The 122,310-nt window shown below is 33.2% G+C and overlaps 3 protein-coding genes across 7 annotated transcripts; 2 read left to right on the top strand and 1 right to left on the bottom strand.

Moving 5' to 3' along the window:
• Positions 1-3,627: 3,627 nt before the first annotated feature.
• LOC118280820 (integrator complex subunit 3 homolog) lies at positions 3,628-12,839 on the top strand. Its single transcript, XM_035601201.2, has 3 exons — positions 3,628-3,794; positions 9,301-9,555; positions 10,403-12,839. The coding sequence occupies exons 1-3, from the start codon at positions 3,752-3,754 to the stop codon at positions 12,262-12,264; spliced, it is 2,160 nt and encodes a 719-aa protein (XP_035457094.2). The 5' UTR covers positions 3,628-3,751; the 3' UTR covers positions 12,265-12,839.
• Positions 12,840-15,380: 2,541 nt separating this feature from the next.
• On the bottom strand, positions 15,381-45,823 carry LOC118280831 (elongation of very long chain fatty acids protein). 2 transcript variants are annotated; one of them, XM_035601214.2, is made up of 9 exons: positions 45,654-45,823; positions 26,607-26,752; positions 26,221-26,328; positions 26,059-26,139; positions 24,389-24,445; positions 21,899-22,004; positions 19,171-19,307; positions 18,028-18,183; positions 15,381-17,743 (listed from the first exon to the last, which is right to left on the bottom strand). In XM_035601214.2, the coding sequence occupies exons 2-9, from the start codon at positions 26,745-26,747 to the stop codon at positions 17,597-17,599; spliced, it is 933 nt and encodes a 310-aa protein (XP_035457107.1). In that variant the 5' UTR covers positions 26,748-26,752; positions 45,654-45,823; the 3' UTR covers positions 15,381-17,596. The 2 variants fall into 2 exon arrangements, with proteins under 2 accessions (XP_035457107.1, XP_035457110.1); XM_035601217.2 differs by lacking the exon at positions 45,654-45,823 and adding an exon at positions 27,062-27,212.
• A 6,316-nt stretch (positions 45,824-52,139) lies between these two features.
• Positions 52,140-93,390, top strand: LOC118281679 (elongation of very long chain fatty acids protein). Of its 4 annotated transcripts, none has more exons than XM_035602345.2 (9): positions 52,140-52,187; positions 74,555-74,625; positions 82,367-82,448; positions 84,098-84,288; positions 84,660-84,740; positions 86,678-86,840; positions 90,658-90,794; positions 91,288-91,473; positions 91,916-93,390. In XM_035602345.2, the coding sequence occupies exons 3-9, from the start codon at positions 82,400-82,402 to the stop codon at positions 92,045-92,047; spliced, it is 939 nt and encodes a 312-aa protein (XP_035458238.1). In that variant the 5' UTR covers positions 52,140-52,187; positions 74,555-74,625; positions 82,367-82,399; the 3' UTR covers positions 92,048-93,390. The 4 variants fall into 4 exon arrangements, with proteins under 4 accessions (XP_035458238.1, XP_035458223.1, XP_035458230.1 ...); XM_035602330.2 differs by lacking the exon at positions 52,140-52,187 and adding an exon at positions 65,732-66,126; XM_035602337.2 differs by lacking the exons at positions 52,140-52,187; positions 74,555-74,625 and adding an exon at positions 76,398-76,665.
• Positions 93,391-122,310: the final 28,920 nt, after the last annotated feature.

The following is a 122,310-nucleotide window of genomic DNA, read 5'->3' on the forward strand; positions in this document are numbered from 1 at the left end:
GCGACTGTGGCTAGTTTTATATTATTATTGTTTTTAACCAATTTTGTAAGCTACTGCCAGCCTCGTTGGTCAAGTGACCGCAAGCACGACCTTCGAACAGATCTTGAGCTCGGGTTCGGTTCATTCTGGGTTCGAGTAAAGTACTATAATAATATTTATTCAGTTTCTATAAAATCTACAAAATTTACAAAAATAGACACACTAACACATTAATATGTCCGTCTATCACGCTGAAACTACTGAACGGATTTTGATGAAATCGAAACCGCTAGCAGAAGCTAGTGTTAAATAATATTAACAAGTAAATTGAGAAGTAAATTGAAGTAGGAAGGTATAAGAACATTAGTAGAATGCAAATAACAGCATCCTTGTGCTTATCTAAGTACTTATTGTGTTCCTAAAATATACGCCTTCGTAGATAAATCACAGCGGCAATGTTTGTTTATTTCAATGGCAAGCTTTAGCCGTGAATCATCAAATAACAATATAAGTTTGTTTAATTACTTGCATCTGATAAACAGGTGGGATGTGAGTGATCTGTGTAGTGTAGGCACAATTTATGCCACCGCTCACACTGTTGATAAGCATCTCTTGTCGCTTTATTAGGAAGGAATCTGCAGGAAGGTTAAAACGGACCCTTCTTTATTTAGAAATAATACATACAACGTTGGTTTGACAGTTCTAATAGTCTGTTGGTGTTCCATAATCATGAGCTCGTTCCCAACTGCATTAAAATAATGGTTCTGCAAAATCGCATGACGACACATCTAGATATGTTTTATACTAAGAAATGACGTATTTACACCACCATTACCCACTCCTTAATTTTGATTCGTTTTATCTAAGCATTGTCATCTTATGTTATATGTTTAACTGACCAACTGAATATTTTTTTTAATTTTAATACCTCGTCTATTCAATGAACTATGTATTTTTTGAGCTATATGACGAAATAGTATATCTAAAAGTAGTCTCAGAAATAATGTAACTCTTTCTAAAGAACCTCATTTTATACGAGTAGCGAAGAATTTTGTACCGATAACAGGTTCCTCTTCTTAGTATTTTCAAGACTTGTTTGTAACTATGACTTAGTTGCTTAATCGTCAGCCTCGCAAATTGCTTCACTCACATGTTTCTGAGGTAACAGGAAGCCAATACGTCTGACCTACGTGACCTATTAGGGATTCTAGACTTTTGAAACATATGTAGGTAGGTATAGTTTAGTACATATTGTCGTATTTTTGGGTTTCAACGTGTCTGAAAATCAAAATATGAACTTTTATAATTCTTAATACGGATTGTGAATTTTATTTGTTTTGATTAAAATTCTATATGACTTATTATTACTACAATATCAATGGACAGTATTCTAAAATTTATATTTCAATACAAAATATAAATTCGCAACGAATCAAACAGAAAATTGCATCGTCATCAATCATCATTTAATACAGCTACATACAAACTACAAAGATTTCAATGAATTACAAAAATCATTCAATTACATTCAATTGCAGTCAATGATTGAACAATACAAAGGCTTCCTTCTGGCATTTTTTAAGATGTGCAACTGTATAGAGATGCGAGCAGTAATCACACGATTATGCCTTTATTATACTTATTTACATAATGTCAAGTTACGAGCGCGCGTCGTAATCGTTGTTATATTATGCGTGTGCGTCTATTCGCACTAATGTTTTTAATGTGAATGTGTTTGTTTGACTGTTATGTTTTTTTATGTGTAGATGTAACTGAAGAGTGAAATAAATGATTTTATGACTTAACCGTAATAACAGGAACTAGCTATTAGTTTATTAAGTACTCTAGTAATGGTGATTTAATTGCGACGTCTAACTACGGATTTCAATAACCGATCTCAATCCAAAATATTTAGATTAACATTAGTTCTATAGAGTTTTCGTCAAAAAAGAGGATCGATGCAAAGATTTTGGAGTAATTGGCAGCTAGTCACTTGCAAAGCATTAAAATCAAAAGATCTGTCCATCGTTCTGATTGCTCAGCGGCGGATATATTTATTTTGGCTGATAGTGAAACAAGTATTACAAATAAATGTTACTAATACGTAAGTTATTTTTCCCCTACTTACTTCGCTCAGACAGAACAACGGAGTGAAGTCGCGAGTAACAGCTAACATTTATATATTTTTCAAATACTTTATGTGTTTACTGAAAGTAAAAGGTAAAAGTAGCGTTATGGACTATTATGTTCCGGGTGGTTGCATATTATTACAGATTGTCTCACATTCTTCTTTTGATATGTATAATATAAGTTGAGTTGATTTATTGGTTGCACAATAAATTATTCATAATGGAAATAACGTTCAGTATGAGCGATGTTCGAAGACAGGATAATTCTATGCCGACCTGGTGCTGCGGACTATCTAGCGGGTTTACCAGGGCTCCGGCTCAAAAAGCAGGAGTAGGAACGGGGTGGTATTTTGTCAGCAAGAGTCTAACACTCTCTCTCGCTTTGCTCAAGGTGGAAAATTTTTTGATGATTTTCCTTCTCAAAAAAAGGATAATTCTATATTTCCTACATTTACTGTAGGATTTTCTTACATTGGTGGGTGCGCCTTTACATCACAATCAGACCAAGAATAATAGTTGTTTAACACAACAAATTGATATATTCAGAACACGAACCTGTGAACGTTTTGTAGCATTCGGTTGCCATCATTGCGCCACCCGTGCAAAATATAATTGAAATGTGTGGTACATTTCGGTATTATTTTCTCGACAACAAATTAAACACAGATTAAATTATCTCTAATGCCGGTCAATAGAAGTCATGTATTCTCATCATTACATGAAGATTTCATTCACAAATGCACCACTATCTAAGCTACACATAATGTATTATTACATCATGCTTGTACCGTATTGATTACCTAGATGCAAAACAAATGATCGTTAATTATGGCGACAGAAATAAAAAGCTGACTCTCTCACGCCTATTATATGCCACGACCATTTATTAGTTCAGACACATGTAGACTTGATATATATTATTAAAAATAAATAGTTAGTAATTAAGTGTGACTGACTATGGAGACATAATTGATGATTTTCTCAATAGATTGGCATTACCGTGCAATGATTCAGTTCGTGATGTAATGCAATAAAACGTTTGACTAATGAGCTAACAAAACATTAGTTCGCAGATAGACATCGGTTATGTCTAATAAATCACGCGTCTGTTCCATTGGGTATGTTATATGCCACAGTCTAGAGAAATGTGTTTGTTTAAGTTACATGCTTGTTTGTAGGATACTGATACCTTTTTCATTTATCCATTATTTCCTACATACGAAAACTGATATACATTTTTTAATGAATTTGGTATGGAATTAGATTTCAGCAAAAAGATAATAGGATATTTTTGCTTAAAATAATGAGTGATTAGGCAGTAACTCAATTGGAAAATAACATTAATAACTTAATACAGTAGGAGAAAAAAGGAAAAACATTTTTCAGCTTTGATCGACAAACATAACAAACATTAAAAAAATTGTGCACTTCGTGAAACATTTACTAATCTAATTATTCACGGCACTACTCAAATGTTTAAACGTGAACAAATGTTACATTGAGGAGCCGGCGATGTATCAGTCTGTGCCCACTGTGGTAGCGCACGGGGCGGGCGGCGAGCTTTCAGTTCTCCCCTCCCGAGGCCGGGCGGGCGGCGCACGCGCATCCACCGCCAGTCCCTTCGCGACGCACCTCGCGACAACATGTCCCCTCTGTGGATCTTGCTAACATTGCTCCCCGTCCTGGGTAAGTCCACCGCGTGTGACCCGCACCTGCTTCGTACACTGTGACATATCGGAAGTGACCGGAATATTCTATCGTGTCAATTCTCTTCTGCGGTAATGTTCTTAAAGAAGAATTGCATCGTGTGATTTCCTTTGCAGTCTTTATTTTGATGTGTTTTCATGATACATTGCGCTGTGAGGAAATAATGGTGTTGTGCAGCTCGGGTTCGCGCGTGCGCATCTCTGTGAAAGTATTTACTTAATTTGTGTGTTCCTAATGTGCAGGACATCCGGGCGCGTGGGAAGACATTTTCAGTTTCTTGTTTCGAAATCATATTTTTATAACACTTCTATTGTTCGACAATTGTGTTGTGCTTCTATTTATTACTCTAGGCAATAGAATCGGTAATGGGATTAAACGCAAAATAAGATTTCTTCTTAATAAAAGCAAAATAAACTCTACTACCATTCACAAACATTATAAAAAATATGAATTTTAATTTAATAATCTGTTTTAAATTTATTTATTACTGTATCTAATTACACGCTAAATAATTATAGTCAGTTAGATAACGTAAATCGTGAATCATGTTATAAAAAGGGTCTGAGCTATGTTGACCTAAATGAACGCCCACGACTCCGTGAGGTACGTCTGTGTGTTTTGTAAGAGCTATCTCGTGGCCCGAGCATCAGGTTCGCATTAGAGATGGGCCGTGTGTCGGGCGGTGCGAGCGGAGTGCACGTCACTTGCGCAACCGATGCACTTTCCATTTGCCGCTGCGCCCGCGTCGATCGCGCATCGCCACGATAATCGATTCCCCGGATTTGCATAAGTGATTTTCCCACGCTCCGCTCTCCGTAAGAACTAGGGCGGCGTGACGGCCAGCGAACGGATGGGTAGCCTCAAGGTTCGGGCACTTACCCGGCTGTACACATCTTGCCTTTACTCGCTCATATTGTGGTTGAAGGGTCGCCTGCATGTCGCGCACCTACAGCCGTAGTTAGGCAAGTTGACCCACTTTGTGGTTAGACATTTGTGTTTGACATATAATCCCTTCCTTTCGTGAACGTAAAACGACGCTGGTATGTAACAAGGATACCGCATGCACTGAGCGTCCTTAAGTCGCTCCACACAGACTCATACACGAAAAGATACGCCTAATTGAAATTAAAATTCATAACAAATTCTTGTTTTGGTAACTGCACATTGCAAATGTAGATTCCATGGTTATTAACGCATTTAAAGCCTACGTTGCTAGTGAATGTTGCAACGATGTGAACCAATAACGTTTTTGCTTCATAACATTATATTGTGTGGAAAATCTAATGTATTGAACCATAACAATCAAAGCGTGAGAAAAATAACGTTTACCTTGTTTTAGAAGAATGGAAGCGAAAGTGTATTTGTGTATCGACTATATTTATGCGCGGAGCACATTTTATCGTGTATTGATGAATGAACGATCACCTGTCGATATTTGACTGAGTCATCACAACAATCCGTTACATCACTGCATACATTAGCATAAATCGCGGAGTAAAGCACGCAACATTGAAATATAAGCAAATAAACAAAGAAATTTCCGGTGTTGCAATGTTTTGCGTACTGTTGTGACATTGATAGCATCTTCTATAGCAATAAAACTCGATATGTAATTGCGCCACTTAATTTCACGGTGCATCAGCTAACAGGTTGTAAGTATGTTTGCGAAAGTAAAAAGATTAGTGAGCTCGGAGCAGTTAGTCGCTGTCCATCAAATTTTATTTTATGTAAACACATTTGTAATAAGCATTTTATTTATTTGTAACGTAACATATCAAACATATAAATGACTGACATCAAATTATATCGTCAGTTCTCTTTACGAAATTATTAGTTCACTTGTTGATACAACTAGGTATAGTTAGTTACCTTCAGTAACTTCCACACCAAATGTATATCAAATATTATTAACATTGTTTAGTCGTAACTAAGATTTGTATTCAAATCTTTAGCTCTACAATATGTTACCAAATACCCACAAGATCATTACAGTCAATAATTACGATCATCTTTCTCACGGACAATGAGGAAGTGACCCGACAGCCAAACGATATTGTTCACGTACCCATAATGACACATCTCATATATTATGACCTTTTGATTGTAAAAGAGATCAGAATTTGATTGTGTGCTCTGTTAGACGTTATTACACTTACATAAGGTAGTGGTGACCTTTCGTGGAGGATGCTATGGCACCTTATAGCGCGCGCGGTTGTGCAAGAGCCCGCGATCTTATCTCTAACCCGCTGCCCCCTCTCACGGTGAGCACACACGCATGGGAATCCACTAATCTAGCACCGCTATTTGATCTTTACCGGACTATAAGTTTAATTGTTCTAGCGTTTTATACACAGGCTCTTAGAACAATAAACTGTTTGCTAGATTTATCTGTAGTCGTTTGTTTTAATTGCTTAATGCGTACTTTAGTTATCTCGGGTGTTTGGGATTTGGGTGGCATTTACAGCAGTAATTAATTGTTAGGTGCTGGAATGATATAAATTGTTACCTTAATAGATAATAGAGCTTCAATATTAAATAAAAATCAGAGTTAATCCTGTACATTAATAGAGAATAGCTCTACTAGTTTCGAATCACAGAGAGACTCTTCAACATGAGCAGCGTGCGCAGATGCGGCTACGTTGCGCATCCTACTCGGTTGTATCTAACTTAGTCAAATTCTAAATGAGTATGTCTCTAATATATTATTTTGTTCAATATCTTTTGCATAAGTATTTAATTAAGTGCTTTCCTTTTAAAAAAGTACCTGACGTCACCCAAATCCACGATTCCAGAGATAATTTTCAATCAAAATCCAAACAAATCACTTCTATTGTTTTACAACAAACAAAACTGAAATCGATTTATCTGCGTATTACTCGAATGTCTTAGGTAAAAGTAGCGCGCATATGCGTTCAAGATTGAAGTGGACAGCCATAGGTACAGGCATTACGAATTGGTTGTAACGCGTTGTGTTGGATCGAGACAATACTGAGTACTATCCTACCTAATACGGAAGACAAAGTGAAGCTATTACTACGTCGTACGCCGGATACGAGTGAAATGTACCGTGTTCTACAATGTAGAGTAATGTTCTAATTCAAGTACTTACTGAGCCTTATATGCCTTGTTCACATTATGGTAGTATCTTAGTCTAGTAGCGAGTACTTAGAAACTATCTCTTCCTTCTGTTCTAAAATCAAAGCGAAAGAGAGGTACTAAATACTCGCAATTCAACTAAAATGCTAGCGTAGTGCGAACAAGGCATTATTCACTGAGATGGTCTTAGCTCAGTTTGCTGTAGAAAACGCGGAGAATAGAGATTATTTTATTAATTTGATAAGGCATGCCTAATGTCATAAAAATTTATAAATAAATTGCTATTATACTACATGAGAAGTACTACACAGATATGACAAAAGATTGTGCACATGATTGACATCTCAAAAAAGCACCTTAATTGAACCAATATTAAGTAATCAATTTGAATGTACATAGTTCTGTCCCTTAGTATGAATTTGCTTTACGTTGAAGGAAAACGAAACGAGAGCACGTTCGGCGAAAACGCTCTCTTTTCATTTTCGTTCATCGTTTAGCAAATTCATAATAAGGATACTGATATGTAGCTTTCCCAAAAACTATATCTGATTATGTTTTGATCACCATATTAACAAAGTCAAGGAATTTCTGATAAATCAAGGCCGATTAATGAGGCGGCTAGACGATTTTTTTGCTTCAATAACGAGTTCGCTCATCAATCACCTACCGTAACACTTTTATTTTTCTTCATACATTTCGAAACTAACTAATAAATAACAACGTATTGAACCCATTGATATATTGGACTGAAGATGTTGTAATCGAACGGATATTAATATAATTTAATTGCGATATAGATGAGAGAATGACATTTACTTTATATAGCTCTAGTGACTTAAGCAGGCTTCACTTAGTTTCACATCCGGTAATTCACTCAAATCCATTCAAATTAATATTAAACTATATCAAACGATATCTTATAGATTACTAATTTGTGAAGTGGTTGATGATGCATCTGTCCAGTAAGAGTCTTAATTTGACATCCAGGTCAAATTTAAGTAGATCGTAGTCTAGAATTGTGCTCGGTATAGGACAATAGGTTTCCTTCCAAAAACCTTTTTTAATAATAACATAACGTAACGCCTTTTGTCCTTAAAGGGGTAGACAGAGATGCATATTACGGCACGTAATGCCACTGTACAATGTACTGTACAACTACTTTTCGCTGTTTGTGTTATAAGTCCCATGTAATAGGGGGTGAGCCTATTGCCAGATTCTGGGCACAATTCCAGATCTGTGTTACTACTGAGAATTTTTCAAATATCCGCAAAAGGCCAAGCAATACTTTGCCCAACCCGGGAATCGATCCCGAGACCAATTGCCCGACAGTCGCACTTACGACCACACGGCCAACAAGCCAGCTAAAGGCTAGGAAATCCTAAATAAAATCCTAAACTCATTAGAAGATTCTGATACATTAACAAACTTTATTTTATTGCAATTTTCCCTAGTTACTGCCTCGCAGATGTTTAACTAGTAACGTTCACCAGGATTAGCGTGTTCCAAGTAGTTGACTGTAGTTATGTCGCAATGTACTCGTCTCATTAGACGTTGTGCCTGCCGCCTAGTTATTGCACGTTTACTTCAAGTGTCGCTGTGATTACAATAGTCGCCTTGGACGATGAGAACACTACCACAGCCCATTGCCACCGAACGTCGCCCAAAGTCAAAATTGACAATTGTTATCTATGAAAATCTTGATAAAATTGCTGCTTTTAATTTAAAAAATGTTGTTGGTTTTTGTCAAGTATGTCACGGTTTGATGAATATAATTATAAACGAGTATTATTGTTCATGTTTCAGAAATTTTTGTTTACGTTAAACGCTATGGGTGTCACCGAGCGACCGACGTAGCGGAGGATTTTCTTTCAACATTTTTTATAGGTAGTCAAAGGGCTAAAAGACAACATTATGAAGTAATAGCCATTTATTTGCAACATACCATAAGGCATAGTTACAAGTACATAAGATCTAAAATTCATTATGTAACGATAAATTCGTGAAACTCATTTTACATGTAACTTTTTCTCGATGACGTAAATCTTGGATAGTTAAAAATCAGTAGTTATAGGGAGGCTTGTAGGTAATTACTGTTTTAAAACTATGTCGGTTATTGCACTTGCATAGATGAATATATTATGAGGTTTCGTGGGAATCATGGCAATTAATCATAAATTAAAATATTTATTACATTTTACGCATAAATCTTTTCAAATTAGAACAGTTTAGATGAAACATCATCCAAATACATAACTTTATTAGATGTTAAACGTAAATAAATCTTCAGTTCATTACACAACGAATACCAACGGAGTCAACAGCACAGCGATGACTTCACTGCATTACTCATTGCATTGTATTACAAATATTCTCTTTACATGTCACACAGGGAGCGCGGAAAGGTTCAACTGTAAAGGTCGGATCTTGGGCGCGTACTATGCAGACGCTAAGTCTGGCTGCAAGGCCTTCCACGTGTGCGTGAGGGTCGCTGGAGGAGGAATCAGGGACTTCAGGTTCTTCTGTCCCCCGGGCACACTGTTCCACCAGGAGGCACAAACCTGCACGGACTGGGGAGACGACGACCCACTCGCCTGCCCCGCAGACATCTACGACGGTCAGTTCGATCTCTACAGGATCGGATCCGGTGAGCTAGCTTTGCAACTAACAAAACACTCACAAATGTCTTTAAAAGATCGGATATGTCAAAGGTTTTGTAATAGTAATATGACAATAATTTGAATTTCTTTGGTACTCTAATCGAATAAAGTGGAAAGTCATTATGTTTCAAACGAATGATTCAAGTAATTGCTATGTTAAAACATCAGCAATATTTAATAACAACATGACACTATTTATTTTATTATTTATGATTTCCTGAATATGTGAAAATAGAAAGTTATAATACATATAAGTTAGAATTGAGTGGCATCTGATATTTGTGAGTGGTGCTGTACAATAAATTAGAGCTGTATTAAAAAAAACGCTTAGAGCAGAATAGGCAGTTGTGTATATATTTAATGTTATTGAAAAGACGATTTCATCCCGTCAAGTGAATCTAGTTTGTATAAATAAACGATTACTTGTATTGATTAGGCAGTGGGTGGCAATCAGTCATAATAAGTCATGTTATTAATATTTACGCAACATCATCGAAAATTGTAGTAGAAATAAATAAGCTACTCAAGGTCAACATATGATGAGTTGATCAATTATGGCTAATGAGAATTATTGGTACAGAGTACCATCATGCCCACTGATCGACGTCTGCTGTGAGACTCTTGGTAACAAATCACAACATACTTAAGCTTCAGCCGTACGCTTGCAACAAAAGCTTTTATCGATTTAAAAATTGGTTTTTCAAATGCAACGCAAGCCAAGAAATGTCTGCCTTGTAAAACAAGCTGGAGCTTCAAAATTTTCTGTAGATGTAGTATTCTTCATTTAGTAGTTAAATCCTACGTATTTTTAATATGTGTGCTCTTTCGAAACAGGATTTGACACCAAGAAGTTGTCGTCTTATGGAAATCGCGATGATGAAGCTGAGTTCGGTCTCCAGCGCGCTGAGACCGGTGACCGTCGGCTGTCGCAGAACAATGTCGCCCAGAATCGACCTGACTCTGACCTTCGAGCAGCTCACTCGTCCGACTTCTTCAGCGGACAACGTGACCGTGGCCGTGATGAACAAACCCCTCCTGCTTCCTCCCCATCCCCAGTCTCCTCACAACAGCCCTACCAACGCCAGTCATTCCGTAGACCCACTACCCAACGCACTTACCCCACAACCCAGCGCACGTTCCCCACAACACAATACACCACACCCGCACCACCTCCATCCAGTCAACCTCCTGTACCACCCCAGCAGTATGACGTACCTTCAAAACGTAAACTAGTGAGGAAACGTCCCATATACGTCTCTACTAAAGCCCCACCCACCACTTTCCCACCAAACACTCCTCCCCAACAACAGCAACAACAGCAGCAGCAACAACAACAACAGCAACAATATTCGGAGCCACAACCACAACAAAACTTTAACCGCCGTTTCAACGCACAGAACAGGCAACAAGCCTTCACTCCCCCTCCAAACGTACCTCCACAATACAAACAGTATAAAGACGAATACGTTGAAGTTCCTAGAGTGACTCCAAAACAAAATAATAGGTTCTATCCCAATGGTGCTCCTACCTCTTTCCCTCAGCCCTCGTCCACAGCGGCCCCACGGTTCAATAAAAAGGACGGTCTTATTGAATTATATAATTACGACGCACAATCAACTCCGGGACTAAATGTTCAGAACGAAAATCGACCCTTCAAAGTTAGAAATAGCTTCAATGTACAAGATGTTCCTAGAGACCCAGAATTCGCGCGTGCCAAGAACTTTAATAACTTCAACAACAGAGTGGAGAACAACAGAGAGAATATTAGAGACACACCTACAACTGTAGACTACAGCGTTTCTGCAAGAACTTTCCCTACCACTACGCCAGCTTACAAAAACTTCAACAGCGTCTCATATGAACCCGAAAAGAATAATTTCGTTCCTTTCTCGAAACAGGCTTATTACAACAATCCTACGACCACGAGCGCTCCATCGACTACGATCTACACGACCTCACGCCCTGAACCTCCACCTAACTTGAACACAGTGGCATACAACACCAACCTGGCCTTCAACACTCAGTCTGCTAACTTTGCTGAGGACACTGATGAAGATGACGGCCAGTATCATCCTCCACAAGGAGAAGATGACGGACAGTACCGGCCAGAATTGTATGACCGGGAACTACTAGCTGGGGCTCATTCACTCAACATTGCTGCTAGTGGCAATAGGCTACCAGAAGAACGCAAAAAGTATGCAAAAACACAACCTCCACCGAAGCCATCAGCTCAAACTGCAGCCCCAAGGCCCTTCAGACCTGCCCCTACACCGACTGCTCCTCCCACAACGAGAGCTCCGGAACCAATTTATACGACAACACCTCAGCCACAGACGATAAACACGCAGCGCACTTTCGATTATTTCCAAACGTACACCACGACGTCGAGGCCCGCTGACTTTCAACCATTGAACCAGAACTTCCCACCAGCTAATGATGCACCTGCGGGGCCCACGACGACCGTAGCTCCCAGAGCACCAGAGACCAGGCCGCCTCGTCCACCGAGCCGCGTGCCCGTGCCGCCCTCGCCACCCTCTACTCCGGCACCACGACCCACCACTCGTGCGCCACATTTCGCGAACCCTGCACACGAAAAAGAAGACAATAGTTACGACTACGCGTATTATGACTCCGATCCAGGGTTCACCGAGTACGAGCATATAGAAGAATTTGGTAAAACTAAAACAAGAGCGTAAATTATTATTGTGTTACATTACATCACTGCCATTAAATTAGTCGCCTCTTTAGAACAGTAACTATTTAACCAGTTGCCTTTGGAATGTAGGTATTGTTGAGCTATTCATTAGCAACGAGAACTTATTTTGTCTAGTTTATATGCAGGGATATAGTTTTAAGACTGCTAATTCGTTAATGTATGAAAAGCAATGGCGTATTTCTTATTTTATTAAACTAATTAATGATTATCAAATCAAAGTACAATAACTATTGTAAATAAATTGTCCGTGGAATCACGAGTTTCTAGATTGAATGCAAACAGTTGTATCTTTATCTAAAGAGGCTTACCCGTAGTTACCCTAAATTATTTGTGATATTATTATTGATGTTTCTATTGGTATAAGTCGTTTGTTACCATGTAAGAATTAATAACAATCTCGAATTTACGCAAGAAGTTGTACTCTCTTGCTGACATTGGTGTTTACCGATATAGATTTACGTTTTATCTATGTACAATAGAAAGTAAGTTATGACGATAGATTGTAAAATATTTCATTGTAAATAAAGTTTTCTTAATAAACAATGGCTTGTGCAATTTGTGTCACTTCTCAAAGCACGTGAGAACCAGTGAACAATTTAGACGTTTAGCCGAGCACTGCACATATGCAGACAAACAAAAGAACGCTTTCAACACTATGCTGTGACTCTGTGACGCCGATAACTATCTGCATACTGGTGTTAAGTCGCATTACGTAGGTACAATAACTGTTTAACACAGTGTTTAAAGTGAAAACTGTGAAAATATTCATTCACCAAGAATGTTAATATGTACCTATTTAAAATAAATACCTAACATACCTTATTCAAATAAATTTCTTCAATAATCTAATCAAAACAATTCGTTAAATAATTTCTGCCTAATGCATACCTGCATGCATCTAAATATTAGTTATCACATGAAAAATTACAAGTAGATAGAAATTATTGTAGATAGAAATTATTGTAGATAGAAATTATTGTAGATAGAAATTATTGTAGATAGAGACTTTCCATAAAATTAAAAGTAAAGAGAAAATCTTATACAAGCTGAGTTAGATTGTTTATTTTAGTAGGTATTAGATAGTCACACCGTATTGCGGGTTCGATTCCCGTAAGAAAGAATCCTTTGAGTGATCCATAATTTCTTATTAATGCGCTATGATGCGAAGACATGTGAAATTTTAAACGTTTTTATATACGGAACATGAGAAAACGTTGGTTAGTCTGTGACAAAGTTTAAAAATAAAAGAAAACCTAATACCGTCATAGAAATATAAACTTTTTTCAAAGCCTTCGTGGTTTCCCTCTTTAAATGATACTTGCTCATTTATCATGAAAATATGAATGTAAAATAAAATTGTAGTGAAATATTTTTATGTTGTGAACAATGCCATCTATTGTCGAGTAGCTAAACTTAAAAGAAAAATATGCAATTAGTTTTTTTTCAGTTTTTCTTATTTCTGAATCATCATCCTTTCTATTATCTTTTTTATTATTTCTGAAAACAACATTCATTTATAATTTATATCTATAACACTACAATTAAAACAAAATATATAGGTAGTAACTATTTTATTACGGCTTAAGCTATTCACCAACAGATGTCGCTAGCTGCATGTTCTGACTGCAAGATTGAATAATGAATATTTGATTATATTTGATAAAATGTAGACCTCCGGTATTCCTTATTAAGTTGTATCTGAATAAATATTGTTATTACAATGTTATTATAGATTTGATAAAATACCCTAAAATCATCACTTAGGTACTTGTCACTAAGTCAAACATTCAGCGAGTTCACTGTCCATGTTTGATTGACGAATGGGTAAGACATGTGTAGCATGAATAATTGTCCGAAACTTACACCTTTATGACACGCACTGGAGTACGTACTGCCAGATTTTAATAGTTACTGAGAATTGGTGGGAATTGAGCCATGCTAATGTGTTTTACAAGGAAGAAATCACGAATTCGTTGAGGGAAAATCCGTTTTTAATAATTCACATGCATCCGTTCGGTCGTGTCCATCCTTTGATTTATAACAGTACAAAAAAAAAAAGAATTTGGCCTGCCCAAAATTTCCATATAGGTAAAAATGATTTTTTATTCAAATGTTTAATACCCAATGTGTTTTTCCGCATTCTTATATTTGCCTTTAGTTAGCTTTTAAGGCCCAGTAGATACCTATCGTATCTAAACACAAATAAATGTATTAAGTACAATAAATATGTAATAAGCTTTTTTTCAGGGGGAAAAATCATCCAATGACTTTAAACTAAGTAAACCCAACACACACAATCGATCGAAACCGAATTATAATAATATGTCTAATATAAAATTCGAGTACAACGTGCCTAGTCATCGCACTTGAGCAAAGTCGCATATAAATTGCAATTCATCTTTACAAACAGATTAGTAATTATCTGCTGACTAATTTCATAAATTACCCCGTAGCAGTTTGTACCTTATTATAGCCATATGTATATGTAGGTACTTACCTTACTATTATATTTACCAATTTTATTAAGTTAGAACACTTATGACCAAGCCACTTATCAATTGTTTTATTATGTTCTTTATTAATAATTAAGGGCCTACGTATAATAAAATTAGAATCCTAAGCAGCCAAGAACATAAACAACGGGATTTTGTGAAGTAAATATGAGATGTCATGATGATGATGAAAATTGTCTGCGGGTGATACCGTGAACTTCAGGAAAGAGAGAGAGATATATATATATATATATATATATATATATATATATATATATATATATATATATATCTCCATATATATATATATATATATATATATATATATATATATCGCCTTGATTATAAGATTTTTAGAATTCTCAGTAGTATTATGTCGAAATAAGGTGGACACGGAGACACTCCTTCCACTGAATCAAACATTAAACACTATAATAATTTTCTATCTATATATTTTATTTTCTAAATTATCAGGCAATTAAAATCCATTTTACAATTGCACAAGCATTGGCAGTAAACTAAAAAACTAACTAAATGCAAATTATTCGGTAATTATAGGTAATAAATAGGTCCTTAGTTTTAACAAGGAAAACAAAAACCAAAATAAATATTAAATTCTCTTTTATTAACTTATGTATCACAAAGTATAAATGTACGATTACCCTTTAACATATTTACAGCATGTCGATGTTAGGTACCTATATATGTACATAAATTATGTGAATAGCCTTGGATTCCTGAAAACTTTACAATAACTGAAACCTGGAAAAATTATAACCTGAGAAATCATCAAATATTTTGAACAATTTGACTTTTGAAAGAATTTAAAGAAAACTTTTTTAGAAAACTATAAGACTTGATGACTTTTCAGGCGCTTTGCACTTAAACACACATAAGACAGAATCGGATTACATTACAATTTGATTTACATTGCATTGATGTTTATAATCTTTATGATCTAAATAGAAAAAAATAACTTCGATGTAATTTCCCATATACTTTATATACTTCATTTTGCCAAATAAATAAGGGTCAAGATATAGTATTAGGATTAGCAATGGAGATGTGAATTTGTCTATATACCTAATATAAAGTAAGCCCCTACTCCATCGACGATTCAATTTACTCGTTATGAAAACGTAGATACATAAACAATATGATTACAATAATCTCGATGTGATGTATTTCAATTACTTAAAACCAATCATTTTCAGTACCTCCAAAAATTCTTTAAATCGTTTCCTATTATAGTTACCTAGCAATGACTTTGTATGTGTATTCAGTCATCAGCTGGTCACACCAATAACTTTTTACCCGCCGTACTCAGAGTCATAATGGTTAACAATCCTTAGCAATCGTCTTCGAAACAAAATCGTTACCAAGGAATAGCGTAGTACCAAGTAACCTTAAATGTCTCTGAGTACGATGGTAATCTTTTACCTACTTAATGGCGTAATACCTACAAGGAAATTAATAATCTTACGGCCAGTCTGAATAACCTTTCTTTTGGTAAATCTTTGACATAAGCTGTCAAAATTATGTGGACGAGGAATCCTTAGTGAGGTGACCAGTTCCACGAAAAATGAGGCGTCTGCACTGATGACGTCACTATTCTAAGTAGTACCCCCTCAACCTCCTACGACAAATCCTAAATCTTTAGTAAAAAATCTACGGACAGATGATAATAATATGTTATTGAGACTGACTGTCAGTTTATTTATTTACTACATTATTCCGTCGATCTTATGTGCGTAAACATATTTGACGTACTTCGTCAAATCGAAAGATAAATTTATATTACATATTATTAAGTGTTAATGTATGAAATTACCGATGTCAAATCATTCAGGTGCGTATATTTGCTACAAAGATATTATGTAATAAATAAAGGCAAAGTTTTACTTGTGAGATTCCCTATATGATTAGAGAATTCTAGACTAGTCTCCTTAATTGTCAGATAATACATATTTAATACGAACACTTTTCAACAATAGGTACAAATAAAAATAGTTTCATGGAATGTCACAAATTACTCAAGATGAGAATGGCTTGTGCTGAAAAGTTTTTGTTTTTTTTATAAATGCAACGGTAATTTCATACTTTAACCATTTTATGATACTTTTATTGTTCATGAAAAATGATGCTCTCTTTTTTTCAAATAACACAACAAAGAGATGCAGATAAGCGTTCAAACGGCAATTTTTTAATACAAATTCAGACAACAAATTTGACAGCGCTAAAACTTAACCATTTCTATCGATGTCTACCAGAAACATCCTAATTACATGTTTACAAATGGAAATACTGGCTCTATCTTAGTCCTACCATATCCGTGCCCGAATATATAGTCAAGAATCGTTATCGTTTAGAATCCTACAGACTTACAGTAATCGGTTTGAATAAATTACAACTACTATCACTACTGAGCTACGTATACAATTAACCTATAACTAATTGAGCTTATAGTCTCGTCGGGTACCGCGGCGGTGTCCGGGCAATTTTCGACTCTCGTCTTTTGTACTTTAGCCAGATTATCGATTGCTTTAACTCATCAGGATGATGCAACATTGCTTTTAGTGACACGACACTATCGTGCACCATCGTATCAGTAAGAATCGATAATGACATGTAATTTATGATCGATATAAAGCACGTTTCGTGCCAACTGCTATTTGTTTGTTAGGGCTATGTGGCAGAGCCGACGCGTCACCCGTAACAAGGTTAGATTAGTATTTGTAATTAAAGGAATTCTTGTGAGTACACATAGTGTATTCACTCGGTGCGATGAGATTCTTCAAACTAGGGGTACCAAGGAGGCGATCATTGCGACGCGACTGCGCCCGCCATCCTTTGCCGGACATCGCCGAGCGCGGATCCATTGCTGAAGCCGTTGAGTAGAGGCAGCATCCTTTCTTTCGTATCTGACTTCAAGGCCTCTGCCTCAACCTTTACTTTGGCTTTTTCTCTCTGCAAAAGAACAACAATCAATACATTAGAGTTAATGCGATAATTATGTTAATCAATTCTGTCGTCTACCGCATTAGTCTATAAATCATTATGGAACATCAGATACGTGATAATTGTAGAAAATATCATCAACAGCTGGCATTTACTTATACAGAGGCGAAGTGTTCTTTGTTTCTTTATGTAAATTATAGACTATAGTGTTATTGTTCCGTCATGAAACACGCTTAATTACATTTAATCTGTAATGTATACAAGTAACAGATGTGTTGATAAGTAGAACTTACTTTGGCTTTCTTGAGGTAGGCCTGTTTGTAGAAGTCTGAGAATAGGTAGTAGAAGAGTACAGCGTGCATGCCGATCCACCAGACGAAGGCGCGAGGGTAGTCGCAGTCGATGAACAACAGCTGGAACGCGTGCAGGAACACCAGCACGAACTGAACCTGCAGGCATAAAAGAAACTTTTGTTATGGCTCACGTTCATATTGAACTAATTCAGTTTATTCGGGCTGAAGACAATTTTTGAGTCCTGATTGAGTGTAGTGTATATCTGAATGTTATAAATGTTATTACCGTGCTTATATGTTATACGTAAGTAGGTACGGACAGTAGGTAATCGCCTTCCCTAGACCTAGCACTAATTACAAGCCAGTTAGGTCGTACGTCACTAGCAGGAAGAGAAGGGTGACGTTTATGTCCTATTCATTGAACCCGTTCGGATCATGTGACGTCACGTAATGGCCTGTCCGTGCCGGCAGCCATGCTCAAGGATAGACGATCGCCCGACTTAACTGATTGCAAAACATTGACATTGGAACCACAACGTAATATCATTACTCTACTGGCCACACGGCCATCGCCGACATGTCAAAATTGTATTATAATAATTTATGAATGAAAATGTATTAGGTATTATCTAATACTACACGCGAGCCGTTCCTAATTATAATGTCAAGGAGGATCTCTCTTGCTTCATTTCTCAAGTTCGGATCAAGATAAATACCTTTACAAATTCCAATTTATTTGCCACTATCTATGCAACTGTTGAATAATTTACTCACATTTGTTATTTTTAGATTGAAAGTCGGTAAGCTTTTGATTTGTCCTTACTTATAGAACAAAGCGATAGAATAAAGTTACTTAGTGAATAATATGACGTTCGATGGACGTTCGAAGAACTCATATTTTTTACTATATTCCTAACTAAGAAGTGAATTAGTGTCATATTATATAGGTATATTAAGAACAGGGGACAAGTGTATTATAGCACATTTCAAGTATGAATTCAAGTTTAGGTTTATAAAGAAAATTTTCACACATTGAATTTGATTTGACCTTAACAGAGTCACACGACCTGGGAATTGAAACTTTGTAAGTCATTTTGTTGATGTTTGATTTGTTCAACATTTTCATTTTATAAAGAAACTTACCATCTGTAGCGCCGTCAAGTATTTCTTCCACCAGAGGTACTTCTGGACCTTAGGGCCGAGGGCAGCCAGGAGATAGTACGAGTACATCACAATGTGCACAAAGGTGTTCAGCATTCCGAAGAAAGTTGAGTGACCGCCTACAAAACAAAATAAACTTCGTAAAGCATTAACATATAAACAGCGGACACTATTACTGTAATATGTAAGTTTATGTAAATCACTAGAAAAACTCAATATGCGTATAAATTTTTATGGATTATTCTAAAGCCTATAATCAGTTATGGCCATAAACCAACAAACTAACCAACCATAATGTTTAAGTACCAACTCCGTTAGACCCTGTGGTATACCTATAAATAGTTAACTGTTAAAAATATACCAGTTTAGTTCAAATAAATGTAGTTTGAAGAAGACAAACAGCGACTGCCCGACCGGTTAGTAGCGGTATTTGACTAAATTACTATGGGACACAATTCACATATCAAGTTCCGTAGTTCTAGAACGTACTTGGGCACCTACAGATTTGCTATGCGAACAAACACTACATGCTTACTTGTCGAGTACTCTTGTCATTTATTACTGTGTAAATATTGTTTTCATGGAACGCGTTTTTATGCGAACATAATCTTTGTTCGAGAATGATACAAGATCATGTTTGATGTGGTCAAATCATACGGAATTGCGGACTTCGTAGAAAAAATATGTTATCGCACTAATAAGTACTTATGTATATCTAACTAACAAACTTCTACGTTACTCGACTCCAGTTAGTACGTAATTCACAGCAAACATAATTAAAATAAATTTTCTATTTAATAAGTAAACTCTACTGAACAATTTATGAAGTATATTCTAAAATATTAAACAAATATGTGAGTGTAGTTAGCAGAGATTGTGTCATCGATTGTTTGCGGTTAATTTGCAGCTAGTTAAGAACATATTTGCTGAACTTTTCAGTTCAGTAACGATGGAAAATATTATGTGGTAATTGTTAGACATTTCACGAGGATGATGACACAATGTGTAATGTAAAATTATTATGTAAAGTCACGCCATTTTAATTTCCCGCAACAGTGTATCAAACACCTAAATTATTTTAAATATATATCAACTTAATTTGTACAATATATTAATAATATATATTAGTGTTATGTTCACCTAAAATTTAAACATATATTAACTAGAATTTCAAGCTTAAATGTCTCATGAGACCCAAATATAAAACAAATCCAGGCATTAGTTGTTCACAAGTGACCTAATGCTACAAACTCGTTTGAGTACTTATTTTATTTTTACAATATAACTTATGTAAATGGACAGATGATGCATAGTGGCGTAATAACAGTAACATATTATTATGTTATGAATACTGCGGAAAATACATCTCGGTAATTTCCTTCATTAGTCCAGCTAGTCTAGTCTAGTCGAATAAAAAAGTCGCAGAAAATTTCCAGTCTAGGAATTATATCACCATTAAATTTGTTACACATAAAACTATAATTGTACGGATCTGCTGGAACTATTAATAACTACGGGACGAATTGGTATTCCCAATAATTTTCTTTAGCTCGCATCTAAACAAAGAAACTTTGATAAAAACTGTTGAAGTTTTTCTAGTAATATCAGTGATTGAGTGAAATATAATAGCGCGTATTAGTAATCGTTACGTGAAGATCTTTAATCGTAGATCTTTGGTTTTTACAAACATCAAAGAACTTGTTTATGGGTGCGAACAAATAATACCAGAATGGAGACAATAGAACAAAAAACAGTGTGTACTCTTGTGCACGAAAATATAACGATTTTGTTGTCATTTTTCTTAGTTATTTTCCGTATGGTGATTTATATCGACTTCCTCACTTGAAGTGGATATAAGTACAAATTATAGTGCTTTTAGAAAATTCCTCATTATAAAATTGTGTACCATATAAGTATACGGCAAAAGGATTCTACATTACATGTTATACATGGGATGCTATATTTTTAGACTGGTCCTACCAAGTCAAACTAGGTATTATGGTTCTACGGCACTTAACAGTAATTATCTACGATCTTCTTCTCTATACATTTAGACCTTACCTACGATTTTCTCTATATTTAGACCATATCAGTCCCGTTTTGGGGGACAAAACCATAAAAACGCAGGATGAATATTCAAAAATTAGAGTTAAATGGAAAGCTTTTGCAATATATAAGACGTAGCGATCCAACTGACCATATCAATTAAAATAGCCGATTGCCTTGACATTTTTAACAGCTGATAATCTTAGTAGGTATAACGTGATTACTTAAAATGCATATAATACGTTTTCATTTATTACTGCAATTTTGCTGCAATGTGTCTAAATGCATGATTTAAATGCTAATGAATCAATATTGTTAATATGATAATTGTACTGTAGAATGATGCCGTGTTAAACGGTTACAAGTAAATAAGATATTGTTTATTTCCCTCAAACGGGTAGGCAAAACCAACATATTAAAAAGTAACAAACTTTTTTCAGATTCCTACTAATAATAGGGAGAACCTAATATCAAATACCCAGTACAAATATATGCCCTTGTCAAAAAATTCAAATTCATAACACTTTATCTTAAACGAGAATTAACCACAAAATCCCACACAATGGGCAGCCGTACTAACGAATTAACCGACAAGGTTATATAATACTAGTATTATGTATACAGTATTACGATAGGTAGTTAAATAAGATTTCAATAGACTGACCTGGTGTGAACTTGACTCCGAACCACACTGACATCGGCATGATTCCGTGGTGGATCACATGGAGCTTCGACACGTGGTCAAACTTCTTGCGCATTACGAAGAAGATCTGAAAAGAAATAAGGTTTTATTTAGTCCCTCAGTAGGTAAGTATAGTCGACAAAATTATCTCATGACCCACTTTAATTATAAGAATGTAGTACGATTATGTAAGTATAGTATCGCACTCATAGTATATAGTATAGTACTCATCTGTGTACCTACATTCAATGAAAATAAATTATTTCTATTCTATTCCATAGTGTAAGTTAAAAGAAAATTAAGAGGGAGAAGAGAGAGAAGGAGCTTCGCAGAAGCGCGTAGACGCTGTGTAGGTATATTCCAATTCATTAGACGCTACGCTCAAAAATTAATACAATTCCTCGAACATACGTCAGACCTATGTAATTAAAGATGTTTAATATATACTTAAGATATATTTACTGCAGATTAAAATCGCAAACATCCATTATTATTTAATTTTATTTATAAAAAAAATGTGTTTGAATGGCGGAGGTGTCACATTTCATTCACATAATCGGCACTGAAGCGTTTTTATATTCATGTTGTACTACGGAATACGTAACAGGTGTTCAAAATAGTATAGTCATCTTTAAAAATAAGTGATTAACGATGATTTTACACTTTTTTATGCCTCGCTAATAGGAAATAAAAACTACGATACAATATCGTTGAAAAGCATAATGTACTCGCATTTTTTAAGCTTAGTGGTAAGTGCGAATCTGTTTTTTTATTAATGTTAGTTCGTCTCACGCTTTGGAAATTTGATACTATGTAATATGAGTACATATACATATACTTACTATATCATGTTTTTAAGCAAATTAACATGTTTGTGGGTCCCGGATATCAATAACAATCATAATGATTTGTCAAGAAACCGAACTTTATGATTCGTAAATAGCTATATAAAATCATTTCCCAATAATGATATGCAGATATTTTAATTCGAAATTAAAACCTGAAACAGGACCTACGCCTTACATAACACGGCGATCATTAACAAAATAAAACTCGATTATCCGCTCTGATATCTAAGATTTTTTCTATAAAAGCTAAAATAAAAAACAAAACCTGATATCGAATAAAAAAAACAGGATCACACGAATCCGGTTGGGGACCTAAAATATATCACATCATATGTTAATCGTCCGAGGAACTTGAATATTAATTACCGAATAGATTTTCACAAGGCTTGTTTCTAGTAAAGATGTTTGTCACAGTCGTTTGAATATAAAGTGTCATTAGCCGACGGTATAGAGAATCCGTTACAATACGAACTTTTGACCAGTTCATTAAGTTCAACAATATGGCGACGTTTATCAAGAAACATCTTGTACTAAGAGCGACGATGATGTTGAATCAAGGATTGAACATAAACAAACAGTACTATTAGTATGAGTTTGCTTTATGTTGAACGAAAACGAAACGGGAGTGCATTCGGCGCTCTGATTAGTTATTTTATTCGAGCCGGCCAATCGGAGCACCGAACCCGATTCGATTACTTTAAACGAAAAGCAAACAGATTCTAAGGGTACAGACCTAATATTAGACCGGTACACAATAACATGTACATAAGTAAAGGTGTTAAAACTAGTTCGTAATGTACGGAAGTAAATATTATAGATGTAATCAATGGACAACTTCGCCTTGACAGTGATAATATAATAACTAGAAATTACAATATTCAGGCGCTAGTTAGCGAAAGAAGGCCACTATTTAGAGTTCAAACTTAGTACACGTTGATTATTAGAGCGTGCAAGCGAAAAATTTCGCAATCATATGACAGGGCCAACCACTTATTAATGTTTGATAAAGGATATCTGACTTTGAAAAAATATTCCTTTAATAATTTTATATCTTCAAATATTGTTTAATACCAACAGGAAAAAAATTGTTGTCTTTTAATCATTTATAATTATTTAAGCAAGTTAAAGTTTCCCCAGTTACGTTAGACATAGTCACAATTATAAAAGCTTCTGTTACAAGATGTTATTCGATACTATTGATTCTTTTAAATCAAAGAATTGACCGAATGCTAAGTTTATGAGCAACTAATTGGCGAAAAAAGCCAATAAATTACTTCAATAATAGTAAGGACAGAAATAGATATTCCATTCGGTTATTTTATGACATATACAAATCGGAATATATTAAAAAAAAAAACAGTAAACTACATATATTGATATATAAAACCACATAATAAGTCACTGTTGCCACAAAACTTGACAAGTTTAGTGCGGAATTTATAACCAATCATTTCTGTGTCAGTAAACACATTTATTCTTATTAATGAAATGTTAATTTATGTGTAAATGATTCAAAAGTATACTATGGGTTTTTTGAGCTTCCTATTAGAACGAAACACCTGGCATTCAAGGGGTCAAATACGAACGGTCACTGGATAAAGGATGTTTGATTGTATGAACTTACCGTATCGAAAAATTCTGTGAATTTCGAGAAATAATACCACCAGCAACCGTGGACTGTCTGTAAAAGAAATAAAAAAACATTAATATTTAAATAAATTATACGTATATTATATATTTTAATACGCTTTATAATCTACAATTATATGTATATTACTGAACCTATATCTACACCTACATAAAAATAGGAATCACTGCTCTAGAATTCCTTTTATACATATAATACTAATCGATTCTTCTACTAAGAACCACTTGGACCAATGTAAGTACACGGTAAGTTTACATCAAAGTAAATACCTAACTACTTACAAGTTGACGCACTAGATATAATAACTTAGAACTACAAAAGAATATCAATTACTTCGATATAGTATGTTACATAGGAAATAATAAATGTAATAACATGCTAAGCAGTAATCATAGCCACATGTAATTGTATTATTGGAAATTTATTGTTGTATCTACTTTAATAATACCTAATATATGATTAATATAAGTATATAATAAGTAGAACTGCATCATAATGACTGTTTTTCCCAGAAAGGATGGACATAAGTGAATGATACATGTACTTTTTGCCGGATGAATCTTGTAGGTATACCTATACTCTGAAATACTCATGGAGGTAACGAGCAAAACATACTCGTACTATTACTAAAAGTAAAAAAGCTATACCTAAAGATTTTGTTACAAAAAGACTGCAGGTCATATTGTAACACAGTTTTTTTTCTACGACAAACATCACAACAAAGTAATGATATATCCGTAAACTCTTATTATGTCGTGTAAATACATATAATTGTAATGGTACAGAAAAAGCCGGCGGGTACATAGGCACTGCGTACGGTAATTACATGCCAATGCGAATGAACTTGAAGGCAAGCAACCTCGGCTCACCTAACACATGTAATCTATGGACAACTAGCCTTAATTGATGCAACTATGCAAAGGTACTATCGACTAACTATTCAGTAAAGTATAACAAAATAAAAACATAATATAAAATTATTTTTATCCTCGTAGACAAATACAAAAAAAAAAGCTACGTAACATAATTATTTGTTTGCAAGTAGGTATTTTGCCGATTGTACTTATGCAATGAATGGAAGTGTTTTTCTAGATGAGACGTCATCATAGTATTTATTACTGTAATTGAGTTTCAATAAAATATTCCATTACTTATTTATTTTTTATACGTACGACGTAAACTATAGTGCCTAAACCATTCAATGGGAGTTATACAGGTATTAAGTTGTAATATAATCACATGACTATTCAAATCGATTGATTACAACAAAGGCTTAGTGATTCATACAATGTAATGACAATTAAATTGTATAAAATAAACATGTAATTACCTAGTATACATTTTTCTCGGCCTCTACCGGTTAATTCCTCGCATAAAGGAACTACTAAGTTCAACATACAAGTTGTAAGTACTAGCGGATGAGGCTCTATGGTTAGATAAATGTAGATGCACTAATTAGTTGAATTATATCTAATTATTTTATGCTGTCCTTAAACCTATCCGGTTGTAATTGCAATTAAACATACACTACGTAGGTGAGAACATAAAATTGCCATTCACATAATGTTGTTCAATGAAAAAATTCTGCCTTTGAACGTAAACATTGCAAACAGGTTTAGGAAAGTGATTATCGAAGGTTTTCTTACCCGCATCGCTTCTGGAGACCTCGAGTAGTCAACAGGCTGACACCGAAAACTGTACGTGGTGAACCAACCGCTCTTCAAACTCTAAAACAAACATCCACACATCAGTTTATAGAAATCCCATACACTCAAGTATGTATTAAGTGAAATAATAAATATATTTACCTCGTAGAACAACCATACACTGAATATCACTTGGAACAAGTTGTAGAATATCAATATATTTTTCAACTCGAACGGTTTTCTATTTTCCATTAACTTCGGGCCCAGCACCTGGCAAAAAGGATTATTGTCATGTTAGCGCTATTCTTAAAAAAAAAAAACAATATCAAAACAAGTGAATGATCGTTACGTTCAAATGTCATGTTGTTTAATTGGAAGGTAATATTACGCAAGCCAGTACTAATAATGGCGGCAAGTTCCAGTGGAAAACATTCGTAATGATGCTTAATTTGTCTTCCGTGACGCGATATCAATTGTTAATCGATCCAAGTGACGCAAAATCATTATACTAACATATTACCGTAGCTGCAGTATAACATCGTACTTACTTTGACTGTGAACACATAGGTGAGACATATCGCCAGCGTGGGGAAGGGCGACGACATCAGAAACCAGTCTTTCACCCTCTGGTCACTCTTGTTGTCCATCAAGTCATGGTAGCCCTCGACTAGCCTACTCAGCGCCTCCATTTTCACTGCAACAATCACAATAACTTATTTACAAAACTTGCTTTACGAACTCTAAGTAAACACGATCACATTTTTTTTTTGTTTGGATTACATTAATTTTAAAGGTGCGTTCACACCGTACCGCGATTGCAGAATGAACTGTTTTGGACATAATAGTAAGTTTGGCCGCTCACTGCCGAGCGTCAAGTTTATCGAATGTCAGGGTGGACCAGGTGCCGAACCGATTCGCCAATCGTCTCAGCGGAGCATGTCGTGCTCAAATTAATGGTAATATCTTAATAGAGGTGAACCAAAATTCGGATTAACATAAGTACCTATTAATATTTTTTTTTTGAAATTAGCAGACCGATAGAATGTGTGGAATCAATGCGACCGTAGCGTTTCGCTGTTGACAGCGAACTTATTTGCACCCGAAATATCCGCCGCCGACGACACGACTGGCAGTCGTCTAGTTAACTCGGTCGGCCAGCACTTGTCCATAACAAGTCTTGACCCTCAACCGCTAACGACTAGTTCATTACATAAACAATTATCAGCTATGGCACGCAGGCACGACAGGCTTCTATTATATTTGACAGTTCAGATTTGTTATCTGCGGAAACTTGAATATTTAATTTTATTTATACGCGGGTGCATGTAGGCGTCATATTGACTGACGTTTTGTCACTTCCGCAGTCGAAAAATCAGGTCTTTATATAAATTACATCCGATTTGTGTACGAAACTTTTGAAAGTATTACCGTCGCGATCTTTTTCAAAAACCTCAACGAATCAAAATATCAAGGTTTACAGATTTTGAAAGTAAATTTTTATATCCGAATCGTAGATGAATAAAATATAATATCGGTGACGTGAAAGAAGTTCATCTGATTCATTTCTGAGCGCTCCCACTCCCACCTAAAATACTCGTATTACTACGCATACTATATCCATTTTGCAATATCTTAAATTTATGTTGTCAGTCGACTGTGCCCCACCCTAGTGGGCAGTATCCTTCAACGCAGAGAAAAGTTGACGTAGCCTTTGTTGTGAAATTATGTAGCATTTATTTACTTAATTATGATACTATATGTTAACAACTTACACACGCAGTTAGCAAGGCCGAATATTAAATTATCTTAAAAATCACACAATTGTAAGAATTAGGTTAGGAGAGCACCTTGATGTATTTGAATGCCAATTAAAATGGAAGGATATATTTTGAGCCAGTAATTTTACAATACGTATGACTAGCCGCTTAGGTATTTCTATCAGCTTCTTTGTCATAGAAAGCAAATGACAAGAAACCTGTTAATAATTACGATATTCGTTGTGGGAACCTCTCTTTATCAGAATGAATTTTACGCGCAAATGTACAAAGGCTCAGCGTTCATTTTCTTATTACAAAACCAAATACATATCTATTGTTTTAAAGTATTGTGATGATATTAGATATTACCTATTGATATTATGTGTGATGGCCTTTTACCTAAGTTTAAATATTATCGGTCATTAATTAAAAAAACGTGAGTTTCAAGGCAAAATTGTTGTTGTAAATTTCACAATACAATCAATACGCTTCACGCGGTTACATACGAAATTGATTTGTTTAAAGGTGAAATTAAATTAAATGCGCTTACATTTCATATATATTTTAAAATATTCTAAAAATTGAAAGTATGACAAATTATTATAATATGATTATGGAATATTTTTTTATAAACTACAGGTGTAATGTGTCGAAATAGAATTGACTTGTAGATATTTAGTATTTATTTATTAAATCCTTAAAAGTTTTAGTTAGTGCGTAGCCTTCACGAATTAAATAAAGACAAGTATGGTCTCGCGTTTATACAAATTGACGACAAGGTGTCCCAATATTTATCGCTTCTAACTCCATTTTTCTATTAGAACAACCTAGTTAAAAACTTATTTGACGACATGTGGCGATGTTGTACACAACAATATTTCTGCTGGAGGACTTTTGTACTATGTTATGTGTATTTAAATAACAAAAACCAGGAATCAAACACTCCATGTTGATTGTTTGTCGATTTATAAACATCTGAAATACCGTCCACACGTCGAAGCCAAGGCTAATTGCTTGTACGTGGATTCACTTAAAAACACCGTAAGCATTTATGCGCGCGTAGTCGCCTTGATCATAATATGCGACATTTTTTAGGATATAAATAAAGAAATCACCTTAACCATTGGACTATGACCCACTTATTGGACCGGTTGGTAAATCAGTGCAGACAATATATCGGAAAGACAACAAGGTTTATAATTTCACTGAGCCTTGCAATTGAATGGTAAAGAGAATCAGTAATTAATTCGAACTGACGTAAGAGAGGCAATCTGCAGAAAAAGATGGTACATAACAGGTGTAACCAATGCAGAAGTGGACGTTTTCCTTATAAAAATACCTAACATAGGTTTTTTAAGGATAAAAAACTATGTTTTTATGTACATACTAATTATATTTATCATCATCTTTTACAACCGGATTTTGATTAGCCACTTATTATTTGTAGGATACCGTTAATTTCGAGAAAAATATCTTAATGCCGAAAATATATAGGTACATACCTATAAGGAAAGGACAACTTATGAACTTTAACATTAGAAGACTGAACATATACCTATCCTGCTCTTAGGTAACTGATTAATTAAATCAAATAAAATTTAAAAGTGTATAAATGTCTCCGTATAAAATGTAACAAAGCCAATATGTACGAAAATTAATGTCAATTTACAAAATAGACCTATAGTATTTTTGAATAAGTCATGTATGACCTAATTTCACTCAAACGCCATTTAAATAGTAAAGGGGATTTGTTTCATAGCAGCACAAGACAAGATCCTTTATCCAAGTTTATACAGACTATTATAACATTTAATTCAACCTAAATAAGCCCTATTATTCCACAGCAATCATGTCATACCGTTAAAATCTATAACTGACGTATGATTGATCGTATGCATTAAGTTCCTTTGGATTTTCCTCAAGCAATTTTGCAATAATTCATTGATATTAATGTTACATGTCACTTAAAATATCAAAGATTTAAAACCTCAAATCTGTAGTTGTATGATACTTATCAAATTCCGACACTAGGCGAGGTAGATGGCTTGTCTGTATAATTTATCTATATAAATTGCAATTCGAACACCCTATACCAGTAAATGACGCAAAAGAAACAACAATTTGATCATAATATCAATTTGGAAAATTTTATTCCAATTTAATTTATTGTTCAGCCTATTCCAGTTTTAAATTATACAGTATAAAAATATTCTGTACATTCTTGATATATTTTTTGTGATTTAAATAGGCCTACGTCATTAAACCAGTCTTATAAAAATAATAAGTATAAAATCCGTTTTAATTAATTTGCTAAAAATATTCATCTGTTCACGTTCAGTGGACAGGCGTTGTGCGAAATGTCAAAGGCAAAGCTTAAGATTATTAATGATTGAGTTACTAATAAACAAAACATTATTTTTTAATATACTGTATAATTCTCTTTCACTTTCAAACTAGTTTCCAATTCACCCTTGTATTTCTAGTTAGTGTAATATACCGTTTTGTTCCAAAGACAAATGTGCTACGACTTCTGTCAAGCACTCACAATTTTATTCCACATTAAAATACCGGTTAAAATATGACCGACCTCGATGGTATTTTTTTAAATGTCAAAAAAAATAGGGGGCAATGAACTGTTAATCTATAAATCAGCATTAATTTGGAATATCGAAGTGGCAGTGGCCTATGCTTACCACTTACAATGCCAAGATGGCAGATGGGTTCTCCCAAAAATATCTAAAATATGTGAAATAAGGACGAATGACATAAAATAATAATATAAGTATAACGTAATAAATTTATAAAATAAATAATAAGTATAATTATAATAATAAAATACGAATCAAGATATTTCATATATAATACGTATACGTATAATACGAAGAATTCACAATTTGAATTGAAAAAAAACGGCAAATTCAACTTGCTCAGGTCATTATGCGGTACAATAAACTTTGAACGTTTCCATAAATGTCTTATGTATACAGACTACTTAACAAAATACAAAAAAAATAATGAATGTGTCCTATAAATAGCCAGTGGTTTATACGCGTAGTCTAATCGGGTTTAATATAAATTATATACTCGTACAGCCTTGTTTTGGTGGAAAATTACAACGACCGGGTTGGACAAAAACAGCGATTGTTTTCAAAATATATTATCCGTTTTATTTTTGGATTTAATCTATCAGTCGTAAATATATTTGTTGTATATGTTGGGAAAATACGTTCAGTTTTTATTTCAAGACCCAATTAGAATAAAGGGGAGGGAAGGGACGGATTCTTATAAAGGGGAGAACAATAAATAATTCGAAAAGTGGTTTTAACAAAATGTGTACACCAAAAATACTATTGAACTCATAATATAAACAAACCTTATCTTTTTCCTTGAGATTAATGTCAATTTCATGTCGATAGACAATGGGCATGATGCCAAGATTCTTACTATTACTAAAAATACTAGATCAGATAGGTTCTTTGCAAGCATTCGTAGCCCGGGCTATAATAAAAAAAAACAGATAAAAAAATGTCCATGCCTCGTCCATTATTAAATTGTACCGTAAAACATGGCAACTTTACCATATTTTAGAACAAAACACGAAATATATTTTTAACCATAAGACGCAATAGAAACCAAAACTATATATTTAGAATTGTAGTCTATCTGGCTCACTTTACCGTAATCGTCATTAAATACAAACACTTATTTTAGCCGTAGTAAAGAAAAAACAACATGGGTAAAGATACCAAATTTTTGGCAACTTTACCTACGCGCCGTATTCATCGTGTATTGCATATTAAAGAGTTGTTGAGGTACAGAGGGCTTCATCTAGGACCTCTTCGTATTATAATGCAAACAATATGAGGAAATCTATAAAGATAACGGCTACACAGACATTAGGGAAAGTTGCCACGGGTTTCATCGTAATTTACATACAAATAATTTGTTACGCTCGGGGTTGTCAAAAAAGGAGGAACTTTTTTATGACATGTATATTTAAAAAAAAAATTAATAAACCTTAAACCTAAAGTAAAAAAACGCACAAATTTCTAACATAAATATTATTCCCTTTTAAACTAAATTAAGTTTTAAAATTTTAAGTATTTATGTTTAAAATTGTAAAAAAGGCTACAAAATAATGTTTAATCCTTGACTTTTTAATTTTATGACTTCACTATCTCCATAGCTAATTATAACATCACTTCCGTATAATTTTTATAGTGTCTAGCTCCGAGTTTTCTGCGGTTTTGTTTCATGGGAGCCATTTTGGCTGTAAAACAAGAGGTATTATTAAATACATTATATCTTATCATCCAGGATATTCACTATTATGCTGTGAAATTTAGGTATTCGAAAATGGTTACATACACACAAACAAGAAAAAAACATTTATTGCCAACCCTAACTGTAGGTAAAGTTGCCACAAAGCAGGCCGTGGCAACTTTACCTAACCCGTGTCAACATTACCGAAGCGATTATTTATCAATAAATTAAAGAAAAAGCAATTGCTGACATTACAACAGTAATCCCAACTATAATATACATACAAGATCAAAATTTCACTCACCTGTGACAAATAGTTAAGGCTCTGTAAGCACAATTTAGGAACAACTAACTTTTAGCTCATTTTCACGCATACATTGTGACGGCCATTACTGGCATAATAGCAGTCTTACGTCTACGCAAAATATAGTAAATATTTCCTTTTAATGTCTAAAAAATACTTCTATTACAAAACAGAATTCTAGTGAGTAGATTTTTAGATAAATGAGTTTATACCGAATACCTATAGTATGGTAAAGTTGCCAAGGGCCCGGTAAAGTTGCCATAGTTTACCGGTACGTCAATGTTGTAAAACAAAAAATTAAAACTGCATAATTTCTGTTCCACTTTTTTTTCTGTTTTTGAATCGATGATTAAATACTTATATGAACTATATTTAGCTCTAGACAAGCAAAAAATAGACCCGTGATGACGCACTATACACAGATTACAAACAACTTTTACAAAAAATAACCCGTTATTGTGATGATTTATAAATATATACACATTTTTTATAGAATGAACTTTGTAAAAAGCAGGCCGGTAAAAGTGTGCACTAAAAACTTTAATAAATTGAATGTAATTCTCAAGCCTATTCACGTTAGACTAGTCCTCTTTCATCTTACCTACTAAGTAATTAACCTTTTTATAAACAAATAGAACTTCCTTGCATTGCGGTTTACGATTTAAACGCACATCTTCTATTCCTAGTAACGTATTATGAATAATCCTACAATTAATCTTCCTTAGAATATAAAAGCCATGTTAGGACTATAAGACACAAAGGGATTTCTTCTTTTCAAACACTTGGCACTTTCTTAAACACAAGTTCACATTCAGTAATCCAAATATCCAGTAATCCATCCAAATAAACAAAAAACCTTTTAAGTTTTATTGTATTGTTTTAGTGCATATTTCCATTTCGTTTAATTTGAAACTTCTGGAACAAAAATACAATCACCATCATGGAATCATGTGTTTCCATCTTCCCTCCAATATTTATGAAGCCGCCTTTGAGATAAAAAACTTCAATGCCATCACAATTACATTCATTTTAATTCCGCTCTTACATTAGTGAAGTATATAATTCCTACTCGGAATAAAAACAGCGAATTACTGTTCCAATGCATACGAATCGAAAATTGAAATAACGGGTCGTTAAAATTTCTTCTTCTTTGAAATGTATTATTACGATTGTATGATTGTTTTGTGAAAATTAACTCTCTTTTACAAAGAACTCTGGTACTAACGAGAAACCATTAACTCTTCTTTAAAGTGAAAAGGATAAGAAATGATTGTATTTCGAAGAGTGTTAATAAAGGGTAAATGTCACTTATACAGTTATACTATAAAAATAACGATGGGCAAACGGGATGCCAAATTAATTTTATGTTTTAAATTAAGAAGATACTTTTGAAATTTTTAACGAGTATTTTTAAGAATAAGATTTAATACAATTTATCCGTATCTTATATACAGTTACGAAAGCGTATATGATAAAAAGTTATATTTGATAAGAAGGTAAAAGCATATATAGCTTTGCTATTGATTTTTCTGGAATACTTTAGGTAATTATTTACATTCCTATTCTGGAACTACGTAGTCGTAGTAGAATAACGTTACGGTTAAATGCGAAGTGTATACGATGTGCTAGGATGGCGCATGCCACGGCCGTCAATGCGCACCGACTTTATTACGCATTGACAAAAGCGTCGGCGCGGGCGCAGCATACACACGACGTCGTTGACGCGCCGCCACCAACAATCCGCCTAGGGCTGCTAGCATTATTTACAGGCCTTGACGTGATGGTATTTCTAATGCAGTAACGCTTTAATATAAAAATATATTATCGTGTTTGATTTTTCAAGAATTTTATTTTAATTTCGTTTCGTACGTGTTTCGAATGTGTATTAGGATTAACAGTTAGAGACGAATGTTTTGGTTCGACTTTATGTTGTCGCCAGCCCTGCGGTCTGCGGGCCATGTGTGGGCCCCGCCCTGCACTCATATTAACGTTTTGACCGTGACATTCTCCATAGCGAGCCTATCGACGTAAAAACGTTTGCGCAATTTCCACACAAGTCACAAAGAATGATCGCAGCTATCCAACTTCTATCGAAGATGACTAACATTGCTACTTAATTAATTACATCAATGACTTTACAAAAGACTGCGAAACAATAACGTCAACTCGGGATTTTACAATACCCATAGAACGATTATGATGGTGGGTAAGTGGTGCTCAAGTACCTAGTACTAATTGAGCTTCATCTGTCCGTTGTCTTTGTTATGCATAATTTCCTTATTTTACGTCTAATACTGTTCATCAATCGATATTCAATGAATAGTACTAAAACGGGTTTAATGGCGTATTTACTTGAAATAGTATACCTGGTGCAAACACAGGTACAAAGTTGAATGGGTAAGTTATGAAATGCATGTAAGTATCTGTCGATCGCTACATTGTGTGAAACAAGTCTTACAATGTTCCATGTGTTCGCATTACATTATGTGATTTACAAAGGTAAACAATGTGTATTTCTTTGCTTCATTCATATTTATCACTTAAACAATGAACCACATTGTCATTTAATTAATAAAATCATAATTTCAACAACTTAATGCTTTCGGTGATCTAGTTTTCTCTTGGGAGCAATATATTTGTATTGGGAAAATACGTTGTCGATCTTGTAGTCTTATTAAAACACTTTAATGGCTTAACAAGTGCTAATAAAAGTGTAATTATTTGTCGAAGACGACTTCGAAAACCAGATTGCTGACAAAAATAAACTCGACAACGGTAGCTATGACGTCAATGGGATCGGCTATAATAAACTCTTTATAATTTTCTGCAGTGGAACAAGTCCTTGCACTTACGTGTGGAATTTCCCAAGGTTATGCAGAACGATAACTTATAAGTATTTTATCATTTTATTAGTAAGCACTCTTTCTCAAAAATATCAAAATCAAACACGTGACTCGGTTGCCTTGATGTATACCTACTTCTTTCATAAACGGACCGCGGAAACAGTAATCTGCGGTTTTATAATCTACATTGTTTTTCCCAAACTAGTTATTTTTTATATGGACATCCTTGTTTGAAACTCCTCATTTTCTACGTAGAATACGTCTTTGTAAAGAGCCATAGCTGCTCTGCCTGGTATTTCTTAAGTTTCCGTTTTAATAAATTTATAGGTGTTGTCCACATTCATAAATCTGGTCACACAAGAGCGGCAGACAGTTAGCCATGACCTTTCTTGACACCTGATATTTCACAGATAACACAAGCTTTTATTGAGAAAAAAACCAGAGCAATTTGTGGAAATGTGTGAATGTTTTTTATTGGCCCGTGTATAAGAATATTGTATATTGTTAACATATTCCTATTCTTTGTTTCTGTAAAGAATAAATGAATTAAATGGTCATCGTGTAATTAAAATTAATGACTGCAATTAATATTGTATCCACGTAGGCGTGGAATGCATGAGTATTGGTCTATTAATGTTCTATTGTGCATCTGGTCTTCTAGGTTCAATACTACTAATAAAATATACCAATACATTTTGTGTAACCCGTGGACTGATCGTAAATGTTACTCATGTTATGTTTTCTTGTGAGTAACTTCATATAATATACATGTAAAGATGACTATCGATATAATGGACATAAAAAACATATAAAATTGAAAGTAGTGTTGTTTAGATCCGGATAGAAGTTTGTTCGAAACAGAGTTTGAACTTATACTGTGATATTGTCCACTATAAGGTTGTCAACCTCAGAATTACCACCCAGAGACAAGCCGTCTCGTAAAATTATAAAAAGTTTAATATTCTCTAAAAACTAGTTTCTATTTATAATTAACAAAAACCGGCCAAGTGCGAGTCGGACTCGCCCATGAAGGGTTCCGTAACAGCAAGTAGATGACATAATATAAAAGTTATAAAATAACTTGGTTTTACATAGTGTTTGTATGAACGACAAAGTTATATTTGCGGTTTTTGAAAATGTTTTATTTCTTAAAAACTAATAATGATATCTGGTTCAAACCAATTTTCGTTGATAGTTTCCATGGAAATTTATAGCAAATATGTTTTTTAGATTTCTAACTCTCTTATTTTAAAAGTTAGAGTGACACTCATTTTTCCACTTTGGAAGCGTCTAACTTTCAAACGGTTGATTTTCACGAAAAATGGTTTTAGGAACCTTAATGTCTTTTTTAAAGACCTATCCATAAACACCCATCACGAATATGTTAGATGAAAAAAAATTTTTTTTAATCAGTTCCATGTATGGAGTGCCCCCCTTTAATTTTTAAATTTATTATTTTTTATTCAAAATTCGAATAACGGTTACCAAAATACACCATCCTACAAAGTTTCAACTATGTAGGCCCAACAGTTTGGGAAATAAATGGCTGTGACATACGGACGGACGGACGGACAGACAGACAGACAGACATGACGATTCTATAAGGGTTCCGTTTTTTGCCATTTGGCTACGGAACCCTAAAAAATGGCTATCGCTGTTGTCAATCTAAAGACATTGATTTTCATCAACCGAAAGATAAATGGAAGATGTAACGAATCCATTAAAGAATAATAAAAGATATAACTAATCTTAGTAATCTCGAATAATAGTATACGATCAATATAAAATACAATATACAATAATGCTCTTGCTTGAAGAGCTTTTAAGCATGTAATAAAATGCAATTAATAGATAATAAAATCTGAGTAAGTATTGGATTTTGAACTAACGGCTAGCGGATGTTACTTCTGAGGGTAGTTTGGTTATGTTCCTGTCTGTTCAAAGCTAATTTAGCTTGAGAAATGTACCTACTACTGTATTTTTCGTTGATTATAATTTTCAAGTAATATGTCAATCTTATATCAGTTCATAATCTTCTCACTGCTACTAAAAGTCCACAGAGACCACGCATGCTCAGAGTGGATTGGTTGACTTTGAACTCATTATATTATTAGACACTATAAGTCCAAGTTTCCCTCACCATTGAATTTTCATAGGAAAATCTTTCAGCCTAATAGGTGACGCTTAAAAGCACGCTGTACTGTACGTTGTACTTGAGTTATACCTAATATAAATGTTTTATTTTTCTAACATATCGTAGCACTACGTATCGAGATAAGACTCATACTCTCGTAATGTGTTTGAGTCATTGGCCCTATATTTTTAGAATCAAAGACATGCGGAATATAAAGCGGTGTTAATGCGTCGCCAGGCTTTGTTGTTTACCCTGTATATATTATAACTTTATGGTACAATAACAGAAGGTTTAATAAATCAACAAGCCCACTTTTTATGAGACATCGCACTGCTTGTAAAACACCAAATTTACAGAGGTTATTTCAAGGAACAGTGAGCATAGGTCAAAGTGTTTTGTGACCTGCCCATATCACACAGAATTATTTACAACATTAGACTATGTACCTAAGCACATTATATTAAGATGCATAATTGATTTAGCAAATAAATCCAGCAGATCGTTTCATAGTATTGTAATCTAATGAGATTTGGATATGCAGAATAAACTAACAAGTAAGTATGGCATAATATAAATACGAACACAGTCAGCCAATTTCTGGGGGCACGGCAGTGCCCCCGCCAAGTCGAGCAAAAAAAAGCGGCACGGCCGTACCATCCTTTTCTCGAAGCAATTCGGGCCTTTTTCGACCCCCTATAATTCGGTTGTGGATAAAGCAAGAAACCTGAATCTTCAGTAACTAATCCGGCATTGTATAAACACGGAATATTTAAAATTTCAGTCAATTTGAACCAGTAGTTTAAGAATGACAACTTGTTAAAGTTTCTAAATTTTGTCACTCACTGACTCACCGATCATCAAAAGTCCAAGGCACTTCTAGCAGACTTAGAAGCTTCATATTTGGAATACATATAGAGTTTAGTGTCTTAATCATGGGAAAACTTAAATATTTTGTAATTTCGGTCCAGTTTTCCAAATACACCAACTGCATCAATAACTTTGTAATCCCATATAAATATATGGGATTACAAAGTTATTTATGCAGTTGGTGGTTGGTGGTGGTTATAAATTTAATAGGTGTAGATAGGTACCTACCATATGAGGCAAGGGAGGGGGTATAGGGTGGGTAAGGGTGTGTTTAGCCCATGAAACTGAACAACATTATTACTTGTAAAATGGTCGACGTAATGAAAAACACATGATTGGACATGTCTTGAAGTACGAAAATCTAATAAAACAATATATTATAATTTAAATTTGCTTGATTTGATTATTAGTATGTATCACACTACACAGCACGACGGGCCAGCGACCAACAGGAACGAGAGTTTCAATCGCGTGAGGCGCGAGAGACTAAAGAATCTAATATAATATTGTAATATTCATTTTGTTTTCATGCGATGTCCAAGTCGATCTATTTGTTTAAAACGTTAAATATTTTTAATATTGGCATGATAATAACTTATGTAATAACTTAAGACAGAAGGTCCTTCAAGTAGACACTAAATAGATTAACCGACTTGGTATTACATGGATCTCACAACTTTTGACGGTAGAAAGACTGAGCTGCGAGACTTGGGTTTTTTACAGGATGTTTTTGATGGGATAGGTATTTACTTGATCGATTAATATTAGTAGTAGTAGTAGTAGTAGTCTTCAAACAATATTAAAGTGATTAAACAATTTGCACTTTTTTGTATTAGCAAACACTATTTTATAATTTGCATTCGACATTAAGTCGTAGAAGATTCGGAGTTTGCAATCTCCTTTCTCGAATCAGTGAGAAACTAAATATCATCTTTAAGTAATGATGTATTCAATATCAGCCAGCATTTAAATTCAAACTTGGAACAAAATATTGTAACTCAAGATTTAACAAAAACAGCAGCTGAAAGAACATACGCCTTGTCAAGTATTTGATTAACAGACAGGTACTTTAGAGAGTAATTTCACATAGCTTTGTATATTTGTAAGAAATAAAAAATGTGTCTACGTCCGGAATATAGTGTGGTATTGAGGGGCGCGGGCGGTTTCCAGTTGCAACACCGGTAATAACTGAGCGGTTGCGTTGCGAGACGCGAGGACTTGCGCCCGCGTTGCTGCTTGCGACACTGCGCACCGGCACTTGACATAGGCGCGCAGGCGCAACCCGCTCCCATCAAACGACAAGTTCAATATCGTGACATGTGACTACCCCTGTACCTATATAGCCTTATAGAAATTATACAATATAATATGCGAAGTCTTGCTTTACCTAGATTACGTACATTTGCGTACTAATACAGTGAAGATACTACATCATAACAGGTTCATCATCATCATCAGCCGAGAGACGTCCACTGCTGAACATGATGCATCATAACAGGTTAATGTCCTTAAAACTTATTTTTATTTACCAAATGTAAATAATGTTTGTAACCATCTAATATTAAATTAGTACCTCTGTGACAAAATAAAAACGTTCAAGTTCATATTTTCCTAATGTGTCAGCACTGTTAGCCATGGTCACCAAAAACCTGTATTTTTATAGCTGAGGAAGAAAATGTGACATGATATCATATTTTCCTCAGTGTGTTTATGTGTTCCTGGTTTGTTAGTCATAATAACTGAGTGAGAAGCTTCAATTTTGGTAGTAAGGAAGCAAGCAAACTACATACATATATTATGACCTACTAGAGAATTACACTTTTTAAAGTTCCAACAACACAGAGCTGAAACTACAGGTTGTAGCTGAGAGGCATATATGCCTATACCATATTGGGAGAGTAAGGTTAAATTCTCACGGGAACGAAAAATAACAGCTTAACTGCGTACAAAGTCGCAGACAAGAGTTAGTACTAGTACATAGTACCCATCTATACTTTAGAAGGACAACATAACAAAATATTGCGAAATGACCTAGCAAAAATATGAGAGAACGGAGATAAACAGGCATAAAATATTACAACCGCATACAAACACGGTTACAGCGGTGTAAATCAGAGGGTACGGGCAGATGTCTCGTTGTGAACCTTCACGTCTTATCTACCAATCAGATTCGCTTAAGTAACTTCACCAATATTCCACGGGTTTATAAATAGTTATGGGATTACCTTCACACCTCTACTAACATAGTCCAAAAACAAATGCTGAATTCGTATAAAGCTCGTATCTCGGTTTTTTATATCGATTGGCTATTTTTATGACAATGTATTTCAATTAATGTTATCAATCAAATGCCCTCATCCTTCATCCTCCATCTCAACCTACGTGAAGTTTATTTTGCTGTCTACTTCTTCTAGCAATAGACTAGATATAAGTTCTTTAATTTTACGTTCTAGCTAGAATATTCCAAGCTAATTTACGCTATTATTATTTTAGATATTGGAAGTGTTTAAAACCATGTATGTTCAAGTACTATCGCAAACACTTAGGTGTCGGTATAATAGTTCAGCCAACAACGTAAGCACGCAAGTTCAATGTAATCATAATGTTTCTTATGTCAATATAACCTTCGTACGTGGAAAAGATTTTCCTCAAGTTTCCGTCCGTTCGTCATAAAACGACATAATTATTTCCACCAGTAATTCTAATTATGCCCCCCGTACAATGTTGTATGTGACTAATGGACCCAATAAACCCCGACAGCGACTAGATAAACCAATTAAACTTGATATTTATTCAAAGATAATGTTCCTACGTCTTGTTTCCATATACAAATCTAATCTGGTTAATAAATATTAATATTCACAGCACCTGTAAATATAGTAAGTGATATACCTTTAATAAAATTTATTGCGTAAAATTCGTCTCTTTTCATAAATTATTTATGATTTTGTGTGACTATCACGGATATGTTTCGTGCTCGTTTTGATCAAAACTACATTGCCGGTTGGACAAAGAAAATGCTTTAGGAAATTGTCAGTGACAAACGAATGTACGAAGTTATGTCGACAAGCTCACCTCACTTCGTACCGCAAAGGACAACTGGTGAAAAATGAGTTGAAGTAAAGAAATACTTCTGCGTTTCTTTTTATATAAATTAAATAACAGAATATAGATAGGTATATCTAAATAAAATCTTTGGTCATAGTTGTATCACCACCGAGACGAGTCAAGTGAATTAACTTTTGTTTTTAAAGTTAACCGAATAGTTTCCTCCTAAACGTGACCATATTCAAATTAAAATTATTATACGACGCTGATTTTAAATTACTAAAATTAAACTTTAAGCACCAAAAAGGAACTTTGATCATACTTAAAATTTCGAACAAACAATATTTTTTTACAAATATCGGATCTACAATCTGACTTCATGGCATTTAATGATGCCTAAACCACTTAATTGAATTAATTATTTAATTGTTTTAGAATCAAACAAAAACAGCAATAATGGGTAACACTTATTTTTTTGTTTTAACACTTGCTTATGAGATTATTAAACTTTTGACATTTACAAAAAATAAAAAGACACTAGGAAATGACAAAACAGGAATTTAACTATTTTGTTTTTTTTTACATTATTTCCAGTTTGAGAGCTTACGCCGTTCAAATCTTTAGTTAAGTTGAGTATACTTTTCTGAGGGTCAATGTTAAAAGCAAACATTAGAATTGATAACAAAAAAACTTAACGAATACTGACCCAGAGTAACCTTGTCATTACATAAAGAGTGCTATTATTTCTCCTCTATGAATGGATCTCGAATATAATACTGAAATTTTAAGTCTCATTAGTCTAAATTAGTCTTTATTAAAAAGTTCTAACAATTCATTTTTGTTTCTTCGCACCGAGAAAATTTTGAACTATTAATCCACCCACAATATTTTGTAGGCCTCACGCCTCAATAAAGGATCTAAATTCTAAGGCCTCGTGTTCACCAACGGCGTTGACATCCACGTGACACAACACGAGGCAGACCCAGGTGATAAGTATGTGTATAAATAAACTAATTTTAGCTATGACTTTATGGTAATACGACATATGGAACATATCCAACACCACAGATGTTCACTTCACATTAAGTGGATCTCCTTATTACCTATGTACCTACTCCATATGACAAAACATTAACTACTACGTAGTACGTACTAAATTAATAAGCAAATACTTACATAGCTAATAGTCTAGCTTGCATAATTATCAAAATGTTATGTACCTATACCTAATGTCTGATATCAATATTACTTAATTCTATTTGAATTAGCTAGGTTCAACCAGGTTCAAACTTACTTTGCATATACCTACGAATTATAATGAATTATTTTTACAACTAGCGACCCGTCCCAGCTTCGCATGGGTGCAATGGCGATATATTATGCATATATTTTACATATAAACCTTTTTCTTAAATCACTCTATCTATTAAAAATATCCGCATCAAACTCCGTTGCGTAGTTTTAAAGATTTAAGCATACAAAGGGACATAGGGACAGAGAAAGCGACTTTGTTTTATACTATGTAGTGATTGAGTACAGTATACAAACATAATTGCTATTTAAGAACGATTTGAAACAAATCTAGATTCTCCCAGCACAAAGTCGTTTAAGGATTCGACGATAGCGCCTACTTGTGATTTTATGAAAAAAAAATCTGATAGGCGCGTCTATTTGTTTTAAAACTTAACAGTCACTTTGCTGGTAACTGCGAACGAAATGATTTCCGTCGATAATTTATTGGAAAAACATTGCAAAACGTCATCGTTCGATAACATCCTTTAATTTGAGATATATACAGTGATTTTGCAATACTAATAAACACGCCTCCAGTTAGCATGTTTGACAAGAATACTAACCTGGCTCTTGGTCAATGTCAACCACTAATCTATACTATTTATATTAGTTTTTAGGTTGTATTCTACAAAGTAGGTTATACGGTCAATTTTATTACATTTACTTAGCTACACGTAATATAGGAACATCTATTCTATGACCACCAAAACGACACTAATCCATCCGGCACTTGGATGAAAAGAAATAAATTTAAAATATACTTAATATTTCTTAGAAACATAAAATCTTAAACTCTTAATCCGAAAACAAAAGCTCGAAGCAAATTTATTGTCAGCTTATAAAAAAAATCGTAAAAATGATTAAAACTTCCAATAAATCTACAACTTAATTCATGTTTCCCAATTCGGATTTGTATAAAAAAATGCCATACGTATATCTCTTGATATTGTTAATGATAAAACAAACTCAAAGGCCCTGAACAAAAGGTGAAGGAAATGGTGACCTTTGAAAAAATGCAAAGTTTTGCAACCATTGATAAACATTTACACAGAGAGGAGATAGTTGATTAGGTACTGCATATTAATGCCATGGATACAAACATTCACTTATTATAATTAACTTTAATATCGATAGATTTTTTATAGCTTACTACGACATTTACATAAATTCACTTTAATAAGTATTAGGTACAAGAGTCGATAAGATTACGTTATGTTTAGATATCTGCATACGAGTAAATGCATCGCTTATTTCGAGTTATGTAAAACCGTAGACTCATGCAGGTCAATGTCACATTTTACAGTGTTAATTATATAAGTAATAACGACCTTAGCATACCTCGAAATAATAATAAAAAAATTAGCACAATGTACAAAGTGTATAAAAAAATATTTGTTTTATTTTCGTATTTCGTATTTGCATCGTACACGATTTCTTTGTATACGGTAAACAGTTAAATTGCCAAGTCATCTGTAAATAATAGACTATTCGAAAGGTTGAAGATGTATCACATGAATGCATTAAGAGGGCTATGTGAAGAGCCATGAATAACGATAATGGTGGTAGTACCAAGAAAATCTTGAGTGTGAAGCTTTCACATAGAAAACCTAAGATTCGATACGGTACGGTTCTACTTAAGTACTTGTGCATTTGTACCTAAACATGCGAATCCTATTTTCTATTCCCAAGTAGGTACCTGAATAACAAAACTGAATATTTTATTTAGTAAACAAAAAGACCCATTTAAATTCAGTAGACGTGAGAATGTGGAAAAATTCACGAAATATTTCAGACATTACGACTTCTTGAGACAATCTAATTACATTTAAGCACAGAAGTAGATTTTTTGTTCTACTCTATTGTACAATTAAAATATTACACAATTATAAACTAAGACAAAGAGGCTGATCGCAACACGGCAGTTTAATGAGAAAGAGTTTGCAATATATCGCAACAATCTGTAACTCGATCTAGGCACGTCAATAAACCATCTTTGTTATATTGCTTCCTAGACTAAGTAGATACTTGTTTATCATGAACAAAGACTGTTAGTAAACACGTCCTGCGATGCAAATACCATGAAACAATACAATCTCGTTTACCTTTATAAATTTTCCTTATTATATGGGAAAAAAAATGTTCGTCATAATTTTTTCACAAACTGAATGGAACGAAGTGGAATTAGTACTCCGACCTCAAAGCTTACAACACTTTACCTTGGTCATTCTTGACCATAAGATTATAATGTCTATCATAAAACAAAACGTGTCTGCTCTACGACTCTTCTAGATTCAATTACAACTTAATATTTCACACATTTTTGTGGTTTAACAACAGTCATTTGTCCCCAGTAAAAGTCATTAAGACTGGTATTTCGATATCATGATAATGATTCTGAACAAGACTTGCTTGTCAGTCTAGTTTTCTTAATTAGCGTAGCAATTTAATAAAAATACATGTTTTTCGTGACATGGGTATCTATTTACCGATTAGGTATATCTACTTAAATAAATATGATCGCATCCATTAAAACTGCAGATTATATTTATAGATTAGTTCGAAATTAATTAATATATGAAATGTATTATGCTTAATGAGTCTCGTACCTATTCTTCCTATATTTACTTTAATAGAAGCGAAATACGTAAATTAATGATTTATTTATTTGCAATTCGCTATCAAGTTCATAGGAATATTTTGGTTCCTTGCAACTAGAAGTGTGATGAAACTACTCGGACAAAGACTACTTATTTCTTATTTACATAATACATATATACAAATCAATGTTCTATTGTTGAACTAAAAGTAGCAATGGCACTGAACTTGAAACACAACTTGAGAGTTACGATAGATTGTTTCGCAAATCCATTATCAGTCTTGTTAGCTGACAGCCGATCTATATTTTGATTTTACTTATGAAAATGATATGAATAAATCTAATTATTAATTTTATCTTTGCTTTGGATTAATGTTTGTTTTTGAACGTAAACAATTGTAATTTTGAATAATATTTTTACAGTTTAAAACAACAATCAATTTTATTTTATTTCAAAGGATATTGTTATAAATAAATAATTTCAACTTACCGATGAAGCAAAGGCTCCTACACAAATTTTCACTAAAGACACTGGTGTATTGGTATGCAGTATAGCTAAGCTATGGCAAAGCAACGTGAGCAACAGTCGAGTAGTAAGGCGCGAACTGCGAGCGCATGGGCAACCGCGGGGCACTTTTACACTAGTAATGTTCGCGCGCGCTCATTCCACCCGTATATATCACAGAGCTATTCGACGTCACAGACTCCACGATAAGGGCTTCGCACACCGTATCATGTCACCACAATGCGTGCTCTATCTCCAACATCTAATCGATATCAAAAACACAATCAATGCAGCCTCCTCTATTAGGAGTATAACGTAACTCTCGATAATTAATTTTGATAAAATCGATAGAAAGAAAATTTTAGAGCAAACTACAAAAATAAATACATTGTTATGAATGAAGTTTGTGCCATTCTGTCATGTCACGGTGAAGTGTTGATGAGGTTTAATGTCAGTGTAGATGAGGTTGAATGTGTTTTAAAAGTGTAAGTACCTAATAGGTGCTTCAACATGCTAAGCAAACGTAGACGTAATGGTAAACTCTTTTACATAGAGGAACTGGACTTAACTGGAGGAACACAGGCTGTTCATGTTAAATGTGTTATTATTGCGATGAGAATTGCAATAAAGTTTCTGTATATATGTACAGTGTAGTGTTTTGAATTGAATTTATTAACACGTTAACAAAATTTTACGATTTTCCGTGAGACACCATAATAAGGAAAACAGTTTAAGGATATTTTATAAAAACTAAATTCCACATGTTGTGTTTTAGGACAGTAGCTATGAGATCATCATGTTATTATAATATAATATTAGATAACATTAGGATTTAATATCACAATGCATCACTATATATAGCATTTCAAGGTCTGTATTTACGAACTGAAAGCAGGTAGTAAAATATAATTTAGGTAAAATAAAAATTGGTGCTGATAAGACCATTTATAATAACTTAAAATTTTCCCACATAAAATTAAATGCAAATTAAATTATATGTTTAAATTTATTCATTTTAAAAATACCCTAAAACTTTCCAGGGCTTTCCATATACCTTAACTTCAATAAAAAATAAAACAAAATTACTGATACTTACAATCAATTTTATCTTTTTTATAAAAAGCTAAACAAGTTCTTACCTGTTTCGTATTTTTACCCAAAGGTACCGGTACCTTTTACACTTTTATTTTCCTCAAAATGTTTAGTCCGCGTCCGCGTCGCATAATATTTATATCTATGTTACTTAGCCAACCAGTCAATGACTTCGCTACAACCCTTTTCTGGTTTGTCAAGTTAATAACTGGACAAACGAGAACTGAGAATTTCAGGGTTCTTGTATAATCGTAAAGGTTTTTCTATGAGAAATTGTTTATCTTTCATAAATCAGTAAACTAAAACAATGTATAGATACAAACAGTGATTGTATAAACAATATTTTTTTTAAAGAAAAAAGGTTTCTCTTCGTACGAAATTAGGTATCTACTATTTGAAACTCTATAATTTCATCTACAGAATTCGGTTAATTCTATTTTGATATTTAAAAAAGCCTGTATTGTGGTTAGGTATATGTTGCCGTACCCTAACCGGGTTTCATGTTGAGACAAATGCTCCTAATTATGTATCATCTTAATGTACACATGAATGCAATAAATGATTTGAGTTTGAGTTTGAGTTAGGTGAAATAAATGCTTTGACTTTAAAATAGTTGTAAATTCTATTTACTTTTATGCTAAAGCTGGCACAAATGCTTGCGTACTTTATAATAATGAAACCAATTGAGAAGTTTCTGAAAATCTAATTGGTACAAGTAGGAGCCGTGGTCACTGTCTTTTCACGTGCCAAAACAGTTTCACGTGTCTCTTATTATTCAAATAGACCCTCAAAATGTTGTTTACAATCACGGAACTTGAAATATTAGTCGATATTTTTAGTTAATTACCACTTCTTTATAAACTTGATTGTTTTTATTGTTAATGGACTTAATTTACTTATTTAATGCTGACCGTTGTCTGTACCTATAACAATTTAAAAATCCTAGATTGACACAAGTCGCATCGTAACTAATGTCTCATTCAGTGGATAAAGACCTTTTGGCACAAGATATTCCAATATTAAATTCATATTAAAACATAGAAAGAAAATTTACATATAATGCAATTAATGTAATATTCATAATAGTTCAACATGCAGTACCTATTAAATTATTAACATTTTAATTGTTTTAATTGTAAAATAGCATATATAGAACACAATATCGATGCTCCTTACCTAGCATAATTTTTCTTTTAATAAAAATAATGTAATTTTAGTTATTTATTATTTCTATTTTATAGGTCAGCGTTTGACTGTCTCACCTGGTGGTAAGCGATGATGTGATCGACATTATGTATGTATAAAACCACCTCTATGTATAGGTACTCGTATATGTATACATTCGTGATAATATATGACGACCCATATTTATACCCTTCTAGAGTGTTTCTAGAAGGGTATAGGGTATCTTCTGGCAGACAATGCCTTCATCATGACTTAATTTTCCTTCTAGTAATGCATTATGTTAAATGATAAATTATATTTATTTTGCAAATATGTTACAATGTAACTCTTTTACACGTCAATCTCTTAAATAACTAGATGTTATGCTGTCACTTTTAGTGAAACTATGAGTGACCGCACACGTATGCAAATTGCAAGCAATAATGTTAGCCATATTTAGTTCAATATTAGTTACATTGTGGTCACCGTAGTACCTACGTCACAAGACGGTCCAGTGCAGTGTGAATATGATTTGTACTATTCTTGAGTAGCACCGAAAAAGCCTAGCCAAGTGCGCCTCAAACTTGCGTATCAAAGAATCTGTAAAAAAAACGCTTATCTCGTCATATTTGTTGTATCCGGAACGAAATAAATAACTCATAGCGATGCCGTTTTAGTCATTGTTGTTCATATTTTTTTTGATCACCTGATGAAAAATACGATCAGCGCCACCCTTTACTTAGTAGTACCTATACTCGCAAAACTAAAGGAGTTATTGTGAAATTTGAATTTGCTATACTAAAATAAGATTAAGAATCTTGATATTTTGCCTATTTTATCCCCCAATGTAGTAAACCAAGAGGCAACAAGACATACATAAAATATATTTTTATGTGAAACGATTGAAATGTGAATGGTCATCAAGAATAAGAGTGTGTACCAAAAATAGATAGTGGACCTGTTGTCAGGAAGGGGGAAAATTCCAAATAGTTTTGACCCAGACAGGTCAAGCTAAATAAAACCATTTAAAGATGATATCATATCATGTATCGAAGGAGAGAGAGAGCGAGAGCGAGACCAATCTTTGTCAAACTTAATTCTAATTACATAGAGTTAAAAATAAACAATGAGAATCAAATAGGAATTTCCTTCTTAAATGTTATTCAAGGAAAAGTGTAAACATATTTTATACAAAATTTGGTATCAAAGTGAAATATTTAGTATAAGGTACCTATGTATTGTAGTAGGTGCCGTGGAACCGGATCATAATAACATGCTTTAGCGGCAAAAAAAGTAAAGAATGCGTACTTCCCCGGACAAACTACACCATAATATGAACAATGAGTACATATGGTGGCTAGTATACAATGTCCGGTTACATTTTTAATCGTTGGTAATTTAATATTTAATAAGAAAAATACTAGACGTGTATTTCCCCAAAGGGTTAATCATTTTTCACCGAATAATAGGTTATATCAGTCTTTTATGTGTAGGTACTTAAGTAATATTGTTACTAACACCGATATACTTACACAGACTGTATCTATTTAAAGGTCAGAAATAAAAAGCTTATTATATTATTGTTATTAGTCTAAATATAATCTAAATCTCAGTTACAGAACAGACTCTAGAAATGCACTCAGTTCAACTACGATTGTAAAAAAATGGTATTATTTTTTCTATAATTCGAAGCTTCTACTGTCGGAAAATGTCCTATTTTAAGCTGTTCCATTACGGGAAGGTAAATTTGACAGATATTTCATACAAATTACGTTCTTAATTTAAATTTATCTGGGACATAGCGGCTATCCAGATATTGTGTGTGTTATGTGTGAGAATAAATGTCTTTCTTTTACGTTTGAGTAGCTCTGAAATCGCAGAATACCTGCCGCACTCAGAGTATGTAAGTAAAGATTTCGTACCGAAAACATTAAATGACTCTTAGTACGGCGGTTAGTTGCCGAAAGTTTAGAGTACGTTGCAATCCGCCTCCCAGTGGCTGAAGTTGTAGGCAATAATAATATACTTCACACAATTACTTATATAACTAAGTATTATTTTTTCCACAGACACCCGTTAGCAACTACTATCAACGTAACGACAGATTTCATTAAAATACCCTCCAAGGAATTGACTTCTGAATAGCAATAAGCAATTAAGCACAATGTTCAACGATGTTGTAAATGACGCGCAACATTGTACGTATGTAATTAATTCATCAATAAAGTCTCCCTACATTGCACACGAGCCTTATAATGGTCATTGAAATGAATTTAATAACCATACCTAATGATACGCGTGTACAGTGCATTGCTCCCAAGTTGTTATCATTGACAAGTTGCAGTCATGGCTCATAATCTGCATAATATCACTATTATCTGTTAATCTATACTAATAAAAAATATAATTAAGCACGAAAGTTCGAGTATGTATATTCGTTATATAGTAGTGGGTGTTTTTTGCTAAATTACATCTGAAGAACTAAACTAATCTCGATATTTTTTTTTTATAAAATATAGACAGAAGTCTAGAATAACACATATGCTACTGTTCATTCCAGGATTTATGATTCTTAAAATACTTTTATTATGTAAACGCGGACGAAGTCGCGGGCTTAGCTAGTACAACATGTTTTGCAAAACTCACACGAAAAGGTGCGGCGAATTACCCTTTCTTAACACATAAGCTAACAAATGTGCTATTAAAGCTTTTTATTGTTATATTGTGTAATCAATTACCATAGATTCGCATAAAATTGAATACAGGTAATTACTGGTTACTCTGTATGAGCAGTTTGCTTGTACACTATTAGGGCAACCAAAAAACGTAAGAGCAAAGTAATTAGTAAAGACATACACTTGGTCATGTATCTAACTATAACTTAAGGGACTCTATGTTCTAATCCGGAGATGCGGACAACCTAGCGGGTTTACCAGAGCTCCGGCTCGAAAAGCTGGAATAGAAACAGGGTGGTTTTTAGTCAGTAAGAGTCTGACACTCCGACTCGCCTCGCCCTAATCGGGAGAAGTCACTGGATGATTTTTCCCACTTAAAAAAGGGACTCTACGTGATAATCGCAAAGTATTAAATAGCACAAATGTGTATACGAAGTCAACTCATTAGTGCTATTTAATATTATAATGAAAAATAAATGGTGAATGAATTACAACACGAACCGATATCCAAATAGATAATTTTCCGTAAATATTCACAATTCATCTGAATTTTAAGTGCGTATTTGATCTTGGCCCCAATTTTACTTTTCATCAGTTTTATCTTGACACTCATATGTCACATATTTTAGTTAATTAATATATGTTTACAAGCTAAATATATAACTCCCATGGATCACTTTAATCAACGTCCCTTTCCCAATATAATACAGGATAGAATAAAGAATACTTACTAAAAAAGTAAGTTATATCTACCACTATTCTGTCCACTCACTATACTCTCTGTATAATCACCTTAATTTTAAGTTGATTAGATCTACTATATTGAGCTGTATTCTGTATTAATTTATGTCTTGTTCGTGTGTATCATTTTGAAGGAGCGGGATTCTCTAATACAGGGAACTTCAATCTCAAAATCAAATATAGTTAAAACTTTCCTTGATTTTCAATAAACTATTTTCATATAATTATATGATAGATATCATGCTTTGTGTACTAAGAAACAGAAGTAATTAAATTATAATTGGCACAATGTACATACATGTAACTCCCACAATTAACCTTCTATAATAACAAACAAATAGGTATTCAACCGACAATTTGATATTCACTAACAATGTGAGCATATTTTTATTTAATTCCCATGTGAAGTACAGTACCTACACTAACATATTTCCAGTACTTACCTTTTAACCACTTCATGTAACTTTATATTTTGTTTCATGAGGCCCATCATCAGTGATCGGAGTAGGTAGTTTGAACAGAGGTCATTGATTCGAAACGTATACATATGTAGATTAGTATAGACATTCCTCTGAAATTAGTTGATTATCAAAAAACCCGTAACTTAATGTATACCTAACTACGGAACGTATTTTGAATTATATATTAATCGCAGTCTTCTCAATCTTGATTATATAAATCGTTCTTCATAATTTAAATAAGCAACGTCATATAGTTGTTATCGCGAACCAGTATATGATTACTATACAATTATTGTTGGAAATACCCGGCAAATGCTCCTAAAGCCTCGTGAATTGCAGTCGCGTACATATCCACTGGACATAGGAGGCTGTCGTCCTATTTATAGGTATGTTTTTGTACATTATTTACTATTATATAATAATAAAACTTCGTAGAATCGTTCTTTGTGCAATGATTCATTGTTTACTAAAGCATGCTCAAATGCAGTTCGAGAGTTATGCATTGCGGTGATTCGTATTTACTTTGTATAGATTTTTTATTATTTATTTATGGTCAACCAACGACTGTTTACACATCAAATTTTATAAATCGGTCTACAATACACATTTGCCGGTGTAACAGTCAGTTAAAGGCGAACACAGCATGCTCGATAGAAAAGTTATTAGGTCAAACTTAAGTTATTAATTCGCAATTGCAATAGTTACATAAAATATAGAACAAAGATATATAAACAGAAAAAATAAATATTATAACAATAAAATATCATTAGATAGATATAGTTTCAGGTTGTTTTAATTTCCAATTATTAGGTACTCGGTTAAGGTACCATTCAATATTTGTAAGACAATATTTAACCATGTTTGTTTTTCCGAATCAGGCGTCTAATTTATTGTAATGAGGAAGTGTTAATTATTTGTTTGTTTAACATTCCGTACTAGCAGTACCTCTTAACGTCTCGAGTTTTTTGTTTTCCATAATTAGAATATGTTGACAACAAGTTGATCTAATTAATAATTATGTTGTATCAAAAATGTTTACCGCACTTTATTATTTACAGCTTACTGATTTGAAAAGTCTCTCGATAGAATAATAATTAAGAACATTTTCCCAACATTTATTCAGCCCTCAGTGAATAAATGTTGGGAAAATGTTCTAACATCTATCCACCCCATTCGCCTATCTTAAATTTAACTGTAGTTTAAATTAACAAAGTTTTAAGACATTTTAAACTTTTAAAGACATGCAATACCTTTGTTGCTCTAATTTTACGTAACAATTCAATTAAAATAACATTTGAAATTGCTACAATTTGTATCATTTTGTAGAAATGTCAACCATTTACTGCAATGCCCTTGGGCTTCCAAAAGCAACGTACAAATGTTATGCCCTTATTGAAGTCACGGAGTGTGAATTTAAGGATACTACAGATAAAGAGTTAACGCATTTTAAACCTTACAAGTCAGAGAATAAGAACCATGAAGTAAACAGGTAAATAAATCACAATAATAGCTACAATGATTAACAGTAATCGACTTGTATCTTTAGTAATCAAATTAACACACGTTGCAATGACTAGACAAGTTATAACCTCTATGATGTACCTAACTATGTATTGATTATAGTTATTATATGCTTTAACAGTACCTACGTATATATCAATCTTGACGTTATTCAGTTTTCCTTGATAATTTGCATACAATTTAGGCACACGTTGCATTGCATCACATCAAATTGTTTAATTCTTCGTTCATTCACCAGAAATTCCATTGTTTGTTAAGCTCGAAGTCAAAAAGTCAAAAACATATAATCTAATGTTGTGATATTGACGTAGTCTTGTTAGATTTGTTGATTTTGGTATTGAACCTTATACGTTAATTGAACTTATACTAAAAACGTAAGGATCGTCAAAAGCCTTTCAGAACGCATTGGATCATTGGATCTTTCAGAACGTTACCTACCTTCAACTACCTAGTTTCAACAACAACACAAAATCAAAAGCCTATTCCTCGATGTTTCCTAATTCTACTTTTTGTGTTCCGATCTCAAGGATAAATCCGTCTTGTTTTTATCTCTAAGTGTTTTCAATTTAGTGTCGTATACATTATAAAAACTAGCAGATATCCGCAAAAATTGTATTTTATTAATTAAATTATTTGTGTGTGGCAAATTGGCTTAAATGGTATTATTAAGTCCTAAGTTATGCGGCAATGTGGGGGGATAATCGTACCAAAGTTCACTATTGTAACGATCAAAACATAATGTTATTGTTCCAAACAAGTCGGAAAGAACATACCAGTAATAGATACAAATAGAATAATTATTTTTTTGTGTATAATTAAGAGTTATTTTAGGATTTAAAATGATATTATCTTGGATTAAAACAGTGTTGTGGGACCAGAATAGAATTTTATGAGTCTCCCTATTCTTCACTATGTGCCTTAACCATAAGAGCCAATACTGAGGTTTCTGATAAACTTAAACGCTTTTAGTCTACGAGGTTTTAAAAGTCATGAACTTATTAAAAAAAATGTTTTTTTCACATATATATATTTGATGGGTCACTCATGGGTTTACACGTATCTACTTCGGGCTAATCCCATTGTTTTTTGTTTACATAGCAAAACTTTTTTTACCGTCGGCCTTTAATACAACGCTTGCGGTTTCCTATACAAAAACGGTATCTTTTTAGTTACTTTATTAAGTAAGCTTATATTTCATAATTAATTTATCGTTGTGTCGTGGGATTATTCCTTCGTATTAGTTGCTGACATTCTTGTCTATGTTTATAAAGCCTTGCTGAAAGAGCTTGTTACCTAAATAACTAGGTTTTAATGATGCTAAAGTTTACTTGTTAAGTTTCGAAAAGCAAGACTGATTTTTGTTCCACTATTATCATTGGTTTTTACGTTCTCATAAATAAATAGGTATTAAAATGCGAAAATAATTATTTTCGCATTTTCACATGTATTTTTAAATAGATGATTCAGAATTATTTTTACTACCTACTTAATAAACAATATACCTAAAGATATAAGTGATAATGTAATATAAAAAAAAACAATTAAAAAATTCCGACGACATTTTGTTCGCGAGGCAAATCCATATACCTAATCATTTTTGATAGGTTGTTTAAGAACACTAAGGCAGTAGCATTATTTAATGGTATTCTCTTAGAGTGGTAGTAAGGTAGTCCCTTACTCGAGAGTTACTATACGAGGTATATAGTGGTGCTGCTATGCTATTCTGTAACTTTCAATTCAAAAGATCGAAATGAACTCGATCGTGATCCTCCAAGTCATTGGTTTTGAGTACAATCTCGACCAATGACGCGTGAGAATGCGATCGAGCTCACTTGAAAAGTTCGAATTGACAGTTACAGAATAGCCTAGCTGATGTTACAAATTTATTATACTCCGCGGTCACCATATGATGAAGGCATATTAGTCAGAATGATAGACACATTAGTCATACTGGAAATTAGTCATAGTGGAATTACAGACTTCGTGCTTTTACTATTTGACACGAGAATTCAACCCGATACACCTAGCTCGGTAGCTGAATTGTAGGCTCATTGACCGCCGGAGCTGTGAAATGCTTAGCAGGTTACCGGGGCTCTGGCTTGAAACGGGGTGGTTTTTAATCAGTGAGAGTCTGACATTCGCCTCACCCACGGCGGGAGAAGTTATTGGATGATTTTCCCCTCTCAAAAAAAAAAGGTTATTTGACCGACAAGGCACTCAAGGCAGTTTTGTTTGTTACAGTAAGTTGGTAATTGCTACTTAAATATTTTTTATTGCTACTTGGCCTTATCGCAACATGTTACTGTTATGTTTTGGCTATCTGGCTAATGTCAATTTGCCAGATCGAGCTATGTATCACGTATGGGTCTAGGCTATCTAGTTCTTGCAACAGCAGACGAAATTTGTCGGATATATTGTGTGTAATTAATTAATTTATCGATGGCAGTAAAGTAAAAACTGACATCTACATACTACATTTTTGTAAAAATACCTTTTTGTCACAATGAGATTCTATATACCATGTCTCTTATCATATCACATCACATCACATCAACAGCCTGGAAGTAGCCACTGTTAACCAAAAGCCTCTTCCCATACGGAAGTTTGGGCATTAATCACCACGCTTGCTCAATGCGGGTTTACTAAACTATGTTTATCATTCTGTTTTACAATATTTTCTCGCCACTTATTGTATGGACATCTTAACAGATGGAAATTGAGTGTTAGATTTAATATACTTTTATCCCATACAAAACAAACAACGCGTCTACTACGGAAGGACAGATACCGAAGAAATAAAAATATTTACATTAAGCTAATAATCAATTCAATTGTAGTGTTTGTTTATAATTTGAATGTAAATAAATTATTTTTGTCAAATAGGTGAAGACTATATATCAGATATACTAAAGATCAGAAGAATACTTGTTTCAATAGAATGAAACAAGATATTATTATGTTCCAAACTCTGTTTAAGGAAAATTATTTTAGGATGATAACTCTAACTATACCTACCTATTATGGTTCTGGTTATCTACGAATAATCGTTGAACATTATAAAACAAATAAAAATTCTGAAGAATTGAGATTTTCCTCCAATTTTTAAAATCAATCAGTTTCTTTTATACGCTTAAGGTGGCTCTAGTCGTTCTTTTTCCCATACAAATTTCGGAACTGATTTCCACCATTGTTTGGCATCGTACGTCCAAAATTAAACATGATATCATTTTGTCTCAGCATTAACTTTGTTGTTACGATTTAAAATTTGTAAATTAAAAAACTACTAAAAGTTATAAACCGTCAAAGTCTTCGTTTTCTTGGTAATTTTAGAGCAACTTTAGGTTTAGGTGCAAATAAATAACCAAACAACCATAAAATCTCCAAAACAAAAACCGTAACTTTATTTGTAGTTAATTTAAGTAGTAGTTTTTTCATAAAGCTCTTTTTTTAAATACCAAAGTGTATTTTTGCGCAACTATTTTACTATGAATTTATCATATTTCCGGGTATCACCATCGCCCGCTGAGAAAAACATCACCATACTGCTATTTAATGAGTATGTCTCATTTGTACACTTGTAGGGTGGAACAGCATGCACGTTTGTCACACCAACAAGCAAGTTCGAGCCACTGGCTAGACCGCTTTAAAAACATGTACATCAATTTTATTACCTACTACGAAAGACTACGCCATGCGTTACGTGTCACGCTACGCACTACGTAGCGATCTATACTTACGCTTTCACTACGCAGTGTGCATCTGCAAGTGCTACGCTATTTGTTACAGTACGCAGCATGCTACAAAGCTTGCTGCAGTATCTGTTGCGCATATATTATATTCAGTAGAGAGTTGACGAGTTCTTTTGCAATATAATTTTAATTTCGCTAGTTCAATTTTAATTTGCATGTCATAATAAACATTTAATATTATAATAGCGAAATTGATGAACATTAATAGCTAACATTAATATGGACTTATGAAAATCGCATTAAATCGTCGTAGTTATTTTTTGCAAGCATTTAAATTGCATTAGTTATTTCGTTAAAAGTGCACGTGATGCTAGTCTTTATGGTTTAAACTTGGTTTTTATTGACACGTGCTTATATTGGCTTTCGGAAAACTACTACAAATAAATAACTTACAAATTAACAAAACCTGTAATTTTAACGATTTGTACTGGTTTAGACATGTTATGGATTTTACACCTATTCTTTTGGTTTTCGTCGTTTTTGTTATTAAACACGTGAATCGGATGGCCACCTACATTGTATATACCTATACCTATGAATTGTGTATATGTATTTGTGAATTAATTAAAAAAGTTTAGTTAATTTTCCTTATGACTTTAAATCTACGAAAACTTGCCAGGATAAAAGATTTTGAAACTTATGTTTCAACAGTGAGCGTTCGTGGCTGATGGAATTTATGTGTAGCGTCGCGTCGTCCAATATATATAGGGTGCTTACATAAAAAACAGGTTTCCAGTACTCATAAATCTGTAGGTACGAGTCGGTATCGATCGGTAAAGGTATAAAAAATATTTTAAAAAAACAGGCGCAGTCAGTCCCCTATTTCTTTATAAGTATGTGAATAGATCGATCAGTTCCGATTCGTACAAAGTTATCGTACCGATCTGCTTATTTATGTAATAACTCTAACATAATATACATCGCCAGAAATAATTCTCAATTTGCTTATAATTATTGTTCTTTTACTGCATGTCAGAGACTTTGATGCTTAGCCAACCAAGCGCAAGAGTCTGTGTACTTAAAGTACACTATACAGTTTTCTTCACGCAGTTTTGCTAACGTGTATTTTAAGGATTTCTCTGAAGGTATGTATACGTCATGTTACTCCCTCAAAACTAAGTTATGTTAGCGATTGATACCTATTTAATGCAGACATAAACAATCAAATCTTTCCTGTTTACTGACATTCATAAGTATAGATTTCCTTATGTATAAACAAGTATCTCGATACAGGATTAACAACCGTTAGCTCAAGTGGAAATCCCTATAATCTGGAATGAGGTTCAAAACCGGTTGACAGACCCTGGTAGAACTAGGAGCAAACGATGAGCAAAAGTTCTAGACTTTACGCGTAAATAACTTACAAATCTAATAATAATTTTACTATTTGTTTGGCAAATACAACTAGCCGTGTATTCAAGGCGATGGTAGTGAACTTATCTACATACGGAACCGGCAATATTACTTCAATTTAGATAGCGGCTTTACGTGACACCGCGTGAATATAAATATACCCATTACAGTACCACACACAGACAACAGCAGGTAAACCTACTCCTTTCTGACAAATTCGATTATCAACTTAATTGTTTTATTACAGAGTCGTAAATCCAATAGATAGAATTGACAGATTGGAGTAGGTGGATATGCTGGTGTCTGTATCATCTTCGACTGTTTGTGATGGCGATTATTTCTAGAAGTTTTGAATGAGTGTTGCTGTTCTAAGCAGATTGTTTACTTTTGTCGTCGAATATAGTATTAAAGTCAATATTTGAGATATAAAAAGTTAATTACGTGGGCTCTCTAAGAGTGAGACAGAGATCTGTCATGCGGTGTAGAATGTAGATTCAATATTTTATTACACTTACGTCTTATGTAATCATTAAATATTAATAGGTACATAATGATACCTTTTTGTAGCTAATAATACTATAAATAGTCTTATATACCTGTATGTTTTACGTCATTCCAAGCTTATAAATAAAAATATTATACAGATAATAAAATACAAGACGTATGACTTCGAACTTAAATAAAAAAAAAAATACGTCTTCAATAATAAAGCGTTCAATCAGTGCCACTAATTAAAAAAATAAGCTAGAAATTGCTCCAGTCTAAAAATTTAAATAATTTATATATTAAAAGCAATGACGTAAATATGTTCTTTATTTTTTTTAAAACAAGGTATATTTATTGTTTCGTCCTGGGCTATTTGCGACGGAAAAATCTACATAAGTCAAATATTATGTGGAAAGATGATACCGAAGCTTTAAAACTGAAAATACTTGTTTGACCAGGCCATTAGGATTACACAGTAGTATCATTTAACAATTAGTACAAGAAACAGTTACGTAGGTAAGATTTCGTTCACACATGCACACCGCCATTTGCATTAAAGCAGACCAATAGAGGATTGCAGTTAGGAATTCAGCGTAAAATCAAAAAGATGTTATGTCGGTAACACTGTTAAAATAAATGATCCAAGTTCAGATACCTACATTACTTTTTAGTATTATTATTAAACGGCCTTATTCAGCTTGCCTCTTACGTTTGTTTGGGTCAACGACCTAGGTAATTGAAATTATTTTACCCCCCTCCTGATATTTGATACGTACACACTCTTGATGACCATACAAATTAAAACCGCTTAACATAAAAAAAATGTAGTAAGTACTTGTTTAATTCGCTCAGTCCATTACCTACTGTCTCAAATTAACAAATCTCGATAAGAAAACTTATCGTTACGGATTTTTTTTTATGGAATAAGCCGGTACACGAGCATTCAGATCACCTGATGATAAGCAATCGCCGTCGCCCATGGACACTTGAAACACCAGAGGCGTTACAAGTGGCCTTTTTGGGGGTTAGGAATTTAAGAGTTGTTGGGGAATCGGGGTTTGGGAAGATTGGGAAGGGAGTAATTGGGCCTCCGGTAAACTCACTCACACAACGCAAGCGTTTTCTGTGAGGCCGTTCCATCATCGAGCCGGCCCATTCGTGCCGAAACATGGCTCTCCCACACTGATTAAATATTAATGACAATCTAATAAAATAAGTGGACTGTTCTACGATTTTGATACACCAGAAGTGTTCCTATGTAACAATGTGGAACATTAACAACATTCCCTCATACTACGGAAAACCGGCAGCAGTAGAAGATAGGACATAGAAGAAAACTTTAACATATTGATTTATAGTTAAAACCAAACTGAAGATACATTTTTTGCTCAAAGACGTTTTTAAGTAAGTCCACATCCATTGTATTGCTAAAGACGGCTTTGTTATTAAGTAATACAAATTATGGACATGTGATGTTAATTTCTCACATAGAATGTTTACTATTCAGTTGTATTTGTTCTGCAACTACATCACTCACTTAACTAACAATACGTAGGTAAAGGTGAGATTTGCATCAATATGAACAAATATTATTACGATTTTTTCTGTCAATAATACTGATTGGTAAACTTACCATGTATGTAAGTACGTATGTATACATTGAGTACACAGAAACTAGTGAATGTAAGGATTTTGCAAATTAGAGGACATACGTTTTTGGTCTGTCATGCCTTGATTTTAAGTAACTACTATCAAGCCTAATTAAGTACTTATATAAAACTGTATTAGTTAGGTATACGAAGATTTTCTATTAATAAAATGTAAAACCTCAGTTAACTAAAGCAAAATATTATTATGTTTTTTAACCAACTTGAAAACAAAAGCAAAAGCACAAACTGAGAACCATTACGATTATCTCGCATTTGGCTGAACCGATTATGTTGCGGTTTTCAGCATAGTATTTTTCAGACTTAGGAGAGAGTTTTTATCTGACTTCTATTTACCAATGACCTGCTCAGACTCAGAAAAGTTTATTGAATGACTTGACAAAATAATTAAATAGTATTAATCAGTGTTACGTATCTTAGTAGATTAAATATTATCCGTTACACATTTTGCTACGTTTACAATAGAATAACAAAGTAGTCATACACATTTAAGTGCGTGAGAAGTTAATTCAGGCGGCCTGGCGAATAATGACCGAGTGTGAGATGTTCTACAGTTCAGCCTATTAATTACAGTCATAGTCTTGACCCGAAAGACTGTACGATCAAGGTGGTGATACGGCTATTCGGTGAATGCAACTCTTGTAATTTACACACACCATTTATGTTTATATCTGACATAATATAATTTTATTGTGGACTGCCTGAGACAGGTGAGTGATGAGATATGAACGCGGACTGTACATAAATAAGACGCCAACGGTTGCCTGTTTTCCTGCATGTAAAATATTTTTTAAATTCGCCTTTACACCTGTAGACATTCCTTCGTAAGTAGATGATGAGATAAAATTATTTTAAGGGACGTCTTCCTACATAATAATGTAGGAAATATTTTTTTGCTAATAACCAATATTATAACCATGTAAGTAAGTATATTTGTTTTTTTATCTCTTATATACTTTTTTTTAAAGGAAATGTATCCAATGCTTTCTCCCACCTTGGGCGAGGCAAGAGGGAGTGTCAGACTCTTACTTACTAAGAACGACGTTCATAATCCTGCTTTTCGAGCCGTGCCCCGGTAAACCCGCTAGGTAGTCCGCAGCTCCGAATAAATTTTGAGCATAGAGATATGTAATTAAAAGACTACAGACTCTGTAGAATAAAATAGGTTACTTAGTTTTTATTTTATTCACATGGACAAAGCTGTGGCCGGAAATCTAGTATAATCTAGTACTTATATAGTTTTTGTGTAGGTATACGCTCTTCCTGGTAGGTAGTACTTAATTTATATTGATCTACTATTTGGACAGGATACGATAGACAGATAAAAATAAATTACCCATATCATTCTATAACTGTTTAGTCATTAATAGTACCTACTCTTTCTTATTTGCAATTCGATATAATTCTAGACACTGCGTATTATATTGAACCATACTGTGGTCTCCTATAAGTGAAGGAGTACACCTACAAAATACCCTGTATACTTTATTAATGTATAATGAACTGTGTATATCCTTTGTTGGAGACCCTAAATAAATAAATAAACCTAAGATAGAGTAGTTTTCTAGACAAACTGCGTATTATATTGAACCATACTGTGGTCTCCTATAAGTGAAGGAGTACACCTACAAAATACCCTGTATACTTTATTAATGTATAATGAACTGTGTATATCCTTTGTTGGAGACCCTAAATAAATAAATAAACCTAAGATAGAGTAGTTTTCTAGATTCTAATATATCTTTACACGACGTGAGAGTTTTACAGGTAATAAGTTTTGCTACTATTTATTTTCAAGTAAATTCTGGACTAAAACAATATTATTCATCGTAAGTACTCGTTATTTTATTGTTTGTAATGCAATACCTTCTCTGCGAAAAAAGGAATAGTTAATATTTTTATACTAGTCGCAATGGCCAACGCAAAATAAATAAGTAGTGCCGATTTAGTCGGCTAAAAGTTGATAATGATAATAAATGAATGAAAGGCATGTTTTCAGCTAAATATTACAATACGTATTTAAACAAGTAAAATTGTAAGTACCTACCTACTTAGGTACTTTAATTTATGGACTAGGTGGTCAAAGAAGAAAATAAGATAATAATTATATGTTTAAATAAATTATTATTATATTTGACGTGTGGTAGCAGGATCTGACGCACTTCTGTTTACTTATACTTTTATTATCTCATACCGATGATCAACACAAGTTGAAGCATTGTTCGTACTTATAAGTTTTCACACTGTAAGTTTAGTTACCTGCTGAAAAATTATATATCATGCATTAGGTAGCTAATTCTCATCTTAGAATTTGCTAAAATCAATGTTTATTTACATGCTCTTTGGCACATTAATAAACCATTTTTGGTATATACCTACATATGCATACGGCGGTATAAATGGCATAAGTACAAGACGAAATTGAATTGAAGGAAGTACGATATAACAGAAATATATAATAAAGTAGAATATATTCCAAAATTGTAAAACATATCGGTCAAATTAAGTAATCCATAACACTAGCGTAATAGTTAGCTAGGTAAGTAGCTAACAAGCTTGAATATCACAAACACAAAATATCATCTAAAACAAATTACAAATTTGAACTTTGTGAAATTCAGTGAATTGGTAGTGCTGCAACATTCTTTCGGAAATATCCTGCAATCACACAAATGTCTTAGCACCAACGAGCTTACATTAGCACCGTTAAGACTACGATTTCATCGATTAAATGCCTCTCTTACGAAACCACAATTACCTTTATCACATTATACAGAATCTTCTATCTATTCAAGTAATCAGTTCATTAAGCTTATCATTAAAAGTGATAAGTCATGTAAGTACATAAAGTAGGTATCTATGTACATACTAAAAGTCAGTTCGATTCACGTACGTAAACACCAGACGTGTCCAATCGTCATATCTGATGTTAACGCATTCTTTTACTAATATTTACATGTACGTTAATATGTACATATTAAGGATCAAAATTCAATAAATATATGCCTATTTTAACTAATTCTTGACGGCTTTAACCATTTGTTTGACAAATCAAAGATCAGAAGAAATGTGAACTAATCCATTGGGTAGAACAAAGTCCATTTAAGTTCAAACAACAACATCTCGAAAATTGCTGGACAAACAAAGATTAAATAATAATAGATTCCGGTTATTTTTTATGGTATAAGCCGGTAAACGACCAGACGGAACACCTGATGGTAAGCAATTGCCGCCGCCCATGGACACCCGAAATACCAAAGGCATTACAAGTGCGTTGCTGGCCTTTTGGGGATTAGGAATTTAAGGGTTGTTGGGGAATCGGGAATTAGGAAGATTGGGTCATTGGGCCTTATTTGTGTTTGATTTTTTATATTTGTGAAACGTGCTTCTTACGTTAAAAAAATTTAAGGATCTTACGCTCGGCACTGTCCTACGCTGCCTACCGTTACTGTCAATGGGGGGGTTGATTTCTCTCTTTATTCCATGAGCGTAGTTACTGTAGCATATCGTTATTTAAACTGGTAATCAGATCCGTTGTGTACGATATTGAGAACTTCAAAAGCTTCTTCTAAACTCCTTAAAATGATACCGCTAATCCTCCTTTGTAAAAGTTTTGGTATATTAGGATTTATTGTGGTAAAAGTATTTTTGTGTTGAAAAGTATTTTTGTGTAATAGGTGATGAATAAATGTCGGGATTAATGCATAATTAAGACCCGTTAACCATTTTAATAATACATAAGCTCACTTGACATTTTATACACCTACATGTCATAAGTAGGTATCTATCAAATTAATAATTATTTTAAAGACAAGTCTGTTAATCCAGGTCTAAAACCTATATGAATATTTTAAGTCAGCGTGACCAGGCAGTCAATACGTGCCTATACTCAAACAATTCACAAATTGGAAGCCGACATTAAAAAAACAGTAAAGAATTTCTGGACAAATTATAAGTTTATCTAACACTTCAGTTTTTTGTTTTGTGTGTTTTCTTGCCCGTTTTAATCAAATAATGATGTAATCAAATTGATCGTAGGCTGCCTTTTTTCTATGATGATAAGTAAATGTGCCCCCTATTCATTAAAACAAATTAACGATGACCTCACTGAAAGTTGTTTACGCACCGATTCGGAATTGTCAAAAAATCTTTTTTCTTAAATGGGAAACCGCTGAACGGCACTCTTGTACTTAATGCCTACCTACTCGTATATGACTTTCGTGATGACGTAGATTCACCTGGCAGCAGGCTTGCCCATGTCTTAGAAGTACCTTTGTATTAGGCCTATATAAGTACTTACTTAATAAGCATAACATTATACAGGTACCCATAAACATAACAAGCCACTTTGACTAATGTAGGTATGGAGTGACTGAGATTTAATTTAGATTGTGTCACAAATTAGTGACAAAAGTGAAAATTACTGCTCAGAATATAATTTATGCTCATATTTGGTTGTTCAGGTCCTGCACTAGACTTACAGAGCCATCTATTACACAGTAGCAGAACTAAACAGTATAGTGCTTTTACTGCCATCTTGTAATGTAATTAGAAGACTTTTGACTTTTTTATTCCATAATAATGCGGTAGATGGCAGTAAGAGTATCATTCTAATATTATTCATTTGTAAAACTATAAAGATGAGATTAAAATTCGTGATTAATATATTATTACGCCGCCTACGGGCTAGTAAAAATTGGAGCCTATTATCCTTTAAACTTTTTTACCGTTTTAATAAAAAATATGTTTTAAGTGTTTCGACCGTAAACGTATTTGAGAATATTACAACAAATGTCTATGTTTATAAGTTTGATTAATACAACAAAATAATAACGCATAATTTGATTCGAAATATAAAGTAACATTTTTTGTAATGGTTTTGCTATGCTAGTGTGACAAGAGCTTTATAAAATTATGACGTAAGCACACATGTGACATAATAATGTCAACCGTCATCTGCCGTGTTGTGACGCCAAAAAAAATATTCGACTATTTTTTTGTATCTGTTGATTGTTAGTTTTTGTTTTTTGAGATAAAATTAATCATAATCATTGAACGCTGGACTAACGTAAACTTATAAAGGAACTTCGTGATTTAATATATCATTTACGTTGCGTTACAGGATCGATTTACGAGAAATTCGTCGTTTAGTTAGTTTTGAACTCGACCGACATGAACAACACAAACTGACTGACAGACATACAAATCATACAAATCTAATTCACATCACTACGAGGGTGGTGCCGAGTAGGTTGGATTGTACATAATTATGTATTATTTTTTGATTTGTTTAATTTTCTAATTAAGTTTGTCTTTTATTATTTTTATTAATAAGGATGAAGTTAATAACTTAACACTTTATCAATAAAATAACTAATTGAATACCATTTTTTGGCATCATCTATTTTTATAACCTATTACCGAGTAGATGAAGCTGTATGAATAACCGACAGTGCCTACAACAAATTACTGTTGCCTCTTGTTTGAAGATCCTGTTACCTGTTGTTTCAAGATTTCGTGGCTCTCTTGGAAAGATAGTGTAAATAATGGTAAGTGTAACTTTCATCATTTTTACGTTTATTAGTCATTGAACACGCCCACTGTTTTGCTATCTAAAGTTTTACAGACTGACAAAATATTTGTATCGTTCTTAATTCAAACTTTGAAATTATAAAAGTGCCGACTGCATAATTGTTGATTAATTAACTTTCGACGGATATTGAAGTAGTTCACGATAACCAATAACAGTTTGATGACCCTATTTATTTTGTGATTCTAAAAGTGACATGAAAAAAATTGCTCTTGTCTACATATTTCAAATAATACTTTCACAATGTTCATCACAGACTAGTGGTATACTTTTTGAAAGTTAGTGAATACATGCAATTATGTCTGAAACTTTTTTCTTTTTCACTAAACTATAATCTATTGCATTTAATTGCGAAAATGAAAGCATTTATATCTTCTCTTTTTATATCAAATCTGTGTATAATTAAAATTGTTTAAAAAAATATTAATTTAGATTTGTTTATTATCTGTGTTATTCTATTGATATTATAGATTGTGCCACCAATCTAATTTGAAAATCGAAATGATAGAATTCCATTGGTAAACAAACAAAATCTATTTACATTTAATATGTAAACTTGAATAGTTTGTAAACAAAGCCTAAGTTGTTGAGTTTTCATTCCAGGAAATCTAAAATTAAAAACATTATCATTTTAAAAGTTAAAATCTAGATATGATTAGTCTCTCTATTCATCACAAGTTTATTTTTTCTCAAGTTACCAATGAGATTTTAGGCACCAATGAGTTTTTAAACACAGGGTATTTTCATGCACAATGTTTCTCTAACGGTTTATTAAATTGATGTCATAGCTACAACCAGTTTAAGTAGACAGTTGTCTCTAAAAAACTATATAAATCATTATCATGTTATGTAATTGTATTGTGTTACTCAATCAGTTGCTATTTTCGAGATTAAAATACTTTGTTGCTGTGGTCTTAATGTTTGATTACAATTTAACTCTTAACCTCACGCCTGTCTCCCATGGGGATAAGCAGAAAAAATGGAATGCCAATTGCTACAAATCTTACATACCTCCTTCACTTCATCAACAGTAATCCGTCTTTTCATGCATACTCTTTGTTTAAAGGAGGAAATGAAGAATTTCTAATTTTTAGTGAGACTTATAATTTCCTACAAAATTATTCAACCGGCAAATAATAAGATAGTAATACATACAACTAATAATAAGTAGGTATGTGTATAATATAGCTAGGTATTACTATACATTCCACCTATATGTAGTTATGGGCTTTCTGACTATTTAGTGTGAAAAGTTAGTACTAATATTGGAATAAATAATACTATTTAATTTAGACTAGGTACCATATTATTGTTGTTCATGCAAGTTTAAACTTCTGTTATCAATATAGGTAAATGTGTCATTTATCAAATCTTAAGATACTATACCTACTCCACCTGTGCATGTAAAGTGTCTGAAACAAACTTTATCATCATATCATGAGTCAGTGTACCTAACTTTAATATGTTGAAGGCTATATGATGATTTTGATAAGATAATATTTCAAGTAGTGAACCTTGCACTTACCTACTTAAATACTGTATAGAAAAATCTTGTAGATTTTTACAATTGTAAAAGTAGTTTTAAAAAAGGAAAAGTAGCAATCACGCAGTAACAACTATCAAACAACTGTTGATATCTTATTTTAAGGTTCATTAAAGTTATTGCATTGTTCTATTATTGTGTCTATGTTTTGTCATAATATTCTGTTCCATGTTGTGCCCAATTGTTGTGGTTCAAAATTCCGGTGCTGCGGTCTGCCTAACGGGTTACTGGGGATCCGGCTCGAAAAGTTGGAGTAGGAACAGGGTGGTTTTTAGTCAGTAAGAGTCTGACACTACCTCTCGCCTCGCCTAAGGCAGGAGAAGTCATTGGATGATTTTTCCCCCTTAAAAAAAACTGGTTCAAAATAACTTAATCTTTCGTAAAATTACGATAACTGTTAAAGAATTCACGTATTTTCAGTTCGCCTTTCAATTCTGAAATCCACCAGTTGGAATACATAACGTTTTTAGTAGGAATTACTTAATTATTATAATTTATATCTGCTGCTATATCAGCTGTATGTCAAATTTAACAATTGATAATAATGCACACGATTTGGTCCATCTATGCTGGCGCGATCTGTACTAGATTTCACCCGCCAATCCCATAAAAAATAATGTTATTTACGTCAGATCTATATTGGATTTGCGTCATACGAAAACTTGTTTAACCATAAAATGAGACACGAGTGTTTTTTCAATAATTTGTTTTTAAATCGTTTTATAGAAAAAAACACCAAACAGGTACCTTGACTGGTTTTGTATAGGCTTGCCATTATTTTTTTTATTGTCATAGGTATAATGAGCCTAAAGTTGTATTATGTATTTTTTTTTACAAAAACAATCAGTAAGTACCAGGGCAAAGTCTGGTATAGCACGCAATGTATGGCAAATAGGCAATAAGTTCACTTTAAGTTAAATGGGCCTTATCCATTAACTAGCAAAGTGCCATTCATTAAGTGCACTTCATCCGATTCCCTCTGGGAATACGACGAGTGATGTTATGTAGTACGAAAGTCGTGAAGAATATGTAAAAAAAAAATATTTGATAATAATACTAAATCGTATAACTACTCGTGTTTTATATACATTTTACAACTCGGAAAAGCATTTAAATATTTTTTGTGATACGTGTTTAATTTTTCAAGTAAATAATATAATATTGAATGTTCAAATATTAAATAAAACATTTTGCTACCTAAAATTTTGCCTTTTATACATGACATAGTTAAAAATTTAAGTTTGCTATGCCACTAGATTTTTCTACCTATAGACTAAAAGCCCGAGACTCCCAGACGTGGAAATTACTAGACGCTTTAGTTGTTCCTACAACTACAACAAATACGTTCAGAAAAGTTTAAATTTAAATTTTTAAATTATTACTTGTAAAGGTCGTACTTTGCAGTCCATTAAAGATATTTATTCTACAATAATCTAGACCGCAATGTATGTGAACATGCGTCACAATTCTTTAATAATACCTACTTTATCTCAGTAAAAATTCCACAATAACATAAACCTGTCTTAATATTTTTGTTTATTTTTATCCCAGGCTATTCTTGATATAACGCAAATAAATTTCAATTTCAATTAAACTATCAATTAAGAAATAAATTGTAATTGATACTGAATAGTAAATTAATGTGCTATTAATCATTGTTGATAAACAAATAGGTAGACGCTATCGTTACCTATTTGGATTACATTATTATCAGCCAATCGATCGACTTAAATTCCGGATATTGTGCGAATTATTTTGGGTAACGCCTAATTAAATTATTCCTGTGTTATCTTGATTACATCGTAATGATTCACGATTAAGTATATCGAAACTGGTAATAACCAATCGTATAAAGATATTGCAGTGGTGTGATAATATGACACATATATACCTTCTTATATACTACTAGCGACCCGCCCCAGCTTCGCATGGGTGCAATGGTGGTATATTATACACGTATTATACATAAAAACCTTCCTCATGAGTTACTCTATCTATTAAAAAAAACCGCATCAAAATCTGTTGCGTAGTTTTAAAGATTTAAGCGTTCATAGGGACATACAACATGACAGAAAAAGCGACTTTGTTTTATTTTATACTATGTAGTGATCTACGAATTCAACTCGCATGTAGTTACCTAAGATATACTAGTAAAGGTTTAACGGCATTGCTTTAAACTATTTATTCTTTTTAATGACTTATGCACTAAACTGATATCCTTTCCAAATGTGAACAGTTAAGTTGTTAAAGTTAGTCGGACAGATCAATGAGAAGTGTCTATTGAACTTAGAACAAGATTAGTCAATATTTAGTTGAACAATATAAAAAATTGCAGCTAACTGCATAGAGCTTTGTCAATATGTCCCATATGTACAAATTTGCTCATCGACATTTAAATCGAATAAGTGGTTAATGCAAATTTAATGTTTTATTTTAAGACAACCGACAAAGGAAGGAGTATGAATAACTAATTAAAGTCACCTTAAATCTAAGACCAGCATTTGGGTTCACACTTCATACATAATTTCACTGACACTCGTATACTGCCGTGATGGAATATGCTTTGTAAATAAGCAAAAAAATTATATTTCTTAAAATATGTATAAAATGCCCTGTTATTTTTATTTTGCCAAGGGATTTTATATTTTAATAACTTATAATAAAGGATTTAGGGTCTTAATAACTCCATAAATCAAAATAACAATATTTACGAGTCTGTACAGACCATGTTGTCCAAGACTTATGTATGTCCACTGTCATTCATGGGTCACTGTTAATGGCTTGTCGCCTAGATTATGACGACTGGCTAACTAATAGTCGGAACTTCTAACTGACTGTGTCCGTACACTGTAAAATTAATAACTTAATAGGCACCTCAAAATGTAATATAAGGAAAATATTTACAAAATTTGAAAATTTCTATAATTAAACAATTGTGGATTTTTTTACCTGAACTGAAAACCCTTACAAAAATTACGTGTTGGAATGTTAGTTGTAGGTACATACATATGTGGCAATTTACCAATGCCATTATTGAGATTTACCTGAACATACGTATTTCCTTGAAGTGATAAGTTTCCTTATAACATACAATTTCCTTAAAGTAAATACTTATCAGTAGAGATGGATAATAGTAATTATAAGTTTTTAAATATCGGAAACTCATAGACATAAATAAACATGATAAATATCCCGTCTTAAGTTCTAATATTAGATAATTGTAATTCCCGTTGGAGACATAGTAATTCCATTGAACACAGCTTACTTCCTAAGCTTCGAGTGAAATGTCAACATGCTATAATTAATATTATGGGAAAGCGTATTTTTAGGTCACATCAGCTTGTTTTGAAGGGACCATCTACGTTAATATTATCTCTACATGTTCAACGAAAGAGGGTCTCGAGTCTTGATCATTATGACCTTAGAAAGGTCCGTTACCTGTTTCCTTTTGAACCCTAAAATTCATATACTACGTGTATTTAAGTATGTACTCAGTACCATCATAATATTTACTCGTCCGTCTGAAGTACCTAAGCAATACGAGTAAGTAATTAATTTATAAATTATACGTATGTTCACGTATCTAAGACTATGATTTCATATAATTACAAGTGGGATACCGGTTTTAACTGTATCTCCTTTGAGCTTGACACGAGTTTATATAACCCGTGTAATAGCAGTTGCACAATGGCTCGGAATATTTCCACAATTACTCTAGTTGTTTATGTGTATCAATCGATGTGCCAATATGAATTACCTTTAATTCTATTACGAAGAAGTACATCAGACAGATGCTTATAGTAGTAGTAGCTTATACAGGGTCTACACCTGTTACCTATTTTCTTTCTACGCTACGATGAATAGAGATATAACAGCAAGATCTATTAGCCTATTTTATAAATATGCTTATTCATAAATATTCTATACTGGACTTAAATCCAGTTTTTTTTTTATTTCTTCAAGGGACTCGTGGCCAAAGGTCAAGATTGCAATACTAGAGCAACATAGTAGACTTAGTAATTACAAAATAACTACTATGTAACTAATACATAATGAACATGCAGAGTTCATAATTATTACAAAACAACCTGTTAAGTGCCACAAAAACAGAAGAGTGCGAGTTCTCTATATTTATAGAGGTTAGTCTCTGAGCTAACTGGGGCAACCGGTAGTGAAGAATAGTTAGTTAAAGAAAACATAAATAAAAACTACATTTATACTACAGAACAAAGAAACTATCGCTTTGAAGTTGTTTATGAATCTTTAGTCGTAGTAGATCGTACTATGTAATTTTGAAAAATAGTTCCTTATAAAAAATGTAATTAATATATTCAAAATAAACGTTGTGATGTAATCGAAACATTCACGTTTTTTATTATAAAACTTCTACAATTATTATTAAAGTCACATATATTGGCATTCAAATGATCCTGTGATATCGTAAATGTCTCTTATACTAGTTTTAAAGTCGATCGACTTGTATAGTGTTACCAGTCATGGTCTAGCTCTGACGTCTGCTTGCCGATTGGAATTTGTAAAAATTAAAGATTCAAATGTGAGGGTTATTGATACCTATTAATTAGTAGGTATGCCTACGTCCAGTATCACAAAAGTGAGTGGGTTTTAAGTATCCTATTATCATACTGTTATCATTATTTTCATCAAAACACGAATAATTACACAATTGTTCTAACGTCTTCAGACTACATCCGTCTTTGAAGTCAACTGTGGAATAAATGCGTAAATCTTTTTACGTAAAACATTAAATCAAGTTAAAATCTCGAGATTACGTTTAGCTAGCATGAATTTCTTGCAGAGTTGTTATCGCTTTGGAATGTGCCTTAAAACCGCCCACAACGTAAGCAATTGTTTTTGTTGAACCATGCCCTTAGTAAATTACACAAATAACTCATACTTATTGAAGTTCTTGCCTAGGATTTAGCAATTATTAATAAAAAAAAATGAACATACCTCTACCTAGTACCTAGTAATTAAAAAGGATATCGTTATGGATTTGTTTATGAGAATTATAAAGGTATAACTGTTTCTCCGAATGAAGTTAATTGACATTAACAATTTCGTTTATAAGATTTTTTATCAACACCTATTTATTCAAATTTTATAGAATTACGATCGAACGAAGGATTCACCTGTAGATGGTACACAACCTTAAAGGCTTACGTACGACGTACCTATGGTACGTATTATTTACGTTTGATACTTAGCAAAGTGAATTTTTGCAGTTACTTAAACGCTTTATAGTTTTACCTATTTTTGTAACTTGTTAGTTTAGGTTTTACACAAAGACTTAAATGTATAACTGAACATGGTTAAAAGTTACTTTTTATGGAATTGGGGCCAACAGGTTGACTAATTTTGATGGTAAGCCATCGGCTCTGCCCATGGAGAACTGTTATCTACTTGCTTACGGTGTGCAGATTTTTATATGGGGTTAAGTTAAGATAGCGGATAGGGTCCGTATTCTCCATACTTAAGCATATCTTTTGGACAAACCATCCGGTATCTTAACCTCTTCCTGTGGCATTTCGTCAAAATGAAAGTTGTAACTCTTATGGCGAAAAATGTCATTAACTTTGTCGTTACCTTCGCGGTTGTGGCAGAGTTGAGAAATAGAGAGGCATTCCTCTATACTTAGCAAGCATTAGCTTAAAGTTCTAGAACTTACACATTGCACGCTTCGAAGGAAATTCAGCCAGTACGAAATGTTTCGCAAAGCACTGCTTTTGCGTAAATATGTATAGATCCGTGGTAATTCATTGGTACATCTTCGTGCGTGATTGAGCACTAATATACGCTGCAATACTGCCGCGTACTTACGTACAAAAAGAAAATGATATATATAAACTGCATTAATATGCATAATTATGTATTTCGAAAGCTTCTAACTCCAAACACTACAATTTTAAATATTTTCTAGTCTTATTTATCGATTTCCAACAACTATGTTACTCTAACTATGTCATAGCTGTTTTATGTAATCGAACCATTATTATGAAACTTTTTGATTTAAATTTATGCTCATCAGTGACTAGGCAGAATAAAATTTTAAAATGTAGGTTCATTAACTTTCTTAAACAGAAATTCGTTCAAATCAAGTAGCTGTTGTTATTAGCATTGGACTTTGGTTTTGCGATTGCCAACTCTTGCAAAATAAGGAAAAGAATTTTGTTACTTTTTGTTAATGTATAGTGCAATATCGCAGTCGTTAAATATTGACTGCAAGTCGCTATCGAGTTTGAGCTGGCTTCCTTAATGTTAGTGCCACAGACTAATTTTAAAAGTAGGTAATACTAATGTTAATAGAATACATAGTCACTCTACATTCTAACTATCGGTTACCTAGTGTCAGTATTTCGTCACTTTGATTAAAATTTAAAATGCAACAACCGTTTTATTGCTGTTCACTTATATCCAAGTCATATTATTATTGTGTTAATTTGTGTTATGTAAAATATATAGCTCTCTAAGTTTGAAACGATATAATAGAATCAACTGAGCATCTAAATCTAACTGTCAAACATTAAACACAAATTGATTCTGATTACAGAGTAAGAGTAACAAACTAATTATGTTAGTTAAATGTTATAAAGATCATCAGACATAGGCATCCAATAATTTCTAGATTAAACTAATTTATTTTGTAATTAAACCTGAATTAAAGCAATGATAAACGCATTTAAAGAAACATAAACATACGGAATATGGCTTTATAAACACAAATTAAGAATAAAAGATCATTAGAAACTAATTTTGGCCACAGTACGTTTCCATAAGTTTATTTCTGAATCGGATAAAGTACTATATCATTGTTTATTGTTTTCAGATAACACTTTGTTAGCGGATATTCGGCTGATTGCAGACCACCGTCTCTCTGTGATAAAATCTGTTTATGTGGTAAGTCAATACATAAATTAGCATCTTAAGTGTAAAATATATTTTAGGAATTTGGAAAAATTCCCTAAAACACGATCTCTTGTTTACAACTGTACGACAAAAAACCCAAGACGAAAACATTATACAGAGCTGTAGACACATAGCTAGTTAATGTGACATTAATTTAGAATATTAGGCCTACTTAAAGTTGTCCTATTTTTAATAATGTCTGCAAACCGACTAAAATTTAGCATAGCTAGCTCTAATATAAAATACTAGCTACTTCTGCGCGGTTCCACCCACTCTGCTCGGCTCATATTGATTGTAGCGTGATGTTATATAGGCTGTAGCCTTCCACGATAATGCACTATCCAACACAAAAAGAAGTATTCAAATCGGACCAATAGTTCCGGAGATTAGCGCGTTCAAACAAACAAACTCTTCAACTATATATATTTTAATATAAATAAGTCTAAAATTTAGACTTATTTATATTTTATTAGATGATTTAGACTCTAAATCATCTCCGATTTATGTAGACGAACAGCAACAGTCGCGTACCTTCAAGAAAAAGCCTCCTCACCTTGACTGATTCACAACCTTGAGCAATATTCTGTTTGTGGTCTGCAAACCGACTAAAATTTAGCATAGCTAGCTCTAATATAAAATACTAGCTACTTCCGCGCGGTTCCACCCACTCTGCTCGGCTCCTGTTAATCGTAGCGGGACTTTATATAGGCTATATAGTTTTCCTCGATAAATGCACTATCCAACACAAAAAGAAGTATTCAAATCGGATCAATAGTTCCGGAGATTAGCGCGTTCAAACAAACAAACTCTTCAACTATATATATTTTAATATAAATAAGTCTAAAATTTAGACTTATTTATATTTTATTAGATGATTTAGAGTCTAAATCATCTCTGATTAATGTAGACGAACAGCAACGATCGCGTACCTTCAAGAAAAAGCCTCCTCACCTTGACTGATTCACAACCTTGAGCAATATTCTGTTTGTGATCTTTTTTTTTAATTAAAAACATATTGTATATGATTAATCCGGTTCAAGTTTTTTTCAAGATTTTGATGTTGATTTATGTAAACTTTAAAATTATGCCTAGTGATTTTTATGTCTTGAAACTTAACGATATCATAAAAAAATAATAATATTCAAGTTTGTGTGTACCTGAACTCTGACTTCATAAAATATTGTCATGGAAACTACTTTTTAATGTTTTGTGGTTAACAAGACAAAAAACACTTTATTTTAACACGTTAAATTAAATAATTTTCTTTCATCCTTAATAAATAAATAGTGAGAAAAAAATATGTAAATAAGAATTACCATTTAAGTTTTCAAATTTGGTTTACCAGGGACAAGGTAAACCACTGATCTTTTTAAAAAAATCTATCAAAATAAAACAACATTCTAGAAGTTTAGATTTTTTAGCTGCAAATATCAACGTAATAAATCAATTGTACATATTTAAATTCTGTGCTAGTGGAAAATATCCTCTTGTGAAATACATTTGATATTGCAGGTGCATTTAATATTTCTACACACGTCCGTATCTAGTTAATCTTTGTGGCAAAACTTACAATTATACCGATTATGAACAAACTAAAAAGATCAATAGTTAAGTTTATTTATTAAATAGCTTCTTCCTATGTTTACGAAGGTAGAGCAGTTTTCAACGTCCGGAAATAAATAGAGTAGTTTACTTGGCAAATGGACATAACGAGAGGTCGAGGGTCAGATATAATAAATGGTTGGTGCTAAGCACAATGACGTTTGTGTGACGCGACAATGTGACGCAGAGAGTTTGTAAAGACGAGGGCGCGATGGTCGAGCAACGGCAGCGCGCGCGCATGTCAGTCAGTGTCCGCCGCGCCGGTGGACGCCAACACCTGCGCGTGCACATATATCAACAACGCGAAAGTCGACCTGCTTGCTTTTTATTATTTGTATTCACGCGGTGTACATAACAGACACGCTCCTATAGAAAGGATAGTATCGTCCTTTCGTTGTTCCACGCCCGGTTTACTGAACATCCGTACACGTAAGTGCTATCAATAAAATTGTGATTTAATTCAATCTATATCAATGCAAATTTCATTCAGACATAAAAGAGAAACACGTTCAAATATTTTAAAAATTCAAGTCTACCTTGAACATTTTATAAAAACGACTAAATTGTTCTAGAACTTATTTTTTTACTTTTTGCATAAATAGAAAAATACAAGGCGGATTTAATGCTAAATACGTCTTCAAAATAATTAATGAATCATGTGCTTGTAATAAAAAATTAGTAGAATTTTGTATGATATCAAGTAAACAGATTTATAAAAATATTATAATGTTTTCCTTAATTTATTCATAATACAATGTTACGATTTCCTTTCTAAAACATTCCTTTAGTCGTAGAAAAATAAAACAGTTCACGGTTAAGGCATTTTATCTGTCTGGTTTCGCGTAACAATCTTGTTTCAGTTCAAATCGCAGACTGTATCAAAGGTGATGCAATTAATATTAGCTTCCTCGTTTGTTGCAAGTAGAGTAATGCATGTATTTGTGTTACACATCTGTGTAGTTGCCATATTGTTATAACTTTAATACAACTTCACATAAAGCACTCAAGTATTTTGATTTAACGTATAGTTTGTGCAAAAAGTATGTTACTCGGCCATACCGGTAAATTACAACACTTTGATGTAGTAGTGACCTTTCTTAAACCAAGGAGCGTAATATGCAATGCGAAACTCTCCAACAAACTTACTTCAGAATCAATTTTATAACTATTAATGACGTTACGTTAATTGTTCACCGAATTAAGTGTTAAACGGGATTGTTATTGTTCGATCAGAGGTTACATAAATAAGAGACCGACAAAGATTTCACGAGGTTCCTATCTAATTGATCATCGCTGCATATCGATGAATTTACGCAACGCTGCGTTCGCGTCGCGTCGCCGTCGTCTGCGGTTCCACTTCCACGTTGCTTCGTCGACAAGCTAGAATTGCGATGTTAACGGTGTTGGAATCATCGAATTTCATTATCTTTTGTAATGAATCATTCCGAATGAATTTTATTTTCCCATAGTCGGCTTTGGTTTACTGATTTCTGTTATCGCATCATTCATTTTAATCTCATTATTTTGATAATGCAGTCCGATTACATTTTTATTCGTTATATTGTTATCGTTAACCAGTGTTAGTAAACGTAATGTAAATATACTTTATTTGAATCATAAATAAAATATTCACCATAAAGTATCAATTACCTTGGAATATAAGGAAACCATTTTATGAATTTAAATGACTCGAATGTTCTAGTTCCTTACTGATCTTGAACAGTTCAGTCAGAGTTCAAGGAATAAGTACACTGGATATTATTTTCTCGTATTAATTTTATTTGGCAACACTTGAATCATGGTTCTTAACCAATGGTATTTAAAACTTAGTATCGCGTAATACCTATTTAGTTGATATTGTTTATTAAGTCACGTTTGTCAACTGTCATTAAAATGTTTACAGTTTGTCGTGTACTTGCCAATACACGAAACTACAAAACAGACATAAATGCATGGCTTTATAGATTTATTAAAATCTATTAAGTATTTGTAATTTTCTTGCAGTAATGTTTATTGCATCTTATGTTCACAATGTCAAGTTGCTTGCTTATTCATTACCAGTTAAAATCAGTTTAAATATAGGGAATATACGATAAGCCTATAGTAGGTACACGACTTGGTAAGCTCGTTTGCATACGTTACATCTTACATCCTAATCATTAAAGCATTTTCTTATGTTCTATATTAAACAGCTAACCAATGCTGACAGCCAGCCAATGCACCTGCATGTTCCTAATTCATTTCACTGACTAAGACCGCATTTAATTTAATTTACTTTACAATAACTTAAGACTTTATGTACGTCATTGTGCAATTATCCTCTACGTTAGATAGCCATCATTACCACTATTAAGGAAAAATTCAAGTTTTTATAAAATATTTAAAGACAGGAATGTCCGCATCCATTTACAGCAATTGCACAGATTGTGCGCGTTCATACTATAATTTTCATGTTTGCTTAATACGGTTAATCGTCTTTCCAGACTGTTCTTGTAGTTCTAGTACAATGTTATTCATGCTAACTAGTTTTTACAACATTGCACACCGAGGTGAAACTTTTTTTTGTAAATAAATATTAAAAGGTTGCATCAAATTTCATAATGCACCTACTTAAATACGGTTTTGAGTGTAGTGATATTTTCAAACGCGACTTAGTATGTGCGATATGTTCGTAAATAAAAATAACGCAACAGTTAAAGCTGGCAGGATGGTTGTCGAATAGTGGTGTGTGGTGCGTACGAGTCTGTGGCAGTGGGTCAGTGGTACCACAGGGCGCGGGCGCGGACGTCTGGCGCAACACCCTTACGTAAAACTGCGGACTACGGACCGAGGCCCGGTGAAAGTTGTGACTGCTTCATAGAACACTCGAGACGAAAACGTTTACGGTCCCCTTGCCATGTGTAAACGGTTTTTCCTTCGAGAAGGATAAATATGCTATTAATCTATAATGATTTAGGATGTAGATACCTATAACAGTACCTTAGTTTTTTTTTTTTGTAAACATTAACGTTATTCGGTGCGGGTTTTAGCCTGATAACTGGTTTTATGGTGTGACGAAATAAGATAGATGGGTATATTCATTCTTGAGACATTAAGGATATGTTACTTGTGCCTACAAAATTAAATGTATAAAATTTTTTAAAAGGTCAATAGCCTTGCAACTTGTATTACAATATTTTTGTTGTATGCCCGACACTTCGAGATTATTTTCCTGAAATTTTAAACTTGGAGCTTAAGCATGTGCAATGAAATTTCGAAGACAATTTAAAACATTATTCTGCAATCCAAAATAATTTGGTGAACTGATTTAATAAAAAGAAACTAACTTTACTTAGGATTATTATACAAAAATTATTTAATAATTAGAATTAAAATTAATTAGACGCAATGAATAAATAACAATAATTTATGAAAGCGTGTTCAAAATGGTGAAGTTATGTAACGGTTATACTTGCAAATGGGTAATTGGGCTCAAGTGTATGTGAGTGTAAGTGAATTTTGCCGTGAAGAGCAGGTCAAGGTCGGCTACAATAGGCGGTTGTGCAACAGCTGCCTGCAGCTCGCTGTGTCGTGTCATCTCGTTCTCTTCAGCCACTACCGGCTCGCACAGGCCCAGCCACTAGCTCCGCTTATGCGATTTATTTCACGGTCATGATTTATAATGATCATCAACCTTGCCACCTGCCCTACCCGATTATTATACAGGTACATGGTGCCATGTTGTTGACGTCTTTTGCATCTAATTTCCCTTGATTGTTTGCTTTAATAGGAAACTTAGCCGGTTTGACAAACTGGCACTTTGATGCATAGCATTAGCGCTTGTATCAACAAGATCTAGAATTTCGATGCCGTAACAAAGGTTAACAATTCACGGAACGTGACGTTAGTCCAAATACATATTATGAAGACGTGAGGTTTAGAAACAAACCTACGTGCCATATAACTTCCGATCGACCGTGAGCAACTACTTGACTTGCTGATTTTACTCGTGTCAATATCTCAACATTGATATTGTAGGTGATTTTAGAATAATTATATAAGATCTAGCTTAATCTATGATATATAAACAAGATTATAAATTAATGATAATGTTAAGGCCTGCGTAACCTTAGTCTACTGATTTCATTGACAAAATTAGGTGTCAGATACGGTCAACAGCAATGTAAAGAGGTCTAGCGGTCGATCATATCGCCGGCCCCCTATACTTGGCTTACTTGCAAATAGCTTCGTATAATGTGATGCAACTACGGAATAATCAGTCATTCCATATGTGAAATCTCCAGTTTGAATGGCTAGATTGTAAGGACTATGCCGCAATATGTTTGCCTGACTTTCACTGTTCCACCTCCATTATATACCATATTTTCGGTATTATAGCCATTTTATTATTAATTTTGGGATGTGCCTATTCTTAGCGTTAATATAATATCCACTTAAAACTAATTTGTTCATTTTGCGACGTTATTTCACTTTAATTCCTGTATATTATGATAATCGCACTTATGCACAGGACAGGTTTTTCTAGTATGATAATGAATTATGTAATATAAGTCACTGCCACATGTTACGCTCTAAAAATATTGAATGTTCAACTACAGGTTATGGTCCATTAGACTAAAATTAACACCCCAAGGTCCCGTAAAGTCTGTGAGCTGTGACTGAAAACAAACATTTGGTATTATTCTGTTGCATTTTTATGTGCCATCACATTTTATTCATAATACAGTATTTCTATCTACAAAAATCCGCCGTTTAATTCTATGTTTAAATGGGGACATTCTAAATCAGCAATTTTGTTTCACATGCGATGTCTTATCTTTCAATATATCGTTGTTAATTAATATTTAAAATACAACTTTTCGTTTCTGTGTATAATATATCACTTCATGTCAAATATATGCCAATATCACATTATATTCGTATCACATATTTACATTGATCTATAAAGAAAAAATGCTTAAAATAACTCAAAACATGTTTATCTTTTTACATTAAATACGTCACAGCTTGATATATAAGATATGTATCCTTATGTGAACTCTAAAAATAATCAGTGTCCTGCGTGGTCTAGAGTGCAACTTGTTTACTTGTGCGTCCTTATTAAGGAAAACGGGTTTCCCGTAGAGCTTTGCTTTGCTTAAAACATTTACTACCGCACTCACAGACATTAGATGTTTCCTTAGTAAAGATTTTGTATCGCAAACAATTGCTAAAGAAGGACTGGATTAGGTAACCATTAAATGCCTCTGAGTTAGTTAGTAAATTATATTTAATGTATGAAACAAAGTAAATACAATTGAAAAACTATGAATAATATAGGGATTAAATATATGTACATGAATAATATAATTATTTCAATTAGGACTACACTAAATAAATTAACGTCATAATTTGTAAAGAAAAACTTAATAAATAAATCATTATTTTTGTAATGGTTGCTTATGCCTAAACTGAAAATCTACACGGTGAAATACATTTAGCTGAAAATTGTTGGGGAGGTAGCTTACCTAAGTACCAGAAGACTGACATAGGATACTTTTTATCCAAAAATTTCCCACAAATCCTACGGGATCGGGATTGCCCGTACGAAATCGCCGACAGAAGCTAGTATGAATTAAATTGCAAATATGTGAACTAATTTTTGGTATGCAACAACTAATTTAATATTAATGAAGAACATCGTACTGTCACCTAATAAAAGTAATTCCTACTTATTATACGTATATTTAGGCCATCGTGACTATTGTGTGTGTATGTCTAATTTCTACGTGCATTGACGCAGAAATCACACACACATACAATCATTATACAAAGTGTCAGAAATTCCACTGAATATTAAAAATAAGGCAATAGTAGGTATTTATAGTGCCTAATCCGCATTATTTATTGATATAATATATTTTATCTGCAAATGAAGAATTTTACGCATCCTTTAACCTTGTGTTAAATAATTACAATTTTGTGTAGGTCACTGTGATCATGACATGTCCTTATTAATAGTCATGTGGCATTGACTTGTATAGGATTTTTAGTTTTTAATCTAATTCGATATTTGTGACTTTTTACTCTTAGTTGGTATGATTAGTTTTATTCGAACTGTGTAATAATTATTTATTTATCTTTGTTACAGATTTAATTAGTCGATAGAGAAACCTACCCAAAGATGGCTACCATATACAATTGGTACAGAGACCTAATGGACAATAGGAGTGGTAAGTTACAAGTATTATTTTTATTTCATTTCAATATAATCTATATCCTGAATTGAAACGTCATAATACACATTAATTATCTTTGACAAAACCTTCATGTATTAGTTACGTATTGTTTATTTATCGAATGTATTATATAAACAACCATTTTGGCCATCAATAAATATTCATCGGTTGAACTTTAACATTTTTACAATTGTTATGTACTTAAAAGATGTTATTTTAAAACTAAAATTTCATTTCGTAACTATTGATGCGAAATAATTTTATGTTTCTTGAGGTGTTTTAACAAATCTCGTGTTGAGTGTGAAGACAACGCGCATCGATCGTGTTTTGTCGAGTCTAAGCGTTTGCTCAATACATTACATAAGAACTGCGGAACGATTCACACTCAGGCGCAACCCCACTCCTGTAACGTTGCGCCTTCTCCGGCAGAAGTTATGTCAACTGCGCTGGCGACCTCGAAACCCATCAGTCTCGATTACTGAGCTACATGCATACACTATGGAAAATACGCATCACCTTTTTATACATATACTCTATTCCTTAGCAGTTTACAAAATTACTCACAAACTTTTTACCTATCGACTGTAATCTTGATAGGTCATCGGTCGTGGTATAAATTAATAAAGCCTTGTTAATAAAAAATATGTTGAATGTAAAGCCCATTTAAAAACCATTACGAACAATTTATATTACTGTCACACTACCTACTATAAAAACATACCATATAGTATCAATACTGCGTACATATTTTAGGTAGATACTATGTGTAAAGTCGTTTAACATAATTCAGTAGCTATTTTATAGGAAGGAGACTTATACGTACCTATATATCAATTATATAATATATTATAAATGGTTCCGCATAAAAAAGCAAAAGGTACCTTTAAACTTTAGTAGGCAGTCAAAGTACAATTTTAATTAATTCTGATAATAAATCATTATTATTATTGCTTTAGAATTAAAACTGGCATATTAAAAATTTACATCTTGCGAAGTACCTACGAATAGCCGTAATCGTAAAAAATACGGAAAACGTCTACAAAGTATGTTGTAGGCTTGTAGGTGACTACTTATCAGAATTATATAATACTGTTATCGATATGAGTAACTGGCTGAACTTGAGATAGACCCAATTGTGTTATCGGCTGATAACACTAGACATTCTCATTTCTCATACGATAGTGAATCATGAAGTAATTAATCATTCCGATAACAATACTTTCGTTACGCTAAATATTGCTTTGATAATAAAAACAATGCCTATGTTCCATCTCTAGTATATTCATAAATGACTCGATGTAATTGAAAAATCACAAGTTCCTATACACACAAGGAAAATTATAGCGAAGTACTTTGTAATATTTATATAGCTTATAACCAAAGTACACTTTGTCTTGAACAAATGTTTGTATGTTAATATTACTCTATTGATATTACTTATTTTTTCTTGTATAATTTTCCTAGCTCTACTAGGAATAATGTGTAATTTATTTTCTAATGCTATTTGTTCTAAGAGTTCACACAGTAACATTATAATTTATTTTATTATCCGTACAGACACATTTGTAATGTACTTTACTCAGTAATTTATTTTTTGTCGTAAAAAATGGAAGGTTAATGAAATTTACTTTTCCAATTTCTAGATCCCCGTGTGAAGGACTGGCCGATGATGTCATCGCCATGGCCCACACTAGCGGCGTGTGTCTGCTACGCGTACTGCTCGCGCGTGCTGGGCCCCAGGTTCATGGCGAATCGGAAACCCTTCGAACTGCGCAGCGTGCTAGTCATCTACAACCTTGCACAAACGATATTCAGCGCCTGGATATTCTACGAGGTAAGGATACAATCTACCATCTTGGGGTAAATAGCCTCACGGGGTAAAACACGCACGGCAGGCCAATGAACTTGGCAATCACTTGATATTAGAACCAACAGTACCTCGGTCACGCAAGTTAAGTGTTTCTATTCAATTTTTATGTAAAGATCACCATGTGAACTTTCCAACTCGACCATAAATTAACGTCGTTTGACCATTACCCTTTACATCCTGGTTATTTTTATCTGTGCATCTTACCTTGATATGTTTCGAGAATATATTGGTGCTAAAAATAAAATTAATGCGAAAAATACGTCAGCAGAAATCCCTATCGTTTGTGTTTTATTTTATTTTTTTTGTAATGTGTTGTTTTTGTTTTTTATTCACAGTACTTGATGAGTGGCTGGTGGGGTCAATATAACTTTACGTGTCAACTTGTCGACTATTCCCGAAGTCCGATGGCGATGAGGGTAAGATTTATCAATTCTATATTTCATACAAAAATTTTATATTTCAGGGAGTTTCTAAGAACTTATATCGTATCGCGTTTAATAGTAGGAGGTAGCAGCAGTAATATTATACTCTTAAATGAAAAAAGGAGCCTTATTAGAATACCAACCAGTATTATTCATTACCGGTCTTTAAAAACTAAATATGGAATTCGTTGAATAACTTAATAGGTATAATATAAATGAAATAGAGTATATACAAAAACTCAAAAATATTATAATCAAAACATTAGTGAATTTTTTACTGCCTCTATGTCTATATTATAAAAAGTTTTGTTTTCGACTCGATGAATCTTCATAATTATTAATGGTTGGGTACACAAAACAAACGAGCCTCTAGTATTTTTTATAACTTTTTTTTTATATTAATGTAAATTTGTACTTACCTACTTACAATATGGCGATGTGAAAAATCTCACCAACGTACCTCTTTTGACAAAGATATATTGTGTTAAAATAAAGTTATACCTGTCATCTCATAAGGTAGATGGTTATCTAGATGGTGATAACGACAATTAGAACCTGTTTAATCGCCAATACAATAGAAATATAATACACAAAAAAAAACCGAAACTTAAATTACTTTGTTACTATAAATCTCACACTGGAGATAACGAAATCCGGTATACATATAATAATATAGACTTAAAGATATTCTCACAGTAATTTTTGCCTACATAGTTACATACAGTAAGTATGAACAATATCATCATCCGCCATTTTTGTTTTATTTTTAAATCTTTTGAAACATAAATGAATAAATCAAGGTAATAAATAATACTTCCGTCTTTGACCTGATAATTAGAAACATCGACATACAAAATAATAATATAGTGTCAACAGAGTTTTACGAACGTAAATGACGCAAGAAGGTCGTGTTCATTAGCGACTCCATGTGCCTTTGCTTGCTCAACCATTAAAATCGTTTAAAAAAACAATAGTAATTATTATTAATGTTCAAATAAGTACCAAAATAGTATTTTACTTAAGCAAATGACAAATAGGTATCGGTGACTGTGTGATTAACCTTACTTATTACGCACGCGATAAAGTAAATCGCATATCACTTTGTTGTTTACGATGTAGTAAGTTTAGGTTAAGTTGTAATTAATATATATTGTATTGTAGTACATTATCTAGTATATAATATATTAGTATTGCATTTCCACAGCCACCTAAATATTTATTGAACCGATGTATTACCAATAGTTTTATTTCTTAATAAAGAACCGAGACTAATAAATAAAACTTAATGGTCTGTTTGTAATATTGAAATAACCGCTTTTTACTACATACATACGAAACATACACCAAAATAACATTTTTTATCTGTCTGTCTGTTTGTTCCGGCTAATCTCTGACCGATTTAACCAAGACTTTTATTGGCAGGTATCTGATGTACTAAGGTGTAACTTGAATTCTTTTATTTTAGAAAATATACATAGTTACAAAATCCGTAGTCTACGCAAGCGAAGTCACGAGTATCAGTTAGTTATAAATAATTGTAAACAGAATTTTGCTTTTTGGTCGAGCAAATAGGTAGCAAAAAATTCAGCTTAATTGTTTCTAATTTAAGTAAGTAATTATAATTATTATAATGGCCATTAATACGAAAATACGAATAACTTGGAATATATTACCATGTCTTATAAATACATAACAAAAATAATTAGACGATACACACGGGCACGACTTTAATGAAAATCAATGCGTCTTGACGAAATGAAATAGGAAATTCTCACTGTTCTGGCATTAGGCTCCTCCCTATTACATAGAACACATAATATATGTATCAAGACTTTCAAAGAGAGGAGGTCTTTGAACACGTCTGACATATTATTTTGTTATGCTTTTCATGGTAGGTAATGTTCTAATCATGTCTTGTTATTTCTATACAGATGGCGAACACGTGCTGGTGGTACTACTTCAGCAAGTTCACGGAGTTTATGGACACGCTTTTCTTCGTGCTGCGCAAGAAAAACGAACACGTGTCTACTCTGCATGTGATACACCACGGCATCATGCCCATGTCCGTGTGGTTCGGACTTAAATTTGCTCCAGGTCAGTTACACATCATCATTTTCTTGCTTATGTTTATATCAGAATGACCATCCCTATAGGGCGAGGTGGCTATTCAAAAGTGAGCTTCCAATGGGTGTCCGACTTGAGTCACAAGACAATCAAAATTAGAGTCAATTCTTCGGTCAACTTTCGTGTCCAGAACGTAAGCCAGTCCGGAGCCGCGGACAACGTAAAAAGTCACCGGGGCTCCAGCTCAAAGCAGGAGAAGGAACAGGGTGGTTTTTTAGTCAGTAAGAGTTTGACACTCCCTCCCACCTCACCCTAGGCGGGAGAAGTCATTGGATGATTTCCCCCCTCAAAAAAAGAACGTAAGCCAGTGCTAATCTATCCATGTAGTTCCAACTCTATTAGTTTTACATTGGAGGCTGCCATCAGACGAATTGCACGATTGCAAGAATCGCGCCCAATCGAATATATTCAACTGTTAGTCGTAATAACAACTTTACGCGGGTGAACTATACTGTTTATCGTTAACCCTTTTACACCATACCTTTGGATCAAATACCCTAACGCCTCGTTCACACTACGCTAGTATTTTAGTCCAGTAGCGAAGTACATAGTAGCTCTCTCTCGCTTCTGTCCCAAAATCGAAGCGAGAGAGAGAGCTACTAAATACTCGCTACTTGACTTGGCTTAACATGCGAACAAGGTATAAGTCAGGTCCGTCCGTCTGGTACACTATTATTCCAAACTTAGACTGAAACTAAAAACACTAATCAATTATCATATTGATCCAAAACAAAGGTTGTTCAACCTTCTCAAACCGTATTAGAAAGTAGGAAGCTATGTAAACATGTATGTATCAAATCGGAACGGCTAGACTTTCAGGGTACCATATTAACCTTGTGCATGTAACTGTACACGAGTAGGTATTGGCCACTTTTAGGGTCACCGAGGTCGTATTTTTAAATATTAACGACCAACGTTTAAATTGTTCTGAAAAAAATACTACTGATGCTATTGTTCCAGTGGAAATTAGTTAAAGCGCTACTAGAGTAGCAAATTATTAGGATTTGATTAGCGTTTCTTCATAACATTTTAAGTGTTTGTAATGTATATTATAATTATAGTTTTAATTAGGATTGAGTACGTATTGACATAACTAGAATTGCCATAGTAAAAACCTGTGACGCGCGCACCAAAACGATGTAAAGCTAAAAATTATATGGCTTGTCATAAAATAAAATGGGAACAAACTTTGACCTGTATTACCAAGGGATCAAAGTAATAATTAACTAATGGGCTCTGTTTAATACACGTTTACAATTAACATACGTCATTGCCATACTTCAGATAGGAATAATTATATTACTCATACGGGAAAATGATTAAACAACATTCCTCGACCTCATATAATATTCCATTTAATGAAACATGTACTTAAATAATCTTTGTGCAGTCCTACATATAACATGTTGTTTTGAATTCCTGAATAATACTTACAAGTCTTTAAATAAGAACCGAAAATAAAGCGAAACTTACAAACCCTATAAATTATTACACGATCAAACGTTTAATAAATTGTTAAGAAGTTTAAAACGTCAAATGACCCTAAGCTTGTACCGGAATGCATGGTCGCCTCTTTGTCTAAAAGATCCGAAACGAAATTAGGTCAGTGCGTGGTGAACACACATTACTATACAACATGCATTCCAGGCACGCACTTGCCGCAATTGAGCTCAAAGCTATAGCAACATTGTGTTCATATGCACACCAAAGTACCATTTACTACTGTATTTAATTTAATAGAGTGGTTCAGGTGGACGCGGCTTTGTTTGATCCTTATCTTAATGACATCAAAATGCAATAATTTTAATATTAATATGTGTTTAGCAATTTAGGGACACTGCATGCACGCAAACAGACGTGTCACATTACTATAATAAATATTTGCAGCTCAAAGTTTATGTAGACAAGTCACCAATTTTTTTCCGCATATTTAGCAGAAAAGGTCTTTTACAAGATCAAGATCAAACTTAAAACCTCTAGTCAGTAAAAAACCTCGCCTCTACCTTGCATTACCTACATTTACCAAAGTTGTGAGATAACCTTTGGTCAAGACGGAAATTACATAGAATCACTCGAAACTTTTAATTCTTTAAAATGTTCTCAGAAATCGTAAAGGTATGGAATTTTTCGCTAGAAAAACTGTTCTACTAAAATATTTGTCCATCTCCTACGTAAGGTACTTACATTGTGTACATAACACGAACTGAGTAGATATCAAAGGTCTCTATTTTATATTAATATTCATACAGTAATCATAGATATCTTTACAAATACATCCTAAACAGAGAGGTTCGTAAATTGACAAATATAGGAAATATTTGCACATTAAAACCTCTTTAGCATCAATAAACCAATGTTTGTTACTTCCTTGTGTATTATCGTCGCCTACGGCCAAGGTTTGTTATCTTATTTGAATTAAAACATAAAAGTCTCAGTTTTGTTAAAATTATGAATATATGGGAATTCCATTAGTTTCTTCAATTATATAACAGCCTTAGAATATAAATAGCCAACCTCGGTTGCCGAATTAATCTGTTCTGTGTTTGGGGTTTCTTACTAAATTAAGAGCAATACTTTCGAAATCAGCACTCCATGTTTGGTAAACTTCCATATTATATTTGTTATGGTAGTACACTTAATTAGGTAGATCGATAATGAAAATTCCAAGGTATGCAATATTGACGTTTTTGGATACGCAAGGATTAGATTCAAATCCGTGTTTTCTACAAAGTTAGTACAAGGTTACGAAATGTATTTTATATAATAGTGTCCTCAATTTCGGTATGACAATGGGGCACCATATTGATCACCATAAATAAAGTACATAGTTATTCTCCCATACTTACCTTTATGATTGAAATTGCCGCATTAACATATTAAGTGTCTGATCTAGAGCTGTGGACTTCCTAACGGGTTAACCGGGGTTCCGGCTCGAAATGCAGGAGTAGGAACAGGGTGGTTTTTAGTCAGTAAGAGTCTGACACTCAGTCTCGCCTCGCCCAAGGCGGGAGAAGTCATTGGATGATTTTCCCCCCTTAAAAAATACATGTTATTGTAACCTGTTACAATCATTGAATAATGATTAAAAATATAAAATTACCTCATCATACAAGCGATATGCGGTATCAATGAGTTAGCGAACACATCCGTCAATAAAATAATAGAGTTAAAGGAAAACGATAATTTGTCAAACAAACAATACAGTACTTTGTTTGCGTGGAGCTTTTATACTGACGTTATTCAAATCCGTGTTTCGTTTATTTACCTAAATTATCTATACTCCATTAGATCACGTACAAATGTGAATATGACGTGTTAGTGTTAACAGAGAATGTCACTTTTTGTATTTATTTGCTGCTGTCCTCGTGTGAATTGCGTCTTATATACCACCACCAAAAATATGATTATGAGGTCTTTTGATTCCTTAAGCAAGCAATTGTAACCAAATGCGGACATTTTCTCGTGTTTTTGCGTATCCACAAGAATGTCGAAAACTATTGATTATGGACGCAGTCGCGTATTGAAAAAATAATGAAATATTCAACTATCGTCACGCCTTTTTATCCCCGAAGGGTAGGCAGAGATGCACATTATAGCATGTAATGCCACTGAACAAAGTAAATATTCAACTAGTATAATAAAATGTGCGTATGTATAAGAACTACCGATAATTTAATTACAATATAATCAAATAATTACACATTTCTTTTTCCCTATTTTAATGAAAAGGGTAGTGCCTACCTAATTTGATTTGCTAAATAACTAAACTGTATGTTTATATTCATAGGTGGTCACAGCACGTTCTTCGCTCTACTGAACACGTTCGTCCATATCGTGATGTACTTCTACTACATGGTGGCTGCTATGGGTCCCAAGTACCAGAAGTACATTTGGTGGAAGAAGTACCTCACCGCCTTCCAGATGGTAAGTTCCTATTTGTCAAAAAACGTCTTAAATCAATTGGGTTTACTTACTAGTCGTAAAGCAATGAGTGAAAAGTGTATATCATATTTAACATAAAAAGTATGTAAATAGAATTTTCGCAGAATCAAAGTGTTGGATCAGCATTGATTCCCTCAAATATTTTTAAATATACACGTATGGTTTACATGCAACACAACAATGCTCAATTAATTAAACGATATTTTATGTTACGTTTTGATTATTTATTTAAAGTCATAATAAAATTGAAGTATTAATATAACTAGTTCCGGGATTGCCTCTAATAGCTTTGCAAATATTTATACTACTAAGAAAAAGTATCTAAAAGATGCAAATACGCGAGAACTTTAAGGCAAACATTGTAAGTTGTTTTAAACCATTACTGATATGATGGAGGTGTATAGTAAATCAGCATGGATAAGTTCAGACTCTTGATAATTTCGATGGTATCTAAAATAATGTATATTCCCAACAGGTCCAGTTCGTGATGATCTTCACTCACCAGCTGCAAGTATTGTTCCGGCCGTCGTGCCAGTACCCTCGCGTCTTCGTCTACTGGATCGCCATGCACGGATTCCTGTTCCTGTTCCTCTTCAGCGACTTCTACAAGGCGAGGTACACCAAGTCCGACAGGAAAGCACGCAACAATGGACTTTGTATGGTGAGTGAGCCTCTAACATTATCAATTCAATGTTAATACAAAAGTCAAATAGAACACGCGGTAATACGACGCGCTTCCGTGTTCAGTAGGAAAAGTACAGAGTACATAAAAGCATATGATTTTAAATTATTAGATGTTTATGACGTCTTAACTTTATTTTCAATTCAAATTAAGGCAAAGTTTTCTGAGAAATCTTAAGAGCTAGCTTAGAAAAGCTGTCTAGTGTGTATAGCAAAAGTGTTTTTACACCCCGATGTACGTAAGACAGTCACGCGTGTAAATTTGCAATTACCACATCGGGATTATTTGTCGAACACTTCAGGACACGGTGCGAAGTTACGTACCTCGTTCACATTCGTGCGTCATTACACGAGTGGATGTTGACATTGACGGGCTATGACTAGTGGATGTTGACATATGATAATGTATCGTCCTGTTTCAGACCGTCATGGATGACAGCAGCAGTTCGCTGAACGGCAAGAACGGGTACAAGCAGGAGGTGGAGCCCGAGGTGCCGAGCTCGTACGCGTCGTCCGGCGCGGACGCCTTCGTGCGGCGCCGGCCCGTGTCATAGTGTCACCGGCCCGTGTCATAGTGCCGCCGGCCCGTGTCATAGTGTCGCCGGCCCGTGTCATAGTGCCGTTAGTGCCACAGCTCCGCACTGTGTTCTAATGTTACAAAGACCATCTCGAACCTTCCACGTTAGTGTCCATCCGCCGCTCACCTGAGACTGATGTTTTACACTAGGAGACTGTGTAATGTCGCTCGTGCAAGAAGCGACGTGAGTGCATAGTGCGCTGACCCCGGCCCGTCCGGCTGGCCGGTCGTCGCGGTCGAATAATGTTTCAGACTATATTTCTACAATGAATTTAGATATAAACATTATTACTTCTATAAAGTTTGTTGATGCACAAAGTCACTATTTTGGATCTTGCTTGGATTGTCTGCCTTGTAATTGTTTTAAGTACAAAGTATGGTTATTGAAAATTTCTATAAACTGTTGAAAATCAAAATCAAATCGATTGATGTGAAATCTAGTCGCGTTTTGGCGATGTGTTGTTTTTCTATAGTATACAGAAAGCGAGGGTCTGTCATCGCAGTCAATAAATTATGACAACAATTATTATTGATCAGTTTATTTTTGTCACAATAAATATTGGTAAATTCTCGATAGGCGAAAGTGAGATGGGCATTTTGTATTATGTATATATTTTATTATTTTAAAATTAACTTAGTTATGGATGGTATCATGTGTAACGAGGTGTATTAAAGGTTAACGGTTAATTTTTGTAAATATATTTTAATTATTAGATGCTAATTAAAACAATAAATAATTATGTTACCATAAATTTGTTAGATATATCCAGTGTAGATTTACTAACAGCAGTTATGTTCTGCCTCCTGTGCCCTGTGCTCAAGTACCTCATACTTCCGCATGAAACCTTTACATAATTAACTTGTGGATACATTCGTGAATGAGAACAATGTTAACAAATTGACATAGCCTGTGGTTATGCACAATGAATTTCGTTTTACTTTTTATACGTTTGTAACGTTCGGGGACTGTACAATACGTTGCAGTAGAAGTATCGCAGCGACGAGCATTACGTTAGGTAATTGAGTACTGTGTGTGTCATGTACATGTGTGGTGGAACATTTGAGATGTAGTTACGGTAGCTAGTTAAGTAAGACGGTATGTGCAGTCTCCGGGCGACGAGTCATCACGATACTATTGAAGTATTATTTTGTATCAAGTTCTGGTATTACGATGCTTTAAGTGTTGTGCAATGTGGAGTGCCGGTTGCTTACATCGCAGGCGGGCGAGTCCGCGCGACACAACAGTCTGCTCAAGTAATTGCTGCGAGTACACTCTTTTGCAAGTTTATTTATTACTTTAATAAAGGATTTTACAATTGATTTTGTATTTTATTTTATAACACTTATCAATTCGTCATGTATGTATGTACATATATTCTTAAGTAAAATTCTAGATTTTAAGTGCACATCAAGCTACCTTTCAGCGTCCAATGTCTTTAATAAGCAACTTTATTACTAAAGTGTAAGGTAGAAATTCTTAAAGTTTTTAGTTTGGCGTACTCGGCGTCTATTATTTGCAACAATGATCCTAGCGAAGTCAATGTGATCCTTCATAGGGAATTCTCATAAGTCCAAAATATACGAAACTCGTATTTTCCATGCATTTAAGTGGGCAGGTAATAAATCTGGGAAGCCAACCAGCTGTTGAAACCAATCTCAATGGCAATGCAATTTCAATCCAATATAATCTCAATAATTATTCAATGTCAAAACTATACAATTCCGATTGTGGAATAAATGAAAATTACTTCTTTAATCCTTACTGATAACGCTTCAAAATGTACTAAAATAGCATTCAGAGTACTGAAAATAAAGCCAAACTCAATACCATTTAATTCATTCAATATCCACGCAATATGGATCCAATGGGCGCTAGTGTTGCAGCTTAAGAGTGTGTACGAAATTCCACAATAGAATAAGAATGTTGATCGTTCGGAATTGGATTCAAGATTAACCCCCATGACCTGTCTTAGATGATCATGAACTTTATCTAAATATGTTCTTATTTATTTGTTTATTTTTATACTAAAATAATAATATTCAAAATACTATTCTACTTAGTTAGAAAACTACTGTAGTTAGAAAACAATTGAATTAACAGATCAAATGTTAAAATGAATAGGTGGTGAGTTTAAACTTATTTGAAAACAATGACTAATAGATACAGATTATTTCCTAAATAGTCGACGTATGCAAATTATCTCGATTTAAATGACAAGACAATCCTCTTCAGTAGGTACAAGATCGTATTTATATTGGTAATTTATATGATTGATTTATTAAAATAAACTCATAAAGCTAATAATAAATGTAAATAAACTACCTATATGTACAAATGAGTATTTTCAGAATAAATTCCAACACCTGTTTTACGTTAAGCACCCATAATGATGGCGTCCAAGGACATATCTGGGCAAATGTCTATGTTTATATACAGCTGCCTAAGTACCTACGTTGCCCAATGGAGCAATCATTCACAAATAATGTTATTATACCGACTTTAGCCGACCCCTAGTATTTTGCAGTAACGTTACGCCATACTACGAAAATTATTAGGAATTACTGACTCAGTGTCCTTTGCGACAACTTATTACTGCCATTTCAGATTAGATAGGACCTAATTTATAGAGTACCTTTGTCACACAATCGATGACTGAGGCGATGGTCGAGTGATCACAAGATTTCTAAACGAGATGAACTCCCGGGCCGGGCCGGAGTGGAGTAATCGAGGTGCTTGTCCGATATATGGCATTATACTCCTTCCCTATTTACATACAGGACTAATAAGTACTGAAAATAGCTTCAAGGCTCATCTTTAGATGGTATCAACCTACGTATAAATTGCCTAGGTATTAGGTACCTAACATTTCAAAAAATCCTTTTTGGTATGAACTGTCAGGTGAATTGTTATTAAATTAGCACCAGTAAGTACCGCGGCAACTTGATGATCGTAGTATTTATAAAGGCCCTACCTACAAAAATAAATTCTGCTAATCCTAGTGTGTAACAATAAACAAAACAGAGATTCCAATGTGTACCTCCTATAGGCACAACCTTACTTAATTAGGTACCAGTCAACCTAGAACCACATGTTGAAGTTGTTCTTTAATTATTATTTTACGTTGTAAAACACGTTTGAATAAACAGTAGAATAGATGTTTATTGAAATAGGTGCCAGGTTCTTAGAAGTAGGTCCATAGGCATCATTATAACGACTTTATAATATGATATAGAAAAACTAAGATAATCTTGTAACCTCAACTTGTAAGACTCGACTTATTATCTTCGTAGAAACGTTTTTTTTTAAGGGAAAATCATCCAATGGCTTCTTCCGCCGTGGGGGAGGCGAGAGGGAGTGCTATAATCTTTCTTACTAACTAAAAACCACTCCGTTCCTACTACTGCTTTTCGCCCCGGTAAACCGGCTAGCTAATCCACAGGCCTTGTTTATAGAACCGTTTAAATACGAGAATTTAATCATACGTAGGTAGCATAACTATAATTATACCTAAGTACTGAAGTTTTTGCTGTTAAACGACTCAACTCATCAGCGACGTCTGCCTTTTATCAAACCTAATATTTGATAGCTTTGCAAACACTAATCTAAAGTTTAAAGTTGATTCGTTTGCTATTAAGAGAGTATTTACGTTTTTAGATACCTACTTCCTTACGTAAGTAGGTATAGCTAAGAAAAACAATAAAAATATTCTCTCGATTGATTCATTTTATGATTCATTGCCCACCTCTAAGCCAACAGTAACAGTAGGTATACGTAGAAGATTACTTTGCATTAGTGCATACAACACCCTTTGTTTCTTCACTCTCCTGATTTAAAGTTGCTATAAAATACATAAAATTATTTTATTCTAGTCACTAAAGTGTCGTGTGACAATTAATGGTAAATCCAATAGCATCCAATCATCATCCAGTCTAGCCTAGTGTGACAATAATATTTAAACAAGTAATTAGAAATTTGAATATATTGACACACCAAACCAAAATCCTATACACTTAACACGTTTGTTGCGAGTTTTCGTTGACAAATCGACTATACTTGATATCTGCATAACTAGAATTTAGCAACTTGATAAACTAGACACCTATGTGACGATTTTTTTTTTCTAGTGTTTAAGTTAGCCGAATATGATGTCTAAGATACACATTATTCCATTCAAAACATATATATTTTTTTAATAAATTGTTGTTAGAAATGCGAAAATGGTTTTGTTTATTTATCGTTATTTTGTATCTGGAGATACTGGGACGATTTAGACTACCTACTCTTCGTCTTTGACCACAGCACAGGAGTGAAACGAAGAAGTATGGAATGCCAGTACTTAGAGGTACCTACAACACATTTTACATCCAAAGTTCAAAGTCACTAATCAATCATATTATAGCTACAATACCTAGACAAATTCTTGAGAATTACCATAAGTACCTACAAAAACATAATTCAGTGAGCTATGGAAGTGAGCAAACAAACACTTGCGCATCGATGAGCATCAGCTCACTACTTTACTGAGCGAATGCAAACAGTGGGTAATAAGTGTATTGACAAAATACTGTACGTACCTACTACCTGCTTCTTCTACGACGTAAAAAACATCACATGCACGAAATGTTATGTTTATATTTTTAACACACTATTGTTAAGTCGACCTGCAACGAACTATGTATAAATAAATTTTGAGAATCTAAACACACGCATCTAACCGTTTTATCATAATTTTCTGAGTAAAATGACCATTATTAGTTCGGTGGTGTTTCCACCCCAGTATCTCGGAAAGCACGTAAAGCCATTTGTAATGCGCCTGACCTCTCTCTGTGTAGTATGTGGTGTCGGTCTTCCATCCCGTCGAGTTCAAAGAGTGCACCTATTTTTGCACACATACCTACTTATGCACTATAATATATCTCCTACGTATTAGGCTAGTCTAGTTAGATTTGCTACAATGTTCGAAATCGATGGGGGGATATTATGTTTATAACATAATGATACTTGGCAATAATACTACATACATTAGATGAGCACACAATTTTATGGTATAATCGGGAATATACGATTAAAAGCATGAAACTATTAACATATTTTACACTTAAGTTTTATCGGAAAACTACTACATAGCTCGTAACGCGTAGTGTGTTGCTCGTAGCGCATAGCTCGTGGCGCGTAGTACGTAGCTCGTAGCGCGTAGTTCGTAGTTCGTAGCTCTTAGTACGTAGTTCGTAGCAGCGTTTTTTCATTATTAAATCTTTTAGGTGTCATGGTAATAGAATACTTAATTAATAGAACATAAGCGAAGACTCCGTGCTATTGTGGTTAAATTGTATGTAGTAAATATAATATTTGCATTTTAAAATGTAAAATAAAAATAAATTCTAGTATTTTTAGCATAAAAATATATTTAAATAAAAAAATCCTATAATATATGTAAAAATGTTTAGATTTCTGTGTAATGGATCATCTTTAGGATCTATTAATCATGATTTCAATACCTAATTGGCATCTACCTACTGCACGTTTAAATTAAAACAAACTAGTCCTACGTCCGTGACATTTGCCTCATTTTTATAGTTTATAATAAAGTCTATAAATAATTAATTGAAATTATGTTAAATATATTTTTTACGAGACGCACGAACATTTTGCATGAAATCAAAGCCACCGTCACCGCAAAAAAAATATCTAGTTATGTTACTGGACGTGATAATCCTCTATAAGTAGCTCTATTTTATACCTATACAGAGTATACAGGGTGTCCTTGGAAATAAGGATGAACCTGTGTTTTTCCAATAAATGTGTACCGTATTATTTTACTGACTAAAAGTATGGTGATGAAAAAACCCCACTCTTGTACAAATTCACCTCCCTCCGATTATTATTCCTTTATATTTTGATGTATCTTTCTTTCGATATAATTATGTAGATGGGTATTCCAATCTTAAGTGCAAATGCGCTCATGTAATGAGTGACAATCTAAGATTTCTCGCGCTTATCTCGGGATTCAGAAGTCGGGATTTACCAGATAAAATATCGAAGTATAAGTATAATATATCTATTATACTTATAATGTAAGTACACGGTAACAAAAGAATTTTACTTTTTAACTGAATATTTAATCGAAAAGGTATCTACTAGACAAACTATCCAGTCTAACAATGGTTGACTACAAACGTTAGCTAGGTACGCGTATAAGACCTAAAACTAAGTCAACCAGGAAATTCTGAACTATACGTAAAATATGAAACATTCGCTCAAAGGAATAATAGTACAAATAAATTATTATGGAACGCATGTCGCTCGCCGTTTAGTAAACTCGTTCTCCATAAACTAGTTATGTTAAATGTAGTAAAGTATGTGAACACTTCCCATTCTACGAACAAAATTATACTTGATCTGCACTAAGACTTAGGTATAACTAGTTATCTACATACAGATTACATGTATCGCCTTCCAATGATCATGACCTGTATTTAACTTTAAGGCTTAAATTAGCATATTGAAGAGAGAGCCTTTTAATGGGCGAAGGTAGACGTGCATAATAACAAACTGTAACACCGACATTTGCACGATTTTCTACATAATTTATCACCAACTTCTAACTATAAGTGTTACGAATACCATGTACTAGATGGTGACAATTTAATTATTCATATTTATACAATAATTACTTTGTTTATACACGCACTTACTGACTATCATATCGGTTGAAGTCGGGATATTATGAATAATATGTAGCTGTGAATAGCTTCGTAGGTAATATTATGTCTACAAGATATTATAAAATACGTTACAGTATAGTACCTCACATAGGTATACTTTACTTATGTTTCAGTATCCTTCCCATTAAGATAAGTAATTCAGTTTTTAAAACTAAAGACCTAATACCTCTGAGACTCAATTCGTCGACAATATTTACAGGGTTGCAAAAGGAAATTACTGAATTTTCGCAAGTAAAATAACGTTATAAAACTAGATATTCCGAGACCGAGCAATGATTTTTGCAAGCTTTAACGACCGCCACACTCAGTGGACAGTTCGTGTCTTTAGATCTGCGGAGGGGGGCTACATATTGTGTAAACATCGGTCACCCATCCAAGGGCAAGGCAAGGCGATGTTGCTTAACGTGACTGATCTAAAACTTCTACGCGGCAGACATTTTACTAGCCCCTCGTGTTGTGGCATACGTTGGTATGTAAATTAAATTTGTATAAAGTACTAAAATATGTAGTTTAATTGTGCAACCAGTATTCTCATGCAGGTATTACTCAGGGCGCGGTGCTGCAATTTCCGTAATACTTAAAACATGTGTATCTAAGTACATTTTGTAACTTCCATGTTAAAGAGCATTTAAATACCTTTAATGATACTATCGTCCCTAAGGAGGAGTATATTAAGTTCTATATAATTGCATCGAAAGATTAACAAAATGTTTGAATGTTTCTAATTTTCATGTCGAATTAGAAATTTAAAATATGTTTGGTGTTTTTGTTGGTCGGATTATGTTCGATAATGAAGATTTGTCTACATTAATGTCAGAAAATATGACTAAACAAAAATTATACTTTACGTAAAATAATTTTACATTAATTTATACAATTGTTTTAGATATATGAATGATATAAAAATAAACACTTAAACGGGACATAACGTGTCAACATAGGGGTAATAAACATAATCTATTATTAAGTTCCGTGAAAATATACAATAGAAACATTGTTTAAACCAACAATTTATTACATAGTAAACACGTTTCGAGTTTTTCATTAAGTACTTAAGTATTTCTTCTTTAATTATATTACTACTACGTCAAACCTAAGATTTAATCATCTAGATGGACATTTACAAATGGTTTGTAGATCTTCTATAACCTGTTACAGACCAATGCTGTAAAACAGGTCTCTTCTACAAAAAACAGGGCTCGACATAATCGCCTAGTTGGACATACATACTAGGAAGGTATAAGATGGCAGTTTATAAAAGGACGCTGCTATCAATTCTCTCTCAACTAAATGTGTAGGCCCGTAGTCGGTTCTTTAGAACCTCATTGGAAGATTAGGGGTGGCCGACTATAAAAATGTACGTCCCCACTCGGCTTATACAACGTACTCTGGGCATTAACGCCTAATCATCATGACTAACATTTCTTCCAAGACATAAACTAAGTACCGACGTAGTAAGGTGATAAAATTGATTAATGAAATCTCAGTAACACGAAACAGCTAATTAAATCGGACTGACGAGTGACGTCACTAACCTAACAATAGTAACCTTTAATGAGACTGATTGCTTCATCATTCATAGCCATGACTTTGGCTTGGACTCTTCAACTTGACATTCCGTCACCAGCTAAATAAATAAGGTATCACTTAAAAATTGACTGGCAATGAAGATCACGACCTTTGTGCGTATCTCTGCAAATAACGATAGACAAATGTTTGTTATACTATTATTACCTATGTACTATAATGTATGTACGTATGTCATCAAGGGGATTCAACTGAATTGCGGACGTACGTAACACTCAATTACTTACTTATGTAAAAATACAAACCACTTGTACCTAAGTTATTTACGTCCATTTTATAGGTTCTCTGAAGATGTTTCATGTTAGATCATTGATTTATTTACGGCAGCGATTTCCCTTGTAAGTTTCATTGTAATTGTTCTATTGTTACATTCTATTAGTCGTACTAATTAATTGATGATTCATAATTAATTGAACGCATTACTAGGAAGTGTACGATTTAATTTCAACAATAAAATTTCCTTTTTACTTGAGAACGAGTACCGTACCTTAAAATATCAGCATATACTTTTTAATATTGCCTCATTATAAATGAATATAAAGTAACAAGTTTTACGTATCTATAGATAAGTATATGTATACTACTAATCCTCGTGATAAGTTGTTAATATTTTAAGACTGGCCAAACTGGCATTTATCGTACGTCAGTTTTTCACCGTCATGGGAATACCCGATAGAAAATATCAAAAATATTGCCGCGTCGATGATTTCATTCGTAATTTTATATCGACGTTCGAATAAATAAAATAAAATACTTGATAAGGTGTTTTACTGATGAACGCTAACGTGTAAGGCAAGCCCACTTATCAAAATATTCAGAAAATAAAATCTGATTTTCTGTACTATAGTCGACTGACTACGAAAACCCTTAATGATAAAAGGGGCAGGATAGGAGCACAGCGACATAATGTATCCTCCTAATAAAACAACTATAACTGCACTTCTAAAATATAACGACAAACAAACTAAATGTTAATGAAACCTGTAGCTTACATTGAGAATTAACATCCACTAAAGAGGGGGCAACCCTAATATATACATATCTATATATTAATACGTGATGCAAAAACTTTGGACCCCTTTTTACGAAAATTGCGCGGACGTAGAAACATAAAATTTGGTACACTTATAGTTTATGTGTAGGAGAAGTCCAGAACGCTAATATTTTTCAAAAATAATGCTTATAAAGTACATTAAATCAATAAATAAAACATTACACACACTACCATGCATAGTATCTGATCGTATTTGACAAAACGCCAAAATCGACACACATTGCGATGATATTCTCACGTCTCATATGAATAGAGAATATATTAATTTGAATTTTACAAAACTAATATCAATTCGTTAAATACAAATTATTCTTGAACGTATGTTAAGTGGTATTATAAATTAAATATATATATTTATATATGTATATGGTCAAATTTCGACCACTAGGCGACCACTAGTTTCTATTATTACACCCGTGTGTACTTTTTTCAAAAGGAAGATTTAACGAGTCTATTTACTTCGACAGTTGAGCATGCGACTAAAATATTACTTGATCGCAACTTTAATAAGACTGAACTACATATCAGTTTTATTATTATTTTAAATTTTATGATATGATCAGCATTTACGATGTCGTTATCTTACAATAAATTATAAAGTCGCCAATAATTTTAATGTAACGAATAATTAATATTGAATAAGGAATCAACTTTGATTTCACGAACAAGTTATATTTACTTAGAACAAAATGCAACAGTATTTATAGCAACTTGCTAATGTCTATATGCATACATCTCATATACATAAACTTTGTTGCACTTCATATGTCTCAAACTCCATGATCACTTATAGACGAACTAGGAATATACACCTACCTACGTTATACACCTACCTACCTACGTACTTCTATCTATAATTAATCAACTTATTTAAACAATTTTCTATAAAATTGTACGTTTCTTTATCATAAAATAAATGACCTATAAGAAAAAAATTAAGACGCAACATATTCTTGTCCTAGTACAAAAAATGATTAACTGGTTCCTAAATATTAATTCTTATAATTCTGCAGGCTGTTACGCAACATTTTTTGCGATTAACATTTATTAATTATTAAAAAATATATACAATTTAGAGGTTAAATTCTACATTCGCGCCCAACTTGTTTCTGTGCACTATAAAAAGTTACGTTATGCTATATATACATGCGTGGGTACATAATTGTGTATGTTCGTGTACTACGTCAAGAATAAAAGCATTTATCCTTACTACGTGCAAAGTCAGTTAAATCGACAATTAGTCATTGCCAAAGCTAGTCAAGGAAATGTTTCATATAATTTAACATTTGTGAGTATTTACACGTAAATTACACTGTTTAATTCGGGTCTAAAGTGTCTACTTATATTCTATATTATAAAGATAGCGACATTGATATTAAACAAATCACATTGAAATACTCTCAATACATATTAGAATAGACAAACACGTAAGTTAAATGTTAAGTTTCGCATTTGCTATAGTTTACTGTCGTTGATGTCTTTTATTAGGGAGAAGGGATCAGACACGATATTCTAAATGAATGCCATTGTCTGTGCTATATATGTATTTTAAATTGCTAGGCACTTTCTGAAGTTTTGCTTATATGTATTTGTATGTATATTTATAAATAAAAAATATAAAGACGGAAAGGTATCTCTAATTTAAAATAAATTGCAACCTTGTCAGTGAATTGTTTAAATTATGGATTTATTGAGATTTCTTTAAACATGTTAATTTTATGTCTAAATATAAATATAATTTTGCAGTTGAATGCTGTCCGTGAATTAACTACTAAACTATCAGCTTAAAATAAAGACATATTGAACCCTGAACAAGGATATAAGAAGCTATTTACCTTCTAAACTTTAAGTAGGTCTAGAGACCATGAAGATGCATACAAACCAAGTTCCACTCTGTGGTCAATTTAACCTACACTAATTAATAAAAAATAAATATTTATTCTTCTATGTACTAACAAATATGTTATCTTATTTTTCTGCGCACTTGAAATATGGTCAAGGCGTATGTCGGACGTAAGTAATTAAAGTAATATTTACATAGAGTTAACCAAAACACTCGAGATGTCACTTCTGAGGGCGTTGACACGTCGTGCGTGGTTCGGCAAATTGTACGAAGGTTGTAATTAAAGGCGTGCGGAAGGTCGCCCCTATGTGGCGGTCACCTTGTGACGTGTGGAGACAAGGCGAACGAGACAGTTCTGGGCATTGTGTCACAGAAGTCATCAGAACAATTAACTGTTATGTAGTTGGATGATGAGTATAAATCAGTTTGCACTGCTATTTATTGCACCACTCATAAAAAGTTTCGACAAATATTTGTACAAAAATTCAATTTCCAATGACATTTTCCGCATGTGTATGGTCCAAACAAATAAACCAGTACTAGTACCACAGGCCAACCAATAAATAGTAGTAGAGTAAAAATAATAACCTGCTACATCCTCCGTCCACAATCATATTATGATGCTTCGACCTTCAATCGTTCTCTATTTAACCTAAAGCTAAGTTAAACCATAATTAATTATCTTACATTTACTAACAAACTTTGTCCAAATATGCTCGATCAGAAAAGTTGTTAACAATAACCAATGGACGATAACCAATCGACTTCATAAGTGTGGGAGAGCCGTGCTTCGTCACGAATGGGTCAGCTCGACCGGAGTGATACCACGGCTCACAGAAAACAGACGTGAATCAACGCTTGCATTGTGTTTCGTTGATTAAGTGTGGTTACCGGAGCTCGGAGGCTCAATTACCCCCTTTCCCAATCTTTCAAGTTCAAGTGTTCTCCAGTGTTTCAAGTGTCCATGGATGGCCTTACCATTAGGTGATCCGTGTACTCGTTTACCGGCTTATATGAAAAAAGACTTCTCCTTTTAGCTTAATTTTTTTTCATCTCGCCAATTCTAACGGAATATCATTTTAAAAAGATATTATTATGTTATCTTTTTTTTGGGATAGAAGGCAAACGAGGCACCTCTCTAACACTTCTCAAAACTGGTAGTGCTTTTATGTTCCGACTTCTGACGTAACATAGCCCTGTATTGACGTCAGAGGCATATTTTCCCCATCTATTTGTTTCACTGCGAATACTCTTCTTTATTATTTTTTTTATATTTCATTCGGTCGGAAGCTATTTAAAGATAAATGTTTTATGTCTGGTACGTGTATAGATGTAATTTTAATATTATTGTAGTAGTAAACTTGTATAACGAAAAGTCAAAAAATATGTTTGACTATTCGTTATACTAGTTATTGTAATAGATAAGTATCGAGATGCCCTGGTGTGCGATAATTTGAAGTATCTATCTACGTTAGTTACGTAGTAGCTCTGCTTACTCTTCGAGGTATCAAAACGTGTAACATTTAAAAAAACGTGAAGAACGCATGCGAGTTCTGAAAAGATATATGGTCACAGAAATCTGTTAATAAAATATGTACATATTCATTAATAATTAACTTAATCAAGTTTCTTTTACTAATGTTTCCAAGTCATTCTGACAAGTAATCATCAATTTTAGTATCAACTAGCTTCCGCCCGCGACTCCGTCCGCGCGGATGTCGGTCTCGCGTGGAAGTTTTATTTCTCCATTTTGAGTAACTCTGACAATGACATCTTATAAATATCTATTGATTGGACCCAAATACGGCGAGGCCCATAATAATTAAGGAGATCCCTCTATTGAGCTACTGCTGTTGAGCTCGCGTTCTGTAGAATAAAACTGAAAAATAAAGATTTTTTTTCTACGTATTTTTCCAGGATAAAAAGTATCCTATTTTATGCCCAGGATAATAAGGTATAATTATACCAAGTTTCATCGAAATCGAACCGTTAGTTTTCACATACAGACAGACAGACAAAAATTTTTTTAATCATATATTTGGGTTTGGTGTCGATCCAGTAACACCCCCTGCTATTTATTTTTTCAATATTTTCAATGTACAGAATTGACCCTTCTACAGATTTATTATATGTATAGATAAATAATCAATAATCGAAATCGACTTTTTTTAACAACGAAGAACTTTTTTTCCAAAGATTAGACAAGATAGCATATATTATGGTATCTTGTCTACTCTTTGGAAAAGGTCACTATCACGATTATAAAAAATGATTAATATTTTGCCAATTCCAATCTATTGGAAAACAGTGTGAACAATTTATTTTATGTTGGCTTCCTCAATCGAAATTTGACTTATGCATGTATAGATAATATTTATTATATAAAAAGTCACCTTCGACGTATATTTTACTATTTCCTTAATTCTGTTGTTTTGCATATAGCTATTTAAATATTAGAATTTATCGTTATTCATACAATGTGTTTTTGAACCTGAGATTTAAGCCATGCATGAGGGCAGGGTGTTTAAAACATACCAACGGCTGACCAATTTGACTTTTTCTGTGAGTGTGACTTTTCAATGTGAGTCTGTTAATGTTCTTTTTAAGATTATTAAGACACCAATGACATACGATTAAGGAAAACATCGTGAATAAATTAGGTTTTATGATTTCCAATTATAACGTTCCTACAAAATTATTTGATTTTATTAATTTTAATTTGCCAAAGTTTTATTTACAGTAGGTACTACCTATCACAGGAAAAGTCTTAGATTTTTATAAAAGTGGGAACTTATGTGACGTCAGTATTTTAACAGTTACTAATAACTGATTTCTTTGAATAACGAGGAAAATTGGAGAAAGAACATCTTTGAGGTAACAATTATGTTTCAAAAATCCAGTTAATATTGTGTATCTGTCTTATAGTAAGCTGGTGCACTCGTTTATTTTTTGTAAGAATTAGAAAATGTTATTTCATAATAATTATCTAATAACTACAGGAATACGGCAACCCAAAACTAGATATTATTTTTTACATACATAATTATATACTTTAAATTATATAAATGAAAACATTTTGTGTGGTTGGTAGTAAGTATTTTTTACTACGTAAAATATAATAGCCGAAATAAATAATTACATGCCGAGTGTTATTTACGGATTCAAAAAAAAAAATATTTTTCGATTTAGACTTCAGTCAGGTGTTGGCAATAAACTCAATGACCTGTCCATATTACAATCTATTTTTTTATAATCCTTTTCAGAAACCTTTACTCGCGTGATACATCAACTTTAACAAAATATAAAGCGCGAATAACAAGCACAACATAATGTTTTATATTATGCTGGTAGACACAACATGTTTCTTTAATAGTCACCGATCATGTAATTGTTTTGTATTAATAACCATAATAACAAATTATTGGTTTTAAACGGAAAACACTACTTAAAGTTATTTAGTTTTAAATACAGATATTTTACAACATAAAGAACTTAATTAATAGCGCAATATAAAGCATTCATTTTAATATTAAACAGAAAATAAATAGATTATTTAGTACCACAAAAATATTCATTTTTGAAAATTAAATGTCACAGTGTGTACATGACATTTAAACTTTGAATCTTAATATCGGTCCAAAATAACTGGAATATATTAAGTAAATGTAATGTAAATAACACTGCATTTAAGTATACCGTAACACAAAATAATGTGACGCTTAACATAACACGGAACAAACACACGAGATTTAGAGGACGACTGCTGCAAAATTGTGCATTAACTTAACTAACTTCTTTGTTCAATTTAAAATCTTAAAACAGCAGGACACATCTACAAGTATAAAAACCATTGACTCAACCTTCCCCGATACGGAGCTGCGGATTACCTAACGAGTTTACCGGGGTTCCGGCTTAAAGTAGGAATGGGGTGGTTTTTAGTCAGTAAGAGTCTGGCACTCCCTCTCGCCTCTCCCAAGGCGGGAGAAGTCATTCGATGATTTTCCCTCCTTAAAAAAATGTCCCTACGTTAACTATGTCTATGTTACCAACATATAAACATTACCCTCTGGTGTTGCGGGTGTCCATGGGCGGCGCTGATCGCTCACCATCAAGTGACCTGTCTGCTCGTTGGCCACCTATTGCCTAAAAAACACGACCGTCAGGGCTGTTGGAAAAAGAATTTGTCAAAGTTTATTATGTTTTCTGTTTTCCCTTGCTCCATCCATCAAACGTCGTCGCATGGCTGCTATTCTCGATCGCGGTAATATTTTCAAATACAACTCTCACACAAACCTTGTCCTGACTAGAACAAACTCGAGATTTTTTTTGTGTTTTTTTTATATATAATGTAAATAGTGCACTTTTTTGTGATTTTTAAATGTATTAATTAATTTTACCATTTTTTTTTCTATTTTGTGTTTTGTTTTGGTGCATCGTGCCCGGTGCCGAATAAATGATTTTTCTTTCTTTCTTTCTTTCAAAATTGGTAAATAAAGTTAATGCAGAAATGATCCGACAGATACGTTTACGCAGATAAAATCAAAAACAAAAATGGATAATTGAACTTGACAATTTCTGCAACGTGAATGTGCTTATGTACGTACTTGTACTGTTTTAATATATGTATGTATTTATAATTTCAATTGATTACACGTCTCGGCACGTGTTAACCTTAGCGCAATACTATGCAATTTACATTTATAAATTCATCTAGTTTAGTTCTATTCTCCTTGTAGTTATCGGACAATTATAATATAAATGAATGCGTAGCTCGATATGTGTAACTCTATGTAAGTACTAGGTAGCTCAGTTAACCTCGAACCTGTTCAGAAGCAATATATGTCAATCATACAATTATAAGTTCAAAATCGCCAACCAGCATTGAGCAAGCGTGGTGATTAATGCTCAAACCTCCGTGCGACAAGAGGCCTTTGGTCAGCAGTGGCTGCTTATAGGCTGTTGGTGATGATGATGATGATGATGATACAATCTACTAACAGAAGAAAATTGTTTTTCATCACATTTTTATATATTTTGAACTGCATTACATCATTATGAAAATCAAGATCATGACAGTCTGTTCTAATTCGTTTTTGTAAATAACACGGATTCTATCGACTTTATAGAAGATTGTTGTCAAAAATCTCGTTATCTATACTACAATCTAGGATCTACTAAAATCAATTAATATCTAGGATCTACTAAAATCAATCTAGTACTAAAAGGATACGATTCTTCGAAATAGTTTTGCTGTTCTACGACATATACTGCGCCTAATAGTAAACATACCGCCACGTCTCCTGATTGTTATACATATACTGAATATTTTACATATTAATATTGCCTACTTAAATACCTGTTAAACCGGACTCAAGATACATACGTCATATCCATAATGATAAGTTTTATACATATTTGTCCTGCTATACTTTATGATACGTTGCAAACATAAACATTAGTATTTCTTGTTTAGCCACTGCCACAGGTTAATTAACCTTTAGTGTTCTACCACCTCTATTATCTCCGATACATCATTTAAATACGAAACTATCGTTATTGGCATGTGTTAGAACATCTTTGTGTTTTTTACAAAAGCATTTCTAATTGGAATTCGGTTCCTATTATTTCTATGAAAATGGGTCTTATCCTCATACCGTGATATAATATGATGTTAAGGTTCATTATGCATATCTTATGTTAAGAAAATGTACTAAGGGCATTACAATATAATTAGAAAACAAACCATTGATTTGTAACTAAATACTTATAGGTATTTTTATGAAATAAGCCGGTAAACGAGGAGATGGATCACCTGATGGTAAGCAATCGCCGCCGCCCATGAACACTTGAAACACCAGAGGCGTTGCCTTTTGGGGCCTAATTACAACAAAACGTTCACAATTCAGAAATACAATATAAATAGGTTAGTATTTTAATAATTAAATCTAATGAATGTACATTAATGTGCGTCTGGAAGCCATTTACCTTTCCTTATTTTATTCTTTGTCATTGAAATTTCCGAAATAGTAGATATATAAAATACCGAAAATGTTAATTTTCGGTAATTTACCTGTAAAAAAAAGAGTGAATAACGTAATGTCCATTCTTAGCAAGCTAAGTTGAAACCGTTAGCAACACCGTTCGTTCGATTTTCCTTCCTTTGACACCTGACAAAATTACCTATATTTTAGGTAGGTATATGCAATTCGTTGAAAAGAAAAGATATTGTGAGATAATTTAAAGGTTGTTGGTTCGATTTTATTGTAACTTTCGTGAGATATACTAAATTAATTATTATGTTATCGGCTTACTCGTGGTTGTTGGTTCATTCATTTCGAACACATTCGTAGTTTTGAGTACCTGTCACAATAGTCTGGAATCACTACTTAAGCATCATTGTATTCTTGGATAACTATATTTAGTTACACACCTATGTAGCTATATTTAGCTCACATAAATTAATAATATTAAGGAGCTTAAACATGTTGCAAATAAAATAAATTAAGGTCGATTTCGCAAACTTTACTGAATTTTTAATTAATCAAATGTTGACGATTAATATATTAATACCTGCATATTTTAAGTATCATTCTAATATTATATTTACCACTGTGTATGCTTGGAAATTACCATTTCATGTATCTATAAATACCAGCTATGTATTATGTATTAGAACATTTTGCTTAAAATAAATCACCTTGATCATTAGCACTTTGATTCAGCCCAAATATTTGTCTTGGTGGACCTTTCTATGATAGAAGTTTATTAAAATAAAATTTGTCTTTCACCGAATTGTCTATTGCTAGAAATGTTTTTTTTAAGGGGGGGAAACTATCTTATGACTTCTCCCTTGGGCGAGGCGGGAGGGAGTGTGAGAATCTTACTGACTAAAAACCACTTCGTTCTAACTTTTGCCGTACGTACCTAATTAGACCCTTGCTAAGCCTGGTTTCTGTTGGTATTGTTTATCATTAAGATTTTTAACATTAATTATTAAAATAGATTTATTTTTCCAGGTATTTCCAACGTAAAAGTTTTCTAATATTATAATTAAAAAATACTTTCTTGTATCGTTGGGATTTTTGCCATAAAAATACGATTCTCTTTTAAATTGCCATGTTTTTCAAACTTGGATTTTACCACTACATTGTAATTGGCTGATGTTTTGGTGTGGGAATACCCCTTGTAGTACTAGTTGTTTGACAAACACATAACCTGTTAGTTTCATTTAAAAATATTTTTACGTTAACACGGAAAGAATGTAAAATAATGTCGTAAACTAAATATAAACTTATATGCACTATTTATACACCTTCAGCAACGTACATTTTCTTTCTAAAAATAAAACCTTGGCCAAGAAATAATACGTACAATATTAAATCAGACATTTCAAATATTTTATTTATTTCATTTTCAGGTAAACATAAACCGGTAGGTACAGAAACAAGTCATTTTAATCTTCTTTTTTGTATATTAACCAACTTCCAAAAAAGGAGGAGGTTGTCAATACGTTTGTATGTTTTACGCGATTAGTCCGTTTGTGGACCGATTTTCATTGTTGTTTTTTTTTTAATATTGTGGTGTTCCCACATACTCCCACATACAGCCCAGGTTGTGACCTGGTGATGGAATCACAGGGAAACCGAGGCGAACTTTTAAAAAGTGTAGTATTCTTGTTAATTTTTTATTAAGTTTTTAAAACCAATACACAAATTACTTTGATAAAGATTTGATTCGATCTGATGATGGAGAACAGAGACAGTCGAGGGAACTCCTCAAAGTTTACAGCAATGACGCCATGTTGGGCTTGAATTTTTTGTATTGATGAGAACTTTACACTAAAATAGAGATAAATTGATGTGATTTATCATTAGAGGTCTGATGATAAAGTAGTACAATATTTTAGGGAACTTCTCAACGGTTAACAGTAGCTGGTGTTCAGGCTTGAACAAATTAGTATTGACAGGAACTTTGTACCCATATTGGTTATACGTAGTATACCGGTTCTGTTAATTTAGTATAATGGATGGGTAATCAAATCAATCAGTCCGGATGACGTATTCGTTGTTCTTTTTTTGCTTTACAGTTTTTACCTTTTGTTTTTAAAATCGGTTTAATGGACAGTCATATGTATTGTTAACATAGCAATGATTTTATATCTCCATACCTAAGTATGGAGATATAAAATCATTTTAAAAATACATAATTATCAATGGACCTCCCTGTTCTTTTTAATAATTAAGTTTGAAACTATTTTCTAAGCAATTGACAGTTAGAAATGTATACTTATTACTTATAGGTCGATTACCTAGTCAATCTATAACCTACCTTGTTTTAAATTGAATAGGTACTTAAATTGGGTGACAACGTACAATATAAAAAAAACTGTTACGGTATTTAGTTAACACAAGTTCATTAACAATTCATATTTTTAGGATTCCGTATCTCTAAAGGGAAAACGGTATAGCGATACTCATAATTATAATATGCTTGTTGTACAGTCCATTTGTTCGTTTGTCTGTCGAGTTGTTCAAACTAGAAGAAGAAATTCAACACAAAAAGAAGTAGTAAATATTAAAATAAAACTTACAGTATTGGGTAGCTACCAAACTAGCCTCTGGCAACCGCTTTTCCTATACCCATGAAAATATGGAGAAATCATCTCTTATAGTGCTCACCTATACTCCCTAAGGAACATACATACTAAGTTTCAACTGCCAAGGCTACTGAACCGGCTTCGTGTAGTCAGTAAGTCACTTACTTACTAACGGAAAAGTTTTATATTACTTGATTAATTTTATTAGAATAAGCATACTAAGTTCAACCTTGTTTGAACTGAAATAATGTAATAAAAACTGCGTTAATAGGTAAATAACAATTGAAGTATTTTTTCTAGGAATACAATACAGTTGACGTAAAGTCGTGATATTTACATTTCGTCTGATTAACCTTACACGGCTGGTCATCGTTGTCAAAACATAATTATATATATAAGTATATAAGGACTGTGTTAAAAATATTTCCCTTTAGTATTTTAACACATATTATTTATACCCAGGCTGATAAATATCACATAAATGGTGAACCTTATTGTCACTGATGTGTATCATGACTAAATAGTAGAGTAAACAATTATGACGTCACGTCTTTTACCCTTTTAAGGGGTTATTCAATTATCACTACTTTTGCCAAACATCGGATGTAACTCAACCTCACTCTCTAACTTTCTCCCGTGTCATATCATAACATAACATTGGCAGTTGGAACAAAGAATTATTCCCAATCGGTTCCGAATCCCCGACACAATGCAATGCAGGCAATAAATGCCAGAAAACTACTCTTCTTGAATCAGTACCAACACGTGCAATTGCACGTGAGTACTGAACGAGTAAGGCTAGTGATTACTCCACAAACTATTCGTGGTAAGTCTCGTAAACAGTGTGTCTAAAGGCCGTCACACACCAAGCTATATTATATATTATAGTAAGGTATAGCCAGGCATATCATCTATACAAATCTGAGTGACTACACATCAAACTATAATATACCTAAAGAATCCGTATATATTTTAGTATATTATTATATTTTGAGAATACGGAATTTAAAATGAAGGATTTTAAATTTTCTTGAAAATACAAATTCATACCATACCATCAGTGAACCGTCTGCTCCTTTGCTACACTTACCGCGAGGATAGAATTTATATTAGGTAATTAAATTAATGTGTAATTAGAGGGATGTCTTTATAATTTCTTACATGTTAAACCTTAATAAAGTTAAAGTTTTACAGTGTACCATTAGATGAGCTGTAAGTTTTCTGTTGAAAAACCGTAATACCTATAAATCTTAATACATAATTTAACTAACCACAATCAGGCATTTATATCCACTTCTACCTGTCTTGAGGGATTATGTTTACCTTCTGAGTGTATATACCTATGTGTCTTTAAAAAAAACATTCCACAAATGACGAATCTCTGACAGTCATCTAAACGTTTTACCGTTTTATGATTACGATATAAAACTTCTTAAGTAGGTACCTACATGATCAATAAGTGCAACTATGTTTGATTCTTCATCTTTATATTGGGTACATAACATGTACCTATATTTATTTTGCTTATTCCACAATAATGGTACTAAGGTGAACATAATGCCACAGGCTTTCTATATATATGTCCTATATGTATATATAGTCCAGTTACAATAAATTCACAATTATAATGGAAATTATCGCGGTGTCGTACCTACCTATATAATAATAATAGTATTAGTTATTGCGGTCCTCTGAGAAACAGCTCGTGATAGACTTAGATTAAATATGGGAACTAAGTACCTATGTTTCAGTCCAAGAAATAATGTCATGCAGCGGTGAAGAATTCAAAAACGTAGCGAATATATGTATAATATGTGCTTATTATTCTAGATCGAGTTAATATTATTTGAAGAGAACCACTACGTTCACTACAATCCATGATGGAATTCATTCATGTATTTAAGTTGTAAGTACACATATAATTTTAATAAATCTAAGTACATAAAATTGGTATTGATTAAAGTACGGTAAATCCTTGATTATACACCATACGGTACTTTTAGACGATTTGAAACTGTTTTTATTTATATTACAAGAGTGTAACAGTTGTAGGCCCCATGAAGCTGAAGTATTTTGATAGCAAGCCTAAGAGCGGTCAATAATCCCATAGCAAGCAATCATAGATTAAAATTGAAATATACATATACATAAGTTGCTCTAACCGTGTGAAACTATAAGCTCGGATAAAAATCAGACAACAATGAGAACTTACATATATACAAAGTTTCCTTTAAATAATCAAGTTCAATGACTTACTACTAAAAAAATGAGCCCGTTTTCTGTTGAAATCCCCCATTAAAAGATACTTTTGAACTCGTAATATTCTTTTTGGTATTCCCAAAATAACTTTAAGAGGCTCAAAGATCGCTTCTTATCACGCTGTGATTTAAAAATAAGTCGACGATCTATATTTTTAGCGATATCAACAAGAACTGTTATAAACCAATTAAACCATAAATCAACACAGCTTGCTTGCTTTCAGAAGAGCTGAGCTGAGTAGAAATAGAGCTACAGGCATCTTTAGCCTATTATCACACCCCGAGCACATATCTGTATGTACATGTTGATACATACTCGTTTTATGATCAGGAAACAAGATACAGTTCCGAACTTGTTCTACGAAGATTCGATACAAATCTAGAACACTATAACGTCATGATGTATCAAGCACACTGCGGAAGCAAGCCTCTAACCACAAATATTATTAAACATAATATATATTTATTACTATGTATTATTGATACCTACATAAACATAAGTAATGTATTCTCGGAAAATCCTTACTGAATCACAGAAATAATTCCATCAAGAAAAACCAAATTAAAAAAAAGATGAAATTACATAAATAACAAAATACATATTTCTCGATATTTTTTATTTAGATGCCGTTAATTCTATGAATAGAACAACAACAAGTTAATATTTTTATTCATCATGTCTTAAATTGTGTGTAGCTATTTGTGAGCACTACTGACGCAATAAAGAACCAATTAATAGGTATATACGGCTTAAATACCTATAAAAAATTGATAATAATCCAGAAATATTCCACTACAAATAAATTTATATACAATAACTTGTCCAAGTTATTTTTGGACTACACCGATGCAGATATTTTTTCCACATGCCTACACTATGACGTCAAACATCAGCAGTCCTCTATTTTGATTACTATTTGAATGCAGTTACGAAGGTTTAGTACTTTTATAAGTTGACCGGCAACTTAGAATGGCAATGATCCCTCGGGTAATTTTCCAAAATGGCGTCGTTTTATCGTTTTGCAGGCTAGACGGGATTTCCATTAGCGTCCTGTCCGCTCTTTCGCTAAGTGAGATCATTTTATGAGCCATATCAATCCAGATTATGCATTCACTTTGAAATACATGAGCTGATTTTAACAAAACATAAGTAGGGAATACCATCCCCACGATCATAAGTAAAATTATATAAATACTATTACAACTTCTGATGATTATGAAAAGATTTCTTTCAACCAACTTGTCGTTCATGACGTAAAGTCGACGGCTCGTCACATATTGTAGAAGTACTCAATCAAACTGTACTTTTTAACACGTCAACTCGATATATAGGTACTTTATTACAAACACGAATTAAGTATAAGTAGTTATTCGAATCAACAATTTACCACCGGGTTCGCGACCCGTTACCACAACTCATTTCAGATTCTTGACATAAATTTAACTGTAGGTAGACGCAGTTAGATTTAATTGAAAAATCATTTAAGTAAGTATTTCACTTGCGTGATACTTTAAACCACAAAAAAAACATATATACTGTTACTTCAAGTTTTTTTTTTCATGTATATTGTTAGCGACAATAACGTATATATTTGTAAAAACTCATTTTATATAATTTCGATTTTGAGATAGTTTCGTGATAGCACAAGTTTAAACCTTAGTGATTTTTGGTTGCTATTAAATATGCATAACTCTGTATTCATTGTAAAAATGGTATAAATTAAAAAAAAAAACAAATAAAAAATATTGTCTGTAGAAAAAAGTAGAAATGAACAAAACGTAGGTAGTTTATTTACTAAAAATACATATAACGTAATCGATTTTCCCCAACATAGGGAAAGAATTCTCCAAGGAAAAAGTAAGTAATAATTTCTCCTCAACTGTTTTATCTTTTTACTAAACCCAATAAAAAGATTAAACTCAAACCTCTTAAGATAATATGTCATGTATTTCACACTATACATGTTTATTTTCACACAGACTCGGAACAGGTTCCTAAAATTATACTTAGTTCAAGGTACTTATAATTATGAATCTATATTTAGAAATTATATAACTTTACTTTGAGTTATAATTAACGTGAGACATTACATTGTCTGTCACAGCATACATGTGTAAGGCGTTTTCAGGTTGCTATATAATTTTCATAGACTAATAACCAAGTAAAGAAATAACTAAGTAATCAACGGAGGTAAAGTTTGGCTGACTAATATGTATGTCCGTAATTGAATAAGTTTTTATCAATACCGTTTTAAGGATAATTGCTTATTTCCGAAACAACAATACACACCGACATATAATTCAAGTTCCACATATTTGCATTTATACGGTTCTTGCACACTTACCGTACAAATGTGGGTGATTACAATACTCAGGCTCTTAATAATCACCTTTACCATGGCTTTTTAGAATATTTTATTAGATATGTATTTAGTTCCTACAACAACATTAACATAAGTAAACCAGTCGCGAGAGTAAATAAGTAATTCACGCAAAGTGCCCGCACACATGTACAGAATTGTACATAATGTTCATTAGTACCTACAGTTGTATGACTACGTCCATACATTAATTATGTGCAAGGCTTCATGAAGTTGACCGTTGTACGTCTATTATGATAATTTCATCCGATGACGTCACGGTTTATTTCTTTTGATAAGGTACATACTAAGCATATACATTGTTATACTAATCGCCGTACTCAGAGTCATTTAATGCTTACTTAACCTATTCCTTAGGAATTGTTTTCGGTACAATATCGTTACTAAGGATAGTTTAAGTTTAAGATAGTAATCATTAAATGTCTCTGAGTACGGCAGTTAGTGTTACTTATCGATTGTCATCATTATACGTCCTCTGTTGGAGTATCTCTAGTAGAACGCTCTAGATCGTAATCAACTACTGCATTACATAAATCAAGACTTGTAGTTATACTTGTACCTATAATACTACTTGGCAATACAAGTTTCAAAATGCCAAAATTAAAAAAAAAACAACATGAACTATTTTGATAATTAGCATATGTGTATAATTAATTTATATATCAAATTCATTAAACACCCTTGCCATTTACTTGCCAAAAGTATATTAAAGATCTCTGCTTAGTTAACTATAGATCTATTCAAAAATATCTACTACCTAATGAATATAAAACATATGTTAAATAAATCAACGCAAACAACAACGCGACGTTTGTGCTTCTGAAAATATTCAATATCTTAATAAATTTATTTTCCGGGCATTCATAAACTTGTACAGGAATTGACTATGAAAGGTCAAATTCTGTACAAGTCGTCTACGACGTCAATAGTATGCAGATAATATGACGACGTTATCAATGCAATAGAGGAATATATGTTTAAAAAATATGGAACCTCGTTCAAAAGTTAAATTTAAAAAATAATGGAAGTTCACACTGAACCTCCATTATTTTAAGCCGGGTAATACCTAAAACCTCCTGCCTGTTCTCCTATCTGAAAAATACTATCCTGAAAACTGCATTAAAATCGATTAATACGAATATGAGATAATTGCGGACAAACATACATACAGGTCAAACTGAGGACATCCTTTTTAGGGTTCCGTAGCCAAATGGCAAAAAACGGAACCCTTATAGATTCGTCATGTCTGTCTGTCCGTCCGTCCGTCCGTCTGTCCGTCCGTCCGTCCGTCTGTCCGTCCGTCCGTCTGTCTGTCTGTCCGTCCGTCCGTCCGTATGTCACAGCCATTTATTTCCGAAACTGTTGGGCCTACATAGTTGAAACTTTGTAAGATGGTGTATTTTGGTAACCGCTATTAGAATTTTAAAAATTAAAGGGGGGCACTCCACACATGGAACTGATTAAAAAAATAATTTTTTCAGCTTACATATCCATGATGGGTGTCTATGGATAGGTCTTTAAAAAAGACATTAAGGTTTCTAAAATCACTTTTCGTCAAAATCAATGGTTAGAAAGTTAGATGCTTCCAAAGTGGAAAAATGTGTGTCCCCCCCCCTCTAACTTTTAAAATAAGAGAGTGAGAAAACTGAAAAAAATATATGCTGTAGATTTCAATGGAAACTAACAACGAAAATTGGTTTGAACGAGATATCATTATTAGTTTTTAAGAAATAAAACATTTTCAAAAACCGCAAATATAACTTTGTCGTTCATACAAACACTATGTAAAACCAAGTTATTTTACAACTTTTATATTATGTCATCTACTTGCTGTTACGGAACCCTTCATGAGCGAGTCCGACTCGCACTGGGCCGGTTTTTATTTTAAGTTTATTTAAAAACACACCAAATAACCTACTTTTCAACTGCATCAATTACCATTAGTCAAGTTATAGACAAGTTATAAAAAACTAAACAAAATGAGATATAAAAACGATCTATTAATCCGATACATTGTCGCGTTTTATATAGCCTTAATGAATAAACATAGATAGTTATTAACTAAGTATGAGCTGAGGGTGCATATACAAAAGTTTTACGTTTCCTCAATATACATATTAGCAACTTCATCCCTCCACTAGAGCTGCGGACTGTCTAGCGGGTAACCGGGCTCCAGCTGGGAAAGCAGGAGTAGAAACTGGTGGTTTTTAGTCAGTCAGAGTCCGATACTTTCTCTCGCCTCGCCCAAGGTGGGAGAAAAACATTGAATGATTTTCCTTGATTAGAAAAATCCTTCCACTAGAATAGGAATTTATAACGAATTTTCGAAGTTCAAACTACGATTACGATAAAAAAATTATCAAAATAATGAAATAATAATAACTTTATCCCACCCAAAACATAAATGTGAAAGGATGCCAAGTTCGATAATAATGGAATGCTTCGCCTATAAAAGAAGTGAGATCTAAATAAGTACCAAGTTCCATACACAGACCTCAGTTAAAAATGATATAACAAGTTGGCAAGTTTTCACACACTTTGTTATAAACCTACTAAACGCAATGAGTCTAGTATATAATTTTCTATTAAAACTTGCCAAGTTATATCATTTTTAACTGAGGTCTGTGTATGGAACTTGGTACTTATTTAGATCTCACTTCTTTTATAGGCGAAGCATTCCATTATTATCGAACTTGGCATCCTTTCACATTTATGTTTTGGGTGGGATTTCATTTATTTTTGTAAGGTTTATTTTCTTTTTTTCTTATTTTACTTTACTTTGACTAAATACAAACCTTCGTAACGAATTTTAGGTCGGTACGACCATTGGAAGATATAGATAATTTTTTTGTTTTAATGCCTTAGGGGTATGAATTTACACCTTCATTATTTTTAAAACCGACTCACACTTGGCCATTTTCAGATTTTTTCCTTTACCTTGACCTAAAAACCTACCTCCATGCCAAATTTCAAGTCAATACGACTATTGGAAGTGGTCTAGGTTTTTGATGAGTGAGTCAGTCAGTGAGTGTATAGTAAAAATAGCGATTTTCTGACGTCAATATCTCTAGATCTACAATAGGTACATTAATGAAATTTTGTATTTTAGATAAGTAAGTAGATCTCAATAGATACTAGAAATTTCATATGCGTAGATAAAATAGATTTTGAGTTATAGGTGGGTCGAACTTGGCCCGAAATGGTTCGTGTAATATAACCCACGGCCGGTGTGTCGGTTTTTTTGCTCGAACTTGGCGGACACACTGCCGTGTGTCTAGATATTTAATGATATTTGAAAATTGACATAAAAACTTTGATCAAACTACTTATATAAATCAAAAGACAAAAGTGCATTATAGAATACATTTACATGTGTTATCATAAGATTTATGGGCCGACATTTTGTAATGTAAATTGTATGGTGTGAACTAATTTGTGGTCGCTAATATTTTTCTAAACATAAATAATAAATATATAAACTTTTTTTTAGAGGTTACATGTTTCCTATTAAGTATAGATTAGATTAATTTAGGGCTAATTTTTCAATCAACAGAAAGGTAAATAGGATGGGATAAGGCGCAAACAAGCAGACGCACCACTGTATGTAAATTAGGATTTAATTTTTTTTTAACTAAATTGCATTGGTTGCTTGCACATCCATAAATCACTGGTAGCCAGTAGAATACCAGTGCAAAGCCCTGTTTTGCACATGCTGAACTGGTCCCATTTCATTGCAGACTTGGGACAGATATACGTATGAAATTCATTTTTGTTACGTTTCCATTTTCAGCCATGATCGTCCCATTGCAGGGCAAAGACCTCCCTACCCTCCTTTTACTCCACTCTGAGTAACATCCTATAAAATCCATACAATATATAATATTATTATACAAATCTTTTCATAAACTGTACCTACATGCCATTTGTTTCTTTTGCGTGTGAAATAAATGTTTTTCTTTCTTTCTTTTCTTTTTTAGAATAGCGTAGCGTAGAATAGCGTCGCTGATCATTTGGTATTTAATGTCTAAAATATAATCTGTTTGTACTGAAATAAATAAAAATACTCTAATGTACATTGTTCGACGAGTAGATACAACTTCTTTTTATTTCTACCCTTGCCCTAGTTGCTCCTTTACTTTGTATTTTCTACCTAATTACATTAATTGAGACATGTTTACATTATGTAAATTGTATTTCGTAAAAATAATTAAAAACCAATTAACCCGTCAAAAGGTTAGTCTACAAAACATTTAATTGAATTATTTGTTTAACTTAAATTGTACGCCTATGATATTTTTTTATTTAATTAATGGAGGAAACATTTTAGATACATACATTCTATACCAGAAGAATATTTGTTGGTTAAATAGAGTCGGATGGATAGTTACATAGATGTTCAACACAGATTAATAAAAGATTTTGACATGATTTACTTGAGTGGCAAACAAAAATTTTTGCCGTTTCAAAAGTCCTTCAATAAAATATACTTTTTGAGTTAGCACAAAGGTCTCGGTTTTCATGAGTTACGATGAAACTGCAATTATTTAAATTGTTAACATAGAGGTGAAGTCTGAATTTGCAATAGGTTTAAAGTAATACACTTTCATAATTTACAACGAACTAAGTGTAAGTGTTTACATCTCATAATGTGCACTGCTGTTTAGCTCTGTTGTGGAACAAAAGGTGTAAGAAAATTTATTTTGTAAGTAGACTTCATTAGAAGGTCATTAAAAGACAATCTACTAGATACCCCATTATGATTGTTTATATGTCTGTGACGATCAACAGATTAAGTGCTCTAGAGGTACGGAGGCCTCGATGTGCAAACACTGATTACCTCCTCGAATTTGACCGCGACAACATCGACCAACTTCTTTCATAGTATTTAGCCGACGCGACGTCCGCGTACGTATGTGTTAAAATATGTTTAGCGGGGTTCCGTGAAGCAAAAATACCATTCGAAAATTTAAATGACCACAAAATTAAATCATCCTTAACACATTAACCGCCCTGGGGGGTAAAGATTACCGGCGCTAGCGTAGGATTTGCCTTTAACAAATTTTTGTTGGCAGTCAAAGTATTAATTTATGATTTAGACATCACACGACACCCAACGCCCCTAAGAAGAAATCTGGAACCAAAAGCAAAATATGTTTTGTTTTCATTAATTGGTGTCTTGCGGTGTCTAGCGTTCTAATTTTTTTTAAGTTGCTAGTCGTTACTAAATATGTAAAGTGGTTTGACTTTTTTCAAGGTTAATTAAAAAAAATCTATACAGATTTTTCAAAAACCGGAACGCTAAAGCAAATAAATAAAATATCATTTGCAACACATTTATCAACCTGACCTGACCAAGTTTTACGATTTATGTATGGAATGGACTATTACCTCCATAACTCTGGGAATCCTAAAGGCATTAGGTACTTTATATTATTTCAAACAATAGAAAGATTAAGTTATAAACATCACCTTTTCCACACATTACCTGCGAAATATGAGTAACGTGCCTAACCCAGTGAGAAAACTGACACAATCGTACTAATCCGACTGAAAATGGTCAAAAATGAGTTTTAAATTGATATAACATAACAACCATATTTATTTATTTCATCAGAACTTAGATGACAACGTTAAAGTTATCCTCTAATAAAGAATCTTATGAAATATATCCGAAAATTGAAATGACATTAATAAAAAATAAAGAAGCATTGATCTTCCACGAAAAAGGTTATAAAACCCGTTAAAAGTCTTATAAAAACAGTATTGATACCGTGAATTTCCCAATGTATACGGTT

Source organism: Spodoptera frugiperda, chromosome 20 (assembly GCF_023101765.2).
Source record: "Spodoptera frugiperda isolate SF20-4 chromosome 20, AGI-APGP_CSIRO_Sfru_2.0, whole genome shotgun sequence".
Taxonomy (NCBI): Eukaryota; Metazoa; Arthropoda; class Insecta; order Lepidoptera; family Noctuidae; genus Spodoptera; species Spodoptera frugiperda.

Coding starts and splice junctions, on each gene's coding strand:
- LOC118280820 (XM_035601201.2), top strand. CDS start 3,752: ATGTCCCCTCTGTGGATCTTGCTAACATTGCTCCCCGTCCTGG. Junction 3,795..9,300: donor AACATTGCTCCCCGTCCTGG/GTAAGTCCACCG, acceptor CATGTCACACAG/GGAGCGCGGAAAGGTTCAAC. Junction 9,556..10,402: donor TCTCTACAGGATCGGATCCG/GTGAGCTAGCTT, acceptor CTTTCGAAACAG/GATTTGACACCAAGAAGTTG.
- LOC118280831 (XM_035601214.2), bottom strand. CDS start 26,747: ATGGAGGCGCTGAGTAGGCTAGTCGAGGGCTACCATGACTTGATGGAC. Junction 24,446..26,058: donor GGTCTCCAGAAGCGATGCGG/GTAAGAAAACCT, acceptor TTTCTTTTACAG/ACAGTCCACGGTTGCTGGTG. Junction 17,744..18,027: donor CCTACCTCAAGAAAGCCAAA/GTAAGTTCTACT, acceptor GTTCTTTTGCAG/AGAGAAAAAGCCAAAGTAAA.
- LOC118281679 (XM_035602345.2), top strand. CDS start 82,400: ATGGCTACCATATACAATTGGTACAGAGACCTAATGGACAATAGGAGT. Junction 84,741..86,677: donor GAAGTCCGATGGCGATGAGG/GTAAGATTTATC, acceptor ATTTCTATACAG/ATGGCGAACACGTGCTGGTG. Junction 90,795..91,287: donor ACCTCACCGCCTTCCAGATG/GTAAGTTCCTAT, acceptor TATTCCCAACAG/GTCCAGTTCGTGATGATCTT.